The 144,179-nt window shown below is 45.4% G+C and overlaps 2 protein-coding genes across 2 annotated transcripts; one reads left to right on the top strand and one right to left on the bottom strand.

The window, feature by feature from the left end:
- Window positions 1-31,735: 31,735 nt before the first annotated feature.
- LOC125452430 (zinc transporter ZIP9-B-like) lies at window positions 31,736-113,501 on the top strand. Its single transcript, XM_048530821.2, has 7 exons — window positions 31,736-31,977; window positions 62,386-62,494; window positions 64,907-65,086; window positions 103,034-103,102; window positions 104,987-105,072; window positions 108,082-108,216; window positions 108,821-113,501. The coding sequence occupies exons 1-7, from the start codon at window positions 31,882-31,884 to the stop codon at window positions 109,052-109,054; spliced, it is 909 nt and encodes a 302-aa protein (XP_048386778.1). The 5' UTR covers window positions 31,736-31,881; the 3' UTR covers window positions 109,055-113,501.
- Window positions 113,502-119,675: 6,174 nt separating this feature from the next.
- On the bottom strand, window positions 119,676-138,803 carry LOC125452307 (coiled-coil domain-containing protein 177-like). The gene is made up of 3 exons (XM_048530558.2): window positions 138,311-138,803; window positions 131,885-132,446; window positions 119,676-126,951 (listed from the first exon to the last, which is right to left on the bottom strand). Exons 1-3 carry the CDS (start codon window positions 138,567-138,569, stop codon window positions 126,000-126,002), a joined length of 1,773 nt encoding a protein of 590 aa, XP_048386515.1. The 5' UTR covers window positions 138,570-138,803; the 3' UTR covers window positions 119,676-125,999.
- Between the last annotated feature and the right edge of the window lie 5,376 nt (window positions 138,804-144,179).

Genomic DNA, 144,179 nt, shown 5'->3' with positions numbered 1-144,179 from the left:
GTCAGGCTGGTGCTCGACTAGTCTGTCAGACAGCTCTCCTAATTTTGGCTCTAACTCCCCAGATGTTAGCGAGGAGGACTTTGCAGGGTGGACAGGGCTGTTTCTGCTGTTGAGTCTTCTTGCGCCTAGGTCAATGTTAGATGGGGTTTGACTTTTTTTCCTTTTTTCAGGGTTTTTTTGGCAGTTTAGAATGCATCTGACTGGTTTGCTGGGTCATTTTTGAGGGTAGTTAAGAGGGGTTAAGATTGCTCACTTAGCTGTGGGTCTGGAGTCCCATGTAGGCCAGACTGGGTCAGTACAGCAGCTTCCTTCCCTAAATCACAAACAATTAGTGTACCTGATGGATTAATACGACCAAGGTTTCATAGTCATCAATAAACTTCTAATTCCGGTTTAAACATGTTGAATTTAATTCCACCCTGGGCTGTGATGGGACTTGAACCCAGGTTCTCAGTACATTACCTGGCTGTCAGGATGATTAGCCCTGTAACAATGCTATCAGCCTCCCTTCCATCTTGGTGACCTGTTCAGCAATCAGGAAACATTTGTCTCACTTCAATCCGTTTATCGAAAGGTTGTCGTTGTTAAAATGAAGACACTTGAAGGTAACTGACTGACGTTCAGAATGGTTCCCCTCATCTGCAATGCTCTGTTCAATACTGACTTAATGCCTGGCCTCAGCTGATCTCTAGTGAAACGTAAAAAACCTGCAGATAAAATACCCAGGGGGACAGTATGCCAAAAACACTTCTCCGAAATTCCACCCTGTCTCCTTGTGATGATCACATTGGGTCCATGAGATCTTTCTGGCCCTGCATGTTCCCAGGACCATTGCTGTTTCACTCACAGTATTAGAACACACAGCTAGGTGGTGGGGTCTCGTTATATAACTCTGTGAGCGAAGACACTACCCCAACATTTAATGACAATTGAAAACGGGTTGATGGTGCTTCTGTGCCCCTCCAACTTCAGTAAAAACTCTTCCAAATCCTTTCTGCCGAGAGGTTGTTTTTATTAGCTATTGGATGAGGGTATCGCTGGCCAGGCAGCATTTATTGTCCCTAATCGCCCAGAGGGCAGTTAAAAGTCCGTCACATTGCTGTGGGTCAGGAGTCACATGTAGGCCAAAAGGATGAGTGAGGGTGAAGGGTCAGTGAAAGTGAGGGATCGGTGAGGATGAGGGATCGGTGAGGGTGAGGGATCGGTGAGGATGAGGGATCGGTGAGGGTGAGGGATCGGTGAGGGTGCAGGATTGGTGAGGGTGCAGGATCGGTGAGGGTGAGGGGTCAGTGAGGATGAGGGATCGGTGAGAGTGAGGGATTGGTGAGGGATCAGTGAGGGTGCAGGATCAATGCGAGTAAGGGATCGCTGAGGGTGAGGGATTGGTGAGGGTGAGGGATCGGTGAGGATGAGGGATTGGTGAGGGTGAGGGATCAGTGAGGGTGAGGGATCAGTGAGGGTGAGGGATTGGTGAGGGTGAGGGATCAGTGAGGGTGAGGGATTGGTGAGGGTGAGGGATCAGTGAGGGTGAGGGATCAGTGAGGGTGAGGGATCAGCGAGGGTGAGGGATCGGTGAGGGTGCATGATCGGTGAGGGTGCAGGATCGGTGAGGGTGAGGGATCGGTGAGGGTGCAGGATCGGTGAGGGTGCAGGGTCGGTGAGGGTGCATGATCGGTGAGGATGAGGGATCGGTGAGGGTGCAGGGCCAGAGAGGGTGAGGGATTGGTGAGGGTGAGGGATTGGTGAGGGTGAGGGATTGGTGAGGGTGAGGGATTGGTAAGGGTGAGGGATTGGTGAGGGTGAGGGATTGGTGAGGGTGAGGGATTGGTGAGGGTGAGGGATTGGTAAGGGTGAGGGATTGGTGAGGGTGAGGGATTGGTGAGGGTGAGGGATTGGTAAGGGTGAGGGATTGGTGAGGGTGAGGGATTGGTGAGGGTGAGGGATTGGTAAGGTTGAGGGATTGGTGAGGGTGCAGGGTCGGTGAGGGTGAGGGATCGGTTATGGTGAGGGATCAGTTATGGTGAGGGATCGGTTATGAAGAGCAGATCGGTGAGGGTGAGGGATCGGTATTGGTGAGGGTGAGGGATTGGTGATGATGAGGGATCGGTTATTGTGAGGGATCGGTGAGTGTGAGGGATCAGTGATGGTAAGGGATCGGTGTGGTGAGGGTGAGGGATCGGTGATGGAGAGCGGATTTGTGAGGGTGAGGGATCGATGATGGAGAGTCGATTTGTGAGGGTGAGGGATCGGTTATGGAGAGCGGATCTGTGTCTTTGTGGGCCAATGGCTGAAGCTTCTACTATTGTCACTCCATATTCGCCCTCTGCTCCATAGGGAGTATTATCGCATACGGTATTCCAGCACACAGTGTTCCACATGGTATTCCCACACGCGATATTCCAGCACACAGTATTCTAGGATGCAGTATTCTAGCACGCGTATTCCAGTACATGGTATTCCCACACATGGTATTCCAGCATGTGGTATTCCCACATGCAGTATTCCAGCATGCACTATTCCAGCACACGGTATTACAGCACGCAGTATTCCAGCACACGGTATTCCCGCACACGGTATTCCCACATGCAGTATTCCAGACACGATACTCCAGCATGCTGTATTCCAGCACACAGTATTCCAGCACATGGTATTCCCACCCACAGTATTCCAGCACACAGTGTTCCAGCAGACTGTATTCCAGTACATGGTATTCCCCCACACAGTATTCCCACACGCAGTATTCCAGCACACAATATTCCCACATGCAGTATTCCAGCGTGCAGTATTCCAGCGCACAGTATTCCTAATGTGCCCTAACCAACGTCCTGTACAGCCGCAACATGCCCCCCCAACTCCTATAGCCTTCGGCCCATCAGGACTGCACGGACACATGATGCCTTTCTGAGCTTAAAACCTTGTGCCCCTGCGGTCTGTATCCTTCTATTCTCTATCTGTTCAGATATTTGTCACAATGCCTCCTCACCATGTCACCAAATCCTCTGGCACCTCTCTCACATCTCCTTTAAACTTACCCCCTTTGACCTTAAACCTATCTTCCCTAGTAATTCCCTAGTAATATGCAGATATTGACCATCCATGCTGTCCATCCCTCTCATAAATTTATGAATTTCCATCCTCATACCTTAACGTCCAGGTTTGTCCAAACTCTCCTCATAGCTAAGACCCTCCAAACCAGGCAACGCCCCGGCAAACTCATTCTGTACCCTTTCCAAAGCCTCCATGTCTTCCTGGTAGTGTGGTGACCAGAACGGGACATACTTTTCAGTGTGTTCTCTCTCTGTTGGCACTGCCTGTCCACTTGTCACTTATCACACAGTGAATGGTTAGGGTCTGGAATGCACTTCCTGGAAATGGGATTGAGGCAACTTCAACTGAAACATTCAAGAGTGTACTGGATGTTTATCTGGATGGAAATAGTCTGCAGGGACATTGCAGAAAAGGCAGGAGATTGATGCTAGGTAACTGGACAAAAACAAAAGTTGCTGGAAAAGCTCAGCAGGTCCGGCAGCATCTGTGGAGGAGTAAACGGAGTCAATGTTTCGGGTCCGGTGACCCTTCCACAGAACTGATGGTGGCTGGGAAAAATGTCAGTTTATATGCAGAAAATAGGGAGGTGGGTGGGGTAGGGAGGAGAGAGAAAGACAGTTGGACAGACAAAGGAGTTGCTAACGATCGGGCTGGGAGGGTGAATAGTTGTTCATGGGAACTGTTAGTGACTAACAACAGGGAGTGTGTAATGGCAGGCTGTGTGGTAACAAGGCCTGGTGTGTGGGGTGGAGGGCTGGGACATGGGAGCATTCATGCCCTAAAATTATTGAACTCAATATTGAGTCTGGAGGGCTGTAGGGTCCCCAAGAGGATAATGAGGTGTTGTTCCTTCAACTTGCGCTGGGCTTCACTGGAACACTGTAGCAAACCCGAGACAGAGATGTTGGCCAGGGAGCAAGGTCGTGCATTGAAGTGGCAGGCAACAGGTAGTTCAGGGTCTTTTTTGTGAGCAGAATATAGATGTTCTGCGAAGCGGTCACCAAGTCTATGCTTCGTTTCCCCAATGTAGAGGAGACCACATTGTGAGCAGTGAATGTAGGAGACTAGATTCTGGGAAGCGCATGTGAAGTTTTGCTTCTCCTGGAAGGTATGTTTGGCCCCTGGATACTGGGGAGGGAGGTTAATAGACAGGTGTTGCACCTTCGCTGGTTACAGTGGGAGGTGCCATAGGGCTGTGGGGTGGTGTTGGGGATGAAGGAAGTGTGGACCAGGGTATCCCGGAGGGAATGATCCCTGCAAAAGGCGGACAAGGGAGTGGAGGGGAATATGTGTCTGGTGGTGGCATCTTGCTGGAGGTGGTGGAAATGGCATCTGATGATCTTCTGCATGTGGATGCTGGTGGGATGGTAGGTGCAGATAAGCTGTTGCAGGAGGGAAGAGAAGGGTTGAGGGCGGAAGTGCAGGAGATGGGTCGGACCCAATTGAGGGCTCTGTCGACAACGGAGCTGGAGAATCCTCGGTTGAGGAAGAAGGTGGACATTTCGGAGGCTCCCTTGTCGAAGTTGGCCTCATCTGATAATATATGATGGAGAGGAGGAACTGAGAGAATGGGACAGAGCCTTTACAGGAAGCATGGTGTGAGGATGTACCGTCCAGGTAGCTGTGGGAGTCAGTGGGCTTGTAGTGGATATTAGTGGCCAGTCTATCCCGAGAAACAGAAACAGAGGAAGGGAAGGGAGGAGTCAGAGATGGACCAGGTGAAAGTGAGGGCAGGGTGGAAACTGGAGGCGAAATTGATGAAGTTTTCCAATTCTTGACGAGAGAGGGAAGCAGCACTGATGATATCATCAATGCATCAGAGAAAGAGTTGTGGGTCGGGGCTGGAATAGGATTGGAACAAGGAATGTTCCATGTACCCCACGAAGAGACAGATATAACTCGGGCCCATGCGGGTACTCAAGGCAACCCCTCTTACCTGAAGAAAATGAGAGGAGTTGAGAGAGAAGTTGTTGAGGGTGGGGACTAGCTCGGCCAAGCGGAGGAGGGTGGTGGGTGGGGATGGTTCAGGTCTTTGCTCCAGGAAGAAGCGGAGAGCCCTAAGACCCTCCTGGTGGGGAAGGGATGTGTGAAGAGGAGGCAGCAGGAGCCGGTAAACTGGAAGCTTTGAAACCGGCGTCAGGCGTCAGATGAATCGGGGATGTGTGTGGGTAGGGATTGGACCGGGGGGAAAAGACTGAGTCAAGGTAGGAAGAAATGAGTTCACCGGACCCGAAACCTGAACTGCTTTCTCCTCCACAGATGCTGCCAGACCTGCTGAGCTTTTCCAACAACTTTGTTTTTGTTCCTGATTTACAGCATCCGCAGTTCTTTCGGTTTTTATTTTGCTAGGTAAATGACGCTGTGCAGACATGATGGCCTAATTCTGTACTGTAACAACTCTCCAATTCAGTGATTAACTTGCCGGTAAAAGAATAGGCCCCTTACCTCGTTTCAGTTTTCGAGAACGAGCACTGAGTTCTGTCAATGTCGATCCGGAGGCTGTTAATGTTACTCATTTAGGCTTTGACAGGGTCTGATACAATCTGGAACAAAAACTTCACATCAGCATCTTTTCCAGGTATAGCTGTTTGGTGCTCTCTCCACCACCTACTCACATTGATTCAGTTCTTTCATTTTAAAAATACATCTTACTCATAAAAAGATCTTTTATACGCATACATAGTCTTTAGGGCAGTTCAATTCTGTACAGTTTTTGCATATGAGGAACGAACAAACCGAAGGTATCTCTCACTTGTACTGAATTGTATTTATGTAAAAGGAGGGTCTGATAACTGAGTGGGCCCCCATTTACCTTCAGCAGGAAGACCTCAGACTTTCCCCAATGTGCCTTGGCAATAGCTGCCCCAAGATTTAGTGTGTCCCTCAGCGCATAGCCCTGAACCTTGGAATGTGCCAGTCTGCAAAACTCAGTCAGGGCCTGTTCTCAAATGCCGGCAAATTTCGGGCAGACCAAAGAGCTTGTTGATGGTCCTCCAAGTGCAGTTGATGTTTGTGCATCCTAGGGAACAGAACTCAGAGCGCAGAGTCCCACGTTGTGGAGCTGCTCGCGACAAACCTCGACAAAAACTCCTGCATTTCTCTGCTGACTTCCTTTGCATTGTCACACACCTCCTTCTGGAATGTGCATGTCTGTCCCGTCTGCAGTCGCTTTGAGGCCAGCGTGCAGTGGCACAGAGGGCTCTCACAGGCAGAGCCCCTACTCACCACCAGCCATGCAATGCCCTGGTACTTGTTAGAAAGTTCTGCCAAATTACTTTGACAGTCTTCGACTCAACAAAATCCGCCCTGTCCTTTTCTCAAAGCATCTCAAGGATCGCCTGATGGCCTTGTGGTCAAAGGTGTTTTCTTCACAAATTTCTCCACAAAGGACAGGTGATATGGGAATAGTCTAGGCATTTGAAGCTTTCCGCAGCAACGATGCCAAGACTATCCTTTGTAACACGGGGAGGGGGGAGCAGGTAGAACCCCAGTAAGTAGTGATGCTTAGTGTTTGCGTACCGATGGTCTGTACATAGCTTGATGCAGTCACACACAAAGATGGCCATCAGGATGAGGGTAGCATTGGGTGAGTTTTCCCTACTTTGTCCAGTTCTTTATGTATAATGTCCTTTTGGCCTTGGTCCATCTTCAAACTCCAAATGAAGTGAAAGGTGGCTTGGGCGTCTGCAGCAGCGCAGACTCCCCATCCGGGGAACGGACCACATACAGGAACAGAGAGAGTGCCTCACATCTCCCTCCGGACCAACCTCAGGGGATCTGGGAACCCTGCAGCCCAATGGTATCAATGTGGACTTCACCAGTTTCAAAATCTCCCCTTCTCCCACCACATCCTAAAACCAGCCCAGCTCGTCCCCTCCCACCACTGCATCCCAAAACCAGCCCAGCTCGTCCCCTCCCCCCACTGCATCCCAAAACCAGCCCAACTTGTCCCCGCCTCCCTAATCTGCTCTTCCTCTCACCTATCCCTCCTCCCACCTCAAGCTGCACCTCCATTTCCTACCTACTAACCTCATCCCGCCCCCTTGACCTGTCCGTCCTCCCTGGGCTGACCTATCCCCTCCCCACCTCCCCACCTATGCTCTCCTCTCCAACTATCCTCTATCCATCTTTGGTCCACATCCCCTTCTCTCCCTATTTATTTCAGAACCCTATCCCCATCCCCCTTTTCTGATGAAGGGTCTAGGCCTGAAACGTCAGCTTTTGTGCTCCTGAGATGCTGCTTGGCCTGCTGTGTTCATCCAGCCTCACACTTTGTTATCTTGGACTCTCCAGCATCTGCAGTTCCTATTATCTCTTGCCTCACACCTGCTTACCAGGTTTTTACCCACAATAGAGAGGGAGTGATGCATCCACAGGCCCAGTCTCTGCCTCACTTTGGCGATGCACTCCTCCCAAGATTTTGTGCACACCCCAGCCCCTCTGAACCATATTCCCAACACCTGTCCTGAAGGTGAAGGGGGATAAATGGTGGCGTTGGTCCAGTTCCCAAAGACATCACTGTTGCCTCTATTTACCTTGTCACCTGAGGACAGTTGGGACTGGAGGCAGAAGCTCACGAATCTGCTCATTGACAGGGGATCCGAACAGAAAACAGCAATGTCATCCATGTACGGGGAGGGGTGGCATTGACCTGCAGGTATCCGCTGCCTGGGATAGTCACCCCCCCCACCCTCAGGCTCACATCCTTCCTGAGGGACTCAGGAGAGGGCCAGCCAGTCACTTCATTGAGATTGTCTTCGCTCTGTCCATTTGTACAGCTTCCCGCTTAATTTCACCCACTTGACAATGTGATTGTGATGGCTGGTCTCATTACAATGTACCAACCAGGGTTATGTCTGTGCTGTGAGATCACATTTTGATCAGACAGAGAGTTGCAAAACCTGCCAGACTTCACTGAGATTACAATTGGTGCCGCTCTAAAATGTACACACTGGGTTACAGATCTCTGTGATCCTCTGGTTAGCTCACGTAGGGTTTGAATCAGATAATCTTTGAACTCATCAACTGAGGACCTTATCCTGAATTGAAATTGGAAGCTGGGTTGATTATGAATTAATTTTTCTTTCGGTCCTTTTCAGAGTAAAGGAGCCTTCATGGGAAACGTAGAGTTGACCTAAATTCACATGAACATACAGCTGTAGATGTGAACTCATTGATTTGACATTGTAGCCAAAGTGTGACACCTCTCTCTTATCCTAGCTGGAAATTAGAACATAGAACATAGAACATAGAACAGTACAGCACAGACAGGCCCTTCAGCCCACAATGTTGTGCCGACCATTGATCCTCATGGATGCACCCTCAAATTTCTGTGACCATATGCATGTCCAGCAGTCTCTTAAATGACCCCAATGACCTTGCTTCCACAACTGCTGCTGGCAACGCATTCCATGCTCTCACAACTCTCTGCGTAAAGAACCTGCCTCTGACATCCCCTCTATACTTTCCACCAACCAGCTTAAAACTATGACCCCTCGTGCTAGCCATTTCTGCCCTGGGAAATAGTCTCTGGCTATCGACTCTATCTATGCCTCTCATTATCTTGTATACCTCAATTAGGTCCCCTCTCCTCCTCCTTTTCTCCAATGAAAAGAGACCGAGCTCAGTCAACCTCTCTTCATAAGATAAGCCCTCCAGTCCAGGCAGCATCCTGGTAAACCTCCTCTGAACCCTCTCCAAAGCATCCACATCTTTCCTATAATAGGGCGCCCAGAACTGGACGCAGTATTCCAAGTGCGGTCTAACCAAAGTTTTATAGAGCTGCAACAAGATCTGACGACTCTTAAACTCAATCCCCCTGTTAATGAAAGCCAAAACACCATATGCTTTCTTAACAACCCTGTCCACTTGGGTGGCCATTTTAAGGGATCTATGTATCTGCACACCAAGATCCCTCTGTTCCTCCACGCTGCCAAGAATCCTATCCTTAATCCTGTACTCAGTTTTCAAATTCGACCTTCCAAAATGCATCACCTCGCATTTATCCAGGTTGAACTCCATCTGCCACCTCTCAGCCCATCTCTGCATCCTGTCAATGTCCCGCTGCAGCCTACAACAGCCCTCTATACTGTCAACGACACCTCCGACCTTTGTGTCGTCTGCAAACTTGCTGACCCATCCTTCAATTCCCTCGTCCAAGTCATTAATAAAAATTACAAACAGTAGAGGCCCAAGGACAGAGCCCTGTGGAACCCCACTCACCACTGACTTCCAGGCAGAATATTTTCCTTCTACTACCAAATTATTTGCTAAATGTAAGTGCAGTCTCCAAGTTTGTTCGCTCTGTAATTACTCATAGTCCCCTTCACCCTTTCCAGCACTGACACTTCACCCCCTCCTAGAATACTCCCTGATAAATGCAGTAAGTCTGTTAGTGATTCCAAACTCGAAATTGTTAGTGTCAAATAGTTCTGCCACTCTGAAGAATTCCCTGCTCTCCCAACTTTGCGTCCTGGTCTCCCTAATCCCCTGACCCTGCTGTAATACCTCTGCCTGCTGTTCCAGATGAAATCTGCCCAGACCAGCAGACTTCAAGTTTCTTTATGGACTTAGTATTTCACAGAATTGTTACAGTACGGGAGACTGTTTGGCCCACCGTGTGTGTGCTGGGTCTCCCAATGACCATTCTCGCACCTTTCTCTCATAACCCTTCACATTCTTCCTTTCCAGGTGGCCCTTTTGAATACCCATTTATTTTAAATGCAGTTATCTCATTTATTATCACCCGTTGTTAAAAATACAACAAAATGATATCTCAAAGATCATTGAGTTCTGGTTTCTCCTGAACAATTTGTTTTTTTAATTCATTCACAGATAGTGTGAATGGCTAGGTCAGCATTTATTGCTTATCCCTAATTGCCCCAGTATATTCTCTGTGTGTCTGGAGTCACATGTAGGTCAGGACACCAGATTTTAGAGTCATAGAATAATACCACATGGAAATAGGTCGTTCAGCCCAAATTGGTCCATGCTGGCCATGGTGCCCATTCAGCCAGTTCCAATTGCCCACATTTTGTCCATATTCCTCTAAACCCTTCCCATCCACGAACCTATCCAAATGTTTTTTAAATGCTTCACTGCTTTCTCTGGCAGCCCATTCCATATAGGCACCACTCTCTGCATGTAAAAGTTGCCTGCCCCTCGGGTCCTTCTGAAATCTATCCCCTCTCACCTTAAATCTATCCCCTCTCACCTTAAATCTATCCCCTCTCACCTTAAATCTATCCCCTCTCGCCTTAAATCTATCCCCTCGCATCTTAAATCTATCCCCTCGTGCCTTAAATCTATCCCCTCTCACCTTAAATCTATCCCCTCTCGCCTTAAATCTATCCCCTCTCACCTTAAATCTATCCCCTCGCATCTTAAATCTATCCCCTCTCACCTTAAACCTATCCCCTCTCGCCTTAATTCTATCCCCTCGCATCTTAAATCTATCCCCGCTCATCTTAAATCTATCCCCTCTCGCCTTAAATCTATCCCCTCGCATCTTACATCTATCCCCTCTCACATTAAATCTATCCCCTCTCGCCTTAAATCTATCCCCTCGCACCTTAAGTTGACCCCCTCTAGTTTTCTTCTCTGAGAGGACATTCGTAAACCAGCTGGGATTTCTCTCCCCCAACATTGGTTTCACAGTCACCATTAGACTTTTTATTCCAAATTTTTTTATTGAATATGACATGGTGAGAGTCAAAATCCAGATTGTAACCTGGGTCATTAAATTTGTAATCCAGCGGTAAGACCACTTTGCCATTGTCTCCGTGATCTTCCCTGATCCTCTGATGCAGCTTGGCCTGCTGTGTTCATCCAGCCCGACACCTTGTTATCTCGGATTCTCTAGCATCTGCAGTTCCTACTATCCCTAGTACATTGTTAATGAGTTGTGTCTCATGGATGTTTTAGGAATGTAGCATTTCAGCAGCGCAGGCTGGGTAAAAGTAGAAACATGTGGAATTTACACAGGGATTGTCTTTATGTTGTGTGCCTGGACTGGCCCCACTGAAGATGCAGTTCAGAGTAAGACCACACGGGGCACCATGTGCACCTTCTACTGTCCAAATTCTAACAAGAATAAAGAGGGACGACGCTGGGTGGGTGAATGGGATCCCAGAACTGACAGGTGGCTGGAAAGTCTCCACATTCATGAAATCCTGTTCTTCTTGGAGAGTGTGGACTTCATGGTGATCTGACACAACAGTCTGAATGAGCTTACTGAAGATGGGAGCCTCTAAACTAGGAATGACTGATAAAACCAGCAAGGAATTTGGGGAAAAAAAAATCTTTATAAAAAGAACATCAAGAACGCAGAGGATGGCTGGGGTGATTGAGGGCAATAGCAGGAGTGCCTTTGAAGGGGGTAGGGGCAAAGCAATAGAATACCATGTTGATGAAGCAGGATGAGAGGACATTTGTGTAGAGCACATCACGGTTTGGATGACTAAATGGTCTGGTAAGTGTTGAGCCTTCATGTGTTTTTACTTGTAAATAGAATTTCACTTTTATTACAATTTCCAATTGTAAAAGATTGGGGGTGGCCCTTCTGCAAGAGAGTGTTTGACTGGCTGTAGCTGGCAGAGAAGCAGTGACAAAACAGACTTAAGACAGAACAAAGTGTGAAGCTGGATGAACACAACAGGCCAAGCAGCATCTCAGGAGCACAAAAGCTGACGTTTCGGGCCTAGAACCTTCATCAGAAAAAGGGGATTACAGGGATAGGGAGGGGTGTGGGTCTGGGGTGGATTACAGGGATAGGGAGGGGTGTGGGTCTGGGGTGGATTACAGGGATAGGGAGGGGTGTGGGTCTGGGGTGGATTACAGGGATAGGGAGGGGTGTGGGTCTGGGGGAGATTACAGGGATAGGGAGGGGTGTGGGTCTGGGGTGGATTACAGGGATAGGGAGGGGTGTGGGTCTGGGGTGGATTACAGGGATAGGAAGGGGTTGGGTCTGGAGGGGATTACAGGGATAGGGAGGGGTGTGAGTCTGGAGGGGATTATAGGGATAGGGAGGGGTGTGGGTCTGGAGGGGATTACAGGGATAGGGAGGGGTGTGAGTCTGGAGGGGATACAGGGATAGGGAGGGGTTTGAGTCTGGGTGGGATAACAGGGATAGGGAGGGGTGTGGGTCTGGAGGGGATAACAGGGATAGGGAGGGGTGTGGGTCTGGTGGGGGATTACGGGGATAGGGAGGGGTGTGGGTCTGGAGGGGATTACAGGGATGGGGGGGCTGTGGGTCTGGGGGGGATTACGGGGATAGGGAGGGGTGTGGGTCTGTGGTGGATTACAGGGATAGGGAGGGGTGTGGGTCTGGGGTGGATTACAGGGATAGGAAGGGGTGTGGGTCTGGAGGGGATTACAGGGATAGGGAGGGGTGTGAGTCTGGAGGGGATACAGGGATAGGGAGGGGTTTGAGTCAGGGTGGGATAACAGGGATAGGGAGGGCTGTGGGTCTGGAGGGAATTACAGGGACGGGGGGTTGTGGGTCTGGGATGGATTACGGGGATAGGGAGAGGTGTGGGTCTGGGTGGGATTATGGGGATACAGAAGGGTGTGGGTCTGAGTGGGATTACAGGGATAGGGAGGGGTGTGGGTCTGGGCGGATTACAGGGATAGGGAGGGGTGTGGATCTGGGGGGGATTACAGGGATAGGGAGGGGTGTGGGTCTGGGCAGAATTACAGGGATAGAGAGTGGTGTGGGTCTGGAGGGGGTTTCAGGGATAGGGAGCAGTGTGGGTCTGGGTGGGATTACAGGGATAGGGAGTGGCCTGGGTCTGGAGGGGGTTACAGGGATAGGGAGGGGTGTGGGTCTGGGGGGGATTACAGGGATAGGGAGGGGTGTGGGCCTGAAGGGGATTACAGGGATAGGGAGGGGTGTGGGCCTGGAGGGGATTATAGGGATAGGGAGCAGTGTGGGTCTGGAGGGAATTATAGGGATAGGGAGGGGTGTGGGTCTGGAGGGGATTACAGCGATAGGGAGAGGTGTGGGTCTGGGTGGGATTACAGGGATAGGGAGGGGTGTGGGTCTGGGTGGGATTATGGGGATACAGAAGGGTGTGGGTCTGAGTGGGATTACAGGGATAGGGAGGGGTGTGGGTCTGGGGGGATTACAGGGATAGGGAGGGGTGTGGATCTGGGGGGAATTACAGGGATAGGGAGGGGTGTGGGTCTGGAGGGGATTACAGCGATAGGGAGAGGTGTGGGTCTGGGGGGGATTACAGGGATAGGGAGGGGTGTGGGCCTGAAGGGGATTACAGGGATAGGGAGGGGTGTGGGCCTGGAGGGGATTATAGGGATAGGGAGCAGTGTGGGTCTGGAGGGAATTATAAGGATAGGGAGGGGTGTGGGTCTGGAGGGGATTACAGCGATAGGGAGTGGTGTGGGTCTGGGGGGGATTATAGGGATAGGGAGCAGTGTGGGTCTGGAGGGAATTATAGGGATAGGGAGGGGTGTGGATCTGGGGGGGATTACAGGGATAGGGAGTGGCGTGGGTCTGGAGGGGGTTACAGGGATAGGGAGGGGTGTGGGTCTGCGTGGGATTACAGGGATAAGGAGGGGTGTGGGTCAAGGGCGGGATTACAGGGATAGGGAGGGGTGTGGGTCTGCGTGGGATTACAGGGATAGGGAGGGGCCTAGGTCGGGAGGGAGTTACAGGGATATGGAGGGGTGTGGGTCTGGAGGGGATTACAGGGATGGGGAGGGTTGTGGGTCTGGGTGGGATTACAGGGATAGGGAGGGGTGTGGGTCTGGGGGTGATTACAGGGATAGGGAGGGGCGTGGGTCTGGGGGGGATTACAGGGATAGGGAGGGGTGTGGGTCTGGAGGGGGTTACAGGGATGGGGAAGGGTGTGGGTCTGGAATGGATTACAGGGATAGGGAGGGGTGTGGGCCTGCAGGGGATTACAGGGATAGTGAGGGGTGTGGGTTTGCAGGGGGTTACAGGGATAGGGAGGGTTGTGGGTCTGGGTGGGAACACTGGGATAGGGAGGGGTGTGGGTTTGGAGGGGATCACAGGGATAGGGAGGGGAGTGGGTCTCGGGGGTTTACAGGGATAGGGAGGGGCGTGTGTCTGGAGAGGATTACAGGGATAGGGAGGGGCGTGTGTCTGGAGGGGATTACAGGGGTAGGGAGGGGTGTGGGTCTGGATGGGATTACAGAGATAGGGAGGGGTGTGGTTCTGGGTGGGATTACAGGGATAGGGAGGGCGGGATTTCAGGGATAGGGAGGGGCGTGGGTCTCGAGGGGATTACCGGGATAGGGAGGGGTGTGGGTCTGGGTGGGTTTACAGGGATAGGGAGGGGCGTGGGTCTGGTGGGGGTTACAGGGATAGGGAGGGGTGTGGGTCTGCAGGGGATTACAGGGATAGTGACGGGTGTGGGTTTGCAGGGGGTTACAGGGATAGGGAGGGTTGTGGGTCTGGGTGGGAATACTGGGATAGGGAGGGGTGTGGGTCTGGAGGGGATCACAGGGATAGGGAGGGGAGTGGGTCTCGGGGGGATTACAGGGATAGGGTGGGGCGTGAGTCTGGAGCGGATTACAGGGATAGGGAGGGGCGTGTGTCTGGAGGGGATTACAGGGATAGGGAAGGTTGTGGGTCTGGGTGGGATTACAGGGATAGGGAGGAGTGTGGGTCTGGGGGGGAATACAGGGATAGGGAGGGGTGTGGTTCTGGGTGGGATTACAGGGATAGGGAGGGATGTGGGTCTGGAGGGGATTACAGTGATAGGGAGGGGCGTGGGTCTCGAGGGGATTACCGGGATAGGGAGGGGTGTGGGTCTGGGTGGTATTACAGGGATAGGGAGGGGTGTGCGTCTCAGGGGTATTACAGGGATAGGGAGGGGCGTGGGTCTCGAGGGGATTACAGGGATAGGGAGGGGCGTGTGTCTGGAGGGGATTACAGAGATAGGGAAGGGTGTGGGTCTCGGGGTGATGCCCTCTACTCTGGCTGTAGTCTGCTGAGGAAACATTGCCGTTGTCACTCTGCACTGTGGAACAGTGATGTGCAATCCGACACTGGCTCTACTTGTCTGGCTTTCCATGAGTAACTTTCCCCTCTCTGCCGGCCTGATCCTTTTCTCTTTCATCCAAACTTTTGTTTTCGAAAGCACCAAACTAGTGACCTCGTGGGATTGTTATCAAACTGCATGTGAACGATCGCTTGGCAAATGACACCAGTAATCCAACTCAATAGCAAACTGAGATAATATTCACCATGGACGTCCAGTCCCTGTACACCTGCATTCCGCATGGAGATGGCCTCAAGGCCCTCCGCTTCTTCCTGTCCCGCAGGCCCGACCAGGCCCCCTCCACCGACACTCTCATCCGCCTAGCGGAACTCGTCCTCACACTCAACCACTTCTCTTTTGACTCCTCCCACTTCCTACAGACTAAGGGGGTGGCCATGGGCACCCGCATGGGCCCCAGCTATGCCTGCCGCTTTGTAGGTTACGTGGAACAGTCCATCTTCCGCACCTACACAGGCCCCAAACCCCACATCTTCCGCACCTACACAGGCCCCAAACCCCACCTCTTCCTCCGGTACATTGATGACTGTATCGGCGCCGCCTCTTGCTCCCCAGAGGAGCTCGAACAGTTCATCCACTTCACCAACACCTTCCACCCCAACCTTCAGTTCACCTGGGCCATCTCCAGCACATCCCTCACCTTCCTGGACCTCTCAGTCTCCATCTCAGGCAACCAGCTTGTAACTGATGTCCATTTCAAGCCCACCGACTCCCACAGCTACCTAGAATACACCTCCTCCCACCCACCCTCCTGCAAAAATTCCATCCCCTATTCCCAATTCCTCCGCCTCCGCCGCATCTGCTCCCACGATAAGACATTCCACTCCCGCACATCCCAGATGTCCAAGTTCTTTAAGGACCGCAACTTCCCCCCCACGGTGATTGAGAACGCCCTTGACCGCGTCTCCCGCATTTCCCGCGACACATCCCTCACACCCCGCCCCCGCCACAACCGCCCCAAGAGGATCCCCCTCGTTCTCACACACCACCCTACCAACCTCCGGATACAACGCATCATCCTCTGACACTTCCGCCATTTACAATCCGACCCCACCACCCAAGACATTTTTCCATCCCCACCCCTGTCTGCTTTCCGGAGAGACCACTCTCTCCGTGACTCCCTTGTTCGCTCCACACTGCCCTCCAACCCCACCACACCCGGCACCTTCCCCTGCAACCGCAGGAAATGCTACACTTGTCCCCACACCTCCTCCCTCACCCCCATCCCAGGCCCCAAGATGACATTCCACATTAAGCAGAGGTTCACCTGCACATCTGCCAATGTGGTATACTGCATCCACTGTACCCGGTGCGGCTTTCTCTACATTGGGGAAACCAAGCGGAGGCTTGGGGACCGCTTTGCAGAACACCTCCGCTCAGTTCGCAACAAACAACTGCACCTCCCAGTTGCAAACCATTTCCACTCCCCCTCCCATTCTCTTGATGACATGTCCATCATGGGCCTCCTGCACTGCCACAATGATGCCACCCGAAGGTTGCAGGAACAGCAACTCATATTCCGCCTGGGAACCCTGCAGCCATATGGTATCAATGTGGACTTCACCAGTTTCAAAATCTCCCCTTCCCCCACTGCATCCCTAAACCAGCCCAGTTCATCCCCTCCCCCCACTGCACCACACAACCAGCCCAGCTCTTCCCCCCCACCCACTGCATCCCAAAACCAGTCCAACCTGTCTCTGCCTCCCTAACCGGTTCTTCCTCTCACCCATCCCTTCCTCCCACCCCAAGCCGCACCCCCAGCTACCTACTAACCTCATCCCACCTCCTTGACCTGTCCGTCTTCCCTGGACTGACCTATCCCCTCCCTACCTCCCCACCCACACCTTCTCCACCTATCTTCTTTACTCTCCATCTTCGGTCCGCCTCCCCCTCTCTCCCTATTTATTCCAGAACCCTCACCCCCATCCCCCACTCTGATGAAGGGTCTAGGCCCGAAACGTCAGCTTTTGTGCTCCTGAGATGCTGCTTGGCCTGCTGTGTTCATCCAGCCTCACATTTTATTATCTTGGAATCTCCAGCATCTGCAGTTCCCATTATCTCTAATAAAATGTGGAGCTGGATGAACACAGCAGGCCAAGCAGCATCTCAGGAGCACAAAAGCTGACGTTTCGGGCCTAGACCCTTCATCAGAGAGGGGGATGGGGAGAGGGAACTGGAATAAATAGGGAGAGAGGGGGAGGCAGACCGAAGATGGAGAGAAAAGAAGATAGGTGGAGAGAGTATAGGTGGGGAGGTAGGGAGGGGATAGGTCAGTCCAGGGAAGACGGACAGGTCAAGGAGGTGGGATGAGGTTAGTAGGTAGATGGGGGTGCGGCTTGGAGTGGGAGGAAGGGATGGGTGAGGGGAAGAACCGGTTAGGGAGGCAGAGACAGGTTGGACTGGTTTTGGGATGCAGTGGGTGGGGGGGAAGAGCTGGGCTGGTTGTGTGGTGCAGTGGGGGGAGGGGACGAACTGGGCTGGTTTTGGGATGTGGTGGGGGAAGGGGAGATTTTGAAACTGGTGAAGTCCACATTGATACCATTAGGCTGCAGGGTTCCCAGGCGGAATATGAGTTGCTGTTCCTGCAACCTTCGGGTGGCATCATTGTGGCACTGCAGGAGGCCCATGATGGACATGTCATCTAAAGAATGGGAGGGGGAGTGGAAATGGTTTGCAACTGGGAGGTGCAGTTGTTTGTTGCGAACTGAGCGGAGGTGTTCTGCAAAGCGGTCCCCAAGCCTCCGCTTGGTTTCCCCAATGTAGAGGAAGCCACACCGGGTACAGTGGATGCAGTATACCACATTAGCAGATGTGCAGGTGAACCTCTGCTTAATATGGAAAGTCATCTTGGGGCCTGGGACAGGGGTGAGGGAGGAGTTGTGGGGGCAAGTGTAGCATTTCCTGCGGTTGCAGGGGAAGGTGCCGGGTGTGGTGGGGTTGGAGGGCAGTGTGGAGCGAACAAGGGAGTCACGGAGAGAGTGGTCTCTCCGGAAAGCAGACAGGGGTGGGGATGGAAAAATGTCTTGGGTGGTGGGGTCGGATTGTAAATGGCGGAAGTGTCGGAGGATGATGCGTTGTATCCGGAGGTTGGTGGGGTGGTGTGTGAGAATGAGGGGGATCCTCTTTGGGCGGTTGTGGGGGGGGCGGGGTGTGAGGGATGTGTTGCGGGAAATACAGGAGACGCGGTCAAGGGCGTTCTCGATCACTGTGGGGGGAAAGTTGCTCTTCCCCCCCACCCACTGCATCCCAAAACCAGTCCAACCTGTCTCTGCCTCCCTAACCGGTTCTTCCTCTCACCCATCCCTTCCTCCCACCCCAAGCCGCACCCCCATCTACCTACTAACCTCATCCCACCTCCTTGACCTGTCCGTCTTCCCTGGACTGATCTATCCCCTCCCTACCTCCCCACCTATACTCTCTCCACCTATCATCTTTACTCTCCATCTTCGGTCCGCCTCCCCCTCTCTCCCTATTTATTCCAGTTCCCTCTCCCCATCCCCCTCTCTGATGAAGGGTCTAGGCCTAAAACGTCAGCTTTTGTGCTCCTGAGATGCTGCTTGGCCTGCTGTGTTTTCCAGCCTCATATTTTATTATCTTGGAATTCTCCAGCATCTGCAGTTCCCATTATCTCAATAGCAAACTGAAATATTCTTCTTTACACCCAGAGCATGCAACTACAAATAAAATTTAAACCCCAGCATTGTTCTGACTATTTGAGAGGCCCAGTGTTGTGAGACAGACTCAATTTGAAGCTGGGAGTTACTTGTTATCAGCTATCTCACTGAAATCTCACTCTCCTTGTCAATATTGACATCTAGAATCTTTGTGCTCAGAGAAGGGAAATACAAAATCTTTGCCTCTCACAATAATTTGCATCATTACTGCCATTGTCAAACATTAAATACAATGATGATTTATTCTGAGGCAGAATGTCGTTTCACGAATACATCGACGCTTTATTTATGGAACGTAAGAAACAATATTCAGGGATGGAAGCAGCTTTGGCATGTGATTTCTTGGTGCTGAAATGTCCAAAGGTCGAGGAGAATTATTTATCACTTACTGGAAGGACAGGCAAGTCTGGGAGGAGAAGATTTTATAAGAGACAAGAGGTAGATTTTATGGCCCTTAGTTGTTGGACAATTCAATTTGGCAAAAAACCCTCAGATCTGTGCTGCACGTGACCTAGCAACAGCCTCTGTGTCAAAGTTGCCTTATATTTTCACAGACCTAGCTGTGAGTACATTAAACAATCCTAGTGAACATGTTTTAGAATATTTTACTACAGCCAGAGTATAGGATACTGCGCTCAGACCCACACCCCTCCCTATCCCTGTAATCCCCCCCAGACCCACGCTCCTCCCTGTTGCTGTAATCCCCTCAGACCCACACCCCTCTCTTTCCCCGTAATCCCCCCCAGACCCACACACCTCCCTATCCCTGTAATCCCCTCCAGACCCACACCCCTCCCTATCCCTGTAATCCCCTCCAGACCCACACCCCTCCCTATCCCTGTGATCCCCTCCAGACCCACACCCCTCCCTATCCCTGTGATCCCCTCCAGACCCACACCCCTCCCAATCCCTGTAATCCCCCCCCAGACCCCAAACCCAGCTTTTATCTCAGTGCCTTTGGGGCCTCCAGCTGCTTGGAGTTTAAACTCTGGGAGTTCCTCTGTCCAGCTCCCAGCCTCTCACCCTCTCTCTGAGTTTTAAAGACTGACCTCAGAAGGACCGTCTGGTCCTGGTTTTGGATATCTGTCAGTGAAACATCCTAAACAGGCTCTTTGAGCCTGCTGCAACATTCAGTGTGACCATGACTGATCATCCAACTTCATATCCTGTTCTGAGGAACTCTGTCTATTTCTTGCAATATTCAATCTTTTGACTTTGCCCACATTCTGGAGCAGAGAATTCTGCAGGCCGTCCGCTCTCTATCCAATTCTGATTTAGTGGTGTTAGAGGTGCCATACGAAGGCAATTACGTTTTTGTTGAGGGGGATGTGATGAGAATTTTGCAAGACTTTCTTCCACCCACATGCCGTTCTCCCTCTCTCTCCCACCCACACCCTGGTCTCCTCTCTCTCTCCCTTTCTCTTCCTCTCTCTCCCACCCAAACCCTGATCTCCCTCTCTTCGCCCTCCCTCTCTCTCCCGCCCACACCCCTGTCCTCTCCCTCTCTCCCTTTCTCTCCCCCACCCAAACCCCGTTCTCGCTCTGTCCCCCGCCCCCTCTCCCACCCACACCCCCGTTCTCTCCCTCCTCCCTCTCTCTCCCACCCACACACCCAATCTCACCCTCTCTCCCTTCTTCTCCCCCACCCACACCCTGTTCTCCCTTTCTCACTCCCTTTCTCTCCTTCTCTCTCTCACCCACACCCCGTTCTCCCTCTATCTCCCTCTCTCTCCCATCCACACTTCTCCCTCTGTCTCCTCCCTATCGTTCCAACCCACACCCCATTCTCCCCCTTTCTCCCCTTCTCTTCCTCTCTCTCCTACCCACCCATCCCCCCTTCTCCCTCTCTCCCCCCACTGCCCCACTCTCCCTCTCTCTGTCTCTCCCCCTCTGTCCCACCCTTGCCCACTCTTCTCTTTCCCCTCCCCCCCATCTCGATCCCTCTGTCTCTGCCCCCTCCCTCTCCCCTGCCCCACAGTCTCCACTCTGCCACCACATTCAGGGACTGGGCCGATATGCCCCTGTGTCTGGCCTGAAGCCAGTGAGAGGGTGGGGAGGAGCGGAGTGATTGGCAGGAGGGTGCTCCTGGAATATGGTGCGGCTGGGGTTCGGAATATTTTACCTGCTCACAAATCCCACAGAGCACAAAGCAAGAATAATTGCACCCAGAAGGTGGTGGGAATTTCACTGGAACTGCCCAAACGGGCCATAGATCTGGAAACCCACAAAACATTGAAGAAGTGGTTCGGTGTGCACTTGCAATGCTAAGGTATACGAGGTCAAGGGCCGGAAAATAGGATGGGAAAGGTTGAGGTGTTTGAGACCAGGATGGAGTTAATGGGATGAGCTACCAGCTCTTGAAGTGTGAGACATGTCTAGACTATATCCTCATGCTGCCCACATCCACCTTTATCATTTCATCCTTTTTCAAAAATATAATCTCAAGTTACACTCCAAAGAATTTGTTTTAGTTTACACCCAAAGCATTTTCAACTGAGGGAATGTTGGTGAAATCCAGGCACTAGTGCAACGCGGCAACTAATTTGAGCACAGCAAGATCCCACGTACACCGTTGTGGCTCTGACCAGCTGATCTGCTTTAGCAGGGACAGAGCATAGTTGAGAGATTAATATTTATGGTATTTGCTGCAGAGTCAGAATAATTTTTCTCAAGCAGGGAAAAAAAATTGCTTAAAAATCTTCAGAAGGTGTTGCCAAAGCTGAGAGACTTTGGCAGTCCCCACAGTTCTCACTGCTCTTTGATCCCAATGTGCCCAGTGAAACCCAGCACTGCCACCTCCTGGTCATGTTTTACTCAGACGATTTCCAGGAATACACTCTGTCGAAATGAAAGTCACGGGATAATTATGGAAAACAGAGCCATCGGCTTCCGTATTGCTTACACTATGAGTCACAGAGTCATACTTCACAGAAACAGACCCTTCAGTCCAACCAGTCCACACCAAACATAATCCCAAACTAAATCCCACCCACCTGCTCCTGGCCCATATCCCTCCAAACCATTCCTATTCATGTATCTTTCCAAATGCCTTTTAAACATTATAATTGTACCCACATCCACCACTTCCTCAGGAAGCTCATTCCACCAGCGAAACACCCTCTGTGTAAAAAATTACCTCATGTCTTTTTTAAAATCTCTCTCCTCTCACGTTAAAAATGTACCCCTTACTCCTGAAATCCCCCATCCTAGGGAAAAGATCATTGCCACTGACTCTTTCTATACCTCTCATATTTTATAAACTTCTATCAGGCCGCCTCTCAACCTCCTACGCTCCAGTGAAAAAAGTCCTGGTCTATTCCAGCCTTTCTTTATACCTCAAACCTTCCATAGCCGGCAACATCCTGGTAAATCTCTTCTGAACCCTCTCCAGCTTGTTAATATCCTTCCTATAACTGGGCAACCAGAACTGGACACAGTATTCCAAAAGAGGCCTCATCAATGTCCTGTACAACCTCAACATAACGTCCCATCTCCCACACTCAAAGGGCTGAGCAATGAAGACAAGTGTGTCAAACACCGTTTTTACCATCCTGCCTCTGTGTTTGACATAAACTTCAAAGAATTATGTACCGGCATCCCCAGGTTCCTCTGTTTCACAACACTACCCAAGGCCCTACCATTAATTGTATAAGCCCGACCCCTGTTTTGCACGTACTTATCTAAATGTCTTTTAAACTATGTAACTGTACCTGCGTGCACCATTTCCACTGGAATTTCATTCCACGTATGAACCACAATTTGTGTAAAAAAATTGCCCCTCACGACTTTTTAAATACTTCTCTGCTCACCTTAAATATGGCCCCTCGTGTTGAAATGTTTCACCCGAAGGTGCCATTCACCTTATTTATACCCCTTATCACTTTCTAAACCTCTGTGAGGTCTGCCCTCAACCTCCTATGACACAGCGAAAAAGTCCCAGCCTTTCTTTATAACGCAAATCCTCCATTCCCGGCATCGTTCTGGTAAATCTTTCCTGACCCTCTCCAGTTTAAGAATATCCTTCCTACAATAGGGTGAGCAGAACTGGACACAATATTTCGGACGAATCCTGTACAACCTCAATGTGCCGTCCCAACTCCTATTCTCGAAGGTCTGAGTGAAGAACTCAAGCTGCTAAATACCTCTTAACCCCCCCGCCCACATGTGACAGAAAGTTCAAAGGATTATGTTCTTGGGAGCTAAGTCTCTCTGTTCTACAACACTACCCAAGGCACTAGTTTCGAGAAAGACCAAGTGTGTAAATTACAGAAGAGGTCTATTCCAACAACACTAGGGAATACACATAAACAGGGAGAGGGGTGTGGAAAGCAGGAAGGCTGAGGACGAGATGGGCAGCAAACGGAGCTGACCCTGTCAATGGGTCGAGCAAAGAAAATGGCTAAAATTGAGTGAATTTGGACCAATGGGTGGGTGGGGGGAGGGGGGAGGTGGCACGTTTAACAATGTCGACCTAAACCAAGCACATCATCGACGCACACCAGGAGGCAAGCAGCTGGGCTGCGCAGAATTTCAGCTCACTCTTAAAGGGAGGGGTAACACATTCTCAACAAGGTCAAATATATCACCAGATATTGCTGTCCTGCCAGCATAGTGAGTCCAGGGCAATATACAGGACACTAAACAACCGCAGGGCAATATGCAGAATAATAAGCAAATATAATACAATTTACAGGGTAATAAACAATCGCAGGGCAATATACAGGACACTCAGCAGCCCAGGATAATATAACAGGGTAATAAATAATTACAGTGCATTACACAGGATGTTGAAAAAACCCAGGTCAACACACAGATTAAGTAACAATCACATACAATATATAGGATAATAAACACAGGACAATATACAGGATAATGAACACAGGACGACATACAGGATAATGAAAAACAGAGGACAATATGCAGGATAAGGAACACAGGACAATATTCAGGATAACGAAAATACAGGACAATATACAGGATAATAAACACAGGATAATATACAGGATAATGTAAAACAGAGGACAATATACAGGATAATGAGCACAGGACAATATTCAGGATAATGTAAAACAGAGGACAATATATAGGATAATGAGCACAGGACAATATTCAGGATAATGTAAAACAGAGGACAATATACAGGATAATGAACACAGGACAATATTCAGGATAATGTAAACACAGGACAATATACAGGATAATGAACACAGGACAATATTCAGGATAATGTAAAACAGAGGACAATATACAGGATAATGAACACAGGACAATATTTAGGATAATGTAAAACAGAGGACAATATATAGGATAATGAACACAGGACAATATTCAGGATAATGTAAAACAGAGGACAATATATAGGATAATGAACACAGGACAATATTCAGGATAATGTAAAACAGAGGACAATATATAGGATAATGAGCACAGGACAATATTCAGGATAATGTAAAACAGAGGACAATATACAGGATAATGAACACAGGACAATATTCAGGATAATGTAAACACAGGACAATATACAGGATAATGAACACAGGACAATATTCAGGATAATGTAAAACAGAGGACAATATACAGGATAATGAACACAGGACAATATTTAGGATAATGTAAAACAGAGGACAATATATAGGATAATGAACACAGGACAATATTCAGGATAATGTAAAACAGAGGACAATATATAGGATAATGAACACAGGACAATATTCAGGATAATGTAAAACAGAGGACAATATATAGGATAATGAACACAGGACAATATTCAGGATAATGTAAAACAGAGGACAATATACAGGATAATGAACACAGGACAATATTTAGGATAATGTAAAACAGAGGACAATATATAGGATAATGAACACAGGACAATATTCAGGATAATGTAAAACAGAGGACAATATATAGGATAATGAACACAGGACAATATTCAGGATAATGTAAAACAGAGGACAATATACAGGATAATGAACACAGGACAATATACAGGATAATGTAAAACAGAGGACAATATACAGGATAATGAACACAGGACAATATACAGGATAATGAACACAGGACAATATTCAGGATAATGTAAAACAGAGGACAATATACAGGATAATGAACACAGGACAATATACAGGATAATGTAAAACAGAGGACAATATACAGGATAATGAACACAGGGCAATATACAGGATAATGTAAAACACAGGACAATGTACAGGATAATGAACACAGGACAATATACAGGATAATGTAAAACAGAGAACAATATACAGGATAATGAACACAGGACAATATTCAGGATAATGTAAAACACAGGACAATGTACTGGGTAAGGAACAATCACAGAACAATACACAAAATCATAAATAAACACAGAACAACATAAATACGCGATAATTAATTATACAAGGTAACAAAAAGTGACAGGATAATAAACAGGGACAGCCAGAGAGGGACTAGGGACTGTCAGGGAGAGGGTCTAGGGACTGTCAGGGAGATGGATTAGGGACGCTCAGCTCAGGAATAGGAAAGGTGCAATCACAATGATAGTGTTATACTATAAGCCTGCCAATCGCCAGCCAGAGATAGAGGAATATATCTGTAAGCAGGTCATGGAAAGAAGGAAACACAACAGAGTTGTTGTCATCAGAGATAATGGGAACTGCAGATGCTGGAGAATCTGGAGATAACGAAGTGTGGAGCTGGATGAACACAACAGGCCAAGCAGCATCTCAGGAGCACAAAAGCTGACGTTTCGGGCCTAGACCCTTCATCAGAAAAGGGGGATGGGGAGAGGGTTCTGGAATATATAGGGAGAGAGGGGGAGGTGGACCGAAGATGGATAGAGGAGAAGATAGGTGGAGAGGAGAGTATAGGTGGGGAGTAGGGAGGGGATAGGTCAGTCCAGGGAAGATGGACAGGTCAAGGAGGCGGGATGAGGTTAGTAGGTGGGAAACGGAGGTGCAGCTGGGGGTGGGAGGAAGGGATGGGTGAGAGGAAGAACAGGTTAGGGAAGCAGAGACAGGTTGGACTGGTTTTGGGATGCAGTGGGTGGAGGGGAAGAGCTGGGCTGGTTTTGGGATGCAGTGGGAGGAGGAAACAAACTGGGCTGGTTTTGGGATGCGGTGGGGGAGGGGGAGATATTGAAGCTGGTGAAGTCCACATTGATACCATTGGGCTGCAGGGTTCCCAAGCGGAATATGAGTTGCTGTTCCTGCAACCTTCGGGTGGCATCATTGTGGCACTGCAGGAGGCCCATGATGGACATGTCATCTAAAGAATGGGAGGGGGAGTGGAAATGGTTCACGACTGGGAAGTGCAGTTGTTTGTAATGATGATTTTAACTTCCCCAATATTCACTGGAACTCCCTTAGTGCCAGGGGCTTAGATGGGGCAGAATTTGTTAATTGCATCCAGGAGGGGTTCTTGAAACAGTATGTAAATAATCCAACTAGGGAAGGAGCAGTACTAGACCTTGTATTGGGGAAGAAGCCTGACCAGGTGATTGAAGTTTCAGTGAGGGGGCATTTTGGGAACAGTGATCATAATTTTGTATGTTTTAGGACAATTGGAGATAAGAGTAAGACTGGTCCTCGGGTGAAAATGCTTCATTGGGAGAAAGCTAATTACAACAGCACTAAGCAGAAACTAGATAGGCGTGTGGCTGTCTGATGGTAATCCCACATGTGGGAGCCTTTTAAAGGCAGTTGTTGAGAGTTCAGGACCAGCATGTTCCTGCGAGGATGAAGAGTGATCATAGCAAGATTCCTGAATGACAAGATATATTTTACATTTCGCTATAGAGATAAAGGAAACGTACGTAAGTTTCAAAAAACTGAAATCAAATAAAGCCCTTAAGGAGTTTTAAGGAGGCAGGAAAGAATTTAAACAGGGAATTAGCAGGGCTCAAAGCGGCCGGGAAATATCCTTGGCAAGTAGGATTAATGAGAATCACAATTTTATACATATATTAGGAGAAGGGTGTAAATGGGGAAAGGGTAGTTTTACTTCAGGGAGAAAGGAGGGAATTTATGCATGGAGCCAGAGGAAGTGGACAAGGTCCTAACTGAGGACTTTACATCAATATTAACTGAGGAGAAAGACACAGATGATGGTAAAATTAGGGAGGGGTATGTTGATATTCATAGGCATGTCAATACTAAGAAAGAGGAGATGTTGGGTGTCTTGAGAAACATTACAGTAGCTAAGTCCCCAGGATACTGTGGGAGGCAAGAGAGGAAACTGCTGGGACCGTGACAGAGATCTTTATGTCTTCTTTAGCCACGGGTGAGGTCCCAGAGACTGGAGAATAGCCAATGTTGTTCCTTTGCTTAAGAACAGCAACAGGGATAATCCAGGAAGTTATAGGCCAGTGAGCCTTCCATCAGTGTTAGGGAAATTATTGGAGAAGATTCTTAAGGACAGGATTTACTCACATTTGGAGAAGAATGGACTTATTAGTGTTAGTCAGGGTAACTTTACACAAGGGGTTCTTATCTCAAAAATTTGATTGGGGTTAGGGCAGTGAATGTTTTCTACGTGGACTTTAGCAAGGCATTTGACAATGTCCCTCATGGTAGGCTAGCCCAGAAAATCAAATGACATGGAATCTATGGTGAGTGGTTAGGTTGGATGCAAAATTGGCTTGGCCATAGAAAACCGAGGGAAACACAGGCAGATTGTTAACTTGACCAAGCAGCAAGGGATGCTGGGTACATTGGCCAAGTAAAACTCTGAATTCACAAAACCCAGACACCAGACACAAACAAAACTAGGTGCTAAAAACATTAGCACAGTGTAAAGGACATATCCTGTCCACAGTCACCCCGGAGGGACATATCTCACCAATTGAATAAAGAAAGAATGCACATTAACCACAAAGAACCTAATACTCAGGCCTAAAACAACGGAACAAACACTGATAGGACATTTACTGATTAACCATCAAGCAAACCTTTAGTAGCATTGTGGTGATTGGATACAACTGTAGAAAGATCCACAAGTTAGGGAAAAGATACAAAAACAGGACTTAGCTGGAGATCAGGAGGAGACCATAGGAAGACACCTGCATGGGAAGAGACAGAAACCAGCTGACTGTCCAGAGAGAGGGAGAAAGCAGCTTCACAGCTCCACAGACAGTCAGAGAGAGAGAGTTACTGTGTAAAACTACAAGAGATTTGTGAAGTATTGTAAGCTTATGGGGTCAAGTAGGATTAGAGATAGTATCGTTTAGTGCAAAAGGCTACTGTAAGTTGTTTCCGAATGAAGTTGGGACTGTTTGCATTGATGCTGGCTTGTGTTCACAGTGATTTCACCGTTTCAGTGGTGTAGGTTATCTGGACAAATATACACAATATTCTGGTCAGAGTTAGCACAGAATCCCTACAGTGTGGAAACAGGCCATTCGGCCCAACAAGCCCACACAGCCTCTCTGAAGAACATCCCAACCGAATCCAGCCTCCTAGCCCTGCGTTTCCCCTGTCTAACCCAAACATCCCTGAACACTACAGGCAATTTAGCATGGCCATTCCACCTAGCCAATGAATCTTTGGACTGTGGGAGGAAACCAGAGCACCCGGAGGAAACCCACGCAGACTATGCAAAACTATGAGGGGCACAGACAGAGTGGATATTGGGAACCTCTTTCCCAGGGTGGAAGTGTCAAGTACCAGGGGGTATAGGTTTAAGGTGAGAGGGGGAAAGTTTAAAGGAGATGTGCAAAACATGCTTTCTGCACAGAGGATGGTATGTGCCTGGAACGTGCTGTCAGGGGACAGTGGTAGAAATAAATATTTTAGCAATTATCCAGGATGACAGTGGACAGGATGTATCTTTTACACTATGCTGATGTATTTAGCACCCGGTTCTGTTGTGTGTGGTGTTGGGTTTTGTGAATTAAGAGTCATTTAAACAGATACATGAAGGGAGTAGAGATGAATAGAGAGGAGACCATGTGCAGGCAGATTGGTTTAGTTAAAATATCATCATGGTCAGCACAAACATAGTGGGCCAAACAGCCTGTCGCTGTACTATATTGTTTCATGTTTTATATTCTAATGTGTGGAATGATAAACAAACACAGCAAAGTAAATGTACAATAAACAATAAACAAACAAAGAAAACTATAACCACAGGATATTAAAGTACATTCATACACAGAATAATAAAGTACATTCATACACAGGATATTAAAGTACATTCATACACAGGATAATAAAATACATTCATACACAGGATAATAAAATACATTCACACACAGGATATTAAAATACATTCATACACAGGATAATAAAGTACATTCATACACAGGATATTAAAATACATTCATACACAGGATAATAAAGTACATTCATACACAGAATAATAAAGTATATTGATACACAGGATATTAAAGTACATTCATACACAGGATAATAAAGTACATTCATACACAGGATAATAAAATACATTCATACACAGGATAATAAAGTACATTCATACACAGGATAATAAAGTACATTGATACACAGGATAATAAAGTACATTCATACACAGGATAATAAAATACATTCATACACAGGATATTAAAGTACATTCATACACAGGATAATAAAGTACATTCATACACAGGATAATAAAGTACATTCATACACAGGATATTAAAGTACATTCATACACAGGATAATAAAATACATTCATACACAGGATAATAAGAAATTGGTACATCACATAAGATTATGAACAAACTCAGGATGATGTACAAGATAACGACCAAACATAATAAAATCTTTTCCATTTTCTGAAGAAGGGTCTAGGCCTGAAACCTCAGCTTTCCTGCTCCTCTGATGCTGCTTGGCCTGCTGTGTTCATCCAGCTCCAGAATCCTTGTTATCTCAGATTCTCCAGCATCAGCAGCTCCCACTATCTCTGTAACAATAGTAAAACACATACACAGGATAATAAACAAACACAGGGACCGACCTCTCGTGTAAAGGCAGGAGAGTTAATACAGAGTCATACAGCACAGTAACAGGCCCTTCGACCCAACCCATCAATGCCGATCAAATATCCAAAATAAATCTAGTTCCATTTGCCAGCATTTGGCCCATATCCCTCTAAACCCTTCCTATTCATGTACCCATCCAGATGCCTTTTAAATGTTGTAACTGTACCAGCCTCCACCACCTCCTCTGGCAGCTCATTCCACACATGCACCATCCTCCGCATGAAAAAGTTGCCCCTTTGGTCCCTTTTAAATCTTTCCCCTCTCACCTTAAACCTATGCCCTTTGGTTTTGGACTCCCCTTGGGAATAGACTTGGCTATTCACCGTATGCATGCCCCTCATGATTTTATAAATCTTTACAAAGGCCATTCAGGACTGCAGAGGAAGAAAATGACCACAGCGTGTACATCTCCACGGTTTCCTGAAGGTGCCAGCACAGGTTCACCCACCGGGAGGGATCCCTCCCCGTGCACTTCCACTCTCTCCCACCGGGCGGCGCTCCCTCCCCCTGCACTTCCACTCTCTCGCACCGGGCGGCGCTCCCTCCCCCTGCACTTCCACTCTCTCCCACCGGGCGGCGCTCCCTCCCCCTGCACTTCCCCTCTCTCCCACCGGGCGGCGCTCCCTCCCCCTGCACTTCCACTCTCTCCCACCGGGCGGCGCTCCCTCCTCCTGCACTTCCCCTCTCTCCCACCGGGCGGCGCTCCCTCCCCCTGCACTTCCACTCTCTCCCACCGGGCGGCGCTCCCTCCCCTGCACTTCCACTCTCTCGCACCGGGCGGCGCTCCCTCCCCCTGCACTTCCACTCTCTCGCACCGGGCGGCGCTCCCTCCCCCTGCACTTCCACTCTCTCCCACCGGGCGGCGCTCCCTCCCCCTGCACTTCCACTCTCTCCCACCGGGCGGCGCTCCCTCCCCCTGCACTTCCCCTCTCTCGCACCGGGCGGCGCTCCCTCCCCCTACGCTTCCCCTCTCTCCCACCGGGCGGCGCTCCCTCCCCCTGCACTTCCACTCTCTCCCACCGGGCGGCGCTCCCTCCCCCTGCACTTCCACTCTCTCCCACCGGGCGGCGCTCCCTCCCCCTGCACTTCCCCTCTCTCCCACCGGGCGGCGCTCCCTCCCCTGCACTTCCACTCTCTCGCACCGGGCGGCGCTCCCTCCCCCTGCACTTCCACTCTCTCGCACCGGGCGGCGCTCCCTCCCCCTGCACTTCCACTCTCTCCCACCGGGCGGCGCTCCCTCCCCCTGCACTTCCACTCTCTCCCACCGGGCGGCGCTCCCTCCCCCTGCACTTCCCCTCTCTCGCACCGGGCGGCGCTCCCTCCCCCTACGCTTCCCCTCTCTCCCACCGGGCGGCGCTCCCTCCCCCTGCACTTCCACTCTCTCCCACCGGGCGGCGCTCCCTCCCCCTGCACTTCCACTCTCTCCCACCGGGCGGCGCTCCCTCCCCCTGCACTTCCCCTCTCTCCCACCGGGCGGCGCTCCCTCCCCCTGCACTTCCACTCTCTCCCACCGGGCGGCGCTCCCTCCTCCTGCACTTCCCCTCTCTCCCACCGGGCGGCGCTCCCTCCCCCTGCACTTCCCCTCTCTCCCACCGGGCGGCGCTCCCTCCCCCTGCACTTCCACTCTCTCCCACCGGGCGGCGCTCCCTCCCCCTGCACTTCCCCTCTCTCCCACCGGGCGGCGCTCCCTCCCCCTGCACTTCCACTCTCTCCCACCGGGCGGCGCTCCCTCCCCCTGCACTTCCACTCTCTCCCACCGGGCGGCGCTCCCTCCCCCTGCACTTCCCCTCTCTCCCACCGGGCGGCGCTCCCTTCCCTGCAGTTCCACTCTCTCGCACCGGGCGGCGCTCCCTCCCCCTGCACTTCCCCTCTCTCCCACCGGGCGGCGCTCCCTCCCCCTGCACTTCCACTCTCTCCCACCGGGCGGCGCTCCCTCCCCCTGCACTTCCCATCTCTCCCACCGGGCGGCGGTATGTTGCAACATTCCGGGGCGGTGCGACGTGGATGGGCTGAAAAGTTTGGGAGAAGTTTCATTGAGAGTTTGGCGGAGCCGGAGGTGGTGGCGATGGGATCCGAGGGCGAAGGGGCGGCCGCCTGCTGAGGACCCGGCGCCTGAAGTTGGCTGCAGAGGGATCGTGGGGCGATGGATGGGGCGATCACTATCATCCTGCTGTCTCTGGCGATGTTCGGGGGCTGCCTGCTCCTGGGAATGATCCCTTTGGCCATCAGACTGCCCCAGGTAACAGTCTGTGTTAAGGATCTTTCTCTGCCTGCAGTAGGGGTGTGAGGAGACAGAAACTGGTGTCAAAGTCCGGTTGCAATAGGCTCCGTTTATTGCTCCCCGCCCTGTAATTGAGCGCAGTTATGTTTCCATCTCAATAACCTACAGCCCCGCTGGAGATGGTCAATACAAAACCCCGGTTATTGCAAAACCTAGCTCGACAGGCGATCAGCAACATTGATGGGTCTAGTTTCCCGGCTGAAATTGATCATATTTATTCTCACTTTGTTGTGTGTATAATTAAGGTGCTGAAAACGTTTGGGAAAGTGGGATGCACAGTCCAGGGCATGCTGCGATGACCCAGCTCCCCTTCCCCCTCCCAGCTGACACACCGCCCTCCGTGTGTTGCCCTTAAGCGGTATTCAGCTGGCCTGGACTCTACCCCAATCTCATCGTGAGCCTACAACGATCAGACTCCAACATGTTCCCACCTCAGTGCCTTCCAGGGACAATTCAATGCAACTAAACAGCAACTGAGCCTCCTTACCCTCAGAGCTGTTGAGCTTACAGAGCCACAATACCACAGAACAAATTACACCACTGTCACAATACAAAACCTGGGCTATAGGTCTCTTGTATGACACCGGGGAATATATCAGTTGGGGACAGATCTGTCTGCATATCACTGAGATACAGTAGTATTGTGCCTGTTCTGTCACTGTATCACACTATAGTACAGTAATATTATGTTCTGGTCTGACGCTGTATAACACTACAGTACTGTTGTATTGAGTTCTACTCTGTCACTCTATAAAGGTGGCTAAATCTGCAGAACCTGATCAAGTGTATCCCAGGACATTGTGGGAAGATAGGAAGAAATTGCAGGACCTCGAGCAGAGATATTTGTGTCATCTATAACCCAGGGTGAGGTGCCAGAGGACTGGAGAATGGCTAATTTTGGGCCTTGGTTTAAGAAAGGCTGGAAGGAGAAGCCTGGAAACTATAGACATGTGAGTCTGACATCGTCACTGGGTAAGCTGTTGGAGGGGATCCTGAAAGACAAGGTTTGTAGGAATTTGGAGAAGCAAGGACTGATTAGAGATGGTCAACATGGTTTTGTTTTTGGGAAATCATGTCTCACTAACTTGATGGAGATTTTTGAGGAAGTAAGATTGATGAGGGCAGATGAGGACATTGTTTACTTGGCCTTTGATAAGGTTCTGCATGGTGGACCCCACATGATAAAGTTAGATCACATGGGATTCAGGGAGAGCTTGCTAATTGGATACAAAATACAATTGATGGTAGGAGACAGAGAGTGATGGTGGAGGGTTGTGTTTCAGACTGAAGGCTTGTGACTAGCCATGTTCTGCAGGGATCGGTGTTGGGTCCACTTTTGTTTGTCATTCAGATAAATATGAGGTTGTTAGCTTGCTCTCGGAGCTGGGCAATACAACAATCAACATCATCCCCTACCCGAGCTATAAATCTTCACAAGAACCTTAAATTCATATAAACACTTTGGATGAGTGTGTAGGAGGCGTGGTTTGTAAGTCTGTGGATAACAGCAAAAATTGTGGATGTAGTGGAGAGTGAAGAAGGTTTTCTAAGATTAGCAGAGATCAATTGGGTCAGTGGGCTGAGGAGTGGCAGATGGGGTTTAATCTGGATAAATGTGAGGCATTGCAATTTGGTGAAACAAACAAGGGCAGGACTTATACAATTCATGGTAGGGCCCTGGGTAGTGGTGTAGAACAGGCAGACCTTGGGGTACAGGTACATAATCCTTTGAAATTTACGTCACAGGTAGACAGGGGATTTAGCTCACTGGCCTTCATTGCTCAGAACGTTTAAGTAATGCAGTTGGGACATGGTGTTGAATTTGTGTAGGATATTGATGAGGCCCATTCTGGAATACTGCATACAGGTCTGGCCACCCTGCTGCTATTAAGTTGGAGAGGGAACAGAAAAGACTTACCTGAATGTTATCGGGAATGGAGGGTTTGAATGATCAAAATTAGCTGGGACTTAGGACGTTGAGGTGTGAACTTTGAGAGGTTTTTAAAATCATGACAGATATTGATAAGGTGAATGGCAGGTGGGGAATTTCAAAACCGGGGTCATATTTTTAAGGTGAGTGGAGAAAGATTTGAAAATAAAAAATTAAAATTATGAGGGACTACTGTTTTACGCAGGGAGTGGTTAGTGTGTGGAAAGAACTGCCAAAGTGGTGGATGTAGGTTTAGTTACAAATGTTTAAACGACTTTTGGATAGATACATGAATGGGAAAGATTTAGAGGGATATAGGGAAAATGCAGGCAAGGGGACTCAGTTAGTTTGGGAACATGATTGGCGTGGACCAGACTGGGGTACAGTAATAAACTAAAGCAAAGTTGCTGGAAAAGCTCAGCGGGTCTGGCGGCATCTGTGGAGGAGAAAACAGAGTTAACGTTTCGGGTCTGGTGACCCTTCCTCAGAACTGACGACCCGAAACGTTAACTCTGTTTTCTCCTCCACAGATACTGCCAGACCTGCTGAGCTTTTCCAGCAACTTTGCTTTTGTTCCTGATTTACAGCATCTGCAGTTCTTTTGGTTTTTATTTGGGGTACAGTAATATTGGGCCCTGGTCTTCCATTAGTATTCATGGAGGTACAATGGTTTTGTGAATAGATCTGTCACTGTGTTACACTGGGGTGCAGTACTCTTATGTCCGGGTCCGTCACTGTACAGCACTGGGGTACAGAAGGACGGGGTTGTGAACTGTCACTGTATAACACTGGAGCACAGTAATACTGTGTCCTGGTCTGTCAGTCTGTAACACTGGGGTACAGTGATACTGTGCCCTGGTCTGTCAGTCTGTAACACTGGGGTACAGTGATACTGTGTTCTGGTCTGTCAGTCTGTAACACTGGGGTACAGTGATACTGTGTCCTGGTCTGTCAGTCTGTAACACTGGGGTACAGTAATACTGTGTCCTGGTCTGTCAGTCACTAACACTGGGGTACAGTAATACTGTCTCCTGGTCTGTCAGTCTGTAACACTGGGGTACAGTAATACTGTGTCCTGGTCTGTCAGTCACTAATACTGGGGTACAGTAATACTGTGTCCTGGTCTGTCAGTCTGTAACACTGGGGTACAGTAATACTGTGTCCTGGTCTGTCAGTCACTAATACTGGGGTACAGTAGTGCTCACTGGGGTACAGTAGTGCTGTGTCCTGGTCTGTCAGTCTGTAACACTGGGGTACAGTAATACTGTGTTGTGTTCTGTCAGTCACTAACACTGGGGTACAGTGATACTGTGTCCTGGTCTGTCAGTCTGTAACACTGGGGTACAGTAATACTGTGTCCTGGTCTGTCAGTCTGTAACACTGGGGTACAGTGATACTGTGTCCTGGTCTGTCAGTCTGTAACACTGGGGTACAGTAATACTGTGTCCTGGTCTGTCAGTCACTAACACTGGGGTACAGTAATACTGTGTCCTGGTCTGTCAGTCTGTAACACTGGGGTACAGTAATACTGTGTCCTGGTCTGTCAGTCACTAATACTGGGGTACAGTAATACTGTGTCCTGGTCTGTCAGTCTGTAACACTGGGGTACAGTAATACTGTGTCCTGGTCTGTCAGTCACTAATACTGGGGTACAGTAGTGCTCACTGGGGTACAGTAGTGCTGTGTCCTGGTCTGTCAGTCTGTAACACTGGGGTACAGTAATACTGTGTTGTGTTCTGTCAGTCACTAACACTGGGGTACAGTGATACTGTGTCCTGGTCTGTCAGTCTGTAACACTGGGGTACAGTAATACTGTGTCCTGGTCTGTCAGTCTGTAACACTGGGGTACAGTGATACTGTGTCGTGGTCTGTCAGTCTGTAACACTGGAGTACAGTAATACTGTGTCCTGGTCTGCCAGTCACTAACACTGGGGTACAGTAATACTGTGTCCTGGTCTGTCAGTCACTAATACTGGGGTACAGTAGTGCTCACTGGGGTACAGTAGTGCTGTGTCCTGGTCTGTCAGTCTGTAACACTGGGGTACAGTAGTGCTGTGTCCTGGTCTGTCAGTCTGTAACACTGGGGTACAGTAATACTGTGTCCTGGTCTGTCAGTCTGTAACACTGGGGTACAGTAATACTGTGTACTGGTCTGTCAGTCTGTAACACAGCCATACAGTAATACTGTGTCCTTGTGTGTCAGTCTGTAACACTGGAGTACAGTAATACTGTGTCCTTGTGTGTCAGTCTGTAACACTGGGGTAGAGTAATACTGTGTCGTGTTCTGTCAGCCTGTAACACTGATGCACAGTAATACTGTGTCCTGGTGTGTCAGTCTGTAACACTGGGGCACTGTGATACTGTGTCCTGGTCTATCAGCCTGTAACAGTGGGGTACAGGAATACTGTGTACTGGTCTGTCAGTCTGTAACACAGGCGTACAGTAATACTGTGTCCTGGTGTGTCAGTCTGTAACACTGGGGCACTGTGATACTGTGTCCTGGTCTATCAGCCTGTAACAGTGGGGTACAGGAATACTGTGTACTGGTCTGTCAGTCTGTAACAGAGGCATATAGTAATACTGTGTCCTGGTGTGTCAGTCTGTAACACTGGGGCACTGTGATACTGTGTCCTGGTCTATCAGCCTGTAACAGTGGGGTACAGGAATACTGTGTACTGGTCTGTCAGTCTGTAACAGAGGCATATAGTAATACTGTGTCCTCGTGTGTCAGTCTGTAACGCTGGGGTAGAGTAATACTGTGTCCTGGTCTGTCAGACTGTAACACTGGGGCACTGTGATACTGTGTCCTGGTCTATCTGCCTGTAACAGTGGAGTACAGAAATACTGTGTCGTGGTCTGTCAGCCTGTAACACTGGGGTACAGTAATACTGTTTTAGAATAGAATCGAATAGATGCCCTACAGTGTGGAAGCAGCCCCTTTGGCCCAACAAGTCCACACCGCCCCTTGGAGCATCCCACCCAGACCTATCCCCCTATAACCCACACAACCCTGAACACTACGGGCAATTTAGCATGGCCGATCCACCTAGTCTGCACACCTTTGGACTGTGGGAGGAAACCGGAGCACCCGGAGGAAACCCACGCAGACACGGGGAGAACGTGCAAACGCCGCACAGACAGTTACCCGAGGCTGGAATCGAACCTTGGTCCCTGGCGCTGTGAGGCTGCAGTGCTAATGACTGGGCCACTGTGCCACCCTTTGTAAAGGTTTCCCAATTCTCTGACTTCCCACTAACATTCATCATGTTGTCTGCTTTTTCTTTTGCTTTTCTGCTGTCCCTGACATCTGTTGTCAGCTATGGTTGCCTCATCCTCCCCCGGTATGCCTCTCTGTCCTTGGGATGAATTTCTGCTTTGCCTCCTGAATTATCCCCAGAAACTCCTACCATTGCTGCCTCACTGTCTTCCTCACTAGATAACCCTTCAAATCTACTCTGGCCAGATCCTGTCTCATATCTTTGTGGTTATGTCCTGGCCTGTCAGTCTGTAACACTGGGGTACAGTCATACTGTGCCTTTGTCTGTCAGTCTGTAACACTGGGGTACAGTGATATTGTGTCCTGGTCTGTCAGTCTGTAACACTGGGGTACAGTAATACTGTGTCCTGGTCTGTCAGTCTGTAACACTGGGGTACTGTGATACTGTGTCCTGGTCTGTCAGTCTGTAACACTGGGGTACAGTAATACTGTGTCCTGGCCTGTCAGTCTGTAACACTGGGGTACAGTAATACTGTGTCCTGGTCTGTCAGTCTGTAACACTGGGGTACTGTGATACTGTGTCCTAGTCTGTCAGCCTGTAACACTGGGGTACAGTAATACTGTGTCCTGGTCTGTCAGTCTGTAACACTGGGGTACAGTAATACTGTGTCGTGTTCTGTCAGTCTGTAACACTGGGGTACAGTGATACTGTGCCCTGGTCTGTCAGTCTGTAACACTGGGGTACAGTGATACTGTGTTCTGGTCTGTCAGTCTGTAACACTGGGGTACAGTGATACTGTGTCCTGGTCTGTCAGTCTGTAACACTGGGGTACAGTAATACTGTGTCCTGGTCTGTCAGTCACTAACACTGGGGTACAGTAATACTGTCTCCTGGTCTGTCAGTCTGTAACACTGGGGTACAGTAATACTGTGTCCTGGTCTGTCAGTCACTAATACTGGGGTACAGTAATACTGTGTCCTGGTCTGTCAGTCTGTAACACTGGGGTACAGTAATACTGTGTCCTGGTCTGTCAGTCACTAATACTGGGGTACAGTAGTGCTCACTGGGGTACAGTAGTGCTGTGTCCTGGTCTGTCAGTCTGTAACACTGGGGTACAGTAATACTGTGTTGTGTTCTGTCAGTCACTAACACTGGGGTACAGTGATACTGTGTCCTGGTCTGTCAGTCTGTAACACTGGGGTACAGTAATACTGTGTCCTGGTCTGTCAGTCTGTAACACTGGGGTACAGTGATACTGTGTCCTGGTCTGTCAGTCTGTAACACTGGGGTACAGTAATACTGTGTCCTGGTCTGTCAGTCACTAACACTGGGGTACAGTAATACTGTGTCCTGGTCTGTCAGTCTGTAACACTGGGGTACAGTAATACTGTGTCCTGGTCTGTCAGTCACTAATACTGGGGTACAGTAATACTGTGTCCTGGTCTGTCAGTCTGTAACACTGGGGTACAGTAATACTGTGTCCTGGTCTGTCAGTCACTAATACTGGGGTACAGTAGTGCTCACTGGGGTACAGTAGTGCTGTGTCCTGGTCTGTCAGTCTGTAACACTGGGGTACAGTAATACTGTGTTGTGTTCTGTCAGTCACTAACACTGGGGTACAGTGATACTGTGTCCTGGTCTGTCAGTCTGTAACACTGGGGTACAGTAATACTGTGTCCTGGTCTGTCAGTCTGTAACACTGGGGTACAGTGATACTGTGTCGTGGTCTGTCAGTCTGTAACACTGGAGTACAGTAATACTGTGTCCTGGTCTGCCAGTCACTAACACTGGGGTACAGTAATACTGTGTCCTGGTCTGTCAGTCACTAATACTGGGGTACAGTAGTGCTCACTGGGGTACAGTAGTGCTGTGTCCTGGTCTGTCAGTCTGTAACACTGGGGTACAGTAGTGCTGTGTCCTGGTCTGTCAGTCTGTAACACTGGGGTACAGTAATACTGTGTCCTGGTCTGTCAGTCTGTAACACTGGGGTACAGTAATACTGTGTACTGGTCTGTCAGTCTGTAACACAGCCATACAGTAATACTGTGTCCTTGTGTGTCAGTCTGTAACACTGGAGTACAGTAATACTGTGTCCTTGTGTGTCAGTCTGTAACACTGGGGTAGAGTAATACTGTGTCGTGTTCTGTCAGCCTGTAACACTGATGCACAGTAATACTGTGTCCTGGTGTGTCAGTCTGTAACACTGGGGCACTGTGATACTGTGTCCTGGTCTATCAGCCTGTAACAGTGGGGTACAGGAATACTGTGTACTGGTCTGTCAGTCTGTAACACAGGCGTACAGTAATACTGTGTCCTGGTGTGTCAGTCTGTAACACTGGGGCACTGTGATACTGTGTCCTGGTCTATCAGCCTGTAACAGTGGGGTACAGGAATACTGTGTACTGGTCTGTCAGTCTGTAACAGAGGCATATAGTAATACTGTGTCCTGGTGTGTCAGTCTGTAACACTGGGGCACTGTGATACTGTGTCCTGGTCTATCAGCCTGTAACAGTGGGGTACAGGAATACTGTGTACTTGTCTGTCAGTCTGTAACAGAGGCATATAGTAATACTGTGTCCTCGTGTGTCAGTCTGTAACGCTGGGGTAGAGTAATACTGTGTCCTGGTCTGTCAGACTGTAACACTGGGGCACTGTGATACTGTGTCCTGGTCTATCTGCCTGTAACAGTGGAGTACAGAAATACTGTGTCGTGGTCTGTCAGCCTGTAACACTGGGGTACAGTAATACTGTTTTAGAATAGAATCGAATAGATGCCCTACAGTGTGGAAGCAGCCCCTTTGGCCCAACAAGTCCACACCGCCCCTTGGAGCATCCCACCCAGACCTATCCCCCTATAACCCACACAACCCTGAACACTACGGGCAATTTAGCATGGCCGATCCACCTAGTCTGCACACCTTTGGACTGTGGGAGGAAACCGGAGCACCCGGAGGAAACCCACGCAGACACGGGGAGAACGTGCAAACGCCGCACAGACAGTTACCCGAGGCTGGAATCGAACCTTGGTCCCTGGCGCTGTGAGGCTGCAGTGCTAATGACTGGGCCACTGTGCCACCCTTTGTAAAGGTTTCCCAATTCTCTGACTTCCCACTAACATTCATCATGTTGTCTGCTTTTTCTTTTGCTTTTCTGCTGTCCCTGACATCTGTTGTCAGCTATGGTTGCCTCATCCTCCCCCGGTATGCCTCTCTGTCCTTGGGATGAATTTCTGCTTTGCCTCCTGAATTATCCCCAGAAACTCCTACCATTGCTGCCTCACTGTCTTCCTCACTAGATAACCCTTCAAATCTACTCTGGCCAGATCCTGTCTCATATCTTTGTGGTTATGTCCTGGCCTGTCAGTCTGTAACACTGGGGTACAGTCATACTGTGCCTTTGTCTGTCAGTCTGTAACACTGGGGTACAGTGATATTGTGTCCTGGTCTGTCAGTCTGTAACACTGGGGTACAGTAATACTGTGTCCTGGTCTGTCAGTCTGTAACACTGGGGTACTGTGATACTGTGTCCTGGTCTGTCAGTCTGTAACACTGGGGTACAGTAATACTGTGTCCTGGCCTGTCAGTCTGTAACACTGGGGTACAGTAATACTGTGTCCTGGTCTGTCAGCCTGTAACACTGGGGTACAGTAATACTGTGTCCTGGTCTGTCAGTCTGTAACACTGGGGTACAGTAATACTGTGTCGTGTTCTGTCAGTCTGTAACACTGGGGTACAGTAATACTGTGTCCTGGTCTGTCAGTCTGTAACACTGGGGTACAGTAATACTGTGTCCTGGTCTGTCAGTCTGTAACACTGGGGTACAGTAATACTGTGTCGTGTTCTGTCAGTCTGTAACACTGGGGTACAGTAATACTGTGTCCTGGTCTGCCAGTCTGTAACACTGGGATACAGTAATACTGTGTCCTGGTCTGTCAGTCTGTAACACTGGGGTACAGTAATACTGTGTCCTGGTCTGTCAATCTGTAACACTGGGGTACAGTAATACTGTGTCGTGTTCTGTCAGTCTGTAACACTGGGGTACAGTAATACTGTGTCCTGATCTGTCAGTCTGTAACACTGGGGTACAGTAATACTGTGTCCTGGTCTGTCAGTCTGTAACACTGGGGTACAGTAATACTGTGTCGTGTTCTGTCAGTCTGTAACACTGGGGTACTGTGATACTGTGTCCTGGTCTGTCAGTCTGTAACACTGGGGTACTGTGATACTGTGTCCTGGTCTGTCAGTCTGTAACACTGGTGTACAGTAATACTGTGTCCTGGTCTGTCAGTCTGTAACACTGGTGCACAGTAATACTGGGTTGTGGTCTGTAACTGTAGAACACTGGGATATCATCCAGTTGGGCTCATTTCTTTTGCTGTGTCAGAATCAAATAGCAAACTGGTCAGTTTAGGTGTGTTTCTCTTTAACACTGAGGTAAAATATTGAATAAGCAGAATGTTGGATTGCTGAATGGAGAGCTTGTCCCCTGAATATTTACAGTAAGAGAGTTATAGACATGTACAGCACAGAAACAGACTCTTCGGTCCTGCCAGGGACATGCCAACCAGATATCCTAAATTAATCTAGTCCCATTTGCCAACATTTGGCCCATATCCCTCTAAACCCTTCCCCTTCATATACCCATCCAGATGCCTTTTAAATGTTGTAACTGTTCCAGACTCCACACTCCCCCTGGCAGCTCATTCCATACATGCACCACCCTCTGCGCAGAAATGTCACCCCTTAGGTCCCTTTTCAATCTTTCCCTTCTCACCTTAAACCTATACCCTCTAGATTTGCACTTACCCACCCCAGGGAAAAGACCTTGGTTATTCACCCTATCCATGCCCCCCATGATTTTATAAATCTCTACAAGGTCACCCGTCAGCCTCTGACGCTCCAGGCAAAACAGCCCCCGCCTATTCAACCTCACCCCACAGCTCAAACCCTCCAACCCTGGCAAGTTCCTTGTAAATCTTTACTGAAACCTTTCAAATTTTACAACATCCTTCCTAGAGCAGGGAGACCAGAACTGCACACAGTATTCCAAAAGTGACCCTAACCAACGTCCTGTACAGCCACAACATGACCTCCCAGCTCCTACACTCAATGCACTGTCCGATAAAGGCAAGCGTTCCAAACACCTTCCTCACTGTCCTGTCTACCTGCAACTCCACTTTCAGGAACTATGATCCGGAACTCCAACCTCTCTTTGTTCAGCAACACTCCCCAGGACCTGACCATTAAGTGTATCAGTCCTGCCCTGATTTGCCTTTTCAAAATGCAGCACCTCACTTTTATCTAAATTAAACTCCATCTGCCACTCCTCGGCCCATTGGCCCATCTGATCAAGGTCCTGTTGTACTCTGAGGTAACCTCCTTCGCTGTCCATTACACCTCCAATTTTGGTTTCATCTAACTATACTAACCATACCTCCTGTGCTCACATCCAAGTCATTTGCATAAATGACGAAAAGCAGTGGACCCAGCACCGATCCCAGTGGCACACCGCCGGTCACAGGCCTCAGGTCTGAAAAAGAATTCTCCACCACCATCATTTAGGTCAGAAATCAGACAACACCAGGGCATAGTCCAATGGGTTTATTTGAAACCACAAGCTTTCAGAGCATTGCACCATTGTCAGGTGAGCCTCCAACTTTATCACAGGCCCTCTTGCTTCATTGCAAACTGTCTCTCCCAATTCACTGTACACCTTGGTTTTACTCTGTAATATTACCACATGATTCGCACAGTCCTGCTAAGTTAGGTTAAACCCTCCTCGAAACACTTGCAAATCACCCCATAAGGATGATGATCCCAGCTCTGTTCAGGTACAACCCCTCCTAAGGTGCCAACTCCCCTAGAACTGATCCCAATCATCTAGGATTCTGAAGCCCTCTCTCCTACACCATCTTCCAGCCACGCAGTCTTCTATCTTATCTCCTACCTGTGCATGGTTCAGGGAGTAATGCTTCCTGCTTTAAGCTCTTCCTTTCCCCCCAAAATTTCCTGAAAATCCCACCCTTCTGTAACTGTGGTATAAATTGTAACTGCTGACTGTTCACTTTTCTGTTACCTCATTCTCGAGGCGAGGGCATTGCTGGCTCAGCAGCATTTATTGCCCAGAGTCAACCACGTTGCTATGGGTCTGGAGTCATATGTAGGCCAGACCTGGTAAGGATGGGCAGTTTCCTTCCCTAACGGAAACCAGATGGGCTTTCCCTGCCATTGGATTCATGGTCATCATTAGATTCTTAATTCTAGATATTTTTAAATGGCATGGCCGCATTTGAACCCAGGTCCGTCACATTCCCCAAGGGGTCTTTGTCAATCCTACTCTGTTGTCAGGGGAGTATTTCCCAATGAATTACTGAGCAAAAGGTGCTGACATGATGTTAAAGGCTATAACACATGGGTGGCAAACCCCAAGACTGTCATAATGTGACAGATTGGTTCACCACTCCGTTACCTCTTGAATGCATGCTCCCTCTGCCTGAAATACAACAGCTCAGCTTGTTCATCATCTTAATGTATCAGCTCCACAGATCTCCCATTAACGGGGACAGCTGTAGCTTTCAGTAAGTTTCTCCATGACCCAAACTGTTTGTGTCTCTCCAGTAGGACCTTTTCTGCTCCCCTGTGCGAAGGAACTTATCAGTTGATGGGGCTTGCTTTTGTTCTGAATGCTTGGCATTGCCTGTGAGAACCTGTACATTTGACCTCAGTGACTACACAAAAGGTGCTTTGAGATTTGTGCCTGGATAAGGGCCACATCACTGGCTATGAGGAGAGGCAGAGAGGCAACTCTGTTTATTAATTAACTGCATTCCAGCAAAACAAATACTGAGCCAGTGTGTGAGTGAAGTGTCAACGTGGTTAGCTCATTTGGCTGGAAAGTTGCTCTGTGCTGCAGAGTGATGCCAACAGGGTGGGTTAAATTCTGCTCCTGGCTGGGGAGGACATAGCACACCCCCTTCCTGAGGTGCGGTGGTTCTCAGGTTAAAGCACCTCTTCTGGTCCTGGCTCTGAGGGTGACTTCACTATGCAGCCCTTGCTTCATTTCTCCGTTCGTCATAATCAATTCTGTTGTGAAATAAAGACGGATCTCGGATTCCAGGGCATCTGCAAGCCTCCCCAGCTGCTTTCAATGCTTTGCGCGCACTAACTGCTTTGAGTTAAATGTAATTCTCTGGGCAAAAATAGATCCAGTTTCATGCCCTTCAAGAACCTGCATTCTGATCATATTATTCACAGCTTTTCCTCCAAACCAAATGTGCACTTTCTCATGGATTGGAGAATCGGAAAGCCCGCTGTGTTTGTGGGTGATATGCAGTTGACTGCCATTATTTTGTGCACAAACTGTATGTCTGGAATGCAGAAAGTTGAGGGGTGATCTGATAGAAGTTTATAAGATTGTGAATGGCATGGACAGAGTGGAAATTAGGGGACTTTTCCCCAGGGTGGAGGGGTCAGTTACTAGGGGACACAGGCTCAAGATGCAGGGGAGGGTAGTTTCACATAAAAGCGTGGTGAGTGCCTGGAACGAGCTGCCACAGGAGATGGTGAAGCAGATACAATAATAGCTTTCAAGAACAGGAAGGGAATAGAGGGATATGGATCCTGTAAGTGAAGACAGTTTTAGCATGGCAGGGCAAAATGTGTCGGCGCAGGCTTGGAGGGCCGAATATTTATAAAAATATAAATGTTTTTCATCAAACTGGTTAGCAATGCTGTGGCACACCTCTGCAACAGGTGAAACTTGAACTCAGGCCACCTGGCTCAGAGTTAGCGACACCACGCTCACACAAGAGCCCTTTAGACATTAAGTATAAAGTTAGAACCCTAATCAGATTGTATCTCAGTTAGTAGCCTATAACAAGTGAAAAAAACCTGGCTAACTTTTCCACTGCTACTTTTGCTGCAATTGTCCTTAAAGGAATAGATCTAGGATTTGGATTATTATTACAATGATATACCAATAACGTGCTTTCGTTTTCGGTAATAGTCCTACTCAATCCGCTGGTGACCCTCAGGTTAAACCAATGCCAGTCATCTGTCTGTATTGTGAGGGCAGCCCTGTGGCCCTATGGGACTATGGGACAATGGTCCAATGGGACTGTGGCCCTATGGTCCTATGGGACTATGGCCCTATGGTCCTATGGGACTATGGGACTATGGCCCTATGGGACTATGTGACTATGGCCCTATTGTCCAATGGGACAATGTGACTGTGGCCCTATGGGACTATGATCCTATGGTCCTATGGGACAATGGCCCTATGGTCCTATGGGACTGTGGCCCTATGGCCCTAAGGGACTATGTGACTGTGGCCCTATGGGACTATGATCCTATGGTCCTATGGTCCTATGGGACAATGGGACAATGGCCCTATGGCCCTCTGGGACTATGTGACTATGGCCCTATTGCCCTATGATCCTATAGTCCTATGGGACTATGGGACTATGGCCCTATGGGACTATGTGATTGTGGCCCTATGGGACTATGATCCTATGGTCCTATGGGACTATGTGACTATGGCCCTATTGTCCTATGGGACAATGGCCCTATGGTCCTATGGGACTGCGGCCCTATGGCCCTATGGTCCTATGGGTCTGTGGCCCTATGGCCCTATTGTCCTATGGGACTGTGGCCCTATGGTCCTATGGGACTGTGGCCCTATGGCCCTAAGGGACTATGTGACTGTGGCCCTATGGGACTATGATCCTATGGTCCTATGGGACAATGGGACAATGGCCCTATGGTCCTCTGGGACTATGTGACTATGGCCCTATTGCCCTATGATCCTATGGTCCTATGGGACTATGGGACTATGGCCCTATGGGACTATGTGACTGTGGCCCTATGGGACTATGATTCTATGGTCCTATGGGACTATGTGACTATGGCCCTATTGTCCTATGGGACTATGGCCCTATGGTCCTATGGGACAATGGCCCTATGGTCCTATGGGACTGTGGCCCTATGGCCCTATGGTCCTATGGGACTGTGGCCCTATTGTCCTATGGGACTGTGGCCCTATGGTCCTATGGGACAATGGCCCTATGGCCCTCTGGGACTATGTGACACTGGCCCTATGGGACTATGATCCTATGGTTCTATTGGACTATGTGACTATGGCCCTATTGTCCTATGGGACTATGGCCCTATGGGACTGTGTGACTATGGCCCTATTGTCCTATGGGACAATGGCCCTATGGTCCTGTGGGACAATGGGACAATGGCCCTATGGTCCTATGGGACTGTGGCCCTATGGCCCTATGGTCCTATGGGACTGTGGCCCTATGGCCCTATTGTCCTATGGGACTGTGGCCCTATGGTCCTATGGGACTGTGGCCCTATGGGACTATGGGACTATGGCCCTATGGTCCTATGGGACAATGGCTCTATGGTCCTATGGGACTATGTGACTGTGGCCCTGTTGTCCTATGACCCTATGGTCCTATTGGACTATGGCCCTCTGGGACTTTGGGACTATGGCCCGATGGTCCTCTGGTCCTATGGGACTATGGTCCTATGGTGACTGTACCTTATTTTGCACAATCTATTGATGCTGAGCTGAATGGTTCTTCAAAAACTGGTATATATATCAAAGGGTTAATTACATGAGGAGATTTTTCAACCATGTATGTAAGGGCCATGTCCTTTATATGTGTGCTTGCAAGAACTGACTATTAAAATGAGAAAGAGCTATTTTAATATCAGTGCTTTTTCTCCCATATATCTGTGAAATATCTCCACATGCAGTCACTTCGATCTAATCAGTCCAAACTGACCATGTTTTCCAACTAAACTAGTCCCACCTGCCTGCATTTGGCCCATATCTCTCCAAACCTTTCCCATTCATGTACTTATCCAAATGCCTTTTACACATTGTAACTGTACCCAGATCCACCACTTCCTCTGGCAGCTCATTCCACCCGTGAGCTAGTCTCTGTTAAAACAGTTACCCCTCATGTCCTTTACAAATCTGTCGCCTCTCTCCTTAAAAGTAAGTCCCCTGGCTTTGAACCCCCCTCCACCTAGAGAAAAGACGTTTACTGTTCACTTTACCTATGCCCCTCATGATTTTATAAGCTTCAATAATGTCACCCCTCAGCCTCCTATGCTCCAGTGAAAAAAGTCCCAGCCTGTCCAGTCTATTCTTATATCTCAAACCGTCCATTCCTGGCAACATCCTGAGAAAGTTTTCTGAACCCTGTCTAGTTTAATCTTTCCTATAGCAGGGTGACCAGAACTGCACACAGTGCACCAGAAAAGCCTTCACTAACGGATGGCTCAGTGGTTAGCACTGCAGCTTCACAGCATCAGGGACCCGGGTTCGATTCCAGCCTCAGGCTGTGTGGAGTTTGCACATTCTCCCCGTGTCTGCGTGGGTTCCCTCCGGGTGCTCCGGTTTCCTTCCACAGTCCAAAGATGTGCAGGTTAGGTGGATTGGCCATGCTAAATTGCCCATAGTATTCGGGGAGGTGTAGATTAGGGGGATGAGAGGGGAATGGGTCTGGGTGGGATGCTCTGAGGGTTGGTGGGGACCTGTTTGGCTGGAGGCCCCACACTGTATGGATTCTATGATGAATGTCCTGTACAACCGCAACACAATGCCCCAACTCCTATGCTCAAAAGATGTGAGCAATGAAGGTCGGTGTGCTAAATGCCTTCTTAACCACCCTGTGTTGCAAATTCACCGAATGGTGTACCTGAACCTCCTCATCGATCCATGGTGTTTAGTACAACAGCACTGAAACCCCTTCAGCCTCAGTTTCAGTATGAGCTGCCATGTGTTGATTTACATGACCCTGGAATTGCTTCCTGAGGTTCAGTTAATAAAGACAATGCTGTGAATGATTCTCACTGTTAAGCAGAGGTTCAGCTTATGGCATTACTGTAGCCTCTGGTGATCGATGAGGTTCAGTCATTGCTTGAGTCACCTCACACAATGGGAAAGTACCGGGAACCTGTTCTGTAACTGCTCCTTTAGCCTCAGCTGGGACCTTCTGTGATTCTAGGTAAAGCCAAATCATTCCCCAGGAGTAAATCAACTGGATCCACAGGTCATTTCTTAACCATCCTGACATCCGGGCTTTTCAGCTGGACTTGGTACAGTGGAGCTGGATTATACTCTCCAGCTATCCCAGGGACCGACACTTTACCTTTCATTGAAATCTGTAGGAAAAGCTAAACTTTATCCAGCAGGAGAGCCTCAGTAGCTGCTATATCCCTCAGTATTGTTGAGAGCTTAAATGTTTCCTTTGAAGAAACAAAGGTCATTCTCTCTTTAGTGACGAACCCTTTGTATCTCCCATCCCCCTTTGTATATCTTCTGCAAACACAGTAGCGCCTCCCTCTGTACTCATCATTGCTGTTAAACCTACAATCTGACCCCTGACCCTTTCCTTTTGAGTTTCCTTTTCAGGGGCTTTCTGATAAATACCATGGTTTTCCTCACAAATGCCAGCATTCCGAGTGAACGTGACCCACTCTGTTACAAATATATCACCTTTTGAATCTCCCCTCCACCCCCAGTGCTTTCCCCTTTCTGATCCAAGGAGCAGATCCATCTAGATTACTTCCAGCAATCCATTCCTTATCTCAGCTGCATTTTTCATTTCACTCTCCCATTGCCTGTCCCTTTTGAATCCATGAGGGTGACAGAAAGAAGAAGGTTTAGTTTTATGGATTAGCCGATAATAATTAGACTTATTTCTGCCTGCCCAGCAGTTGTAACCTTTTGATCCCCAACATGAGATCTTATTACAGAAGGTAGTAAGTTTTTAAATTCCGCTAACAGACTAATCTCTTTAAGAGCTTCACATGGGGTTTCAGCTTCAAATGATTGTATGCTTCTGGCAAAGTGACTTTACTTAACAGTTTCAAATTTGGTATAAGACTGCCGAGGCTGTTTGCTTAAATTCTGGAACTGGTATGCAGTCAGTACAGTTTTCTTCATTATATCATCGACCTCAGGAACATCTTGGGACAAAGATACATGGATTCCCTTTTCTCACCTGCCACTTAATCCGAATGAGTAACGCCCAGCCCTACTTTGATTGATTCATTTATCCCGCTATTTTCTTGAATGACATTAAGAATGGCCCCCTCATTCTTTCCTTTTACTGCATCTCAAGTTATGACTCAGATTCTCCACTCCAGGGCTGAATCAGCATTTGGTGTTTCCAGTTTCAAATGTATCATGTTAAGTTGATGTTTGTTTTTGTTCACTTTCAGAATAACTGTATACTACAAATAGACTCCAGCTACAGATGAACAATTATGAACTGTAAAACATATAATTCTACGAGTTAAAACTCTAACCCCCTTATAAAACTCCCCCTGCACTCATTTACACCAGGCACAAATAAAACCATTATAAGGAAGAACAAAATGTGGGGCTGGATGAACACAGCAGGCCAAGCAGCATCTCAGGAGCACAAAAGCTGACGTTTCAGGACTAGACCCTTCATCAGAGAGGGGGATGGGGTGAGGGAACTGGAATAAATAGGGAGAGAGGGGGAGGCGGACCGAAGATGGAGAGTAAAGAAGATAGGTGGAGAGGAGAGTATAGGTGGGGAGGTAGGGAGGGGATAGGTCAGTCCAGGGAGGACGGGCAGGTCAAGGGAGCGGGATGAGGTTAGTAGGTAGGAAATGGAGGTGCGGCTTGAGGTGGGAGGAGGGATAGGTGAGAGGAAGAGCAGATTAGGGAGGCGGGGACAAGTTGGGCTGGTTTTGGGATGCAGTGGGGGGAGGGGACGAGCTGGGCTGGTTTTGGGATGCAGTGGTGGGAGGGGACGAGCTGGGCTGGTTTTGGGATGCAGTGGTGGGAGGGGACGAGCTGGGCTGGTTTAGGGATGCGGTGGGGGGAGGGGAGATTTTGAAGCTGGTGAAATCCACATTGATACCGTTGGGCTGCAGGGTTCCCAAGCGGAATATGAGTTGCTGTTCCTGCAACCTTCGGGTGGCATCATTGTGGCACTGCAGGAGGCCCAGGATGGACATGTCATCTAAAGAATGGGAGGGGGAGTTAAAATGGTTTGCGACTGGGAGGTGTAGTTGTTTATTGCGAACCGAGCAGAGGTGCTCTGCAAAGCGGTCCCCAAGCCTCCGCTTGGTTTCCCCAATGTAGAGGAAGCCACACCGGGTACAGTGGATGCAGTATACCACATTGGCAGATGTGCAGGTGAACCTCTGCTTAATGTGGAATGTCATCTTGGGGCCTGGGACAGGGGTGAGGGAGTAGGTGTGGGGCCAAGTGTAGCATTTACTGCGGTTGCAGGGGAATTGGTGTTGAGGATGGGGCAAAGAGCAGGAATGCTGTTCAATTGTCCCTGTCCCCTGGGTTTGCTGAGATGACGCCTTAGCCTTGTCAAGATTTATTGTTCATTCATTCATTCTCTCTCTCTCTGTCTCCAGCTGTTCTCCAGTCCCTGCAGGAGACATGGGAGTGGTTGGCTTACATATTTTAAAGTCTTTGGCTTAAGATGAAGGAAATAAATTGGCTTTGTACAGGCTTTAGATAGCTTTTACTGTAGAGAAAAGGACAGCACCTTCCTTTCCAGAGATTCAATGCCCTCCGACCCAAACATTCCCACCCACACGCTGTTCACTTACTGGGAGCCAGTCACACAGTTCTTAGCAGGCAGAAGGACTTTGTCATCAATAACTGTCACTATTCCCCAGACCAATGGGCTACTGGTCCCAAGTCAAATCTCCCTTTGTACACACACCCCATCGCTCCAGTCGGTTTGTAATAACATCTCTCACTGCTTGACCTGGCAGCTATGCCAGTATGGTATTCAGATCATCAGCAGTGGTCAGATAAACAGCTTGGCCTGTGTATCTCATTATTCACTGCTGATACATTCACTGGTTACTCAGCACAGTAAGGGTTACACATTGTCTAGCTGTACACAGTCACTGTATATTCAGCAGGGGAAGGGTTACTGTGTATCAGTACACAGTCACTGTATATTCAGCAGGGGAAGGGTTACTGTGTAACTGTATACAGTCACTGTACATTCAGCAGGGTAAGGGTTACTGTGTAACTGCATATAGTCACTGTATAATTCATTATGTAACTGTCCGCAGTCACTATAGATGCAGCAAGGTAAGGATTACTGTGTAACTATACAGGCTTATTTTTTTAATTCATTCACGGGATGGGGGCATCACTGGCGAGGCAGCATTTATTGCCCCATCCCTAATTACCCAGAGGGCAGTTCAGAGTCAACCACGTTGCTGTGGGTCTGGAGTCACATGTAGGCCAGACCAGGTAAGGATGGCAGTTTCCCTCCCTAAGGGACATTGGCAAGTCAGGTTGGTTTTTCCTATAATCAGTCATGGATTCACAATCTTCATTAGATTCTTAATTCCAGCTTTTTTAAAAATAAATTGAATTCAAATTCCAACATCTGCCATGGCAGGATTCGAACCTGGAATTTTTAAGGAAATAGCTGAAGAACTTAATAAGTACTTTGCGTCAGTCTTCACAGTGGAAGACATGAGTAGTATGCCAACAATTAGGGAGAGTCAGGGGGCAGAGTTGAGTATGGTAGGCATTACAAAAGAGAAAATGCTAGAAAAGCTAAAGGGTCTAAAAATTGATAAATCCCCTGGCCCTGATGGGCTACATCCTAGAGTTCTGAGGGAGGTGGCTGAGGAAATAGCAGAGGCTTTGGTCGTGATCTTTCAAAAGTCACTGGAGTCAGGGTAAGTCCCAGATGATTGGAAAATTGCTGTTGTAACCCCCTTGTTTAAGAAAGGGATCAAGACAAAAGATGGAAAATTATAGGCCGATTAGCCTAACCTCGGTAGTTGGTAAAATTCTTGAATCCATTGTCAAGGATGAGATTTCTAAATTCTTGGAAGTGCAGGGTCAGATTAGAACAAGTCAGCATGGATTTAGTAAGGGGAGGTCGTGCCTGACAAACCTGTTAGAATTCTTTGAAGAGGTAACAAGTAGGTTAGACCAGGGAAACCCAGTGGATGTTATCTATCTAGACTTCCAAAAGGCCTTTGATACAGTGCCTCACGGGAGGCTGCTGAGTAAGGTGAGGGCCCATGGTGTTCGAGGTGAACTACTGGCTTTGATTGAGGATTGGCTGTCTGACAGAAGGCAGAGAGTTGGGATAAAAGGCTCTTTTTCAGAATGGCAACCAGTGACGAGTGGTGTCCCGCAGTGTTGGGGCCACAGCTGTTCACTTTATACATTAATGATCTGGATGAAGGGACTGGGGGCATTCTGACGAAGTTTGCCGATGATACGAAGATAGGTGGACAGGGAGGTAGTACTGAGGAGGTGGGGAGGCTGTAGAAAGATTTAGACAGTTTAGGAGAGTGGTCCAGGAAATGGCTGATGAAATTCAACGTGAGTAAATGCGAGGCCTTGCACTTTGGAAAAAAGAATACAGGCATGGACTATTTTCTAAATGGTGAGAAAATTCGCAAAGCAGAAGTACAAAGGGATCTGGGAGTGTTGGTCCAGGATTCTCTAAAGGTTCGCTTGCAGGTAGAGTCCGTGATTAAGAAAGCAAATGTAATGTTGTCGTTTATCTCAAGAGGGTTGGAATATAAAAGCAGCGATGTGCTTCTGAGGCTTTATAAAGCTCTAGTTAGGCCCCGTTTAGAATACTGTGTCCAATTTTGGGCCCCACACCTCAGGAAGGACATACTGGCATTGGAGCATGTCCAGCGGAGATTCACATGGATAATCCCTGGAATGGTAGGTCTAACGTACGATGAATGGTTGAGGATCCTGGGACTGGATTCATTAGTGTTTAGAAGGTTGAGGGGAGATCTAATAGAAACTTACAAGATAATGAATGGTTTAGAAAGGGTGGACGCTGGGAGGTTGATTCCGTAGGGCGGGGAGACTAGGACCCGTGGACCCATTAGAATTAAAGGGGGTAAATTTAGAACGGAAATGAGGAGACGTTTCTTCAGCCAGAGAGTGGTGGGCCTGTGGAATTCATTGCCACGGAGTGCAGTGGAGGCCGGGACATTAGATGCCTTCAAGGCAGAGATCGACAAATCCTTGATCTCACAAGGAATCAAGGGCTTCGGGGAGAGTGCAGGGAAGTGGAGTTGAAATGCCCATCAGCCTTGATTAGATGGCAGAGTGGACTCGATGGGCCGAATGGCCTTACTTCCTCTCCTATGTCTTACGGTCTTATGGAACACAGGTCCCCAGGACACTATCTGGGTATTTGGATTAATAGTCCAGTGATAATACCACGAGGCCATAACCTCCCACCATATATTCAGTGGCTTAAGGGATACTACGTAATTGTACACAGTCGCTATGTATGGTAAGGATTACTGTTAACTGTGCAGTCAGTGTATGTTCAGTAGGATAAAGGCAACTTGGTAACTATATATGATCACTATATTTCACAGGGGAAGGGTTACTGTGTAACTGTATATAGTCACTGTGTATTCAGCAGGGGAAGGGTTACTGTGCAACTGTATATAGTCACTCTCTAATCAGCAGGCTAAGGGTTACTGTGCAACTGTATATAGTCACTCTCTAATCAGCAGGGTAAGGATTACTGTGTAACTGTACACAGTCAGTGTATATTTTGTAGGGGAAGGGTTACTGTGTAACTGTGCACAGTCAGTGTGTATTTTGTAGGGGAAGGGTTACTGTGTAACTGTACACAGTCATTGTATATTTTGTAGGGGAAGGGTTACTGTACACAGTCAGTGTATATTTTGTAGGGCAAGGGTTACTGTGTAACTGTACACAGTCATTGTATATTTTGTAGGGGAAGGGTTACTGTGTAACTGTACACAGTCATTGTATATTTTGTAGGGGAAGGGTTACTGTGTAACTGTACACAGTCAGTGTATATTTTGTAAGGGAAGGGTTACTGTGTAACTGTACACAGCCATTGTATATTTTATAAGGGAAGGGTTACTGTGTAACTGTACACAGTCAGTGTATATTTTTTAGGGGAAGGGTTACTGTGTAACTGTACACAGTCAGTGTATATTCAGCAGGGGAATGGTTATTGTGTAAATATGCACAGTCACTGTATACTCAACAGGGGAAGGGTTACTGTGTAACTGTCACAGTCATTGTATATTTTGTAGGGCAAGGGTTACTGTGTAACTGTACACAGTCCTTGTATATTTTGTAGGGGAAGGGTTACTGTGTTACTGTACACAGTCAGTGTATATTTTGTATGGGAAGGGTTACTGTGTAACTGTACACACTCACTGTATACTCAGCAGGGCAAGGGTTACTCTGTAACTGTATACAGTGGGTGTATATTTTGTGGGGGATGGGTTACTGTGTAACTGTACACAGTCAGTGTATACTCAGCAGGGTGAGGGTTACTGTGTAACTGTACACAGTCAATGTATATTCAGCAGGAGATGGGTTACTGTGTTAGTGTACACAGTCAGTGTATATTTTGCAGGGAAAGGGTTACTGTGTAACTGTACACAGTCAGTGTATATTGAGCAGGGTAAGGGTTAATGTGTAACTGTACACAGTCAGTGTATATTTTGTAGGGGAGGGGTTACTGTGTTAGTGTACACAGTCAGTGTATATTCAGCAGGGGATGGGTTACTGTGTAACTGTACACAGTCAGTGTATATTCAGCAGGGGAAGGGTTTCTTTGTAACTGTATACAGTCAGTGTATATTCAGCAGGGGAATGGTTTCTGTGTAACTGTACACAGTCAGTGTATATTGAGCAGGGTAAGGGCTACTGTGTAACTGTACACAGTCAGTGTATATTTTGTAGGGGAAGGGTTACTGTGTAACTGTACACAGTCAGTGTATATTGAGCAGGGTAAGGGTTACTGTGTAACTGTACATAGTCAGTGTATATTTTGTCGGGGAAGGGTTACTGTTTAACTGTACACAGTCAGTGTATATTTTGTAGGGGAAGGGTTGCTGTGTTACTGTACACAGTCACTGTATACTCAGCAGGGGATGGGTTACTGTGTTAGTGTACACAGTCAGTGTATATTCAGCAGGGGAAGGGTTACTGTGTAACTGTATACAGTGAGTGTATATTTTGTGGGGGATGGGTTACTGTGTAACAGTACACAGTCAGTGTATACTCAGCAGGGGAAGGGTTACTGTGTAACTGTACACAGTCAGTGTATATTTTGTAGGGGAAGGGTTACTGTGTAACTGTACACTGTCAGTGTATATTCAGCAGGGTGAGGGTTACTATATAACTGTTTACAGTCAGTGTATATTCAGCAGAGGAAGAGTTACTGTGGAACTGTGCACAGTCAGTGTATATTTTGTAGGGAAAGGGTTACTGTGTAACTGTACACAGTCAGTGTATATTTTGTAGGGGAAGGGTTACTGTGTAACTGTATACAGTCAGTGTATATTTTGTAGGGGAAGGGTTACTGTGTAACTGTATACAGTGAGTGTTTTTTTTGTGGGGGAAGGGTTACTGTGTAACTGTACACAGTCACTGTATATTCAACAGGGGAAGGGTTATTGTGCAACTGTGCACAGTCAGTGTATATTCAGCAGGGTGAGGGTTACTATGTAACTCTATTCAGTCAGTATATATTCAGCAGGGGAAAGGTTATTGTGGAACTGTACACAGTCAGTGTATATTTTGTACAGGAAGGGTTACTGTGTAACTGCACACAGTCAATGTATATTCAGCAGGGGAAGGGTTACGGTGTATCTGTACGCAGTCAGTGTATATTTTGTCGGGGAACGGTTACTGTTTAACTGTGCACAGTCAGTGTATATTTTGTACGGGAAGGGTTACTGTGTAACTGTACACAGTCATTGTATATTTTGTCGGGTAAGGGTTACTGTGTAACTGTACACAGTCAGTGTATGTTTTGTAGGGGAACGGTTACTGTGTAACTGTACACAATCAGTGTATATTTTGTAGTGGAAGGGTTACTGTGTAACTGTATACAGTCAGTATTTTGTCGCAGTGACCATATAAAGTCACTGCGTATTCAGAAAAATGAAATCAAACACCAGGCCTAACTCATCTGAACGTGAAGGAGCTGCATGTTCATTGTTTTCTAATTAATGATATGTTACTGATTGTTCTCTTTCAGTGAAATGTAACTGTAAGCCTCACAAATTAGTCTCAGAATATGAATGTATTTGTAATCAATAGCCCAATGATTCATTTGTGTAACAGGTAGCTGTGTAATTGTACAGGATGAGCAGTGAGTGCAGAAATTCAGTCTGAACCCCCCCCCCCCCCCCCCCCCCCCCCCCCGTGTATTGTGATAATGGTAATGGGAGAGAGGCAGCCTCACTCTTCAAGTAAGCAAACTTCATCTGTCTTGTCTCATCGCTGTGTCTCTGGCATATACTTAGAGTCATACGTCATAGAGATGTACAGCATGGAAGCAGACCCTTCTGCCCTTCTCATCCATACTCAATTAATCTCGCCCCATTTGCCAGCCTTTGCCCATATCCCTTTAAGCCCTTCCTATTCACATACCCATCCGGATGACTTTAAATATCATAATTGTACCAGCCGGTGACAATTCCTCTGGCAGCTCATTCCTTACATGCACCACCCTCTGTGTGAAAAAGTATGCCCCTCAAGTCCCCAATAAATCTTTCCCCTCTCACCTTAAACCCATGCCCTTTAGTTTCGGATTCCCCCACCCCAGGGAAAAGACTCTGGCTATTCACCCTATCCATGCCCCTCATTATTTTATAAACCTCTATGAGGTTACCTCTCAGCCTCCGACACTCCAAGGTAAACAGCACCGGCTTATTCAGCCTCTCCCTGCAGCTCAAACCCTCTAACCCCTGCAACACCTTTGTAAATCTTATCTGAACTCTTTCATGTTTCACAACATCCTTCCTATAGCAGGGAGACCAGAACTGATTGCAATATTCCAAAAGTGTTCTAGCCTGTACAGCCACAATATGACCCCCCAACTCCTATACTCAGTGCACTGACCAAATGCCTTCTTCACTAACTTGTGTATCTGCAACTCTACTTACAAGGAACTATGTCCCGTGCAGACCAGAGATACATCTACTCCAGTCCTCAGCACACCGTCAAACCCATTCATTCCTCTGTCCATCAGGATGTCATGATCCTGAGTTTTTCTGATAATTCCCTCCAGTGTTCTTTTGGGACCAAAATCAACAGCAACTTTAATTTTTATAGCATCTTTCATTCAGTGCAATTTGCAGTGACAATGTCACTAAACATTGACTTGACACAGTGCCTGCTCCCAGACTCCGAAATGGGTCTGTACTGGTACATGTCCAGAGTAGGGACATTGCCCTGACTATAAACATCCACCTAGCCTGCTATCCCAGCCCCTGTGACAAACACCACCCTATCACTCTTCCTCTTCCTTTCAATCTGGAGATGGGTAGTGACGTTTTAGACCACTTGAGCATCTTCTGGCCTCTCAAGTAAGATAGAGGCAGTTCAAAAAAGGTTTACCAGACCTCGATCCTTGAAAGTTGCCACCCAGGCTGACAGGGCTGTTAAGGCGGCATTCAGTGTTTTAGCTTTTATTAATAGAGGGATCGAGTTCAGGAACCAAGAGGTTATGGTGAAGCTGTACAAAACTCTGGTGCGGCTGCACTTGGAGTATTGCGTACAGTTCTGGTCACCACATTAGAAGAAGGATGTGGAAGCTTTGGAAAGGGTGCAGAGGAGATTTACTAAGATGTTGCCTGGTATGGAGGGAAGGTCTTATGAGGAAAGGCTAAGGGACTTGAGGCTGTTTTCATTAGAGAGAAGAAGGTTGAGAGGTGACTTAATTGAAACATATAAAATAATCAGAGGGTTAGATAGGGTGGATAGGGAGAGCCTCTTTCCTAGGATGGTGACAGCAAGCACGAGGGGACATAGCTATAAATTGAGGGGTGAAAGATATAGGACAGATGTCAGAGGTAGTTTCTTTACTCAGAGAGTAGTAAGGGAATGGAACGCTTTGCCTGCAACGGCAGTAGATTCGCCAACTTTAGGTATATTTAAGTCGTCATTGGACAAGCATATGGACGTACATGGAATAGTGTAGGTTAGATGGGCTTCAGATCGGTATGACAGGTCAGCACAACATCGAGGGCCGAAGGGCCTGTACTGTGTTGTAATGTTCTATGTTCTAATGCCTAAAATGGACAGGTTTTCTTAGGAGGAGATTATGGATGGACTGAGTTTAGAAGATCAAGAGATGTTTTTGATTGAAACATATAAGATCCTGTAGGAGCTTGACAGGGAAGATGTGGTGAAAATGTTTTCTCTTATTTGAGAAGCTAGAACTAGAGGTCAGTATTTAAAAATAGGGGGCCACCCATTTGAGATGAAGATTAGGTAAACTTTGTTGTTGAGTGTCTTTGGAGCTCCTGTTCCAGAGATGTTGCTGGAAGCAGTGACTTTGAATATGTTTAAGGCAGAGGTGAGTATATTTGTATTAAGGAACAGAGTGAATGCTTATCAGGGCTGGAATAGCAGACTAGGTGGATATTTATAGTCAAGGCAATGTCTCTACTCTGGATACATATAAGTACAAACCCATATGAGGTTACAATCAGATCAGCCATGACCTTATTAAACTGTACAGCAGGCCTGAGGGGCTGAATGGCCGACTTCTGCTCCTGATTTATATGTTTAAATGTAAGATATCTCTGATAGTACAGGACTCCCTGTGAGCTGGATTGTGTTTGGGACATTTTATGATGGTGCTGTATAAATGCAGGCCATTGTAGTTGCTGGGAGAGTGTTAACATGAGCATGGAACAGGAACTGTACAATTGTTGGAATAGTCATTTTTGTCCCAAATTCTGGCATCGAAAATGTTTGTTATACTGATGTGAATCAGAGATAGGCTGAGTCGATTCGCAAAGAAATTGGAGATAATGATGAAAGGGGCCCACTCGAAGACCATATAATATACACGTAAATTTTACAACTTATGAAAATCATACTCAGCGAATCAGATGTACAAGTTTTGAGTGTATTTCAAACATAATATAAATTGAAAGATATCCCAATATATTTTGTACAATGGAATTACAAGCATTCATCACACTTCATCCATTCTCTTATTGTTAATACAAACATGTCTACTAAATAATTATTTTCAGATGACCATTTTAAAAGAAACAGGTCCATAATAAATGCTGACAATGAAATATCACATAATATCCGTTTGCCCCTAACTTCCTGTTAATATTCTAGGAGACTGATTGATAGGTGGAACTTGGACTAACACAGCTCCAATCCTGAAGCTATCACTCTGTAATCACTCCTATAACCACTCCTATAACCTGGTGGCGACATTGTGCAAATGACAGTCTCAGAAATGCCACTGAGAAAACACATAGGTAATGCGTTTATTATGGATTTTAGTTGAGGAATGCATATTGACAAGGACCTACCTGTTCTTCTTTGAACAGTGCCATGGACATTTTCCACTCTTGGAAAAGGTTTCCGTTGAAAACGTCCGACTATGCGGTGTTCCCCGGATACGGGAGAAATCCACACAAATGACTTTTCCACCCCTGTACAGTTCCTGTTCCACGTTCATGTTAATACCCTCCCAGAAATCACAACAGCCCACATTTATATAGCACCATAATAAAATGTCCCAAAGTTACTTAGACAATCCAGCTCACTGTCCAGTGAATAATTAGGGAATGTTGTACTGTCAGGGATATCGTATGTTTGAACATACAAATGTGTCCGCTTGTTCCATCGCACTGGACAGTCAATGCATTATAGAACTGTCAAAGTATTTTTAAGTAGGCAGTGCATCTTATTAACTACATTGATAGAGTATTGAGGAATTTGGCGGGTGAGGAATTAAAAGATTTTAATCTCTTTCTGTGAGTAGGTGGGGGAACCTGGCGAGAATCTGATTGGTGCTTCTAGACAATAGTCTCGAAAGTAAGGACATCATAGGGGACTACAGTCCTGTGGAGTCATGAGGGAAATTCTGGGCGCTCCTCATGGCTCCTCAAAGTCATTGGGACCTAAAAATTCAGAGTGCTTGATGTTTTAGAAGGACAGGAAGCTTGACAAAGGTGGTGGAGTAATAATTCTGTTCATTAAACAGTAAGGAGGTGGCCTTAGTTCCGAAGATCAAGATGTAGAATAACTTTGTGTAGAGACAGGAAACAGCAGAGGTAAGAAGCCACTTGGGAGAGTAGGTTAGAGCCACTGTAACCACAAAGTATACAATAAGAAATCATTGTGATTTAGAAGAAACAAACTGCAATAATCATTGATAACTTTGATCTTTGCTTGGATTGGATAAATCAGATTGATAATGGTAGATAGAGTGAACTGGGAAAATAGGTTAAAAGGTAGGACTGTAGAGAAGCAGTGCCAGATCACGAAGGATAATTAACTTGAGTGACTATACTCTGAGAGAAAGGAATGTATAAAGAGACCTGAGTACCCTTGTGCACTGGCTGCTGTAAGTAGGCATGTGAGTGTAGCAGGTGGTAAAGTGCTCAAATGTTGGCATTCATAGTGAGAGGGTGAAAGTACAGGGGCAGGGATGTCTTGCTGCAAATGTACAATCTGCCTTGATGTGGTCACACCTGGAATACTAGTTGCAGTTTTGATCTCATTATCTGAGGAAGGGTGTTCGTCACGTAGAGGGAGTGCAGCAAAAGTTCACCAGGCCGAAGTATGAGGAGAGGCTGAATCAGTTAGGCCCACAGCCTGCACTGCTGGAGGAGTTGAACAGCATGGAGCTGGGGTATCGGCATTGTTGTTGCTGTTCCTGGGGTGGGACTCCCTAAGGACTGGTACACCTTTCAGAGACCTTGCAGGAGCCCTGAAGCCATGCTTGAGATCCAGTTTGAACAGAAGATGAACTCTTACCTCGGTAATTTTGAGAATTCTATTTGTAGCTCCAAGTGGTGCTGAATTGTGGTGACCAAACATTTTTCACTGCATCTTCAAGATATATGTGAGAATAAATCATTCGCTCTTTATATTCCCTGGAATTCAGGCTTGTTGGAGGAGGGGGGAATCTCATAGAAACCAGTAAAATTTGAACAGAACTAGACAGGGTAAGGACAGGAAGGATGCTTCCAGTGACTGGGGAGTCCAGAACCAGGGATCACAGTCTCAGGATATAAGGTAAACTATTTAAGGCCGAGATGAGGGGAAGTGCCTTCACTTAGAGAGTGGTGAGCCTGTGGGGGAATTTGCTAACAGAAGGTAGTTCAGACCAAAACATAAGAAGGAGTTGGATAGAGCACTTGGGATAAAAGGAATCAAAGGATATCAGGAAAAAGTGGGAACAGGCAAATGAGTTGGATGATTAGCCCTGATCATAGTGAACAGCAGAGCAGGATCGTAGAGCCAAATAGCTTATTCCTGCTCCTCTTTTCTATGTTCCAACAAGATATTTCATTTCAAAAATATGTTCTGTACAAGGAGAGAGGGCCTAAGAGAAGGATGTACTATCAGTGGCTAGCTGATGAAATTAAACAGAGTAACAAATTGGACAAAAAAAAATTCACTGCTGCAAATGTTTACTGATAGGTCAGAAAATTGGCTAAATTTTAGAAACTAGCAAAGAATGACAAAAAAAAATCAGGAAGGAGAAATTAGAGTAAGAGAAAGGTAACTAGAGATAGTAAAACAGACAGGAGAAATTTTGATAAGTATTTGAAAAGGAATAGGTTAACTGAAGTGGGGGTTGGTCACCATGGAGTTTGAGGAATTAATAGTGTAAAATAGGAAACGGCTGAAGCATTGCACAGGTATTATGTGTAGATGTGCTGCGGAAGACATAACAAACGTCCAAGGAATGTTTGAAAATCAAGAGGTAAAGGAAAAGGTGGAACTTAAAGGAAACCCAAGAAAAAACCCTGGGAAGCTGTCATCACTAAAGATAGACACATCCCCAGGGTCCATGGGCTTCCCCGGGCTCTTGAGTCGTGGCAGCAGTCACAGTAGATACCCTTGACTATAATCTTCCAAAAAGCCCCCAGCATTTTGCAAAATCATTAATGTATCACGTTAATTCAGTCTGAATTATTAGAGAATAGTCATTCCAATTTATTATAGGTTATGCAGCCTGTATTATTATAGAACAAGTCAGTCTGCAAATTTACAGAACATTCAGTCAGTGTTACTGCAGATCAAATAGTTTGCATTACAACAGGACGCTCGGTATGTATGTGTGTGAATGTAGTTCTGGATCTTGATGCCTTATCCTGCTCGTTCTTTTTCTCTCTCTCTGTCTCCCTCTCTCTATCTGTGTAGGAGAAGCTGAAGTTTGTGACAGTGCTCGGAGCAGGATTATTATGTGGCACAGCTCTAGCCATCATTATTCCCGAGGGAATCGAGCTGTTGTTGGGAGATCTCACAGCAGGTCAGTGCCCATTTACACTCACCGTTAATCCTGCAAAGACATAGTCTGTGAAGGACCATAGATATCTCTTTGTTAGAGAGCGAAAGACGAGGGTTTATGTAGATTGAAAGGCGCCACTCCATATAAACGTGAGACAAGGCAGGTGACTACCACAGCTGATACAAGGATTGAACACACACCTCTGGAGTAATTTAGTATCAGCCATCTCAGCAAACCAACTCCCCTAGTGGGCACGTACATGAAATGGGTAACTATAGAAGGAGCAGTGATACTTGGAGGTGTTCAAAGAGATTGATCTCTACAAAACGGGCAACAAAGAGACAAATCTGTAAAAACGACCTAGCCATGGGCAGATGGTACTCAAAGAGCAGCCTCTCGTCTTCTTCTCCCCTCACGGCCTCCTCTTTCTCATTCTCCTGCTCTCCTCCTCTTTCCCTATCCCCTCCCCTCCACATCCCTCTCTCCCATCCACGCGCACCCCCCCACAACTCTCCCACCACCTTGCCCACGCTCTCCAAACTCTAGTGAATACAAATTAAGTCAGAGATAATGGGAACTGCAGATGCTGGAGAATCCAAGATAATAAAGTGTGAGGCTGGATGAACACAGCAGGCCAAGCAGCATCTCAGGAGCACAAAAGCTGACGTTTCGGGCCTAGACCCTTCATCAGAGAGGGGGATGGGGAGAGGGTTCTGGAATAAATAGGGAAAGAGGGGGAGGTGGACCGAAGATGGAGAGTAAAGAAGATAGGTGGAGGGAGTGTAGGTGGGGAGGTAGGGAGGGGATAGGTCAGTCCAGGGAAGACGGACAGGTCAAGGAGGTGGGATGAGGTTAGTAGGTAGGAGATGGAGGTGCGGCTTGAGGTGGGAGGAAGGGATGGGTGAGAGGAAGAACAGGTTAGGGAGGCAGAGACAGGCTGGGCTGGTTTTGGGATGCAGTGGGGGGAGGGGACGAACTGGGCTGGTTTTGGGATGCGGTGGGGGAAGGGGAGACTTCCCTGGACTGACCTATCCCCTCCCTACCTCCCCACCTATACTCTCCTTTCCACCTATCTTCTTTTCTCTCCATCTTCGGTCCGCCTCCCCCTCTCTCCCTATTTATTCCAGAACCCTCACCCCATCCCCCTCTCTGATGAAGGGTCTAGGCCCGAAACGTCAGCTTTTGTGCTCCTGAGATGCTGCTGGGCCTGCTGTGTTCATCCAGCCTCACATTTTATTATCACAGATCAAGTCAACTTAGACTTTCTTCACGGAACAATCTCCTCACCCCAGGAATGAGTTGAGTGAGCCTCCATTTCACCCCCTGTTGGGCAGGTACATCCTTCCTTGTGTAAACCAAGTCAACATGTTGTTTGTGATCTTAATTGCTTGGTGTACTTTTGTGTTAACTTTGTGAGGTGATGTCCCAGTCTGTCACAATTCAATAAATATCCTGCTTTTCTGTTCTTACAATAAAAGAGGATGCCTTCACATTTAACCCACATTGCAATTTTTGTGGCTTGCTCGTTCCTGTTCTTCCAGCCTGCCTGTATTCGTCTAACTTGCCTACCAAATTTATATCATCTGCAAACAGGCATTTTACATATAGTGCTCTCAAGGAACTGTTAATACAGGTGGTAAATAGAGGAGTCCCATGTACTAATTGCGCCACATCAGCTACGACTGGATTTGTACTCAAACCCAGAGCCTGAGGACCTGACTCCCTAAGTGAGGCTGCTGCGATATTATACTCATTGATGCTTTACATTAATGCTGCTGGTTCAGACAGGAACACCTCACTAACTCCAGTTGGACTTAATTGTTCAGAGATAGTAGGAACTGCAGATGCTGGAGAATCTGAGATAACAAGGTGTAGAGCTGGATGAACACAGCAGGCCAAACAGCGTCAGGGGAGCAGATGAAGAAGGGTCTCGGCCCAAAATGTCAGCCTTCCTGCTCCTCTGATGCTGCTTGGCCTGCTGTGTTCATCCAACTCCACACCTTGTAATCTCTACTTAATTGTTCAATTCTCTGAATGTTTCTTTTCGAAACGATGCCTGGAGGCAAGGCTTCGAGTCTGACCCATTGAGAAAGGATAATAAAATGTGAGGCTGGATGAACACAGCAGGCCAAGCAGCATCTCAGGAGCACAAAAGCTGACATTTCAGGCCTAGACCCTTCTCTGATGAAGGGTCTAGGCCCGAAACGTCAGCTTTTGTGCTCCTGAGATGCTGCTTGGCCTGCTGTGTTCATCCAGCCTCACATTTTATTATCTTGGAATTCTCCAGCATCTGCAGTTCCCATTATCATTGAGAAAGGAGCAGTGAATGCAGGGCAGCATGGTTCTGTGGGGGCAAAAAAAAGGGGACAAGAAAAATGCTTGCACTTTGAAAAATGTACTTATTGAAGAAAGGTCTGTTGTCTGAAATTACAGATCAGCAGAGCAATATGTCACAGAGGCAAGTTCTGAAGGAATATGAGGCGTTGGACGGAAAGCAGGCAGGCACAAAAGAGTTTGCACCTCCCCATTTCATCATTGGTGTGTCCCTTGTCATGGGCTTCCTCCTTATGTTCACCATTGATCAGATCGGCAACTGCATCGCAAGGCAGGGAGGTATGTTCATCTTTCTTATGACAGAAACTTGTATAACATTAAAACCAAACTCCTTTCTCTCTCAGTCGGTAAAATGTGGAGCTGGAGGAGTACGGCACCCACCTACCACCATCCCACCTACCTTCCCCAACCCCACACCCCTTTCCACTCTTTATTTCTGAGCTCCCTTCTCCCTCCCCAATCCCGATGAAGGCTCCAGGCCCGAAACGTTGACTTTCCTGCTCCCCTGATGCTGTTTGACCTGTTGTGTTCCTCCACATTTTATTGACCCTGAATTCCAGCATCTGCCCACCCTACTATCCCCTTTCTCTCCCAGTTGGCCTGGTGAAAAAGAGAAAAGAGATAAAGATTTGCACGTGGAGTGGATTGGGATCAGTGCTGGGACCACAGTTATTTACAACATATATTAACAGCAATCAACATGTATATACTATTGCAAAGTTTGTAGATAACACAAAATTCTTTGGGAACGCAAGTGGTGAGGATCCCACAGAGAGTCTGCAGAGGGATGTGGACAGGTTTAAGTGAGCAGGCAGAAATTTTGCAGATGGAATGTAATGTGGGGAAATGTAATGTTATGGGCAAGAAAAGTAGAGGAGCCGAATATTATTTGATAAAAAGAAAACAAAGCTGAAAATCTGAAACAAAAACAGAAATTGTTGGAGCAACTCAACTGTGGAGAGAAGAACAGAGCAAATGGTTTGGGTCCAGTGACCCTTCTTCTGTTCTGTTCAAATGCTGCCAGACCTGCTGACTTTCTCCAGTAATTTCTGCTTTTGCGTTGAATATTATTTAAATAGGAAAAGAAAGCTATTGAACAGAGAGGGATTTGGGAGTCCTTGTCTGTGTGTCAGTGGAGTCGTGGTACTATCACTGAACTAATGTTCTGGGCACATGGATTTGAATTCTCTTCGTGACAGGTGATTAAAATTTGAATTTGGTGAAAATCTAGAATTCAAATCTGAATCGAATTGAATTGAATTGAATTGAATTAGCTTTATGTACTGTAATGAGAACAGTAAAAAGTTTACATGTTGCCACTTACTGTGCTCTTAGGTACAGCTTCTTCATTACAAGACCTTACAAAATAGGACAATAAAATGTTCAGCATTGCAGAAATAAAAAGTTCAGAACAGCCATCTTCCAACTGAGACCACTCTAGCACCTACCCTCCCGTCTGCGCTCGGCTTCACCTCGAGGATCATGAGGCTGGGAGATTGCTCTGGAATCACTTCCAGACCAGGAGACCACACTGAGGCCATATCTGGCCGAGAGACTGCCACACCAGGGCCAGAAGGATGGCAGGCCTGGAAGCTGCCAAGTCAAGCTGGGAGGGCACCACAGGAGCGCTCTATACCAGACCTCGTCATGTCTGCGCTGAGGTCCGGAGTCATGGGAAGCTGGGAGTCGACTGGAGGCTGGAGGAGAAGAAGAAAATTCAAAGAGTGAGGAGAAAAGAGAAGAAAAAGAAGAACAGGGGGAGCAGAGCGGACAAGCTGAAGTATCCTACTCCACTGCCATCTTGGAATCACATTCAATGTTTATTGTCATAAAAAAATTATCTGATTCGTGAATGCCCTTTAGGGAAGGAAATCTGCCGGTCCTCACCTGCTCTGGAAAATGGAATGTTGGCCTTTATTTCGAAGGGAGTGGAATATTAACAACAGGGAGATCTTGCTAAAACTGTACAAGGCGTGGATCGGACTACACTGGGAATACTGGGGACAGGTTTGGGCCCCTTACCTAAAGAAAGATATACAGCTGATGCAAGTAGTGTAGAGAGGGTTCAATAGGCTGATATTGTGTTTGGAGAGACTCTCTTAGGAGGTGCGATTGAATATATTGGGAACAAAAGCACAAATTTCTGGAGAAACCCAGTCAGTTTGGCCGTGGAGAGAAAAACAGAGTTAACTTTTCGAGTCCAGTGACACTTCTAGCAGCTGGGAAAAGGTGATATTTATGCTGATGGTGGGTCCGTGGTTGAGGATGTGATGCAGGCGGACAGGAATGAGACAGAGAGATGGACACTGTGTGCCCCAAGGAGGGAAAGAGACAGAAGAAAGGGATAGAAGACAAAGCGATTACTGATACTACTCCAGGGAAGACCCCTCTCTGGGAAATGATGGCCTAATGGTATTGTCACTAGAATGTTAACACAGAAACTCAACTAATGTTCTGTGGGCCCAGTTTGAATTCCGTAATGGCAGACTGTGCAGTTTGAATTCAATAAAAAAAATCTGGAATTAAGCATTTACTGCTAACCGTGAAACCACTGACAATTCTCAAAACCCATCTGATTCAGGGATGGAAGCCTGCCACCCTCATCGGGTCTGGCCTACATGTGACTCCAGACCAACACCAACGTGGTTGACTCTCAGTTACCCTCTGTAATGGCCTAACAAGCCACTCAGTTCTACCAATCACTACAAAGGCTCAACATGTCCCTGATATGTTCCTGATGGAGGGAAGTGTGGTCAGTGTGTTAGGTCATACTGTGCCCTCCTGTTGTTGCCTGTTATGTAGGCGTCTGTGGATGAAGTTGTAGGAATATCCGTTTAAAGCAAGGATCTTCGATTAGTGTTCTTCCTCTTCCCGGTGTAATTCCGGAGTGTTTCAATGTGCCCTGGGCCGTTTAAGTAGTGTCCTGATGCAGCTTTGTTTGTGGGCATTGGGATGGTTGCTGTGGAAGTTGAGGATTTGATCTGTATGGGTTGCTTTTCTGCACACTGAGGTTTGGAACTGCCTATTGGTCGTACGCTCCACTTTAACATCCAGAAACAGAAGGGATTGTTGTTTTCATCTTCCCTTGTGAATTTAATCCCTGTGAATACTGTTGTTATTGAGGCGGTTGGTCGCTTCTAATTTGTTGTGTTTAATAATGACGAAGGTGTGTGTCATCTACATACTGAATCCACAGTTTAGGCGGAATGCGGGGGAGGATGGTGTGTTCTCATCTTCGCATGACTGCTTCTGCGATGAGTCCTGAGATGAGTGACCCCATGGGTGTAGCGTTGATCTGTTTCTTTATTTGACCATGAAAGATACCAGCCCTGTGATACCAGCCCTGTGATACCAGCCCTGTGATACCAGTCCTGTAATACCAGTCCTGTAGTACCAACAGTGATACCAGCCCTGTAATACCAGCCCTGTAATACCAGTCCTGTAATACCAGTCCTGTGATATCAGCCCTGTGATACCAGTCCTGTAATACCAGTCCTGTAATACCAGTCCTGTGATACCAGCCCTGTGATACCAGTCCTGTAATACCAGTCCTGTAATACCAGTCCTGTAGTATCAACAGTGATACCAGCCCTGTAATACCAGCCCTGTAATACCAGTCCTGTGATACCAGCCCTGTGATACCAGCCCTGTGATACCAGTCCTGTAATACCAGTCCTGTAATACCAGTCCTGTAGTACCAACAGTGATACCAGTCCTATAATACCAGTCCTATAATACCAGTCCTGTAATACCAACACAGTGATACCAGCCCTGTAATACCAGCCCTGTAATACCAGTCCTGTAATACCAGTCCTGTGATACCAGCCCTGTGATACCAGTCCTGTAATACCAGTCCTGTGATACCAGCCCTGTGATACCAGTCCTGTAATGCCAGTTCTGTAATACCAGTCCTGTAGTATCAACAGTGATACCAGCCCTGTAATACCAGCCCTGTAATACCAGTCCTGTGATACCAGCCCTGTGATACCAGTCCTGTGATACCAGTCCTGTAATACCAGTCCTGTAGTACCAACAGTGATACCAGTCCTATAATACCAGTCCTGTAATACCAGTCCTGTAATACCAACACAGTGATACCAGCCCTGTAATACCAGCCCTGTAATACCAGTCCTATAATACCAGTCCTGTAATACCAGTCCTGTAGTACCAACAGTGATACCAGCCCTGTAATACCAGTCCTGTAGTACCAACACAGTGATACCAGTCCTGTGATACCAGTCCTGTAATACCAGCATTGAAATACCCACCCTGTGCTACCAGCCCAGTGATACCAGTCCTGTAATACCAGCCCTGTGATGCCAGCCCTGTGATGCCAGCCCTATACCAGTCCTGTAATACCAGCCCTGTGATACCAGCCCTGTGATATAAGTCCTGTAATACCAGTCCTGTAATACCAGCCCTGTGATACCAGCCCTGTGATATAAGTCCTGTGCTACCAGTCCTGTGATACCAGCCCTGTGATACCAGTCCTGTAATACCAGCCCTGTGATACCAGTCCTGTAATACCAACACAGTGATACCAGCCCTGTGATACCAGCCCAGTGATACCTGCCCTGTAATACCAGCCCTGTGATACCAGCCCAGAGATACCAGCACAGTGCTACCAGCCCGGTGATACCAGTCCTGTGATACCAGCCCTGCGATACCAGTCCTGTAATACCAGCATTGAAATACCAGCCCTGTAATACCAGCACAGTGATACCAACCCTGTAATACCAGTCCTGTGATACCAGCCCTGTGATACCAGCCCTGTAATACCAGTCCTGTAATACCAGTCCTGTAGTATCAACAGTGATACCAGCCCTGTAATACCAGCCCTGTAATACCAGTCCTGTGATACCAGCCCTGTGATACCAGCCCTGTGATACCAGTCCTGTAATACCAGTCCTGTAATACCAGTCCTGTAGTACCAACAGTGACACCAGTCCTATAATACCAGTCCTATAATACCAGTCCTGTAATACCAACACAGTGATACCAGCCCTGTAATACCAGCCCTGTAATACCAGTCCTGTAATACCAGTCCTGTGATACCAGCCCTGTGATACCAGTCCTGTAATACCAGTCCTGTAATACCAGTCCTGTGATACCAGCCCTGTGATACCAGTCCTGTAATGCCAGTTCTGTAATACCAGTCCTGTAGTATCAACAGTGATACCAGCCCTGTAATACCAGCCCTGTAATACCAGTCCTGTGATACCAGCCCTGTGATACCAGTCCTGTGATACCAGTCCTGTAATACCAGTCCTGTAGTACCAACAGTGATACCAGTCCTATAATACCAGTCCTGTAATACCAGTCCTGTAATACCAACACAGTGATACCAGCCCTGTAATACCAGCCCTGTAATACCAGTCCTATAATACCAGTCCTGTAATACCAGTCCTGTAGTACCAACAGTGATACCAGCCCTGTAATACCAGTCCTGTAGTACCAACACAGTGATACCAGTCCTGTGATACCAGTCCTGTAATACCAGCATTGAAATACCCACCCTGTGCTACCAGCCCAGTGATACCAGTCCTGTAATACCAGCCCTGTGATGCCAGCCCTGTGATGCCAGCCCTATACCAGTCCTGTAATACCAGCCCTGTGATACCAGCCCTGTGATATAAGTCCTGTGCTACCAGTCCTGTGATACCAGCCCTGTGATACCAGTCCTGTAATACCAGCCCTGTGATACCAGTCCTGTAATACCAACACAGTGATACCAGCCCTGTGATACCAGCCCAGTGATACCTGCCCTGTAATACCAGCCCTGTGATACCAGCCCAGAGATACCAGCACAGTGCTACCAGCCCGGTGATACCAGTCCTGTGATACCAGCCCTGCGATACCAGTCCTGTAATACCAGCATTGAAATACCAGCCCTGTAATACCAGCACAGTGATACCAACCCTGTAATACCAGTCCTGTGATACCAGCCCTGTGATACCAGCCCTGTAATACCAGTCCTGTAATACCAGTCCTGTAGTATCAACAGTGATACCAGCCCTGTAATACCAGCCCTGTAATACCAGTCCTGTGATACCAGCCCTGTGATACCAGCCCTGTGATACCAGTCCTGTAATACCAGTCCTGTAATACCAGTCCTGTAGTACCAACAGTGACACCAGTCCTATAATACCAGTCCTATAATACCAGTCCTGTAATACCAACACAGTGATACCAGTCCTGTGATACCAGTCCTGTAATACCAGCATTGAAATACCCACCCTGTGCTACCAGCCCAGTGATACCAGTCCTGTAATACCAGCCCTGTGATGCCAGCCCTGTGATGCCAACCCTATACCAGTCCTGTAATACCAGCCCTGTGATACCAGCCCTGTGATATAAGTCCTGTAATACCAGTCCTGTAATACCAGCCCTGTGATACCAGTCCTGTAATACCAGTCCTGTGCTACCAGTCCTGTGATACCAGCCCTGTGATACCAGTCCTGTAATACCAGCCCTGTGATACCAGTCCTGTAATACCAACACAGTGATACCAGCCCTGTGATACCAGCCCAGTGATACCAGTCCTGTAATACCAGCCCTGTGATACCAGTCCTGTAATACCAACACAGTGATATCAGTCCTGTGATACCAGCCCTGTGATACGAGCCCTGTGATACCAGCCGTGTGATACCAGCCCTGCGATACCAGCCCTGTGATACCAGTCCTGTAATACCAGCCCTGTGATACCAGCCCTGTAATACCAGCCCTGTGATACCAGTCCTGTAATACCAACACAGTGATACCAGCCCTGTGATACTAGCCCAGTGATACCAGCCCTGTAATACCAGCCCTGTAATACCAGCCCTGTGATACCAGCACTGTGAAACCAGCACTGTGTTACTGGCCCTGTAATACCCGTCCTGTAAGACCAGTCCTGCAATACCAGTCCTGTGATACCAGCTCTGTGATACCAGCAGAGTGATACCAGCCCTGTGATACCAGCCCAGAGATACCAGCACTGTAATACCAGCAGTGTGATACCAGACCAGTAATACCTGCCCAGTGATACCAGCCCTGTAGGACTAGCCCTGTCATACCAGCACAGTTTTACCAGCCCTGTAATACCAGCACTGTGAATCCAGCCCTGTGATACCAGCCCTGTAATACCAGCGTTGAAATACCAGCCCTGTGATACCAGCACAGTGATACCAACCCTGTGATACCATCCCTGCGATACCAGTCCTGCGATACCAGCCCTGTAATATCAGCACTGTGATACCAGCCCTGTGATACCAGTCCTGTAATACCAGCCCTGCTATACCAGCCCTGCTATACCAGCCCTGTGATACCAGCCCTGTGATACCAGCCCTGTGATACCAGCCCTGTGATACCAGCCCTGTGGTGCCAGCCCTGCGATACCAGCCCTGCGATACCAGCCCAATGATACCAGCCCTGTGATACCAGCATTGAAATACCAGCCCTGTAATACCAGCACAGTGATACCAATCCTGTAATACCAGTCCTGCGATACCAGCCCTGCGATACCAGTCCTGTGATACCAGCCCTGTGATACCAGTCCTGTAATACCAGCCCTGCTATACCAGCCCTGCTATACCAGCCCTGTGATACCAGCCCTGTGATACCAGCCCTGTGATACCAGCCCTGTGATACCAGCCCTGTGGTGCCAGCCCTGCGATACCAGCCCTGCGATACCAGCCCAATGATACCAGCCCTGTGATACCAGCATTGAAATACCAGCCCTGTAATACCAGCACAGTGATACCAATCCTGTAATACCAGTCCTGCGATACCAGCCCTGCGATACCAGCCCTGCAATACCAGCCCTGCGATACCAGCCCAGTGATACCAGCCCTTTCATACCGGCTCTGCGATGCCAGCCCTGTATTACCAGCCCTGTGATACCAGCCCTGTAATACCAGCCCTGTGATACCAGCCCTGTGATACCAGCCCTGTGATACCAGCCCTGTAATACCAGCCCTGCGATACCAGTCCTGTAATACCAGCCCAGTGATACCAGCCATGTGATACCAGCCCTGTAATACCAGCCCTGTGATACCAGCCCTTTCATACCGGCTCTGCGATACCAGCCCTGTATTACCAGCCCTGCAATACCAGCCCTGCAATACTAGCCCTGTGATACCAGCCCTGTGATACCAGCCCTGTGATGCCAGCCCTTTCATACCGGCTCTGCGATACCAGCCCTGTATTACCAGCACAGTGATACCAGCCCTGTGATGCCAGTCCTGTAATACCAGCACTGTGATATCAGCCCTGGAATACCAGCCCTGTATTACCAGCCCTGTAATACCAGCCCTGTGATACCAGCCCTGTAATACCAGCCCTGTATTACCAGCCCTGTAATACCAGCCCTGTGATACCAGCCCTGTAATACCAACCCTGTAATACCAGCCCTGTATTACCAGCCCTGTATTACCAGCCCTGTGATACCAGCCCTGTGATACCAGCCCTGTAATACCAGTCCTGTAATACCAGTCCTGTGATACCAGTCCTGCGATACCAGCCCTGCGATACCAGCCCTGTGATACCAGCCCTGTAATACCAGTCCTGTGATACCAGTCCTGCGATACCAGCCCTGTGATACCAGCCCTGTGATACCAGCCCTGCCCTCACAATGCTGTAATTGTGAGTCAGTCACTGCCCTTGGCAATGTTGCTGAGCTCAGATACAAGTGTGAAGAAATGAGACCTCACAGGTGCCCTGCCGTGGTGTTTGATCCCGCGCTGGAATAGCTGTGAGGTTTTGTCTTCCTTGCTCCTTCTTGCCTATCGAGCAGCTCATTGCCAGTTCGCTCGCACACGGTTTACAGTGCCGTCTTTGTAACTGACTGCCTCCTGGAGCTTGGGGCAGGGAAGGTGGGACACGCATGTTCCTGCCAGTCAACAGAGCCTCCTTTGTTCTGTCAGTGGGCATCAGTTACTAGAAGCACATTCTCCTTCCTGTTCTGAAAATGGTTCGTGACCTTGTCATAAACATGGTGCTTTTGAAAGTGCAAAAACAGAAGGAGAGATTTGGCAGCTCTGCGAGGCTTGGCACTTCCTACACGGGCCTAGCCTGGTTAGAGGGGATTGGAGAGACTTGTTCGAAACTGAGCAACAGAAAACATACAGAGCACACTGCCTAATACCGCAGCATGTCTAAATCATTCACTCAGCTACACTCCAGTACATATATACAATACATAGTAACTTCCTCACCTACACTCCAGTACACCGATATAATACAGAGTAACTTCCTCACCTACACTCCCGTACACCGATATAATACATAATAACTTCCTCACCTCCACTCCAGTACACCTATATAATACACAGTAACTTCCTCACCTACACCCCAGTACACCTATATAATACATAGTAACTTCCTCACCTACACTCCAGTACACCAATATAATACATAGTAACTTCCTCACCTACACTCCAGTACACCTATATAATACATAGTAACTTCCTCACCTACACTCCCGTACACCGATATAATACATAATAACTTCCTCACCTCCACTCCAGTACACCTATATAATACACAGTAACTTCCTCACCTACACCCCAGTACACCTATATAATACATAGTAACTTCCTCACCTACACTCCAGTACACCAATATAATACATAGTAACTTCCTCACCTACACTCCAGTACACCTATATAATACATAGTAACTTCCTCACCTACACTCCAGTACACCTAGATAATACATAGTAACTTCCTCGCCTACACTCCAGTACACCTATATAATACATAGGAACTTCCTCACCTACGCTCCAGTACACCTATACAATACATAGTAACTTCCTCACCTACACTCCAGTACACCTATATAATACACAGTAACTTCCTCACCTTCACTCCAGTACACCTATACAATACATAGTAACTCCCTCACCTACACTCCAGTACACCTATATAATACATAGTAACTTCCTCACCTACACCCCAGTACACCCATATAATACATAGTAACTTCCTCACCTACACTCCAGTACACCTATATAATACATAGTAACTTCCTCACCTACACCCCAGTACACCTATATAATACATAGTAACTCCCTCACCTACACTCCAGTACACCTAAATAACACACAGTAACTTCCTCACCTACACTCCAATACACCTATATAATACATAGTAACTTCCTCACCTACACTCCAGTGCACCTATAAAATACATAGTAACTTCCTGACCTACACTCCAGTCCATCTATATAATACATAGTAACTTCCTCACCTACACTCCAGTACACCTGTATAATACATAGTAACTTCCTCACCTACACTCCAGTACATATATACCATACATAGTAACTTCCTCACCTACACTCCAGTACACCTATATAATACACAGTAACTTCCTCACCTACACCCCAGTACACCTATATAATACATAGTAACTTCCTCACCTACGCTCCAGTACATATATACACTACATAGTAACTTCCTCACCTACACTCCAGTACACCTACATAATACATAGTAACTTCCTCACCTACACTCCAGTACATATATACCATACATAGTAACTTCCTCACCTACACTCCAGTACATATATACAATACATAGTAACTCCCTCACCTACACTCCAGTACACCTATATAACACATAGTAACTTCCTCACCTACGCTCCAGTACATATATACAATACATAGTAACTTCCTCACCTACACTCCAGTACACCTATATAATACATAGTAACTTCCTCACATAAACCCCAGTACACCTATATAATACATAGTAACTTCCTCACCTACACTCCAGTACACCTATATAATACATAGTAACTTACTCACCTACACTCCAGTACACCTATATAATACATAGTAACTTCCTCACCTACACTCCAGTACACCTACATAATACATAGTAACTTCCTCACCTACACTCCAGTACATATATACCATACATAGTAACTTCCTCACCTACACTCCAGTACACCTATATAATACATAGTAACTTCCTCACATAAACCCCAGTACACCTATATAATACATAGTAACTTACTCACCTACACTCCAGTACACCTATATAATACATAGTAACTTCCTCACCTACACTCCAGTACACCTACATAATACATAGTAACTTCCTCACCTACACTCCAGTACATATATACCATACATAGTAACTTCCTCACCTACACTCCAGTACATATATACAATACATAGTAACTCCCTCACCTACACTCCAGTACACCTATATAACACATAGTAACTTCCTCACCTACACTCCAGTACACCTATATAATATATAGTAACTTCCTCACCTACACTCCAATACACCTATATAATACATAGTAACTTCCTCACCGACACTCCAGTACACCTATACAATACATAGTAACTTCCTCACCTACGCTCCCGTACACCTCTATAATACATAGTAACTTCCTCACCTACGCTCCAGTACATATATACAATACATAGTAACTTCCTCATCTACACTCCAGTACACCCATATAATACATAGTAACTTCCTCACCTACACCCCAGTACACCTATATAATACATAGTAACTTCCTCACCTACACTCCTGTACACCTATATAATACATAGTAACTTCCTCACCTACACCCCAGAACACCTATATAATACATAGTAACTTCCTCACCTACACTCCAGTACACCTATATAATACATAGTAACTTCCTCACCTAGACTCCAGTACACCCATATAATACACAGTAACTTCCTCACCTACACTCCAGTCACCTATATAATACATAGTAACTTCTTCACCTACACTCCAGTACACCTATACAATACATAGTAACTTCCTCACCTACACTCCAGTACACCTATACAATACATAGTAACTTCCTCACCTACGCTCCAGTACACCTATACAATACATAGTAACTTCCTCACCTACACTCCAGTACACCTACATAATACATAGTAACTTCCTCACCTACACTCCAGTACATATATACCATACATAGTAACTTCCTCACCTACACTCCAGTACACCTATATAACACATAGTAACTTCCTCACCTACGCTCCAGTACATATATACAATACATAGTAACTTCCTCACCTACACTCCAGTACATATATACAATACATAGTAACTCCCTTACCTACACTCCAGTACACCTATATAACACATAGTAACTTCCTCACCTACGCTCCAGTACATATATACAATACCTATTAACTTCCTCACCTACGCTCCAGTACATATATACAATACATAGTAACTTCCTCATCTACACTCCAGTACACCCATATAATACATAGTAACTTCCTCACCTACACCCCAGTACACCTATATAATACATAGTAACTTCCTCACCTACACTCCAGTACACCTATACAATACATAGTAACTTCCTCACCTACACTCCAGTACACCTACATAATACATAGTAACTTCCTCACCTACACTCCAGTACATATATACCATACATAGTAACTTCCTCACCTACTCTCCAGTACACCTATATAACACATAGTAACTTCCTCACCTACGCTCCAGTACATATATACAATACATAGTAACTTCCTCACCTACACTCCAGTACATATATACAATACATAGTAACTCCCTTACCTACACTCCAGTACACCTATATAACACATAGTAACTTCCTCACCTACGCTCCAGTACATATATACAATACCTAGTAACTTCCTCACCTACGCTCCAGTACATATGTACAATACATAGTAACTTCCTCATCTACACCCCAGTACACCTATATAATACATAGTAACTTCCTCACCTACACTCCAGTACACCTATATAATACATAGTAACTTCCTCACCTAGACTCCAGTACACCCATATAATACACAGTAACTTCCTCACCTACACTCCAGTCACCTATATAATACATAGTAACTTCCTCACCTACACTCCAGTACACCTATACAATACATAGTAACTTCCTCACCTACATTCCAGTACACCTATACAATACATAGTAACTTCCTCACCTACGCTCCAGTACATATATACAATACATAGTAACTTCCTCACCTACACTCCAGTACACCCATATAATACATAGTAACTTCCTCACCTACACCCCAGTACACCTATATAATACACAGTAACTTCCTCACCTGCATTCCAGTACACCTATACAGTACATAGTAACTTCCTCACCTACACTCCAGTACACCAAAAAAACATAGTAACTTCCTCACCTACACTCCAGTACACCTATATAATACACAGTAACTTCCTCACCTGCACTCCAGTACACCTATACAGTACATAGTAACTTCCTCACCTACACTCCAGTACACCAAAAAAACATAGTAACTTCCTCACCTACACTCCAGTACACCTATATAATACACAGTAACTTCCTCACCTGCACTCCAGTACACCTATACAGTACATAGTAACTTCCTCACCTACACTCCAGTACACCCATATAATACATAGTAACTTCCTCACCTACACTCCAGTACACCTATACAATACATAGTAACTTCCTCACCTGCACTCCAGTACACCTATACAATACATAGTAACTTCCTCACCTACACTCCAGTACACCTATATAATACATAGTAACTTCCTCACCTACACTCCAGTACACCTATATAAAACACAGTAACTTCCTCACCTACACTCCAGTACACCTATATAATACACAGTAACTTCCTCACCTACACCCTAGTACACCTATATAATACATAGTAACTTCCTCAGCTACACTCCAGTACACCTATACAATACATAGTAACTTCCTCACCTACGCTCCAGTACACCTATACAATACATAGGAACTTCCTCACCTACGCTCCAGTACACCTATATAATACATAGGAACTTCCTCACCTACGCTCCAGTACACCTATACAATACATAGTAACTTCCTCACCTACACTCCAGTACACCTATATAATACCCAGTAACTTCCTCACCTACACTCCAGTACATCTATATAATACACAGTAACTTCCTCACCTACACTCCAGTATATATATACATTGTAACTCCCGCACCTACACTCCGGTACACCTATATAATACATAGTAACTTCCTCACCTACACTCCAGTACATCTATATAATACACAGTAACTTCCTCACCTACACTCCAGTACATATATACAATACATAGTAACTCCCTCACCTACACTCCAGTACACCTATATAATACATAGTAACTTACTCACCTACACTCCAGTACACCTATATAATACATAGTAACTTCCTCACCTACACTCCAGTACACCTCTATAATACATAGTAACTTCCTCACCTACACTCCAGTACATATATACCATACATTGTAACTTGCTCACCTACACTCCAGTACATATATACAATACATAGTAACTCCCTCACCTACACTCCAGTACACCTATATAACACATAGTAACTTCCTCACCTACACTCCAGTACACCTATATAATATATAGTAACTTCCTCACCTACACTCCAATACACCTATATAATACATAGTAACTTCCTCACCGACACTCCAGTACACCTATACAATACATAGTAACTTCCTCACCTACGCTCCAGTACACCTATACAATACATAGGAACTTCCTCACCTACGCTCCAGTACACCTATATAATACATAGGAACTTCCTCACCTACGCTCCAGTACACCTATACAATACATAGTAACTTCCTCACCTACACTCCAGTACACCTATATAATACACAGTAACTTCCTCACCTACACTCCAGTACATATATACAACACATAGTAACTCCCTCACCTACACTCCGGTACACCTATATAATACATAGTAACTTCCTCACCTACACTCCAGTACACCTATACAATACATAGTAACTTCCTCACCTACACTCCAGTCACCTATATAATACATAGTAACTCCCTCACCTACACTCCAGTACACCTATATAATACATAGTAACTTCCTCACCTACACTCCAGTACACCTATATAATATATAGTAACTTCCTCACCTACACTCCAATACACCTATATAATACATAGTAACTTCCTCACCGACACTCCAGTACACCTATACAATACATAGTAACTTCCTCACCTACGCTCCCGTACACCTCTATAATACATAGTAACTTCCTCACCTACGCTCCAGTACATATATACAATACATAGTAACTTCCTCATCTACACTCCAGTACACCCATATAATACATAGTAACTTCCTCACCTACACCCCAGTACACCTATATAATACATAGTAACTTCCTCACCTACACTCCTGTACACCTATATAATACATAGTAACTTCCTCACCTACACCCCAGAACACCTATATAATACATAGTAACTTCCTCACCTACACTCCAGTACACCTATATAACACATAGTAACTTCCTCACCTACGCTCCAGTACATATATACAATACATAGTAACTTCCTCACCTACACTCCAGTACATATATACAATACATAGTAACTCCCTTACCTACACTCCAGTACACCTATATAACACATAGTAACTTCCTCACCTACGCTCCAGTACATATATACAATACCTATTAACTTCCTCACCTACGCTCCAGTACATATATACAATACATAGTAACTTCCTCATCTACACTCCAGTACACCCATATAATACATAGTAACTTCCTCACCTACACCCCAGTACACCTATATAATACATAGTAACTTCCTCACCTACACTCCAGTACACCTATACAATACATAGTAACTTCCTCACCTACACTCCAGTACACCTACATAATACATAGTAACTTCCTCACCTACACTCCAGTACATATATACCATACATAGTAACTTCCTCACCTACACTCCAGTACACCTATATAACACATAGTAACTTCCTCACCTACGCTCCAGTACATATATACAATACATAGTAACTTCCTCACCTACACTCCAGTACATATATACAATACATAGTAACTCCCTTACCTACACTCCAGTACACCTATATAACACATAGTAACTTCCTCACCTACGCTCCAGTACATATATACAATACCTAGTAACTTCCTCACCTACGCTCCAGTACATATGTACAATACATAGTAACTTCCTCATCTACACCCCAGTACACCTATATAATACATAGTTACTTCCTCACCTACACTCCAGTACACCTATATAATACATAGTAACTTCCTCACCTACACTCCAGTACACCTATATAATACATAGTAACTTCCTCACCTAGACTCCAGTACACCCATATAATACACAGTAACTTCCTCACCTACACTCCAGTCACCTATATAATACATAGTAACTTCCTCACCTACACTCCAGTACACCTATACAATACATAGTAACTTCCTCACCTACATTCCAGTACACCTATACAATACATAGTAACTTCCTCACCTACGCTCCAGTACATATATACAATACATAGTAACTTCCTCACCTACACTCCAGTACACCCATATAATACATAGTAACTTCCTCACCTACACCCCAGTACACCTATATAATACACAGTAACTTCCTCACCTGCACTCCAGTACACCTATACAGTACATAGTAACTTCCTCACCTACACTCCAGTACACCAAAAAAACATAGTAACTTCCTCACCTACACTCCAGTACACCTATATAATACACAGTAACTTCCTCACCTGCACTCCAGTACACCTATACAGTACATAGTAACTTCCTCACCTACACTCCAGTACACCAAAAAAACATAGTAACTTCCTCACCTACACTCCAGTACACCTATATAATACATAGTAACTTCCTCACCTGCACTCCAGTACACCTATACAGTACATAGTAACTTCCTCACCTACACTCCAGTACACCTATACAGTACATAGTAACTTCCTCACCTACACTCCAGTACACCAAAAAAACATAGTAACTTCCTCACCTACACTCCAGTACACCTATATAATACACAGTAACTTCCTCACCTGCACTCCAGTACACCTATACAGTACATAGTAACTTCCTCACCTACACTCCAGTACACCTATATAATACATAGTAACTTCCTCACCTACACTCCAGTACACCTATATAATACATAGTAACTTCCTCACCTACACTCCAGTACACCCATATAATACACAGTAACTTCCTCACCTACACTCCAGTCACCTATATAATACATAGTAACTTCCTCACCTACACTCCAGTACACCTATACAATACATAGTAACTTCCTCACCTACATTCCAGTACACCTATACAATACATAGTAACTTCCTCACCTACGCTCCAGTACATATATACAATACATAGTAACTTCCTCACCTACACTCCAGTACACCCATATAATACATACTAACTTCCTCACCTACACCCCAGTACACCAATATAATACACAGTAACTTCCTCACCTGCACTCCAGTACACCTATACAGTACATAGTAACTTCCTCACCTACACTCCAGTACACCAAAAAAACATAGTAACTTCCTCACCTACACTCCAGTACACCTATATAATACACAGTAACTTCCTCACCTGCACTCCAGTACACCTATACAGTACATAGTAACTTCCTCACCTACACTCCAGTACACCAAAAAAACATAGTAACTTCCTCACCTACACTCCAGTACACCTATATAATACACAGTAACTTCCTCACCTGCACTCCAGTACACCTATACAGTACATAGTAACTTCCTCACCTACACTCCAGTACACCCATATAATACATAGTAACTTCCTCACCTACACTCCAGTACACCTATACAATACATAGTAACTTCCTCACCTGCACTCCAGTACACCTATATAATACATAGTAACTTCCTCACCTACACTCCAGTACATATATACCATACATTGTAACTTGCTCACCTACACTCCAGTACATATATACAATACATAGTAACTCCCTCACCTACACTCCAGTACACCTATATAACACATAGTAACTTCCTCACCTACACTCCAGTACACCTATATAATATATAGTAACTTCCTCACCTACACTCCAATACACCTATATAATACATAGTAACTTCCTCACCGACACTCCAGTACACCTATACAATACATAGTAACTTCCTCACCTACGCTCCAGTACACCTATACAATACATAGTAACTTCCTCACCTACGCTCCAGTACACCTATATAATACATAGGAACTTCCTCACCTACGCTCCAGTACACCTATACAATACATAGTAACTTCCTCACCTACACTCCAGTACACCTATATAATACACAGTAACTTCCTCACCTACACTCCAGTACATATATACAACACATAGTAACTCCCTCACCTACACTCCGGTACACCTATATAATACATAGTAACTTCCTCACCTACACTCCAGTACACCTATACAATACATAGTAACTTCCTCACCTACACTCCAGTCACCTATATAATACATAGTAACTCCCTCACCTACACTCCAGTACACCTATATAATACATAGTAACTTCCTCACCTACACTCCAGTACACCTATATAATATATAGTAACTTCCTCACCTACACTCCAATACACCTATATAATACATAGTAATTTCCTCACCGACACTCCAGTACACCTATACAATACATAGTAACTTCCTCACCTACGCTCCCGTACACCTCTATAATACATAGTAACTTCCTCACCTACGCTCCAGTACATATATACAATACATAGTAACTTCCTCATCTACACTCCAGTACACCCATATAATACATAGTAACTTCCTCACCTACACCCCAGTACACCTATATAATACATAGTAACTTCCTCACCTACACTCCTGTACACCTATATAATACATAGTAACTTCCTCACCTACACCCCAGAACACCTATATAATACATAGTAACTTCCTCACCTACACTCCAGTGCACCTATATAATACATAGTAACTTCCTCACCTAGACTCCAGTACACCCATATAATACACAGTAACTTCCTCACCTACACTCCAGTCACCTATATAATACACAGTAACTTCCTCACCTACACTCCAGTACACCTATACAATACATAGTAACTTCCTCACCTACACTCCAGTACACCTATACAATACATAGTAACTTCCTCACCTACGCTCCAGTTCACCTATACAATACATAGTAACTTCCTCACCTACACTCCAGTACACCTACATAATACATAGTAACTTCCTCACCTACACTCCAGTACATATATACCATACATAGTAACTTCCTCACCTACACTCCAGTACATATATACAATACATAGTAACTCCCTCACCTACACTCCAGTACACCTATATAACACATAGTAACTTCCTCACCTACGCTCCAGTACATATATACAATACATAGTAACTTCCTCACCTACACTCCAGTACATATATACAATACATAGTAACTCCCTCACCTACACTCCAGTACACCTATATAACACATAGTAACTTCCTCACCTACGCTCCAGTACATATATACAATACCTAGTAACTTCCTCACCTACGCTCCAGTACATATATACAATACATAGTAACTTCCTCATCTCCACTCCAGTACACCCATATAATACATAGTAACTTCCTCACCTACACCCCAGTACACCTATATAATACATAGTAACTTCCTCACCTACACTCCAGTACACCTATATAATACATAGTAACTTACTCACCTACACTCCAGTACACCTATATAATACATAGTAACTTCCTCACCTAGACTCCAGTACACCCATAAAATACACAGTAACTTCCTCACCTACACTCCAGTCACCTATATAATACATAGTAACTTCCTCACCTACACTCCAGTACACCTATACAATACATAGTAACTTCCTCACCTACATTCCAGTACACCTATACAATACATAGTAACTTCCTCACCTACGCTCCAGTACATATATACAATACATAGTAACTTCCTCACCTACACTCCAGTACACCCATATAATACATAGTAACTTCCTCACCTACACTCCAGTACACCTATATAATACATAGTAACTTCCTCACCTACACCCCAGTACACCTATATAATACATAGTAACTTCCTCACCTACACTCCAGTACACCAAAAAAACATAGTAACTTCCTCACCTACACTCCAGTACACCTATATAATACACAGTAACTTCCTCACCTGCACTCCAGTACACCTATACAGTACATAGTAACTTCCTCACCTACACTCCAGTACACCCATATAATACATAGTAACTTCCTCACCTACGCTCCAGTACACCTATACAATACATAGTAACTTCCTCACCTGCACTCCAGTACACCTATATAATACATAGTAACTTCCTCACCTACACTCCAGTACACCTATATAATACATAGTAACTTCCTCACCTACACTCCAGTACACCTATATAAAACACAGTAACTTCCTCACCTACACTCCAGTACACCTATATATTACACAGTAACTTCCTCACCTACACCCTAGTACACCTATATAATACATAGTAACTTCCTCAGCTACACTCCAGTACACCTATACAATACATAGTAACTTCCTCACCTACGCTCCAGTACACCTATACAATACATAGGAACTTCCTCACCTACGCTCCAGTACACCTATATAATACATAGGAACTTCCTCACCTACGCTCCAGTACACCTATACAATACATAGTAACTTCCTCACCTACACTCCAGTACACCTATATAATACCCAGTAACTTCCTCACCTACACTCCAGTACACCTATATAATACACAGTAACTTCCTCACCTACACTCCAGTATATATATACAATACATTGTAACTCCCTCACCTACACTCCGGTACACCTATATAATACATAGTAACTTCCTCACCTACACTCCAGTACATCTATATAATACACAGTAACTTCCTCACCTACACTCCAGTACATATATACAATACATAGTAACTCCCTCACCTACACTCCAGTACACCTATATAATACATAGTAACTTACTCACCTACACTCCAGTACACCTATATAATACATAGTAACTTCCTCACCTACACTCCAGTACACCTACATAATACATAGTAACTTCTTCACCTACACTCCAGTACATATATACCATACATAGTAACTTCCTCACCTACACTCCAGTACATATATACAATACATAGTAACTCCCTCACCTACACTCCAGTACACCTATATAACACATAGTAACTTCCTCACCTACACTCCAGTACACCTATATAATATATAGTAACTTCCTCACCTACACTCCAATACACCTATATAATACATAGTAACTTCCTCACCGACACTCCAGTACACCTATACAATACATAGTAACTTCCTCACCTACGCTCCAGTACACCTATACAATACATAGGAACTTCCTCACCTACGCTCCAGTACACCTATATAATACATAGGAACTTCCTCACCTACGCTCCAGTACACCTATACAATACATAGTAACTTCCTCACCTACACTCCAGTACACCTATATAATACACAGTAACTTCCTCACCTACACTCCAGTACATATATACAATACATAGTAACTCCCTCACCTACACTCCGGTACACCTATATAATACATAGTAACTTCCTCACCTACACTCCAGTACACCTATACAATACATAGTAACTTCCTCACCTACACTCCAGTCACCTATATAATACATAGTAACTCCCTCACCTACACTCCAGTACACCTATATAATACACAGTAACTTCCTCACCTACACTCCAGTACACCTATACAATACATAGTAACTTCCTCACCTACACTCCAGTACACCTATACAATACATAGTTACTTCCTCACCTACGCTCCAGTGCACCTATACAATACATAGTAACTTCCTCACCTATGCTCCCGTACACCTCTATAATACATAGTAACTTCCTCACCTACGCTCCAGTGCATATATACAATACATAGTAACTTCCTCACCTACACTCCAGTACACCCATATAATACATAGTAACTCCCTCACCTACACTCCAGTACACCTATATAATACACAGTAACTTCCTCACCTACACTCCAGTACACCTATACAATACATAGTAACTTCCTCACCTACACTCCAGTACACCTATACAATACATAGTTACTTCCTCACCTACGCTCCAGTGCACCTATACAATACATAGTAACTTCCTCACCTATGCTCCCGTACACCTCTATAATACATAGTAACTTCCTCACCTACGCTCCAGTGCATATATACAATACATAGTAACTTCCTCACCTACACTCCAGTACACCCATATAATACATAGTAACTTCCTCACCTACACCCCAGTACACCTATATAATACATAGTAACTTCCTCACCTACACTCCAGTACACCTATATAATACATAGTAACTTCCTCAGCTACACTCCAGTACACCTATATAATACATAGTAACTTCCTCACCTACACTCCAGTACACCTATATAATACACAGTAACCTCCTCACCTACACTCCAGTACACCTCTATAATACGTAGTAACTTCCTCACCTACGCTCCAGTACACCTATACAATACATAGTAACTTCCTCACCTACACTCCAGTACACCTATATAATACACAGTAACGTCCTCACCTACACTCCAGTACATATATACCATACATAGTAACTTCCTCACCTACGCTCCCGTACACCTCTATAATACATAGTAACTTCCTCACCTACGCTCCAGTACATATATACAATACATAGTAACTTCCTCACCTACGCTCCAGTACATATATACAATACATAGTAACTTCCTCACCTACACTCCAGTACACCCATATAATACACAGTAACTTCCTCACCTACACTCCAGTCACCTATATAATACATAGTAACTTCCTCACCTACACTCCAGTACACCTATATATTACACAGTAACTTCCTCACCTACACCCTAGTACACCTATATAATACATAGTAACTTCCTCAGCTACACTCCAGTACACCTATACAATACATAGTAACTTCCTCACCTACGCTCCAGTACACCTATACAATACATAGGAACTTCCTCACCTACGCTCCAGTACACCTATATAATACATAGGAACTTCCTCACCTACGCTCCAGTACACCTATACAATACATAGTAACTTCCTCACCTACACTCCAGTACACCTATATAATACCCAGTAACTTCCTCACCTACACTCCAGTACACCTATATAATACACAGTAACTTCCTCACCTACACTCCAGTATATATATACAATACATTGTAACTCCCTCACCTACACTCCGGTACACCTATATAATACATAGTAACTTCCTCACCTACACTCCAGTACATCTATATAATACACAGTAACTTCCTCACCTACACTCCAGTACATATATACAATACATAGTAACTCCCTCACCTACACTCCAGTACACCTATATAATACATAGTAACTTCCTCACCTACACTCCAGTACATATATACAATACATAGTAACTCCCTCACCTACACTCCAGTACACCTATATAACACATAGTAACTTCCTCACCTACACTCCAGTACACCTATATAATATATAGTAACTTCCTCACCTACACTCCAATACACCTATATAATACATAGTAACTTCCTCACCGACACTCCAGTACACCTATACAATACATAGTAACTTCCTCACCTACGCTCCAGTACACCTATACAATACATAGGAACTTCCTCACCTACGCTCCAGTACACCTATATAATACATAGGAACTTCCTCACCTACGCTCCAGTACACCTATACAATACATAGTAACTTCCTCACCTACACTCCAGTACACCTATATAATACACAGTAACTTCCTCACCTACACTCCAGTACATATATACAATACATAGTAACTCCCTCACCTACACTCCGGTACACCTATATAATACATAGTAACTTCCTCACCTACACTCCAGTACACCTATACAATACATAGTAACTTCCTCACCTACACTCCAGTCACCTATATAATACATAGTAACTCCCTCACCTACACTCCAGTACACCTATATAATACACAGTAACTTCCTCACCTACACTCCAGTACACCTATACAATACATAGTAACTTCCTCACCTACACTCCAGTACACCTATACAATACATAGTTACTTCCTCACCTACGCTCCAGTGCACCTATACAATACATAGTAACTTCCTCACCTATGCTCCCGTACACCTCTATAATACATAGTAACTTCCTCACCTACGCTCCAGTGCATATATACAATACATAGTAACTTCCTCACCTACACTCCAGTACACCCATATAATACATAGTAACTCCCTCACCTACACTCCAGTACACCTATATAATACACAGTAACTTCCTCACCTACACTCCAGTACACCTATACAATACATAGTAACTTCCTCACCTACACTCCAGTACACCTATACAATACATAGTTACTTCCTCACCTACGCTCCAGTGCACCTATACAATACATAGTAACTTCCTCACCTATGCTCCCGTACACCTCTATAATACATAGTAACTTCCTCACCTACGCTCCAGTGCATATATACAATACATAGTAACTTCCTCACCTACACTCCAGTACACCCATATAATACATAGTAACTTCCTCACCTACACCCCAGTACACCTATATAATACATAGTAACTTCCTCACCTACACTCCAGTACACCTATATAATACATAGTAACTTCCTCAGCTACACTCCAGTACACCTATATAATACATAGTAACTTCCTCACCTACACTCCAGTACACCTATATAATACACAGTAACTTCCTCACCTACACTCCAGTACACCTCTATAATACGTAGTAACTTCCTCACCTACGCTCCAGTACACCTATACAATACATAGTAACTTCCTCACCTACACTCCAGTACACCTATATAATACACAGTAACGTCCTCACCTACACTCCAGTACATATATACCATACATAGTAACTTCCTCACCTACGCTCCCGTACACCTCTATAATACATAGTAACTTCCTCACCTACGCTCCAGTACATATATACAATACATAGTAACTTCCTCATCTACACTCCAGTACACCCATATAATACATAGTAACTTCCTCACCTACACCCCAGTACACCTATATAATACATAGTAACTTCCTCACCTACACTCCTGTACACCTATATAATACATAGTAACTTCCTCACCTACACCCCAGTACACCTATATAATACATAGTAACTTCCTCACCTACACTCCAGTACACCTATATAATACATAGTAACTTCCTCACCTAGACTCCAGTACACCCATATAATACACAGTAACTTCCTCACCTACACTCCAGTCACCTATATAATACATAGTAACTTCCTCACCTACACTCCAGTACACCTATACAATACATAGTAACTTCCTCACCTACACTCCAGTACACCTATACAATACATAGTAACTTCCTCACCTACGCTCCAGTACACCTATACAATACATAGTAACTTCCTCACCTACACTCCAGTACACCTATATAATACATAGTAACTTCCTCACCTACACTCCAGTACATATATACCATACATAGTAACTTCCTCACCTACACTCCAGTACATATATACAATACATAGTAACTCCCTCACCTACACTCCAGTACACCTATATAACACATAGTAACTTCCTCACCTACGCTCCAGTACATATATACAATACATAGTAACTTCCTCACCTACACTCCAGTACATATATACAATACATAGTAACTCCCTCACCTACACTCCAGTACACCTATATAACACATAGTAACTTCCTCACCTACGCTCCAGTACATATATACAATACATAGTAACTTCCTCACCTACGCTCCAGTACATACATACAATACATAGTAACTTCCTCATCTACACTCCAGTACACCCATATAATACATAGTAACTTCCTCACCTACACCCCAGTACACCTATATAATACATAGTAACTTCCTCACCTACACTCCAGTACACCTATATAATACATAGTAACTTCCTCACCTACACTCCAGTACACCTATATAATACATAGTAACTTCCTCACCTAGACTCCAGTACACCCATATAATACACAGTAACTTCCTCACCTACACTCCAGTCACCTATATAATACATAGTAACTTCCTCACCTACACTCCAGTACACCTATACAATACATAGTAACTTCCTCACCTACCTTCCAGTACACCTATACAATACATAGTAACTTCCTCACCTACGCTCCAGTACACCTCTATAATACATAGTAACTTCCTCACCTACGCTCCAGTACATATATACAAAACATAGTAACTTCCTCACCTACACTCCAGTACACCCATATAATACATAGTAACTTCCTCACCTACACTCCAGTACACCTATATAATACATAGTAACTTCCTCACCTACACCCCAGTACACCTATATAATACATCGTAACTTCCTCACCTACACTCCAGTACACCAAAAAAACATAGTAACTTCCTCACCTACACTCCAGTACACCTATATAATACACAGTAACTTCCTCACCTACACTCCAGTACACCTATACAGTACATAGTAACTTCCTCACCTACACTCCAGTACACCCATATAATACATAGTAACTTCCTCACCTACGCTCCAGTACACCTATACAATACATAGTAACTTCCTCACCTGCACTCCAGTACACCTATATAATACATAGTAACTTCCTCACCTACACTCCAGTACACCTATATAATACATAGTAACTTCCTCACCTACACTCCAGTACACCTATATAATACATAGTAACTTCCTCAGCTACACTCCAGTACACCTATACAATACATAGTAACTTCCTCACCTACGCTCCAGTACACCTATACAATACATAGGAACTTCCTCACCTACGCTCCAGTACACCTATACAATACATAGTAACTTCCTCACCTACACTCCAGTACACCTATATAATACACAGTAACTTCCTCACCTACACTCCAGTACATATATACAATACATTGTAACTCCCTCACCTACACTCCGGTACACCTTTATAATACATAGTAACTTCCTCACCTACACTCCAGTACATCTATATAATACACAGTAACTTCCTCACCTACACTCCAGTACATATATACAATACATAGTAACTCCCTCACCTACACTCCGGTACACCTATATAATACATAGTAACTTCCTCACCTACACTCCAGTACACCTATATAATATATAGAAACTTCCTCACCTACACTCCAATACACCTATATAATACATAGTAACTTCCTCACCTACACTCCAGTACACCCATATAATACACAGTAACTTCCTCACCTACACTCCAGTCACCTATATAATACATAGTAACTTCCTCACCTACACTCCAGTACACCTATACAATACATAGTAACTTCCTCACCTACGCTCCAGTACACCTATACAATACATAGTAACTTCCTCACCTACACTCCAGTACACCTATATAATACATAGTAACTTCCTCACCTACACCCCAGTACACCTATATAATACATAGTAACTTCCTCACCTACACTCCAGTACACCAAAAAAACATAGTAACTTCCTCACCTACACTCCAGTACACCTATACAATACATAGTAACTTCCTCACCTACACTCCAATACACCTATATAATACATAGTAACTTCCTCACCTACACTCCAGTTCACCTATATAATACATAGTAACTTCCTCACCTACACTCCAGTACACCTATACAATACATAGTGACTTCCTCACCTACACTCCAGTACACCTATATAATACATAGTAACTTCCTCACCTACACTCCAGTACACCTATATAATACACAGTAACTTCCTCACCTACACTCCAGTACACCTATATAATACATAGTAACTTCCTCACCTACACTCCAGTACACCTATACAATACATAGTAACTTCCTCACCTACACTCCAGTACACCTATATAATACATAGTAACTTCCTCACCTACACTCCAGTACATATATACAATACATTGTAACTCCCTCACCTACACTCCAGTACACCTATATAATACATAGTAACTTCCTCACCTACACTTCAGTCCACCTATATAATATATAGTAGCTTCCTCACCTACACTCCAGTACACCTATATCATACATAGTAACTCCCTCACCTACACTCCAGTACACCTATACAATACATAGTAACTTCCTCACCTACACTCCAGTACACCTATACAATACATAGTAACTTCCTCACCTACACTCCAGTACACCTATATAATACATAGTAACTTCCTCACCTACACTCCAGTACACCTATACAATACATAGTAACTTCCTCAGCTACACTCCAGTACACCTATATAATACATAGTAACTTCCTCACCTACACTCCAGTACATCTATATAATACATAGTAACTTCCTCACCCGCACTCCAGTATACCTATATAATACATAGTAACGTCCTCACCAATACTCCAGTACACCTATATAATACATAGTAACTTCCTCACCTACACTCCAGTACACCTATATAATACATAGTAACTTCATCACCTACGATCCAGTACTCCTACATAATACATAGTAACTTCCTCACCTACACTCCAGTACACCTACATAATACATACTAACTTCCTCACCTACACTCCTGTACACCTATATAATACATAGTAACTTCCTCACCTACGATCCAGTACTCCTACATAATACATAGTAACTTCCTCACCTACACTCCAGTACACCTATACAATACATAGTAACTTCCTCACCTACACTCCAGTACACCTACATAATACATAGGAACTTCCTCACCTACGCTCCAGTACACCTATACAATACATAGTAACTTCCTCACCTACACTCCAGTACACCTATATAATACACAGTAATATACAATACACCTATACAATACATAGTGACTTCCTCACCTACACTCCAGTACACCTATATAATACATAGTAACTTCCTCACCTACACTCCAGTACACCTATATAATACACAGTAACTTCCTCACCTACACTCCAGTACACCTATATAATACATAGTAACTTCCTCACCTACACTTCAGTGAGGTAACTTCCTCACCTACACTCCAGTACACCTATATAATACATAGTAACTTCCTCACCTGCACTGTAGTGCACCTATATGATACAAAGTAACTTCCTCACCTGTACTGTAGTGCACCTGTACGATACATAGTAACTTCCTCACCTGTACTCTGGTACACCTATACAATACATAGGAACTTCCTCACCTGTACTCTAGAACACCACCACATAATACATTGACACTTGCTCCCCTGTATTCTGGAACACCTATCTCACACATTGTAACTTCCTCGCCTGTACTCCAGCACACCTACACACTGTGTGATGTGGGTCATTTATGTGGTGTATGTCAGCCCATTCTGCAACATGCAATCAAATCTTTGTTCCTTTTCTGTTTCTTTAGGGGAGGCCCCAAATGCAGGCCGACAGCTATCAGATGGTCAACAGTGCAGCCCCTCTTACAGTCAACCTGTAGCAAGCACCAGCAGAAGTACCTCTACCCAGGCAGGGAGATTTACTTCATGGTCTCAGGGTACCCCAAAGCATCTCACATTTGGAGTTATCCTTGGAAGAAATGATGCAGTCTATTAGTTTGTATTTGTTTGTGGCATATTTCCTCCAGGGGCCAGTATATATTGCCTAGCCCTAAATGCCCTTGGGAACGTGATGAGATATTGCTTTTTTATTTTACTGTCGTGCTCCTTGGGAGGGAGACTGATGAGTGGAGATTTGGTAGGAGGTGTTTATAAACATGAGGATATGGACTATAATAACAGGCCAAAGAGACAGGGAGGATATAGATAGTAAGGAGTGACAAATGGTGTTGAACTTTGGACAGTCGTTGGGTGAACATCAGCAGTTGTGATTTTAATGGGGAGGGTAGGTCATTGATGAAGCACCTGAAAATGGTTGGGCCGAGGACACTACCCCGAGGAACTCCTGCAGAGATGCCCAGGAATTGAGACGACTTACCTCCTGTGTGCCAGGTATTACTCCAACCCACAGATCTTTTGTCCTGACTCCCATTGCCTCCAGTTTTGTTGGGGCATCTCCAAACTCAGCCAAATGGGGCACTGATGTCAAGGGAGTCACCCTCACCTCACCGCTGGAATTCAGCTCTTTATCAGTCCTTGTTGTAATAGGTTCTCGAGCCCAGTGGTTCTGGTAAACTAAACTGTGAGTAGTTGCTCCTTGATGCTGTTGCTGATCTCTTCCATCACTTTGCTGACGATTGACAGTAGACTGATCGGATGGGAACTAGCCAAGCTGGATTCCTTTTATAGATAATTTTACTCATTGTCAGGTAGATGCCAGTGTTACCACGGCTACCAGAACAGTTTGGGTAGGGGACGTGGATAACTGTGCTGCCAACATTTTCACTAACACAGCCAGGATAACATTACAGGCTATGATGTTTGTTGTGACTTTTTAAAAAATATTTCATGGAATGTGGGAATTACACAGAAAGGCCAGCCATCTGTTGCCTATCCTTAAATGCTCTCAAACTGAGTGTTTCGCTTAGCCACTCTAAAGACCAGTTAAGACTGGTTGCTTTGGGTCTGGAGTCACATGTAGGCCAGACCTACTGAGGATAACAGATTTCCTCCCCTACGGGATCTTAGTGAACCGGTAGGTTTTTATTTACACTGATTGACAGCGGTTTCATGGTCACTCTCACTCCGACTAGATTTATTAATTAATTGAATTGAACAAATCCAGCAGCTACCTGCTTGGACTCAGTTCCCCTGGACCTCTGGATGACTGGGTTCAGTGACAATACCACAATACCATCACTGCCCCCCAATCTCTCTAATGTCATGATGATAGAACTGTTTGTACAGAGGCTGGAAATCTCAGTGTTGACCTGGATGTCAGAGAAATCACCACCAGCCCCCATCCTGTTCTTTAATGTTGACTTGAAAAGAGCAGACAGGCGTTAACTTATGTTTATTTTGGGTTCACATCTCTGAAGTGGGTGTGACTGCGACTCACTGAGCCATGGTTGATAACTGGTATTATTTGGGAATTGCACAAGGGAGTAGTGTTGACACCCCTGTAGAGGGAGTGCAGCAAAGGTTGACCACATGGATATCTAAGATGGCAACAATGAGGGGAAATTGATTGTATTCACTGGAGTTGAGAAGAATGATAGGGGAACCTCATAGAAATTTATCAACTTCTTACAGGTCTAGGGTAGATGCAGGAAGGATGTTCCCAATGACCAGGCAGTGCAGAGCCAGGCGTCACAGTTTAAGTAGAAGGGTAAATACCATTTAGGACTGAGATGAGGAAAATTTCTTCACCCAGAGAGTGGTGTGCCTGTGTAATTCACTGCCATGGAAAGTGGTTGAGGTGAAAACACTGTGTTTTCAAGAAGAGGGTAGAGATAGCTCATATGACTAAAGGGGTCAAGGGAAAAGTCAGGGAGGTGGGATTTGGGAATTGAGCTCAGTGATCAGCCATGATCATATTGAATGGCAGAACAGGCTTAAGAGGTCGAATGGCCTTCTTCTGCTCTTTCCTTCTATGTTTCTATGTTTCTCCTATAACTGTAAAAACCAAATGTTACAGTGCAGGTTCTCTGATCACATCATTTCCTTCCTCAATCTCCCCATCCTCCTCAGCCTCTGCCATTGGACAGTAAAGCTGTGGTACGTGGAACCAATACTGCTTCAAGATATGATTGGTCTCTGACATTCTGATGGCTCACTGGGCCTCCCTGCATTTCCAGCGAGGATGGTCATAACCCTGAAGGAGTCAGCCCGGGTCACTCATCTTACGTTGGAGGTGTCCTGTTTGCTGTACGAGAAGTGGGAAGGAGTCCGATACAGGAACACACTGTCTGAGCGGTGATCGTAGAGCTTATAAAACTCAACTATCGGAGCCCAGTGGGCACTTGGGACCTTTGGGGATTCTTGCAATGAGGAAATCTAGTAGTTCCAGATTTCCAGGGGTAAAGTGAAGCTCAGCCCACAGGAAGTAGAACAGTACAGTACAGGAACAGGTCCTTCAACCCACAGTGAGTAGTATGCTGTATGTTTTATATCTCAGATCCATGCAGAGAAAGCACTGGTCCCAATTTCATCAGAGATAATGGGAGCTGCAGATGTTGGAGAATCCGAGATAACAAAGTGTGAAGCTGGATGAACATGGCAGGCCAAGCAGCATCTTAGGAGCAGGAAAGCTGACGTTTCGGGCCTTGACCCTTCATCAGAAAAGATGGTTTCTTTCATCAGAAATCATCAAAAACAGAAGAGGTCCCAATTTCATAGCAGGTTTGATTTACAGTGCTTCAAAATATCAACCCCATACTCCATAAAAACCGAAAGAACTGCAAAAGCTGTAAATTAGGAGCAAAAACAAAGTTGCTGGAAAAGCTCAGCGGGTCTGGCAGCATCTGTGGAGCAGGAAACAGAGTTAACGTTTCCGGTCCGGTGACCCTTCCTCAGAACTTCATTCTGTTTCCTGCTCCACAGATGCTGCCAGACCCGCTGAGCTTTTCCAGCAACTTTGTTTATGGACCCCATACTCCACCAGTGGCTTCCAGTCACTTCTCTGGTTTACTTTTCCCTGAGTCTACATTCAGACTTGACCAATCAAGTTCGGTGAATATCAATAGCAGTCTGACAAAAATCAAACACAGAACCATGAAGAGTGCATTTGTCACTAAACTGGTGTGTTTGTACGTTGGGATTATTGTTCATTTTTGAAGGGCCAAGTGTCCATCACAGCATAACTTGCAGGGACCCCGTCCCCCTCATGATTATTATCATTCAACAGAGAATCAGACAAACTGTTCCACATTTCCTCAGTATCGAACAGTGGCATCGTTCTTTCCTGCAGTTCATCAGGAATGCGGCAACTAATAGGCAGTGGATACACATTGTGTGTAACTGAGGGATATTAGATACTAAAGGGGATCGGCAAAGTAGACAGAGAAACAGTATTTCCTCATGTGGTGCAATCTAGAACGAGAGGTCACAGTTTTAGGATAAGGAGTATCAGATTTAAAACCGAGATAAGGAAAATTGCTTCCCTCAAAAGGTGATGAATCTGGAATTCACTGCACAATGTGGTGGATGCTGGAACACAGTAAATTTCAGGAGGAGATAGACACATTTTTAGTTAATAAAGGGATGATTTGATTTATTACTGTCACGTGCTGAGATTCAGTGAAAAGTATTGTTTTACATACTATCTAGACAAATCATACCTTACAGAAGCACATCAGGGTAATAAAACAAAATACAGAATATAGTGTTACAGCTACAGAGATGGCAGGGTGGCTCAATGGTTAGCACTGCAGCCTCTCAGCACCAGGGACCCGGGTTCGATCCCACCCTCGGGTGACTGTGTGGAGTTTGCACATTCTCCCCGTGTCTGCATAGGTTCCCTCTCACAGTCCGAAGATGTGCAGGTTAGGTGGATTGGCCATGCTAAACTGCCCTTAGTGGAGGTTAAGTGGGCTATAGGGATGGATCTGGGTGAGGTGCTCTGAGGGTCAGTGTAGACTTGTTGGGTTGAAGGGCCTATCTCCACTCTGTTGAGATTCTATGAAAGAATAGCTGTAATATGTTCGAGGCCCATTTGTAAGTCATAACAGCAGGGAAGAATCTGTTGGTATGTGTTTCCAAACTTTTGTATCTTCTGCTTGATGGAAGAGCGTGGAAGAGGGTATTACTGAGGTTGGGGTGATCTTCGACTATGTTGGCTGCTTTCCTGAAGCAGCGGGAGGTGTAGACAGAGTGCCCTCCACCTCCTTCAGGACTTCCAATTCCCTGGCCCCCAACACCTCATATTCACCATGGACGTCCAGTCCCTGTACACCTGCATTCCGCATGGAGATGGCCTCAAGGCCCTCCGCTTCTTCCTGTCCCGCAGGCCCGACCAGTCCCCCTCCACCGACACTCTCATCCGCCTAGCCGAACTCATCCTCACACTCAACAACTTCTCTTTTGACTCCTCCCACTTCCTACAGACTAAGGGGGTGGCCATGGGCACCCGCATGGGCCCCAGCTACGCCTGCCTCTTTGTAGGTTACGTGGAACAGTCCCTCTTCCGCACCTACACAGGCCCCAAACCCCACCTCTTCCTCCGGTACATTGATGACTGTATCGGCGCCGCCTCTTGCTCCCCAGAGGAGCTCGAACAGTTCATCCACTTCACCAACACCTTCCACCCCAACCTTCAGTTCACCTGGGCCATCTCCAGCACATCCCTCACCTTCTTGGACCTCTCAGTCTCCATCTCAGGCGACCAGCTTGTAACTGATGTCCATTTCAAGCCGACCGACTCCCACAGCTACCTAGAATACACCTCCTCCCACCCACCCTCCTGCAAAAATTTCATCCCCTATTCCCAATTCCTCCGCCTCCGCCGCATCTGCTCCCTCGATAAGACATTCCACTCCCGCACATCCCAGATGTCCAAGTTCTTTAAGGACCGCAACTTTCCCCCCACAGTGATCGAGAACGCCCTTGACTGCGTCTCCCGTATTTCCCGCAACACATCCCTCACACCCCGCCCCCACCACAACCGCCCCAAGAGGATCCCCCTCGTTCTCACACACCACCCTACCAACCTCCGGATACAACGCATCATCCTCTGACACTTCCGCCATCTACAATCCGACCCCACCACCCAAGACATTTTTCCATCCCCACCCCTGTCTGCTTTCCGGAGAGACCACTCTCTCCGTGACTCCCTTGTTCGCTCCACACTGCCCTCCAACCCCACCACACCCGGCACCTTCCCCTGCAACCGCAGGAAATGCTACACTTGCCCCCACACCTCCTCCCTCACCCCTATCCCAGGCCCCAAGATGACATTCCACATTAAGCAGAGGTTCACCTGCACATCTGCCAATGTGGTATACTGCATCCACTGTACCCGGTGCGGCTTCCTCTACATTGGGGAAACCAAGCGGAGGCTTGGGGACCGCTTTGCAGAACACCTCCGCTCAGTTCGCAACAAACAACTGCACCTCCCATTCGCAAACCATTTCCACTCCCCCTCCCATTCTCTAGATGACATGTCCATCATGGGCCTCCTGCAGTGCCACAATGATGCCACCCGAAGGTTGCAGGAACAGCAACTCATATTCCGCCTGGGAACCCTGCAGCCTAATGGTCTCAATGTGGACGTCACCAGTTTCAAAATCTCCCCTCCCCCCACTGCATCCCTTAACCAGCCCAGTTCATCCCCTCCCCCCACTGCACCACACAACCAGCCCAGCTCTTCCCCCCCACCCACTGCATCCCAAAACCAGTCCAACCTGTCTCTGCCTCCCTAACCGGTTCTTCCTCTCACCCATCCCTTCCTCCCACCCCAAGCCGCACCCCCATCTACCTACTAACCTCATCCCACCTCCTTGACCTGTCCGTCTTCCCTAGACTGACCTATCCCCTCCCTACCTCCCCACCTATACTCTCTCCACCTATCTTCTTTACTCTCCATCTTCGGTCCGCCTCCCCCTCTCTCCCTATTTATTCCAGTTCCCTCTCCCCATCCCCCTCTCTGATGAAGGGCCTAGGCCCGAAACGTCAGCTTTTGTGCTCCTGAGATGCTGTTTGGCCTGCTGTGTTCATCCAGCCTCACACTTTATTACACTGGATGGAAGGTTGGTTTTTGTGATGGACTTGGCTGCGTTCACAACTCTTGGGCAGAGCAGTTGCCATACCAAGCTGTGATGTATCTGCATAGAATGCTTTCTGTGGTGCATTTATAAAAGTTGTTAGGAGTCATCGTGGACATACCAAATTTCCTTAGCCTTCTGATGATGTAGAGGCATGGGTTTGCTTTCTTGACCGTAGTGTCAATGTGGATGGACCAGGGCAGGATTGTTGGTGATATTTACTCCTAGGAACTTGAAGGTCTCGACCATCTCCACCTCAGCAACATTGACATAGACAGGGAGCGTCATCCACTCCGCTTCCCTAAGTTGGTGCCCAGTTCCTTTGTTTTGCTGACATTGAGAGAGAGATTGCTGTCTTTACACTAGGCCACTAAGCTGTCTGTCTTTTGTCTGCACATTGTGTTGTCGTTGTTTGAGATCCGACCCTCTAAGCTGGTGTCATCAGCAAACTTATAAATGGGGTTGGTGTGGAGATTGGCCACACAGCTGTGAGTGCATAGGGAGTACAGTAAGGGGCTGTGTGCAGCTTTGTGGGACACCAGTGTTAGGGATTGTTGTGGAGAAGGTGTTGTTGTCTGTCTTTACTGATCACGGTTTGTGGGTCAGGAAGTGAAGGATCCAGTTGCAGAGCGGGGAGCAGAGTCCCAGGTGTCGGAGTTTGGGGATGAGAGTTTTGTTAGGATAATGATGCTGAAGGTAGCATCATTTCACTGACCTTCAGTTCAAAGTGAGCACAGAGTGCATTGAGCACGCTGGGGAGGGATGCAGTGTTATCAGTGACTGTAGTCAACTTCACTTTGTAGCCTGTTTTTTATGTAAGCGTTGCTACAGTCAATGAGTGTTTGTGTGATTAGTCTGGGACTCTAGTTATATATTGCCTCTTAGCATCACAGATGGCTTTCTGAAAATCATGTCTAGATTTCCTTGATAGGTCAGTGTCACCTGACCTGAACACCTCAGAAGTGACCTTCAGTAGGGAATGGATCTTCCAGCTCATCCATGGTTTCTGGTTGGGGAACACCCAGATTAACGTCTTTGGCATGCAGTCCTCTACACGGTTGAAGGGGTGAAGGGTCCTGGAGAGCGGACAGGAAAGTGGAGCTGTGGCCAAGATGATCACATCAAATGGGGGAGCAGGCTCGAGGGGCTGAATGGCCTACTCCTGCTCCCAATTCTTATGGTCTTATGTCTGAGCTACCTCTTTCTCTTTCTGGTGTGACAAGATAGTGAATGATATGGTTATCCCAGTGTAGAATCAAGGAACATATGTTCTCGGCCCTTTGCTTGTATGTGTTGCAAAGTTGGTGAAAGTAAAATTGTAAAATGGGGGACAGCATTGCGTTGTCGATGTTTTTTTGAGTTAAAATGGATGTTTGAACTGCCCCTTAAAGTGCAGATGCACAGAGAGCACTCGAATTGAAACATTTTGTATCAAACATTCAAGCAGCATTTTTACCAAGATAACAAGACTTTCCAAATTTAGCAATCAATTTAAACCAAGCCCTTAGATACTAAAAGCCTTTTAAACTTAAATCTGATGGTGTTAACAACCTAGAACCAATACGATTGAAAAGAAGTTAATCAAGGGTATAAAAGATGAGGGCGTTTGGGAAATTGGGGAGAGCCAACGGCCATCTGAAGTGAAAACAAATCTACCATCTGAGAAATAAATTTTGCTGTCACAAAAATCATCAAGCTGTCTAAAAAAAACTATCAAAGGTACCACTGCAATTTTTTAGCTGAGAGTCTTTACGGAGGAAATTATAGAGAAAACATCCATGACCCCAGGATCAGCAGAAGAAAGACATTTGTGACTAGAGATCAACAGAAGGAAGGTTGGAGAAGGCAAAATGTTCCAGAAGACACAGTCTGTGTGAATGTGGAAAGATTAAGTTTTGATTTATTGTTGTCTTATTAATTGGGTTTTTATAAGTGGGACTTGTGCTTATTTGAACAGCTTTCTGTAGAATTTAGTTCAGTTAGGAAATAGTTAAGAGTCAGGGGGTGTGTGGAATTGTTCAGTTTGTTAGTAGTTCTATTAATTTCTTCACTGTTAGGGTTAAATAAATAAATTGTTGCTTGTTACTTATAAAGTGACTATCAGGAATTTCTTTTCATTTAACCTTCCATCCTCCATAACAGTTGAACAGATTAGGCAAGGTGAGGTGAACTTCCTTGGGTGTTTCAGGTTTAATTATTAGGAAGGGATCTCTACCCCTGCCATAAGAGATTGGGGGCATATGTTTCGATTTTTATTTTGATAGGGGTACGACTTCCCCTTTGCTAGATCTTGCAATTGCTATGAAAGAGTTATCTTAGAATCATAGTATGGTTATAGAGAGGGTGTTCAGATCCTTGTGGGCTCCTTGCAAAAACAATTTAGCTAGTCCCATTTCTCCGCTGTCTCCCCACATCCTTTACTGTTTTGTTTGAAAGCTGCGGTTGAATTTGCCTCCAGGGTGTTCCCGATCCTGATAGTTCACTTTCTGACCAAGTTGTACTTTGAGAAAGTGTGTAAAGAATTTTCCTTGCCCTCCCTCTGCTTCCTCTGTTGCAGGTTTCTTGAAGCTGTGTGGTCTCTGGTTACTGACCCCTCCTGCTAGAGACAATGGTTTCTCCTCACTTACTGCATCAAAACATGACACAATTTGGAACACTGAAGTTCAATCCCCTTTTAAACATCTCTCTGAAAACCATTCAGATTCTCGAATTGGAAAGCTTGTTAAAGTTGGAGATCCCTCTTGTTAAATGTGGTTACTACAATCAATCAGGGTATGAACAATATTGTTCACCCAACCTTTCTTTTCTATCAGTTGTACAGATTGTGGGTGTTGTGTGGCAAGATATCTGCTTATTCTTTATTAACATAAAGTTTTTTGTTTTTACAACAGAAACGAGCTCAGGCCCAGCTGTTGGATCCAGCCTGACGGCAACACTTGGCCTGGTTATTCATGCTGCAGGTATTCCACTGCATCTCTGCACAGAAATATAGGAGGAGGAGTAGACCAATCAGCCCCTCAGGCTCCTATGCTGCTATCCTCTTAATTCCCCCACACTGCAAGCTATTGCTTCCCAGTGGGGTGTGGATGCTATGTTTAAACCAGGCGCTGGAGGGCCTTTTCCTGTTGGGGGGGGCGGGTCACATGGACAAAATCAGATAAGTTTGCACACAAAAAGAAAAGCGGCTTCATTCTGTTTTTATTTAAAGACGACTGAAATGCTCGGCTCACCTGCTGTTTGAATGTAAAGGCTGAGGTCACTTTGCCTCCTTATGTCTGCTGTCACCAACGAAAGTATTGTTATTCACAACTTTTGTTCCAAATTGTCATCTGTCAGTCTGGAAAACAGATGAATTAAGATCCGCTGACAGCACAGCTCTCTGTTTCCTGTCTCTGAGCCAATTACATGCCCATGTTACTGCTGTCCGTTTTAACTCCATGAGCTACAACTTTGCCAACAAGTCTTGCCCGAAAATACATCAAGTGCCTTTTGCAAGTCCATGTAAACCACATCAACGGCTTTATCCTCATCAGCTGTTCGTGTAAATCCCTCACAAATTGAAAAGACACACTGACAGAAAATCAACTTCAAACTACAAATACATTCAGAAGATTCCCAATCTGCCTGTCTGCCATCTTTCCCCCCTTTCTTACTCTGTGTCTTTTGCTCTGCTACTTTTTTAAAATTTCTATTCATTTGTGGGATGTGGGTGTTGCTGACTGACCATCATTTATTGCCCATTTATTTCCCATGGTCTCTCCTGTTTGCCCGTTCTCACATTCGCTGTTTCCTGCCCTGTCTCTGCCTCTCTCCCTCGCTCCTCTGTCCCACTCTCACTTTCACACGCTCCCATTCTCTGGGACAGATGGTAGAGCCTTTCTTTCTCTAACAGAGAGATACAGGAGTGGGAAGAGTGTACAATCCACTACTCCCAGATCTCGGAACAAATCCACTCAAATAGAGCAAGCATCATTTCCCAGTGAGTCTGTCTGTCCGTCTGCTGCCTGGAAACCATGTTTATCCTGTACTTAGAGATTCAAACCAGTTTTCATCCTGAAATAACTCCACAAAGGCTGGTATCCCATCACCAAGTCACCCTTCACCTGGAGAGTCCTTCCTCAGAGCCAGCTCTTGGAGTGAACAGAACCTCTGACACCCCGGTTTATGTCTGTCAGCCAGGGCTCCCTAATTAGACCAGGTTATCAGCCCAATCAGGGAACTCATATTCTATGCGGCCCACCAGGCTGACCTCATTACAATCACTGCCAACCCCACTCACCATGACCCTCAACAGATTTTTGAATTTTTCGAACCTAAGATGAGGCTTGAGAGCTGAATGGCTTCCTGCTGCTGTTATGTTTCTATTCTGTCTGGAGCTTTCCGGATATCTACAAGCGTATGTGTGAAATAGTGCCTCCTGATGTCATCCTGTAAGGAGTAGCTCTCATTTTATGTTTGTGCCTCGTTCCAGTCTTCCCCAGCTCGGGGAAATTGTTTCACCTCGTGAGACCCTCTCATCACCTCAAACACCTCAATTCAATCACTCTTCAACTTCCTAAACCAATGGAAATAGAAACTAATTTTTCCCCAAATTGCCGACACCATCTTCCCAATGTCTCCAGTAAGTTCCTGGTGAACCTGCTGTTTGGCCCTTTCCAAGGCCAATCTAACCTTCCTGAGTAAACAGTGTCCAGGCTGAATGTGCTGCTGCAGGTGACAGTCCCTAACACGAACTTGGTATGACCGTTCAATAGCTTCCAAATTCGAGAAGTCACTCTCCTGTAGCTACATGCCATTGGCTATATGTGCCATCGTAACTAACTGGTGTTACTCCCCTCTCACAGCTGATGGTGTGGCTCTTGGGACTGCAGCAGGATCATCGCAGATCTCTCTCCAAGTCATCGTGTTCTTTGCTGTCATCCTTCATAAGGTGAGCAGACAAGTTAGCTTTGAATCAGGTGTTGCTGCAGCTCATACAGTGCCAGCTAAGATCACCAGTCCATCGTGGTCCTGACGCTTTCTCCATGAATGACTCCCGTCCTGATTTATCACACAGCCAGCGTTTCCCTCATTGCTGGCAGTTTATTGGTAGCCAAATTGTCTCCAGTGTTTCACTGCAATGGCAGATCACAACACTTTGGGAAGTATTCCGATGATGGTCATGCACCGTTTGGGATATCCTGAGACTGTTGCAGGTGCTACAAGTTATTTCTCACTCCAAGTGTTGTATGGGATGGTGGTAGAGATTGTTCTCAGTGGCAGGGACAGGATCAAAGACGTCAACAGTGTCGAGCTTCTAGAATGTTGTTGGGGCACCGCCCACTCGGTGGAATTGCCTGGCAAATTGGAGGTCTCAGGAGGTGAGTATGATGTATCTGGCCCTGTTCTTCTGGAAACCTCCCTATGTTATTATGACAAGTCCAGTTCGAGGTCACTAAACACACGACACCAGGTTATAGTCCAACAGGTTGATCTGAAAACACAAGCTTTCGTAGCACCACTCCTTCTGAGTAAATCTTTTGGACTATAAATTGGTGTGTGATTTCTGACCTTGATTCCCCTCCCCCCTCTCCCGTCTAGCACTGACGCCTCCACATCATGGTGCAGGTCAGCCATGTAAATCTCCCTTAGGAATTCTGGTCGTCACATTACAGGAAGGACGTGGACACTTTGGAGAGGCTGCAGAAGAGATTCACCAGGATGCTGCCTGGATTAGAGGGTATGAGCTAAAAGGAGAGGCTAGAAAAACTCTGGAGCAGCAGAGGCTGAGCGGAGACTTGATAGAAGTCCATAAAATTATGAGATGCATAGTTAGGGTTGATGACCAGAATCTTTCTCCCGGAGTTGAAATGGGTAAAGTTCAAAGGAGATGTAAGGGGTAAGCTGTTTACACAGAGAGTAATAGGAGCCTGGAACACACTGCCAGGGTGGTGGTTCAGGCAAATACAATAGGGGCTGTGAAGAGACTTTTAGATTATCACATGAATGTCCAAGGATTGGAGGAATACGGACCAAAAGCAGGCAGAAGGGATTAGTTTCGTGTTTAGCACAACATGGTGGGCCGAAGGGCCCGTTCCTGTGCTTACAGTTCTATGTTCTAATTAAAGCACCTTGAGATTTTTAGTCTTTTAAAAACTATTCATTTACGGGATGTGGTGTCATTAGCTGCCCTAATAGCCCATGAGGAAGTGCTGTTGGTGAGCTATCTTCATCAGGAACAACCACAGGGCTGCTCATGAGGGAAGTCAAGGACACAAAGGGAATGACAGAGAAACTTTTTAAAAATATAAAGAGAACGTCATGAAAATAGTCTCTTTAGTAGTGTGGCAGGAGCTTGGGACCTGTGTAAGAGAGGGGCCATCGAGAAGTCAGGGGAGAATACATTAGCCATTGAGAGCAAGTTTACTATTCAGGACAGCCAGGGGCACAGTGAAGGGAGGGAAAAGACTTCTGGTTTAATGTGCATTTATTTTAACGCACGAGGCCTGACTGGTTAGAGATAATGGGAACTGCAGATGCTGGAGATTCCAAGATAATAAAATGTGAGGCTGGATGAACACAGCAGGCCAAGCAGCATCTCAGGAGCACAAAAGCTGACGTTTCGGGCCTAGACCCTTCATCAGAGAGCTCTCTGATGAAGGGTCTAGGCCCGAAACGTCAGCTTTTGTGCTCCTGAGATGCTGCTTGGCCTGCTGTGTTCATCCAGCCTCACATTTTATTAGGCCTGACTGGTTAGGCAGGTGAGCTCAGAGCTTGGACTGGGATATTATAGCCAGAGCAGAAACATGGCTGAGAGAAGAGTAGGGCTGGCAGCTCATTTTTCCAGGATACAGAAGCTACAGGCGTGTCAGAAATACAAGTAAGCAAACAGGGGGAGTTGCACATAACAACAGTGCTTAGAGAGGATATTCTCAAGGAGCCATCAAATGAGACCATATGTTTAGAACAAGAAGGGGATGGTCACTCTGTTGGGACTGTGTTATGGATCCCCAGTAGCCAGCCGGTACTAGAGGAGCAGATGTGTAGAGAGATTGCAGATACTTGTAGGAATAACAGAGCGGTATTGGTTGGAGATTTTCATTTCCCCTCTATTGTCTGGGTCGCCCTGAGTGTAAAAGCCTGATGGGGTGGAATTTGTCAAATGTATCCGATAAAGTTTCCAAAATCAGTATGTAGGAGAGGCCCTACTCAGGACGGTGTGACACAGGACCTCCTTTTAGTAAACAGGCAAGTGACTAAGTGCCAGTTGGAGAGCACTTTGGGTCATTTGCCATAGGCCTCAACTCCTCTATGATGTCAGCCCCTCGTAGTCCTCAACCCATTGGTATCTCAAAAATCTGTCTCCCTCCTCTTTGAAGAGTTTCAGTGACCTAGCCTTCACTGATCTAGAATTATAAACATTCACTATCTCCTTGGAGAAGAAATTCCTTTGCATCTCAGTTTTAAGTGAATGTCCTGTTATTCTGTGATCATGTCCTAGAGTTTGAGATTCTCCCACTGGTGAAAACATCTTCTCAATATCTACCCAATCAAGCCTCTTCAAAAACGTGTATGTTTCAATAAGATCATCCCTGATTTTTATAAACTCTTAACGGACAAAGGCCTGATCTCTTTAGATATTTGAGACAAATAATCTCCTTCATCCCAGGACTCAGACTGGTGAATCTCTTTTGAACTGCCTCCAATGCCAGAGCAACTTTTCTTAAATGCAGGGAATAAAACTATACATGATATTCCAGGTGTGGGATCACCAACATCCTCACAACTGTAAAAAAAATGTCCCTGGTTTTTAAACTCTGATCTCAAAGTTGATTGAATTTGTTTTGTTAAATATTGACGGAGCGTGTGCAGAATATTTGAATGAAATCACTTATTGAACAACAAGGAGGTTGGTTGCCAGGTTTTCCTGTCACTCTATGGTTACTCTGGTATTTTTCAGGCTCCTGCATCATTTGGCTTGGTCTCGTATCTGATGCATGCTGGATTAGAGAAGAGACAGATTCAGAAACACCTCTTCATCTTCTCCCTAGCAGCACCACTCCTCGCCGTCACCACTTACTTTATAGTCAGCAAGGTAAGATCTGCAGACCCTCCTGTCAGCACTTTGCCTCCTTCCTCTAACCCCCTTCACCTCCTGCTGTGTCCTCAGCTTCGTCAAATCCTAATCCTCTCCCTTTTCTCATCCCCACCCTCCTCCTCTGCTGTCTCTCTCTCTCTCTGTAGAATTATGTTCAGATGGTTATTTCATCATCTGGACTGAGATCAGGTTTCTTTTCCTCTTATATTTTTATCTTCCTGTTCCGTTTCTCCTTTCTTCTTCCTGTTTCATTCCCTTTGTTCATTTTTCCTTCTTCCTAGTCATTCACTTCCTCTCTTCTTCTTTGCCTTTCTTTCTGCACCTCTCTATGCCTCTTTTCTTGGTCCTTTTCACTTACCTTTTGTCTTCCTCTGTGCCCTCCGTCCCTCATTTCTGTTCTTCATCACTATACTGCAGCCTCTTTCCCTTCTTGCCCTCCTTTGCTTCAAATCCGTGCCATCGCACTGTTCATATGCCAGTTGGATCCCAGTGCAGATTCAGGAGCTGGGTTGGCATATTGGCATACAATGCACTGTGCAGTTGAACAGCCGATGCCTGTCCTTTGAGTCTGACCATTCTTTTTCACCTGCCTCCTCCACAGAGCAGTGTGGGCCCACTGCACCAGACCAAGGCCTCTGGCATCGGGCTGCTGTTCTCTGCTGGGACATTCCTGTATGTGGCATCCGTGCACATATTGCCTGAAGTCAGCAGTCAAACTCAGCAAGTGGTCACCAGCAGCAGTGGTAAGAAAGGCCTGGGGATTCTGGAGAGCCTGACTCTGATTGTGGGCTGCACCATTCCTGTTCTCCTGTCACTGGGACTTCACGATGCCTGACTGGAGCTGGATGATAGCCTTCCCCCGCCAGCCCTCTATTCCAGCTGTGGGACCTGTACCTTGACTGGAAGCACTGAGCACCCGTTCCCTTGTGACAGTGATACATGTTGACATTGCAATACGGTGGGGACAATATCGAATTAATACCTAGTGAAATTAGTGAGGCCACGGAGCGTTTATAGTTGGGTGATGTGTAATCTGGGATAACAGAAAGGTTGGGGATAGTCGGGGCATTACTAGGACAAGTCAAATAGCCAATGTCCTCCTATATTTAATCCATTAGTGTCACTATTACAGACAGACACACACTTAACTTGAGGCCTACTGTATAAATTGGGAGATAATACTTAGTTTTTAAAGTTTCCTTTTACTTACAGTCACATTCTTACTAGTTCTGCCCAGATAAAGAAAGGGCAGCTCATTTATTTGGGGTTTAGTTTGATGTCACTCTGCCAGTCTAATGCATCCATAATGCACAAAGAGTTGTGAAAGGAAAGAATACAAGTGAATGTTTCAGGCAAAATCCTTTGTCCCAACTTTGATAAGGAGTTTCACTCTCTCTATTAAAGGTATTGATAGCCCTGCTGTGAATTTCTGGGTCCCTCGTGGTTGGACGGAGGCTAACTAATGTCCACTGGACATGAACCCAGTGTTGACCTCCATACAGCCCTGTCACAACTCCAGACCTTCTCCTGAGTGGGTTTACAACGCCAGCCATCACTGGCCACAGAAGTGTTGGGAACACCCGAGTGAAAAGCTGGTGACTTCACTAACAAAGGGGAGAAATCAGCTGAAGCAGGGAGATGCTGAAAGATGGATGAGAAATACACAAAGCCAGAGTGAAAACAAAGTACTTTTATGATTGTGAAGCACACTAATGGGGTGAATTACTAGTGTAAAACTTGCTTAGAGATTAAATTACTAATGCACTACATACTAAGGGATTGACTCATATAAACAATAGAAAGGGGATGAATCGTATTATTTTCAACAGACACAGGACTCAATTACTGGTGTAAAATGTCCAGGGACTGAATTATTCATGAAAAGCGTTTGGAAGGTGAAAATCTTATAAGAGGGCTGCTTAACGGGCAAGTTCCTTCATAGCTGTACCCACTCAACTGCTGTAACCACAAATGTAAGCATTTCCCCTGAACTTGCTCTGTAATTATAGAATGCAGAGGAGGTGGCCATTCTGCCCATCTTGCCAGTAACAGTCAAGAACGTGCCAATCAGCTTAATGCCATTTTCAAGCTCCTGGCCCAAGTGCCTCTGTTGCCTGCAACACTTTCCGCAAATATCCAAGCACTTTATGCTCTGAATGTTGAAAACAGAAAGTCTCCAATCTCCTCCACTTTGTGGAAGAAAAATATTCTCCTCGACTCTGCTCTAATCCTTTGACAATTGCTTTAAATTTCTGACCCTGACATTGTCCTCTCCACTGTGTGAAATAGGATCACCTGATTCACTCTATCCAGGCTCATCACACACCTCATTAAATCACCCATCAATTTCTTCTGTTCCAAAGGAAACAGTCCTAACTGATCATTTCTCATAGCTAAAATTCCTCAGCGCTGGAAAAGTTCTCAGAAGTCTTTGCTGCGCCCTCTCTACTCATCTTTTCACATTCATTGAGCAGAATAATCCTGTACTCTTGAACTGCCTTTGACCAAGTGTTTTATACAATTCCAGCATAACCTCCCAACTCTTATAGTCTATGCCCCCATTAATAAAGGGAAGTATCCTACAGAATGTTGACTATTTTATCTACCGGTCCTGTGAATGTCAGGGATCTGTCAATAACCTTCTGTTCCCATTGGCAGTCAGAATCAGAACAGCCTTTTTTTATCATGTGCACTCGAATGACTGCAGTGAACAGTTTGTAACTCTGCCCCTTGGTGTCATCGTCGGTACAGAGTAGCTAGGTACAGATACTGTAAGCGTTAAGAACATAGAACATGGAACAGTACAGGCCCTTCAGCCCACCATGTTGTGCGGACCTACTATCCAACTCTAAGATCAAACTACACTGCATAACCCTATATTGTACTATCCTCCATTTGCCTATCCAAGAGTTAAAGGTTTGCTACAGAGTTTAAAAAAAATTAAGCTAGCATGGGAGCGGAGGTTAAAAGTCTAGAATTGGTCTTGGACTCGTTCAGTCCATGGGTTTTTACTTTTCTGACCAATCTGTCTCTCAGGACCTTGGAAAAAACACCTTGTCTAAAATCCTGATAAACTACATCAACTATGTCACCCTCATTGATCCTCCTCAAAAATTCACATATGAGCTTCCCGAGCAGATCTTCACAGTCTTTGACTAAATATTTCTTAATTACAGTTATTAGACCATAAGAACTAAATGAGCAGGCCATTCAGCCCCTCAGGATTGCTGCACTATTCATAGCTGATCCATCACTCCTGGAGTCCTCTTTCCTGCCCTTTCCCCATAACCCTTGAGTCCCCTGATAAAGATCACTCTATTTCAGACTCAAGCATACACAAAGATTCCATCCCCACAACTCTCTGTGGCAAGGTGTTCCAAAGACACTCAACCCTCAGAAGACATTTCAGTCTCAAATTAATTCTCCTGTATTCTGAAATTATGCCACCTGATCCCAGATTCTCCCATGAGGGGAAACATCCTCTCTGTATTTACCTTGTTTGCTGTACTTCAGTTTTTCCAATATTTACCCATTCTTAAGGTTCAGCTGATTTTCTCGAAGTGAAAGAAGCAGAGAATGACAATGGTACAATATCCACAGTCCCATTTTAGTCAAAGAAGGTTGCAAAATGTTTGTCAGAACCTTATTTCCTGTCTTGTGTCTCTTAACAGCTGGGATTACATTTCATCCAGGCCAACTGCTTTATCTATTTTCAAAGATGCTAAATATCCATTGTGTCCCCTCTCGTCACGTTTATACCATCCAACATTTCACATTCCACTTACAGCTGTTGTGATGTGATATACATGTACCCTTAAGGAGCATATCCTCTGTCCATCCCTCCCCACCATTAGACTAAATATGATATAATCTTATGACTCTGTAAGGCAGAACACAGCAGCAGTAATACAGATCAGACAAGTCTACATCGCCTCCAAATGAACATGATCTGTGTATGGTCTTATCTTCAAACAAAGAACCCATATTATTGCTTTAGCAATCCATGTTGGATTAATATGCTTGTGATAAACAATCACAGTACATTGGGATGAGCTCTGAGGAAATTCAAGCCCAGTATTAACTTTACAATTTTACTTGAGGTGTAATCATGGTCGTGTGAAATTTCTATTTGACCCAAACTGTGAGAAGCTCTTCCTTATTACAGTCCGGTATGATTAATGATTCAGATATGCAAGCTGTCTAGCATAAAGTACTGGTGGAAACACACCAGTAATTGTTTCTAGAAGTGATAAAATCTGAAGAACATTTGAAACAAATTTTGAGTTGGATTGGCTTAAGTGTAACTTATTCCCCTCATATACTGAGATTAAATACTTAAGAACCTGAAACAAAATGAATACGATATTTTTGCCACATATCAAGTTGTGAGATGAAATAAACAGCCTGTAAAGGTAGTGGAAGCCTATTGGAATAAAAGTTAGAGGAATTTTTGATAAATATTTGAAGAGAGTACATTTACACTAGCTTATATTCTGATCGCTGAATGTTATGAATTTTCTTGCATTTAGGCCTGCACTTTTTAAATACATTCACTTTAAGAACAGACACTTGGGGTAGGCTAGTGAAACACGGGTATGGTGTCTAAGTGTTACACAGATATCACAGTTCAATATGCAAGTTCTAAAACATTAGCAGTTACAGTGTCCATTTCCCCACTTTACTTTTCTTTGGATAGCGTGACATGACATTTTATTCCTTGACTGGGTGTTCATGTCACATCTCGACTGAACGCTGGCAACCCTGTCAGTGCAGAGAGACGGGTGGAATGAGGAATGTTACTTGAATTGTTGAGAGCACATTTCCATTGCTCCATGTTACAACATAATGTTATACAGGAGAGCAACCGCAATTGTTGGTGACGTGGTGAGAGTGGATTGTAAACAGCATTGAATAATCAGAAGACATTCCCACTGGGAAATAAAGTTCAGATGAAATGCTTGTTTTCAATATTCTAAAGAGAATAGATTGTGCTGACCATGTTAAGCTATTTCTCCTAACCAAGCTTTTAGGTATTTCAATATTCATAAATTAATGAAATGTTGTTTGATCAAATGTACAAGAAAGAATCAGTCCTCTATGATCTCTTGTCTCTGCACTTTGAGAGATTTGATTGTATTTTTATGAGAATCTTGTTTAACCTGACAGCCCAGACTACGTTAATATTTTATTCTCATGAGTAAGTGGTGCAGTTGTATATATGCTTACTTAGTAACAGTTAGCAATAAGCAGCTGCGAAAATAAAAGCAAATAGCAAACCTGAAGTAGAATTACCATCTCATTAATAATGATCATTGAACTACTGATTAGTGATCACTAAACTACCATCTGGTTCACTAATGTCCTTTTGGGAAGGTCCTCTGCCATCATTACCAGTGACTCCAGACCCATGCCAGTATGAGAGATGATGGGAACTGCAGATGCTGGAGAATTCCAAGATAATAAAATGTGAGGCTGGATGAACACAGCAGGCCAAGCAGCATCTCAGGAGCACAAAAGCTGACGTTTCGGGCCTAGACCCTTCATCAGAGAGGGGGATGGGGAGAGGGAACTGGAATAAATAGGGAGAGAGGGGGAGGCGGACCGAAGATGGAGAGAAAAGAAGATAGGTGGAGAGAGTATAGGTGGGGAGGTAGGGAGAGGATAGGTCAGTCCAGGGAAGACGGACAGGTCAAGGAGGTGGGATGAGGTTAGTAGGCAGCTGGGGGTGCGGCTTGGGGTGGGAGGAAGGGATGGGTGAGAGGAAGAACCAGTTAGGGAGGCAGAGACAGGTTGGACTGGTTTTGGGATGCAGTGGGTGGGGGGGGGGAAGAGCTGGGCTGGTTGTGTGGTGCAGTGGGGGGAGGGGACGAACTAGGCTGGTTTAGGGATGCAGTAGGGGAAGGGGAGATTTTGAAACTGGTGAAGTCCACATTGATACCATATGGCTGCAGGGTTCCCAAGTGGAATATGAGTTGCTGTTCCTGCAACCTTCGGGTGGCATCATTGTGGCAGTGCAGGAGGCCCATGATGGACATGCCATCTAGAGAATGGGAGGGGGAGTGGAAATGGTTTGTGACTGGGAGGTGCAGTTGTTTGTTGCGAACTGAGCGGAGGTGTTCTGCAAAGCGGTCCCCAAGCCTCCGCTTGGTTTCCCCAATGTAGAGGAAGCCACACCGGGTACAGTGGATGCAGTATACCACATTGGCAGATGTGCAGGTGAACCTCTGCTTAATGTGGAATGTCATCTTGGGCCTGGGATAGGGGTGAGGGAGGAGGTGTGGGGACAAGTGTAGCATTTCCTGCGGTTGCAGGGGAAGGTGCCGGGTGTGGTGGGTTGGAGGGCAGTGTGGAGCGAACAAGGGAGTCACGGAGAGAGTGGTCTCTCCGGAAAGCAGACAGGGGAGGGGATGGAAAAATGTCTTGGGTGGTGGGGTCGGATTGTAAATGGCGGAAGTGTCGGAGGATGATGCGTTGTATCCGGAGGTTGGTGGGGTGGTGTGTGAGAACAAGGGGGATCCTCTTAGGGCGGTTGTGGCGGGGGCGGGGTGTGAGGGATGTGTTGCGGGAAATACGGGAGACACGGTCAAGGGCGTTCTCGATCACCGTGGGGGGAAAGTTGCGGTCCTTAAAGAACTTGGACATCTGGGATGTGCGGGAGTGGAATGTCTTATCGTGGGAGCAGATGCGGCGGAGGCGGAGGAATTGGGAATAGGGGATGGAATGCCAGTATGGTTGACTATCAGCTGACCTTGTAAACTGTTCAGTTGCCTCAGAAATATCGTGCGATAACCGGACTGCAGTTGAGCCAAATGTTTCACGACCATCTTCTCAAGAGCTGTTAGGGATGGGTAACAAACACTTGCCCAGCCGTCAATGATCATGTCCTAGGAATAAACTTCTTAAAATGAAGTTACAGTATTACCTTCTTTTTTTAAATCTATGGTTTGAGCAAAAGCGAGTGATAGTTTTATTTTGTGTTTGAAGGAAAAAGTGGCATACTGACATTGTTAAATACCAATTCCAGCCCAGGAGCTGGAGCATGGTCAGGTGGGCATTCAGTACGGATGGGATTCTGGACCTTTTCATAGAGATTGGGAAGCCGACTGTTGGGACATCCCACGACCCATACTGACCCTTTCTGCACAATTATGTATTATTTTCTCCCGGAATGGAGGGAAAGTGGCTGGCATTGCTGTTATGCCCCAAATGAATGAGTAGGAATCACAGAGGGCTTGCAGGGTTAGTAGTCCAGGTCAATTGCGTGATTGAGAACAGGTGTTGTAATAGCGAGAACCACAGGAGATGGGTGCAGCACAGAACCAGATTCAGATCATTCTCCAATGTGTCACTTCAGCTGCAAACCAATTAAAGTAAATGAAGGTACCAATCTATCACTTTTGGATTCAAGATCTCCATATTAACAGCACAGTTCAGTGTAACTCTCAGACATGGAGTGTAGAAAGACCGTAATACACAGAAGTAATTATTCAAAACAGCATCAAAAGTTACGTTGTATATAAAAGAAAACCCTGTAGCAGGACAAAACAGAATCCAATCTGATCTTAAAGATAAAAGAACAAAAGTAACAATGGAAAGGTAAGCTAGGAGTGTAAAGAATTCTTCTATCATATGTGATATGTAGGGCATAAAGAATGTTGTTCATATTTAAATTGGCTGTTAATGGAGTGAATGAAACAATAGCTTATTCAGACACTGACTACATCTAAAGTGACTGAAGTAGATACTGTCACATCTTTTACTGTTATTGGTAACATGAAACTTTTGTAAACTGCAGAATTTCTTCTTTATTCTGACTGAAGAGATGATTAGTAGTGGCCAAGCGAAAGGCAGTCTGCGAGAACAGCCCAAGAACATACTATTTAGAGGTGAGCTGACCACCCAAGCTTTCGCAGGAAAGGGAATTTTGAAAATATAAAGCAGAGGCTGAGACAATTCATGAAACCATTGAGAATCAGTGTCAACATTTCAAGTTGGTGACTTTTTATCAGATTAACCCTCCCTTGATCGATGTAAGAGATCGCATCCGATCCATAATCAGCCAATATCATATTGAAAAGATTACCAAACCACTTTAAAGAAGTCTCCAAGTGAACAATTAGGCGTACTGTTTAAAAGCATTAAGGAATAGTGATTAATAGGATTGACTTAGTTAGGATCCCGATTTAGCAACTCTGTTGTCACTCTGGAAATCATAGAACATTATTGTACAGAATATAATGCTCAAACATAAACTCTATGCCAGTATATGCTAACCATCTATGTAAGCCACCAGTACAACCCCAGACAATAACAGCTGTAGGAAATGAGGGGGTAACCAAGTGTGGGCTTGGATGAACACAGCAGGCCAAGCAGCATCTTAGGAGCACAAAAGCTGACATTTCGGGCCTAGACAGTTCATCAGAAAAGGGGGATGGGGAGAGGATTCTGAAATAAATAGGGAGAGAGGGGGAGGCGGACCAAAGATGGATAGAGGAGAAGTTAGGTGGAAAAGAGTGTATGGGTGGGGAGGTAGGGAGGGGATAGGTCAGTTCAGCGAGGACGGACAGGTCAAGGGGGCAGGATGAGGTAGTAGGTAGGAAATGGAGGTGCGGCTTGAGGTGAGAGGAGGGGATAGGTGAGAGGAAGAACAGGTTAGGGAGGCAGGGACGAGCTGGGCTGGTTTTGGGATGCAGTGGGGGAAGGGGAGATTTTGAAACTGGTGAAATCCACATTGATAACATTGGGCTGCAGGGTTCCAAAGCGGAATATGAGTTGCTGTTCCTGCAACCTACGGGTGGCATCATTATGGCACTGCAGGAGGCCCAGAATGGACATGTCAACTAAGGAATGGGAGGGGAAGTTGAAATGGTTCACGACTGGGGAGGTGCAGTTGTTTATTGCAAATAGGGGATGGAATTTTTGCAGGAAGGTGGGTGGTAGGAGGTGTATTCCAGGTAGCTGTGGGAGTTGGTGGGCTTGAAATGGACATCGGTTTCCAGGTGGTTGCCTGAGATGGAGACAGAGAGGTCCAGGAAGGACCTGTGTTGGAGATGGTCGAGGTGAACTTAAGGTTGGGGTGGGAGGTGTTGGTGAAGTGGATGAACTGTTCAAGCTCCTCTTGGGAGCACGAGGCGGTGCCGATATAGTCATCAATGTAACGGAGGAAGAGGTGGGGTTTAGGGCCAGTGTAGGTGCGAAAGAGGGACTGTTCCACATAACCTACAAAGAGGCAGGCATAGCTTGGGCCCATGCGGATACCCATGACCACCCCCTTTGTCTGTAGGAAGTGGGAGGAATTGAAAGAGAAGCTGTTGAGGGTGAGGACGAGTTCGGCTAGGTGGATGAGGGTATCTGAGGAGGGGGATTGGTCGGGTTTGTGGGATTGGAAGAAGCAGAGGGCCTTTAGGCCATCTGCATGGGGAATGCAAGTGTATAGGGACTGGACGTCCATGGTGAAAATGAGGTTTTAGGGACCGGGGAATTGGAAGTTCTGGGAGGTGGAGGGCATGGGTGGTGTCATGGACGTAGGTAGGGAGTTCCCGGACCAAGGGGAGAAAATGGAGTCCAGATAGGTGGAGATGGGTTCGGTGTGGCAGGAGCAGGCAGAGATGATGGGTTGACCAGGGCAGGTGGGTTTGTGGATTTTGGGAAGGAGACAGAAGTGGGTGGTGCGGGGTTGGGGAACAGTGAGGTTGGAGGCTGTGGGTGGGAGGTCACCGGAGGTGATGAGGTTGTGAATGGTTTGGGAGATGATGGTTTGGTGCTCGGGGGTGGGGTCATGATCCAGGGGGCGGTATGAGGTGGTGTTGGAAAGTTGGCGTCTGGCCTCAGTGATGTAGAGGTCAGTGCGCCATACTACCAATGCGCCTCGTTGTCTGCAGGTTTGATGGTGAGGTCGGGATTGGAGTGGAGGGTTGCATGTTCTGCAGGAGAGAGGTTAGAGTGGGTGAGAGGTTGAAGCGGTTGAAATGAGGGGGGAGGGGTGGGTTAAGGGTTTTTCCAAAAACAAACTGAGAAAGCAAACAAAATATTTCCTGAAAAGGTGGTATTGTGGGCAATATTGGCATACTGATGAAAATAATTGGACATCAGAAAGCGGAGATAATAAAATGTGAGGCTGGATGAACACAGCAGGCCCAGCGGCATCTCAGGAGTACAAAAGCTGACGTTTCGGGCCTCGACCCTTCATCAGAGAGGGGGATGGGGTGAGGGAACTGGAATAAATAGGGAGAGAGGGGGAGGCGGACCAAAGATGGAGAGAAAAGATTGGGGGAACATTGGGGAAACCAAGCGGAGGCTTGGGGACCGCTTTGCAGAACACCTCCGCTCGGTTCGCAATAAACAACTGCACCTCCCAGTCGCAAACCATTTCCACTCCCCCTCCCATTCTTTAGATGACATGTCCATCATGGGCCTCCTGCAGTGCCACAATGATGCCACCCGAAGGTTGCAGGAACAGCAACTCATATTCCGCCTGGGAACCCTGCAGCCCAATAGTATCAATGTGGACTTCACCAGCTTCAAAATCTCCCCTTCCCCCACCACATCCCAAAACCAGCCCAGTTCGTCCCCTCCCCCCACTGCACCACACAACCAGCCCAGCTCTTCCCCTCCACCCACTGCATCCCAAAACTAGTCCAACCTGTCTCTGCCTCCCTAACCTGTTCTTCCTCTCACCCATCCCTTCCTCCCACCCCAAGCCGCACCTCCATCTCCTACCTATAACCTCATCCCACCTCCTTGACCTGTCCGTCTTCCCTGGACTGACATATCCCCTCCCCACCTATACTCTCCTCTCCACCTACCTTCTTTTCTCTCCGTCTTCGGTCCACCTCCCCCTCTCTCCCTATTTATTCCAGAACCCTCACCCCATCCCCCTCTCTGAAGAAGGGTCTAGGCCCGAAACGTCAGCTTTTGTGCTCTTGAGATGCTGCTTGGCCTGCCGTGTTCATCCAGCTCCACACTTTGTTATCTTGGATTCTCCAGCATCTGCAGTTCCCATTATCATCAGAAAGCGGAGGGTAGGATTAGATGAGGTGGAGTGTAAACAGAAGTAATTCATAAGTTTTCTGTGCTGCAACCTTGTGATCTGTTCTCACTTTTATTGTTAATTTTCAAACAAATATTGAAAGCCCTTTAAAAAAAACAAAATGATGAAACTTGGTTTAGTAGCAGAGGTTGATGCAAAGAATTGCACATATTAATAACACAATGTGTAAAAGCAAAGGTCGATAGTTTCATGGTTACTGACCACAAATACTTCCAGATTTCCAGAGACAAGAAATATTCCTTGCTGTTCAACCCTTAGGTGGCAATCCCATGGGCACCAGTTTCCCACTGGCACCTTAACTAAACTGGCAGTCATATGAAGGTCAAAACTCCTAATAATATTTTACTCGGTCACGAAAGGCATAATGGTTAAGCCCAACCATATCTACACAGTGTGTGCAATAGGCACAATTTCCAGCCAGTTTCATTGCATCGATAGCAGGACAGGATTCCCAATAAACTTTATTCATTCCTAGCCTGTGGATAGAAATTTTGAAGCATTCTATTGTAAGAACATACAATGCAGAATACTGATCAAACCTGGCACTGTCTGGCTATGCAAATGAAAAAAGAAGATTTGTTTAAGAATTTTATTAAAATGATTAATTAAACAATAATAAATGGGGCATTAAAACAGACAAAAAAATTACAAAATGTACACAGGCACTAGTCTTTGATAATAAAAATAAAATGCTATTGAACGATTTAAGGAAAGCCTTACTCTTTATAAAAATAGCAAACAACTTATTTTAATTATTTATATAAATATGCAAAATAAAAGAGACCCAGTATCAGGAATCAGAGCTGCACTATTAAGGAAGGGGAAATCGGTCCATCACTTCAAGTACAGCTCATTAAACAACGTATGAAAGTACCAAACAATTTAGGTGGAATTTCAAAATGTAACCCAAAAGACACCATGTGTAAAACAAACTGAATTGGTCTGCCTGTGTAAACTAATTGCTATTATAAATTACGATCCCCAAACTCAGGCTGAAAAACCCATAGAGTAAAAACAGAGTTTGACTTAAAAATCACTTGGTCAAATGGCCTTCCTTGTGAGTGATAAAGTGACTAGTTTGTTTCACAAGTGGAGGCAAAAACCTATTCACTATAGCACACAATTTACAAACAATTGTGACCTTAAATTTAGACCAAGATTATGTGAATGCAATTTCTAATTTATTATTAATTTATTCACAATAAATTTCTAATTTATTTTATTTTAAATGTCCTTTATTTCACAAGCTAAATCTGAGGATGGGTAACAATGCACCATTTTAAATTCTATAAAACAGACTATTAATATTAAAGTAGCCAACATGCTTCTGAAAATATTTCAATGGTGCCACTTGCTGTTTAGAAAAGCCCTAAAACAGCTCATCACATACAATACTTATAACATAGTGCAATGAAAGTTCAGAGACAAATGCAATAGCCCTCTCACACTGTGCATCAGCTCACAAACATGCGATGAATGACCAGTTTATCTATTCTTGGTCTTTATTCACTGATTGGAGAACAATGGTCAGGTCAGCAGAAGAATTCTTTAAATGGAACTACAAAATTTTACCACCTCCAACAACTCCTTCAGTAATTCGTACAGATTTGGGCTCAAATGCTTGGTAATGGAATTCAACCCACAAACAAACTCGGCTAGAGATGAGCCTGCTACTAAGCTGACTAAAACAATAATGCTGCAATTTGTCTGTCAGTGTACAAGAAAACAACTCTTACTCCAGCTAGAACAGTCATTTTTCTAAGTACTCGCTGGCAGAGAAAACTGCAGCAGGCAGTGTACTGGTAATTCCATATAATTCAGTAGTCATCAGACCAGACTGCTCACAGATACAGTACACCTTGGTAACAGGACTTTTTTGTCATTCCATCGAGTGCAACACTATAATCAAAAAACGTGAGAAAATGGCTAGGATAGCGGTTGTATGAATTTAGTACTGAGGTGACTCAAGGAGTAAATAACCATAATTAAACTGGCTGATAGCAAATATAAACTGAATTTTCAGCTTCAGTTGTTAATCTAAGCTACACAAGTTTACATTCGTCATACAGCACGTAAGTATCAACAGATCCTTCAAACTACCTGTACATGACAGCCCAGTAGGGCAGCGCTGATCAGCTAAACGATATATAGGCCACCTGCAAACTGGCGACAAACATCTCAGCTCAGAAATTGTAGCAAGCACCATGTGACATGAACAATTAGTAAAAACTGAATCACCTATAAAAATATAGTTTCATTTTACAGCTGATAAAACAGAGGGTACTTTCAGATGTCTGGTACCTGCTCGACTCTTGGCTGCACAACAGTGCATGGCACAGAGATGTCCTAATGAAATGGAGGAAATTAATAATTGGAGAAGGAAAGTTAGTCATGGTTGTGGCCACAGAGTTACAATATATAATTTCACATTAATAGCATCCCACGCAGTATAACTGAGATTGGTAAGTCACTGGTGAGGAATCAAGCTGAATTCACCTACTTGCCTAAAGGAAGGCAAGGAGGAAGGTTCAGTGAGGGTCATTCCACATCACAACATGTGCATCAACAACCTCAGGGTTCAGCTTCACTGACGATTTGGTTAACCTTACCGTTCAGTAGGTGTGGCATGTTATATAACTGCACGCCCTGTAATTTTAGTGGAAGGCTTTACTAATGCCACAAATACTGGGATAAACCAAACCCTTGGCAGCAAAACATTTATAATGCCCTAACTAATATTACTGTGATGCAAAAAGATTTTTAAAACTTAAATCTGGAACCAGCTGTGTATTAACACATCTTAAATTTCTTTTTGGTGTAAACCTATGCCCTGATAAGCATTTGGACAAGCATATGAATGATGATGGGACAGTGTAGGGGGATGGGCTTAGATTAGTTCACATGTTGGCCAACATCGAGGGCCGAAGGGCCTGTTCTGCGCTATATTGTTCTATGTTCTGACTATAGGTGCCTGGTAGGAAATCTCAAACCGAGGCTCCAGCCATTGCTAACAATGATTATGCCCATTACATTAGGAACAACTGCTTCTGTCACTCGGGGACCTATACTTGTTCATAATCTCAGTACAGCATTCTTAGTCATTCTATAATGAGATTTGGTTTTTATTCAGTAATTCTATGACATGTTCAAGAATCTCTCCAGTGTCTTATCACCAACTTCTTTCGCTGACCTACATCATTGCCCATGAGTTCCTAAGGATCTATAATTGGTCCCTTCACTTACATGAAACGTTGAACTTCATGCTGATATTGGGCCAGATTTCATTGTGTCCACTGAAAACATAGGCTCTCATTCTCCATCCAACACATTTGTATTGTCAAACTGTTTATCCAACATCCAATTTCTGACAAACTACTAACCTCACATTGTAGTAGGTGAATAAAAATGATGCAGCTGATGAATAGTAAATTTGAAGTAATTAATATTAAGTGAAGAAAATTACTATAACTAAAACCTGACAAATTCTCTGCCACCAATGATCTACATCCTAGGGTTCTAAAATAAGTGGCAGCAGAAATTGTGGACACATTGATACTGATTTACATTCACAAACAGTGCTAGTGGACTGGAAATCAACAAATATAATTCTGCTATTCATGGAAGGAAAGAGAGAAAACAGGAATCTTGGGGACAATTAAGAGAATCATCAGGAAAATTTCTGAAAACTATTATTAAGGAAGGTAACAAACCAATTAAAAATCATAGTATGATTAGGCAGAGGCAACATGGCTTTAAGATAAAATTGTTTCTGAAAAATTATTTGTGTTTTTGAGGAAGCAGGAGTTTCACACCATCCTCACTTCAAAACATTTTGCTGCTCCTGCCCCTCCCTAATGGTATTATTGTTTTACCTACAACGTATGGACTGCAGTGGTTCAAGAAGGTGGTTCATTATCACTTTCTTGAGGGCAATTAGGGACAGACAATAAATGCTGATCTAGCCAGCAATGCCACATTTCATGAATGAATAAGAAAAATAAGGGTCAGTAATTAAAGGACAAATGGCAAAAGTGTGGAGGGTGATACAAGAAGAATGTTTTCTTGCTCTGACTTATTGTCTGGACTGCTCTGCTCTATCAAGCACTGCTTTATAGTCTTGTGGAAGCAATTTCATTAGCAATTTTCAGCTGGTACTTGGATCTCTACTTAGAAAAAGAAAATTTGGAAGACTATAGAATGGAACTAATGAATAGGTAGCTTTTTTAAAAAAAAGTGAGGAGGGACAGATGTGATTCTATATCAAAAATAGAAACATTTAGGCCGTGCCTAAGTGGTATGCAGACAGGTTAGGTCTCTCAGATCTGTAACAAGGAGGAATTGTTAGTCAGTTCTCACCCTGCACTATACAAAAAGGAGCGTTGATTACACAGGCAATGTATAATAATTACACGGTGAGATAAAAGAGAACTGGGTATCCGATATAAACTGTAATTGCTGTACAAACACAGCTGGTTCCTCAAAAGAAAGAGACAGATTAATGTTGTAATCTGGCTTTCATGTGGCATCTACATCTAAATCTAATGAGACATCTAAGCTGTTTTCCCTACTTTCAGATACTGCTGAATGTGTTCATTTCCAGCAATTTGGTTTCATCGAAATATGTTACAACCTTAGTATTCATATAAAGAAAACACAGTCTCCTTTCCCAAACCAAAATAATTTAACAAAGTGAAACAACAGAAGTCAGACTTTTGAATAAAAGCAGGTATAAAACCTCCAAGACAAAAGAGGAGGAGGCTGGCTCATGTTCACAGGATATTAATTGTAGCACCTCAAGTTGGTAAGGAAGTTTTAAAAAAACTTCAAGAGATAATGGTGAGACTATCTAAAATTTTGAATATTCTGTGTGGATCTCCTTTAAAGGAAGGATAGTGCAGCTGCAGGAAACACACTCATATTCAACTGGTTGCTGAGGAAATATAAATCCGAAAACTTGAACACTTAGAGCTTTTATCAGCTAAATAAAATACAAATGTTTAAACTTGACATGAAGCAAATTGAATGGAGCAAAGGAACAGGGAGGGGAGTGAAAGTAAGGGGCAACAGAGCAGAGGGAATGGGAAGATGGAGGAGACAGAATAATGGAATGGAACAAATCAGGGCAATAGAAGGCGGCAGGTAGTGGGCAACTGAACAGGGCAGGCAAAAAGGGTGGGATGGAGGACAATGAAGAAAGGGAGAAGAGTGACAACTGAGGGGGGGGTGGAGGACAAAGTGGATATATCGGGGAGGGTGCATGTGTGCCAGAGGGAGGATCATGATAGGGTAGTGCAGCCCAGAAAGTTGTTTTCCTTTTTTTTGGTGGGGGGGGGAGGTTGTTGAGTATGTGAGGCAGGTGGGGTAATCAAACTGTGAGGGAGTGGATAATTGAGCCAAAATCACTGGGAAGGAGATGGAAGTGGCAAATGACAGAGTAAGAAGGAGCGGTGGGGGGCAGGCGAGGCAGAAAAGGTCGTGGGGAAGGAGAGAGGCAGGACAAAGGGCAGAAAGGATGTGAGGGGGAACGGGGATAGATGGGGTCGGTGCAGGGTGAGGGTTGCAGGGGCAGGACAATATGATGGATGTGAGGGAGGTGGGGGAAAGCAGAGGATGACAAAAGTAAAACAAATTGAAGTTATGAAAGAGAGGAAGGCAGAAAATGTGAGAGTCAAGGATGGTGACGGAATGTGAGGTGCATTTGGAAGGCAAACAATGAAAAGTCCAAGGCCAGGGGGCAATGGCAAATTAAAGACTGAAGACAATGTGAGCCAAGAGTAAAGAATAATGTGTGCTAGTGGGAAAGATGAACAGATAAAAATTTACAGCACAGGATGACAGATGTGATGTGACAGCTGTAATGTACTGGGTAGAACAGATTAAAAGGGGAGCACGAGGGAAAAAAACATGGAGAGAATCCCTTTGAGTTCATATTATTTTCCAGGATGCTTCTGACAGAACTGCTTCCGGCAAACCAAAGCCTCTGTGCTTCCCTAAAAACACTGAAGCTGCCTCCCTTTCCCAAAAGCAAGAATGAGAGGAGGGTGTATTAACGAAAAAAAATGTGACGAAGCGCAAGTGCTGCCTGAAACCCAGAATATGAGATGACATGAAATACGAGATTCACAAAACACATCCTGCAAGTTACTATCAATAACGCAACACACAATCCACTAATACTTATAAAGTCATTTAACAGCTAGACTTTGTATACAGGAATCTGGCAACAGTTTTCTTCGCACTCTTATGAAAAACATAACTGTTATGGATGGCTCAAAGTTCACAATTTTTTAAGATTGCATTTCCTGAAAGATCTAACAACAAGGACTTGTTCAATGTACATGCCCAAATATTTAAACTTGCACAAGTAAAATGTTGTACATTGTTCAAATAACAAAAAGGACAATTGTTTTACCAAGGCTTCACAACACTGGTGGAACAAATGTTGTCATGATAAAGTTTTGATTTCTGTTTACGTACCAATAAATTGTTTAATTCTACTACACAATGATATCCCTCAAGATAATCTTGCAATAGATTCTCAGAATTTTAACTTTGAGAACACTCATCACCTCATGGTCCATTAACTGAAGTATGAGCATCACTGTGTTTTCCTTTTTTAAAAAACCCATAACTAGCTGCCCTAGTGTCATCCAGAGGAAAAATAAAATCTTTTTATAAGAGAAGTACAGCCAACAAGGAATTAAATCAACCAGTTTTCTCTCCTCAGACATCAGAAAGCTATTTTTTTCACCAAGCTGGCCCAAAGCGCAGCTTCCATAGCCATTTGATCGAATGAACGGCTGTTGATCAGTTCTCGCACACGTTCTCTCATTTGGAAGGCTGCCCGGGCAACTTGGCGGGACTCCTCTATGGTTGCTTTCTTCACTTTCAAAATTTCTTCACTCCTCTTCTCTTTCCTTTTAATTGTTTCTTCCATAGCTTGTCGATGCCATTCTTCTTCCTCCTCAACCTTCTTTTTTATCTGCTGGTGAATCCTCTCTTTCTCTGACCTGGTCTTGTGTGTCTGCAGGGCTTTATTTTGGACGCACTTCAACATAGTTTTCTGAGCTTGTTCTATTTTGAAGTCAGAGATTTCAGCCAATGCTTCCTTACGTTCCTTCTGTTCCTGTTCTAGTTTCTCAGCCCTTAATTTAGCTTGGAGGATCTGGTTTTTCTCCCTGGTTGCTTTTTCTCTCAGCCCTTTCTTTCTTTCTTCCACCAGAAGTTTATGGTTTTCCTTGAATCGTAAAAGCTTCCGTTCCTGTGACATCCTCACCATTAACTCCTCAGTCTTCGTCAGATTGTCAATCTCCTTTTTCAGCATCATGTGCTTCAGCTTTTCATGTTCATTCTCCAGCTTGATTTTGTTCTGGTTGCTCATTTCTTTCAGCAGTCGTTTTTGAGTGGCATTTGACAGCTTTGCCTGTGAAACCTGTACTTCTTGTTCTTTGCTAATTTGCTTGATGGTTTCAGTTTGTTCCCGCAATTGATTTTGGTGATGTTTACGGATTTCTGCTTCATACTTGGCTTGTTCTAATTTTTCTTTCTTCTTTAATTCCTGCTCCTCAGCCAACATTTTCCACTTATTTTCTTTTGAAATCACGTCTTTCTCCCGCAGATCAGCCAGTTGTTTTAGTTCTTGTTGTATTTTGGACTGTCTCATTTCCCGTTCCTTTCGCCACCTGTGAATACATGAACTTAAGTTTGTGAAAAGTTTGGGTTTATATTGCACCTTTTCTGGAAATTTGGATCGACCTTGCTAAATTATGCTATAGTGTTCAGGGATGTGTAGATTAGGTGTGTTATGGATGGGTCTGGGTTGGATGCTCTGAGGGTTGGTGTGGACTAGTTGGGCCGATGGGCCTGTTTCCACACTGTAGGGATTCTATGATTCCTAACAGTATTCAAAGTTTTTAATCAAAGGAATGATTAGATTCCCTACAGTGTGGAAACAGGCCCTTCAGCCCAACAAGTCCACACCGCCCCTTACAGCATCCCACCCAGATCCATCACCCTATAACCCACATACCACTGAATACTACAGGCAATTTAGCATGGCCAATCCACCTGGCCTGCACATCTTTGGACTGTGAGAGGAAACTGGAGGACCCAGAGTAAACCCACGCAGACACGGGGAGAATGTGCAAACTCCACACAGACAGTTACCTGAGGCTGGAATTGAACCCGGGTCCCTGGCGCTGTGAGGCTGCAGTGCTAACCACTGAGCCACCGTGCCGCCCCCTATCATGAGTTCTGGGGAACAGGTAGGAACGTGGAATTGAGGATTATCAAGTCAGGTCATGGCACTGATTATCACAGTAGGGAGATCATGTTGGAACTGTATGGAAATTTGTCTCGGCCACAGATGGAGTACTATTTGCAGTTCTGATCACCACATTATGGGAAGAATACATCTGTACTGGAGACGGTGCAATGGAGATTCACCAGGATGTTGCCTAGGATGCAGCAGTTTTGCAATGAAGAGAGGTTGGATAAGGTCACATTTGATTCTTTGGAGCAGAGAAGACTGAGAGAATATCTGATGGCTATTCAAAATTATGAGATGCATGGACAGGGTGGATAGAAAACAGCTGTTCCTCTTAGTCAAAGGGTCAATAACAAGGGGACATAATTTGAAGTTGAAAGACAAGCGGTTTCAAAGGGATTTGAGGAAAACCTTTTCACCCAGATGGTGGCGGGAATCTGGAACACATTACCCCTTAAACTGGTATTCTTGCAAGTTATCCTTCTTTTCAGAAATACTCAAGTTCAATGAAGTACAATGAAACACTGAGATTTCTTACAATATTACTACTAATAATTTACAAAAAATGAAAACTTTAAACTAGTACATGCAATTCTTTATGGTAAATGAATATATGCTCAAAAAGTGAGCATCCACATTATATCAGTTTTAACTGCTTCTTAAAAAAACAAACTTGTGGAGCTAATATTTGGTGCTACATTAAGACTGCCTCAGCTGAAGAATGTAGGGCTTTGTGTAAAATTTAAAAGGGATTTATGTTTCATTTTGTTGTTTACATTGTATTAACTGATTCTAGTGTGGCTCTTCATAACATTCTGAAATACAGTCACTAGCAGACTTGCTGAGTTTATCCCAAAATTTGTTTTGTTTGATGAACTTGGTTAATACCAAGTAAAGCAACCTTAATGTAGTAATCTTTGGATTTTCTAACTGAATGAAAGTAGCTTTCTGACATAGTCTGGAAGCAAAGGCTGTCTAAACTTTTATTACTCAAAACCTTTAACAGACATTATGAAGAAAACAGTTTCTCAATTCCACTAATTTGGCTAAGACATCGAAACCAAACTTCAAAGACAATGAATGATCAGGGACAGCTAAATTGTCACTAAAATTTCAGTAAAGCATAAACCTTCCTGAAATTGTTAGTTACTAATTCCGTGGAATGTCAGTCAGGTAATTGTAAACTATTGTACCATATGCATGAACTTGGACAGAGGGGACAGACTATTTAAGCTTATACTAAGGTCAGGTACTTGGGTTGCAAAACCTATTGAAGGTATCACAGAAACAGCGGAGGGGATGGCAAGCTTCTGCTCCTCCAAGACAGCCCCCACATCAACACCCAGGAGGCAGCTGGCATTACCTTTCCTTGTACTTTGTTTGGTGTCTGAGGGGTGGCAGAGGAAAGCAATGGAAGTTGGTGGGTGAGCAGGAAAACTTCATTAACTTGGGTAGGCTGCAATACTAAGTTACCTGTTCCCAAGCAAAGAGTGAGGCAACAGTTGTGACACATCTCCAAGGAACAGACCAATACCGACATTTGCTATCTTTATTGGGAGCAACGTAGTCAGGGCTCCTGTGTCGTTGTCATCGTTGTAGGAAGCAATATTAGGGACAGCATTAGATCCAAAATGGAGACATATAAAATGGCAAGAAAAAGCAGCAAGCCTAAGGATTGGAAGCATTTTAAAATTCAGCAAAAGAAGATAAAAAGGTTGATTAAGAGGGGGAAAATAGAGTACAGGAGTAAAACTTACATAGAAATTGACTGTAAAAGCTTCTATACATAGAAGAAAAGAAATAGATTAGTCAAGACAAATACAGGTCCCTAGTAGTCAGCGCTGGGGAAGTTTCTATAGGAACAAAGGAATGGCAAAAGAATTGAACACATACTTAGGTTCTGTCTTCACAAAAGAAGGCATAAGTAACCTCCCAGAAATGTTAGGGAGGTAAGGATATAGTGAGAGGGAGAGTTGAAGGAACTCATTATCAGTGAAACAAAACATGCAGCTAGGCCAATTGTTGGAATTAAAGGCTGACAAATCACCAAGGCTTGATAGTCTGAATCCCAGTGCATTAAAGGAAGAGGCCCTGGAAATATTGGATGTATTGGTGGTGATCTTCCAAAATCCTAGAGTCTGGTGCAGTTTCTACAAATTGGACTGTGACAAATGTAATCTCATTATTTAAAAAAGGAGAGAGAAACTAGAATTACAGACCAATTACCCTGATTATCAATAGTGAAGAAAATGCTGTTGTCTTTTACAAAAAGATGTGAAAACAAAACATTTGGAAAACAAAAAGGTTTGGACGAAGCAAGCATGGCAGATGATGACAAGTGGAGTATCAAAATGATCAGTGCTTGGGTCCTAGTTTTTCATGCTACATATAAGTAATCTGGATAAAGGATTCAAATGCAACATTTCCAAGCATGCTAATTACCCAAAACTAGTAGGGATTAAGAGTTGTTGAGGAAGATACAAGAAGGGTTTAGATGATTTAAACAAATTGAGTTAGTGGGCAAACACATGACAGATGCAGGACATCATGGATAAATGTGAAACTACGCACTTCACTATGAAACAGAAAGGTAGCATATTAACTAAATGGTTATATCAGGAAATAAGGATTAATTTTTCTTTATTCATTCATGGGATGAGGGTGTTGCTGGCCAGGCAGCATTTATTGCCCATCCCTAATTGCCTAGAGGACAGTTAAGAGTCAACCACATTGCTCTGGGTCTGGAATCACATGTCGGCCAAACTGGGTAAAGATTGCAGATTTCCTTCCCTAAAGGACATAAGTGAACCAGATGGACTTTTCCCAACAATCAGCAATGGAGTCACGGTCATCATTAGATTCCTCATTCCAGGGATATTTACTGAATTCAAATTCCACCATCTGCCATGAAGGTCCCCAGGTCATTATCTGGGCCGCTGGATTAACAGCCCAGTGATAATACCACACGGCCATCGCCTCTCTGATGCATGATGGAATCTGGGTATCCTTGTATACCAGTCAATGAAATAAGACAGGCAGATGCAACAAGCAATTAGGAAGGCAAATAGCACATCTTTATTGCAATAAACTTGGGAGTTCAGAAATAAGGATGGCTTACTGCAGTCGTACAGAGTTTTGGTGAGATCACACCTAAAACTGCTGCTTACAGTTTTGATCTTCCTACCCAAGAAAGGATATACTTTCCATAGAGCGAAAAAGAGCAGTAGAGGTTCACTGAACTGCTACAGGATTGGCAGAATTATCCTATGACGAGAGTATGTTTCAACTAGGCCTGAATTCACTTTAGCTGAGAAGTATGAGAGGAGATTCAATTGAAGCATATAAAATTCTAACAGGAGTAGACTGACTAGATACAGTGACACTGCTTTTGCTGGAGGATCTAGAACCAGGGGTCAGTCTCACAATACAGAGTAGGCCATGTAGTACTAAGATTAGGAAAAGATTCTTCATTCAAAGGTTAGTGTAGTGAACCGGTGGAATTCTCTACTGAAGAAGGTGGTGCAGACCAAGTCACTGAATATATTCAAGAAAGAGATAGAGGAATTTTAGATATTAAAGTCATCAATAGATATGGGGAGAAAGCAGGAATATGGCATTGAGATAAAGGATCAGCCACGATCATTTGGAAAAACTGAGCAGGTTCCAAAAGCCAAATGACTGACTCCTGCTCTGAGCTTCCAAGTGCAGAAGGGTGAATGTGTGACTATCGTGGGCAAGAAAGCAGAGAACCTTCACTGAGCTTTTTTTTATAAATCACAAAGGGACATTGGAAAGATTGACAAAGACTTGTACAAGTATATGAAATAATAAAACTTTAATAGAATTTCATACTGGTCTGATGCATTATGTCCTGATCAATAATCATTGATAGTTATGCACAAAATATTAGTATTCTGTTTTATTGTCGTTTTAATGTTGCCAACATCTCAGTTGCATTAATTTTTAAATGTTAAAACGGGGTTACATTGGAAAATACGCTGGAAAGCAGTGTATTACTATTACTGGTCTTCTTCGGAGGCTGGACAATGAGGAAGAGTGGATTAATTTTTGATGATTAAATTCAAAATATGGCAAGTGATTTGACATAGCACAAATCTCATGACTGTCTACATTTCCTGTGTGGAAATAGTTGTGCTCGAGTACTACCTGGAATTTTACACAAGAAAACCAAGAACTAGGAAGTTTGAGAGATTGAGTATTTTAGTGATAATAAATCACAGAAGAATCCCAGAGGCATACACTGAAGAAGTTCATGTGTTTCTTCTATACTGCATTGGTACAGATAGGCTAAACAAACTTCATGGAAAAAAAATGTTTAATATGGTCACCTGCCAATACTCTTGATCAAGCCTTTTTGTCTTTCCGTCTCTTGCTTCACTTGTGCTAATCTTTCTGTCCTCTTCAGTTTATCCCAGAACTGCTGGGCTCTGAGACACTGTTCCAACCTCTCCTGTTCTTCCTGATGTTTAACCAGCATTAATGCCGCAATCTTCCGATCACGTTCAGGAATGATCACATTGGTTTCTCTTCGGATTTCACTAACGAGTTTGTCCAGTTTCTTTGCTGTGGCAGGGGCCTGCCTTAGATCACCGAGACTGGTGTTCTTCCGAAAATATCCATTCAGGCTGGTGTCCTGTGAATTCTTCGTCTTCTGCTGTCCAGACATGTCCATTGGCCTTTTACTTTCTTCTGAAACGGCCCCCAACGATAATGACACGTTCTTGCCATCTGATAGAGGAGCTCTTGAAGAGCTTTGGTCTTCATGGACATGACTGTTGGGAAAACCAGATTCATTTGTAGATTGTGGAGCAGAAGATTTCACAAAAGTCGGTATGGGTGTTCTTCTGGCCTTTTCTTCCTCTATGATGCGCTGTCTCTCTTCTCTGCACTCTAAATTTAACAGTAAAATTATCAAATTACCCAGTCTCCTACTTAATTTGAAATGAATGAACCCTAAAATCATGCATTGAGTTTCCAGATCAAAACAACTCCGTTCAATTCTTTGGAAAACAACATCTCTCTCCCAGGATTAGTAAGGTAAAAAGTGAAAAAAAAATGCACATCTATTTAAGCACCTTTTGTCATATTAAGACTTGGATAATTTTCTTACAGTGAATGAAGTACTTTTAAAGTGTAGATCCTATTATACCATAGATATATGTGTTGCACAAAGTTTACGTATAGCAAAGTCCCATAAACAGTAACCAGGTAAATAACCAGATTGTCCGTTTTTAATAATATTATTTGATGCTTAAATGTTAGAACAGCAGAGAGAATTCTGAGCCCTTCTTTGAGCCGTGTTTTGGGATTCTTTGTTAAAAGATTATTAGAAGACAAATGGGATTTGGATTACATTTCATCAGAAAGACAGCACCATATACAATCCTGCACTTGACTGCAGACAGCCTAGATTATGTATACAAATCTTCAGAGCAGGACTTGAACTCTCAACCTTCCGATTCCAAGGATATCATCTAAGCCAAGACTGACACTTCAAAGGTTAAAGACTAAGCAGAAAAACATTTATTTAAAGTTGACTCAACTACCCAGAGAATACTTACGCATGAACTTTTAAGATTTTAAAAAAAATTGGCTTGGCTAGTTGTAGTGGAGTCTTTTTAAAATTACAGAACTTGCCAAGCAAAAATTGATGGATCCAGCTGTCTCAATAATTGCAACAAGCAATCACAAGGTGAGAGGATGGAGGAGAAGTTGGGGGGGGGGGTGGAGGATGAATGTAATAATGTGGAAATAGTTTGCAGATTAAGGTGGTGACAAGAAACTATAGATTCTATATAACAAGTGAATAAAGATGAAAAACAAAAGAAAAAGACTTCAATTATGTTGTATATTATATTTTCATGTCTCCAAAATGAACTGAGTTTGGAAGTGGCATTTCATTTACAATGGGAGGAGGGAAATTGTAAATACAAATTGCATTTAAGAAATGAGAACTTGACACGTAAAGAGTCGTAGAGTCATACAGCACAGAAACAGACTCTTTGGTCCAGCTACTCCATGCTGACAATAATCCAAACTGAACTAGCCTCACCTGCCTCCTAACATTTCTTATTCATGTACTTATCCAGATGCCTTTTAAATGTTGTAACTGTGCCTGCATTCACCACTTTCTCTGGAAGTTCATTCCACACACAAACTACTCTGACTCCGGCCGTTAAAGCCAATTTTGTTTCCAATTTGCAAGGTTACCATGAATCCCATGTGATCGAACTTTACTAATAGTTATGAAGCAGTCTGGACATTTTCTGGATCAAAAAGGGCTCACTATATGATTTTATCAAGGAATGGATTCAACAGCTTAATGTAAGCTGTTAGCCATATTTTTACGTGAAAAAAAGTGACTTTAGTGAAAATAAAAGCTTTTATGGTGTTAAAAGATGGGGTTTATGACCCTTAATTATTGGGAAAACCAGTTTTGGGAAACACCAAGAGGCCTCCATCCCAAACGTTGTGTAGCAACTGTGTCTGGATTCAGGTTTCTGTTTCACAGATCTGAGTATTCAATAAGGAAGATACTCCAGAAGCTGCATGTCTCAGATGTTCTTTGGAAGACAATAAGCCAATCAAGTTTCCAAACAACAGTATCTCTGACTACTTCATAAAACCTAAAAAGCTGAACTGTAACCAAAGACTCTAGTTCAGGTTGATTCAAGCAGAACTGAAGTTCATAGATCAGTCAATGGCTGTCACTCAGTAATTCAATTTTGACAAAAAGGCATCCCAATGCCCCCATGAGAAATCATCACAGTCCATCCTTTTATTGTTCAGACCGTTGGGACATTTTCCCCACTTTCACTTTTTTTTCCTTTACGATGTCATCTCTGCACAGACCATTGAATCTTTGTGTAATGTGACTGAGCTGTGTTTGGGTTAATTTAAAAAAAAGGTCTTATTCCAGATCACAGCTTAAATATTGAACAGTGTTTGTTTTAAGAATAAAGGTTTTATTTATAATAAATATTATTTTGAGTTAATTAAGTTTGATTAGCATCTCTTTTGTCAGGATAATAATCTTGAAACCTGGAATGTTAAAACCTTCAGACAACAGTTAAACAACTACCCAGAATGAAGAACAATCCTTGGTGACCACGAACTCAGGCACTTCAATACTGATATCGCTGCCCTGCAGGAGACTCAAGCAGGTGAAGGGCAGCCAAGGGAAAATGGTCGTGGCTACACTTTCTTCGGAACAAGAAAACCCAAAGATCAAAGATCAATCTAGGTCATACGGAACTATAAAGAACAATTCATCAACTGATTCACAGAGCTCCTTGCTAGCAATGATTGTCTATCTACCACTTGCTACGTTGTACTCCAACCCTCAATGCCATAGATGAGTTCAAAGAATGTTTCTACTCCACCCCGGACGCCATACTGACCAACAGCCCCAAGGAAGATAAAATTATCCTCCTTGGAGACTTCCATGCCAGATTTGCAAAGGATGCCCAACTCTGGAAAAAGAAATCATCAGAAAGGAAGGAGTCAGGAATTGCAACACCAGTTGGATTCTCCTGCTCACAAGTGGTGGAGAACACCAGCTGATCATCACCAACACTGTACCGCCAAAAAGACAAAGTTCAAGGCTTCTTGGAGGCACCAATGATTAAAGCACTGGCACATTATCAACAATATCATTTGATTCCAAGACCTAAAGGATGTCCTCATTACCAGTGCAGTCAACAACTGGACAGACCTCCAGCGAAATCAGTCTTCAATAGCCAAATGCCACCGAAGCAGCAGCAAAGGAACAGTCAGAAGAAATCTCAACATTAAGTGGCTTCAAGAGCCAAGCAGATTAACAGACTTCCAACAATGTCTTCACCAAAATCTCCAAACAGTTCATTTTAATGGAGAGTGTTGAAGACAACCATCTCATGCTGTGAAGAAACTATTGGTTACCTTACAAAACCAGAAAACACCAAGATTGGTTCAACAAGAATGACTGCATCTAAGACCTCACTAACTAAGAGGAAAGCCCCCTGTGCCTGACAAAACAACATCACCAGTGAGACAAAGAGGAGAGCTCACTAAACAGCAAAAGCAAGATACAAAGAAGAACCAGGGAAATCAAGAACCAATGGTGGACTAAGAAAACTAAGGAGTTCCATGACCAAACAAAAATGACACTGACCTTGCTTGCAGAACTTCAGTAGTGAATGACAATATTGACTCTGCTCTCTTGGAGATCCTTTGCAGAAGCATATCATAGAATTGGTCTCAGCCTCAAGAAGTCTCAAATCCTATACCAACCTGTCCCAGGTCAAGTTCCATTCCATCCCTCCATTAAGGTCAATGCAGAAATCCTCCCATACATGGAACATTTCCTTTATCTGGGAAGCTGTGTCTCATCTAAGGCTGACAATGAGGCAGAGATTTAACACTGCACCCACTCTGTGAGTGGTGCCTCTGACACCCAAGAATAAGAGTCTTCTTTGACTGTGACATCTGTGCACCAAGACTTTTATGTACAAGACAGACATCCTTCCCACTCTTCTGAACAGTTCAGAAACTTGGAATATGTATATATGATACTTAAGTCCCTTGTGAAGTACCATCAACTGTGTTTGAGAATTCTCTGCATTAGCTAAGAGAACAGCCACAATGACATTCATGTCCTTGAAGCAGCTAACAGCATCAGCATCAATGCATAATCATCCACAACAAATTCCACAGGGCTAGCAACATGCTTAAAATGCCCGAATTCCTACTACCAAAGAAAATCTTCGCCAAGGTCAAGGAAGGTACTCAGGAGGAAGACAAATGAAGCATTTCAAAGACTCCCTGAAGACTTCCCTCAAGAAATGCAACATTGATACCAACTACTTGGGAGACCCTTGTTCAGAAGAAACTGACTGGAAAAAAACTTCTGTATTAAGAGACACAGTTCATGACCACTTCCATCTAGAAGGACAAGGGCAGCAGACATACGGGAACACCACCACCTTCAAGTTCCCCTCCAGCCACTCACCATCCTGACTTGGAAATATCTCATCAGTCCTTTATGGGTCAAAATCCTGGAATTCTGTCCCTAATGGCATTGTGGGTCAACCCACAGCAGGTGGACTGCAGCAGTTCAAGAAGGCAGCTCATCACCACCTTCTCGGGGCAACTAGGGATGGGCAAGAAATGCTGGCTAGCCAGCGATGCCCACATCCCACAAATGAATAGAAATGAAAATTCTTTGAGAACACCTAGCAGCAGGAGGAAGTGTGGAAAAGAAACTGGAGAAAGGAATGCCAACAATCTCAAGGCTAAGAACCAATTCAAACTCCCACAAACACCTGATGGGATCAGGCTCATCAGCCACATAAGACCCACAGAACCCCATGACCACTGACATAATTTCCTACATGGACAATCATACTCATTAGCAACAAATTGCTGACAAATACAAAACATAATCAAATGTCTATTTTGGTCACTGAATGAACATATTTATACTAATGGTGCAAGAGGTGGGACAATGGGTTTTCTGTGCATTTCTTTTGTCTTCAGTCATAACAGTGGGAAAGGTGTCAAGTCTCAACATCCAACTAATTTATGCCCTAGAATTCTGAAGAAAGTTGAAGACATTGTGGCAATCCTCCTCTCTAGTTAGTGAATTGGACATTCTACTTTTTTTCCTGAGTATTGCTATTTTGTGCACTAATAACATTGTTGCACGCTTTGATCATCGAATTCAGCAATCAAGTGGGGCAACATGTGTGTTCCCATTCTTTGTGAAGGTTTTTTTTCCTCTGACAATTAATGGCTGATTTCATTTAGTGCACTCAATAGTTTGATTGGCCCCATATTTAAGGATTGCATTACAGATGTTACATGCTCTGATATAACTAAACGTGGCTGTTATTTCTTCTTAGGGTTTTGAACTCATCCAACACGTAGGTCACCAGATGGCTATCCTGCACTTCACTGATCCATAAACTTCAATCCTCTTCATCTGATGAGTGTTTGTCATGGATGTGGATAAACACTTATGTGAAGAACTTGCTTTACAGCATGATTTTATCCACCTCTCCCTTCTTCCCTTATCTTGACCCCTTTGCACCCATCCTGCACCTCACCTCCCCGTCCCCACGCTTGTCCTCCCCATCATGTCCCACACACATCCGCTGCTCTCCCAACCCCACCCCACCTCAAACCCACCAACATCCACAGCACCCACCCCATTCCACAAACCCTCCCCTCTTGCAGCCCCTCTAACTTACCCTAACCCCTTGCAACGCCACCACCATCCGCAACCCACTCTGCACCCCCCCTTGAGCACCCAACCCTACCAGCTGTCAAGTCACCCCATGACCCCTTGCACCCCAACCCACCCTCCAATCACCTCTTCATACCCGCCACCTAATACCCCCTCCCCAAACCTCAATACCCCTGGCCCTCTCCCCTCCCTAACCCCCACATCAGCCCCTCCCCTCCCAATACCCCACTCCCTCTGCCCCTCCCATTACTAGCCCTTTAGCCCGTCTTATCCCTAGCCCCGCCCACTCGTCCTAGTCCCTCCCTTAACCCTTCCTTGCCCCGCCCCCTACCCCGGGACCCCACAGCCCCGCCGCACCCCTAACCCGCCCCCTACTCCATGACCGCCTCAGCCCCTCCCCACCCCAGCCCACAACACCTCAGACCCACACTAGTCCCCGCCCCCCAGCCCCATCCTAGCGCCCCCCGCCGCCACCCAGCCCCAACCCATGACCCGCTCAGCCCCTCCCGCCCCATCACCCAGCCCTCACCTCGGAGCCTCCTGCGGCGCTCCCTCTCGAGCTCCTGGTACCGGCGGTGCAGGTGGCGCAGCGGCTCGAGCGGGGCCTCGCGCGCCAGCTCGCGGAGGGAGCGCGGGAGCAGCTGGACGGGCCGCACGTGGCGGCGCGCGCACGCCTGGAGCGAGCGCGGGCTGGTGAGCACATAGCGGCTGCGCAGCTCGGCCTCCGGGCTCTGGAAGTTATAAAGGTCCAGGCGAGGGCTGAGTACAGAGCAGGGGGCCCGGGACATGGCGGGGGAGGCCGCAAACCACGGCCGCCGCTGGCTCAAGATCACATCGAGTGGACTGTCGGGCCGCCCTGTCAGTACCAGGTTGGCACAACAATAAATAAAGTCCGATCCCAGAACTCATTAACTGGGTGAATCTCCGATTGTGTTGTTTATTACAGCATTCCCCTCCATTTTTTAAACCGTTAACAGTGGCTCTCTCCGCGACGCCTTCTGGTGACCATTGGAGATGGTCAAACAAAGGAGCGGAGGAACGGTCAAGAGCGGCACCGCTTCAACAGCTGCACGACAGCGCCACTCTCGGACCGGAGGACTCTCCCAGTATTACAAACTGGACAAATAGCAGCGCAGGAGAGGAGAAAGCCATTCAGCCCATCCAGACTATTGTGGGAGATAAGAGCTGTCTGTCACTGAGCTATTCCTGAGACAAACTGCAGACAAAAAATAACAATTAACCTTCCAGATGCATACTCTTCATCAGACTGGGATTTATGGTTGGCAAAAGTATTGGTGGACCTTGCATCCCTTGGTTTGTCCTTGTCCCCATGCTCCAATACATCCATCCTTGTGTTGCACTGCCGTCCTACACCAAACTGGAGACACATTCATTACTCAACTGGATAATGTTTGACCATGTAGTACCAACCCCAATAACACCTCATTTTCACCATGGACATCCAGTCCCTATACACCTGCATTCCCCATGCAGATGGCCTTAAGGCCCTCTGCTTCTTCCTGTCCCACCAGTCCCCCTCCACCAACACGCTCATCGGCCTGGCCGAACTCGTCCTCACACTCAACAACTTCTCTTTCGATTCCTGCCACGTCCTACAGACAAAGGGCGTGGCCATGGGTACCCACATGGGCCCAAGCTATGCCTGCCTCTTTGTAGGTTATGTGGAACAGTCCCTCTTTCGCACCTACACTGGCCTTAAACCCCACCTCTTCCTCCGTTACATTAATGACTGTATCGGCGTCGCCTCTTGCTCCCAAAAGGAGCTCGAACAGTTCATCCACTTCACCAACACCTTTCACCCCAACCTTAAATTCACCTGGACCATCTCCAACACCTCCCTCACCTTCCTGGACCTCTCTGTCTCTATCTCAGGCAACCACCTAGAAACCAATATCCATTTCAAGACCACCGACTCTCACAGCTAGAATACACCTCCTCCCACCCACCTTCCTGCAAAAATTCCATCCCCTATTCCCAATTCCTTTGCATCTGCCGCATCTGCTCCCAGGATGAGGCATTCCACTCCCGAACATCCCAGATGTCCTTAGTCTTCAAGGACCGCAACGTTGCCGACCGCAACAACCCCCCCTGCAGTAGTCAAGAACACCCAAAACCATGTCTCCTGCAATTCTCGCACCTCATCCCTCACACCCCGCCCGCAATAACTGCCAAAAGAGAATCCCCCTAGTCCTCACACACCACCCCACCAACCTCCGGATACAACACATCATCCTCTGACACTTCCGCCATCTACAATCCGACCCCGCCACCCAAGACATTTTTCCATCCCCACCCCTGCCTGGTTTCCGGAGAGACCACTCTCTCCGTGACTCCCTTGTTCGCTCCACACTGCCCTCCAACCCCACCACACCCGGCACCTTCCCCTGCAACCGCAGGAAGTGCTACACTTGCCCCCACACTTCCTCCCTCACCCCTATCCCAGGCCCCAAGATGACTTTCCACATTAAGCAGAGGTTCACCTGCACATCTGCCAATGTGGTATACTGCATCCACTGTACCCGGTGTGGCTTCCTCTACATTGGGGAAACCAAGCGGAGGCTTGGGGACCGCTTTGCAGAACACCTCCGCTCAGTTCGCAACAAACAACTGCACCTCCCAGTCGCAAACCATTTCCACTCCCCCTCCCATTCTTTAGATGACATGTCCATCATGGGCCTCCTGCAGTGCCACAATGATGCCACCTGAAGGTTGCAGGAACAGCAACTCATATCCGCTTGGGAACCCTGCAGCCCAATGGTATCAATGTGGACTTCACCAGTTTCAAAATCTCCCCTTCCCCCACCACATCCCAAAACCAGCCCAGTTCGTCCCCTCCCCCCACTGCACCACACAACCAGCCCAGCTCTTCCCCTCCACCCACTGCATCCCAAAACCAGTCCAACCTGTCTCTGCCTCCCTAACCTGTTCTTCCTCCCACCCATCCCTTCCTCCCACCCCAAGCCGCACCTCCATCTCCTACCTACTAACCTCATCCCACCTCCTTGACCTGTCCGTCTTCCCTGGACTGACCTATCCCCTCCCTACCTCCCCACCTATACTCTCCTCTCCACCTATCTTCTTTTCTCTCCATCTTCGGTCCGCCTCCCCCTCTGTCCCTATTTATTCCAGAACCCTCACCCCATCCCCCTCTCTGATGAAGGGTCTAGGCCCAAAACGTCAGCTTTTGTGCTCCTGAGATGCTGCTGGGCCTGCTGTGTTCATCCAGCCTCACATTTCATTATTTTACTCTCATCTACCTGTTTGGTCACCTTCTCAAAGAACTCAATGAGGCACGACCTTCCCTTCACAAAACCGTGCTGACTATCCCTGATCAATTTATTCTTTTCTAGATGATTATAAATACTATCCCTTATAACCTTTTCCAACACTTTACCAACAACTGAGGTAAGGCTCACTGGTCTATAATTACCAGGGTTGTCTCTACTCCCCTTCTTGAACTGGGGAACCACATTTGCTATCCTCCAGTCGTCTGGCACTATTCCTGTAGACAATGATGAGTTAAAGATCAATGCCAAAGGCTCAGCAATTTCCTCCCTGGCATCCCAGAGGATCCGAGGATAAATCCCATCCGACCCAGGGGACTTATCTATCTTCACCCTCTGAAGGATTTCTAATACCTCTTCCTTGTGAACCTCAATCCCACCTAGTCTAGTAGCCTGTATCTCAGTATTCTCCTTGAAAACATTGTCATTTTCTAGAGTGAATACTGTTGAAAAATATTCATTTCGCACTTCCCCTAGCTCATCTGACTCCACACACAACTTACCACTACTATCCTTGATTGGGCCTAATCTTACTTTCATCATTCTTTTATTCCTTAAATACCTATAGAAAGCCTTAGGGTTTACCCTGAGCCAATCCGCCAACAACTTCTCATGTCTCCTCCTGGCTCTTCTGAGCTCTCTCTTTAGGTCTTTCCTGGCTACCTCGTAGCCCTCAAGCACCCTAACTGAGCCTTCACATCTCATCCTAACATAAGCCTTCTTCTTCCACTTGACCAGAGATTCCACCTCCTTCGTAAACCACGGCTCCTGCCCTCTATAGCTTCCTCTCTGCCTGACAGGTACAGAAGATAAGTTAGAGAATCAGGATGAATGGGCTGCCATTGGGGCATTGTACATAGATAATGGTTTATTGTCAAGAGTGCTCAAATGAGTACAGTGAAAAGTTTACAAGTCACCGCTTATGGCACCATCTTAGGTACAAAAGTGTGTAAGTACAGATTCCTAAGTACAAATTCCTGGGGGAAAATGTTAGAAAAATAAAGAAATAAATGATACATTTGTGATGATAGCGCAAGAAAACTCATTAGTGTTAGAACCCTCACAAATTTTTCTTTTTTTTTCATTTTTATTGTTCCACCAATTCTGGTTTGGAGCTATGAATTGGGAATTGTGAGCTGGAAATGACTGGCAGCTGAAAGGAAGAGAGGTTTTGTTTGTTTGTTAAAGCTATGCCCGGACATTAATTGCAGATGGAGTCTTGATTAAAAGGATTCCAACAGACATAGCGATCCCTGGGGAAGAGCATTGTGTTTAAACAGATAGCAGAGGCTGGTACCTTAGAATTGGTTCCAGCAAGTCTGGAAGTGATGCTGTGTTTAAGGAGATGGCAATGCCGAATGGTAATTGTGGCTTCAGGAAGAGATGATCAGTATGTCAGGGTGGAAACAGAATTGATATTGTTTTTTGAACAATGCCTTCTGAGAGATTAGCTTGTTTGCCGACAACCTAGGAGGACGATTTGAAAGTTGTCTACCTAATCTCTTCCACCAGTTTCCAAAAGCCCCGAAAGTAGAAAGCTGAGTTAGAAATTGTACTATCTATACCCAAGTGAACTGAACAACATGTCAGAAAAAAATACACATTTATACCTATAAAGCAATGCAACATGCAATCTATTTAAATAATCTGGTTAGATTTGAAATTCTCTTTTATTTATCCCTTGAATGTTTTTGCTTGCCTTTTGCCTGTCTTTTGCGTGAATGGAGGCTGAAAACAAATGTTTCGGGTTTAAAGCATAGATACTATTCAGCTTACCATATTGTTTAATTTTTCTTCTGCTAAAGTTATTGCGTACTTAATAAATAGCTATATCTTCCTTTTGAGACACAAAACCACTATCTGGAATTAATTATTCACAAAGCCTTGGATTAGTTATTCAAAAGTCTGGTTCAGAACCATTGGAGTAATTATTGGGCGTTTTTGATGGTTTAATTTTTCCTGTGTTGTGAACGCAGAGCTAGAATTAGGGGAGAGCAACCCTCTATGAAACTCACCAGAAATGACACTGAGCCGTTTCTTGCTCAGAGTCAGCCCCTTGTCTTCCATTCAATAACTGATTGAGACAACGCTTTAAATGGAAAAGACATTTCCTTTTCCTATTCATTTGTGGGATGTGGGCGTCACTGGCTGGCCAGCATTTCTTGCCCATCCCTAGTTGCCCCTTGGATGGTAACATGCAACAGTAACTTTCACACTTAACATACAGTGAGTTGAATTCAGTGCTTTTGTTTTTGGCAGTGTGTGAGTTTACATTGTCAAACTGGAACCTGGTGCAATGACACATTACCAGAATAGTGAAGAACAAGAAAATATGCCAAACATTTGAGGCAGAATTAAATTTTGTAATCTGAAAGAAAAAAAAGAGAAGGGCGCCCTTGAAACCAGGAATGAAAGCCAATTATTCTGCATGAACTAATCCCGAGGGCCGCTGAGGTATAAGTTTTACACAGTCAGGAAGGTGGGATCCTATCCAGAGCGAGTCGCTACCGAGTAAGTGCATAGTTCAGGAAATTTGGAGGTAGAGTGGGAATTTGGTGCAAAGAGGAAGGGGCACTTTTTGCTTGCTTTTGTTTTGGCTCAATGTTTGAAAGGTTTTTTTAAACAGGATAAATTGTAACCTAAGATTGGGATCAAACATATAAGACTGACATCACAGATAAATTGTAAGGTCCTTGGTTGGTAATAATTATCAACTTGACCATCTATTATGGCTTACTTTCAGGTTGAAGATAAATAGGGGAAAACATTTACAGGCTGCAAACTAATAGACCAGTAGGAAATTTTTAAAAATCAAATGTGCTCTAGCTGGTGGACCCCACTGCAGTTCATAGTGACCACATCTGTAGCAAGTTCTTGCTGCATGAGGAACTCCAGCTCAGAGTTGATGGGAACTGCAGATGCTGGAGAATTCCAAGATAATAAAATGTGAGGCTGGATGAACACAGCAGGCCAAGCAGCATCTCAGGAGCACAAAAGCTGACGTTTCGGGCCTCCTCTACATTGGGGAAACCAAACGGAGGCTTGGGGACCGCTTTGCAGAACACCTCCGCTCAGTTCGCAACAAACAACTGC

The sequence above is a fragment of the Stegostoma tigrinum genome, chromosome 4 (genome assembly GCF_030684315.1).
Source record: "Stegostoma tigrinum isolate sSteTig4 chromosome 4, sSteTig4.hap1, whole genome shotgun sequence".
NCBI lineage: Eukaryota > Metazoa > Chordata > Chondrichthyes > Orectolobiformes > Stegostomatidae > Stegostoma > Stegostoma tigrinum.
The sequence above is the reverse complement of the archived record's forward strand: the minus strand, read 5'-3'. Positions and strand labels throughout refer to the sequence as shown.

Excerpts from the sequence above, each read along its gene's own strand:
- LOC125452430 (XM_048530821.2), top strand. The coding sequence starts at position 31,882 with ATGGATGGGGCGATCACTATCATCCTGCTGTCTCTGGCGATGTTCGGG. Across the intron at positions 103,103-104,986 it reads CCTGGTTATTCATGCTGCAG|CTGATGGTGTGGCTCTTGGG; the intron begins GTATTCCACTGC and ends CCCCTCTCACAG. Across the intron at positions 108,217-108,820 it reads CTTACTTTATAGTCAGCAAG|AGCAGTGTGGGCCCACTGCA; the intron begins GTAAGATCTGCA and ends CCTCCTCCACAG.
- LOC125452307 (XM_048530558.2), bottom strand. The coding sequence starts at position 138,569 with ATGTCCCGGGCCCCCTGCTCTGTACTCAGCCCTCGCCTGGACCTTTAT. Across the intron at positions 132,447-138,310 it reads GCGCCGCAGGAGGCTCCGAG|AGTGCAGAGAAGAGAGACAG; the intron begins GTGAGGGCTGGG and ends TGTTAAATTTAG. Across the intron at positions 126,952-131,884 it reads TTGATCAAGAGTATTGGCAG|GTGGCGAAAGGAACGGGAAA; the intron begins GTGACCATATTA and ends ATGTATTCACAG.